Below are 144,179 nucleotides of genomic sequence, written 5' to 3' on the forward strand. Positions count from 1 at the left end.
GTGTTTTTCGCAGTGATCTTCCTGTTACTTAGGTAGTCCTGGATTCATAAATTCAGGTTGTCAAGGGTGTGCCGCAGGCATCTCTGTCGACTTCTGGTGGCCAAGCATCCAGAAGTCGACAGAGACTGCCGCAGGCCATCAGACGCCTGCGGCAGGCTCACACCCCCTGACAACCTGAATGCATGCATCCAGGACTACCTAAGTAACAGGAAAATCACTGCGAAAAACACCTATCGCGAGTATCCCGCACTGTCTGCAGAGCGGGATACTCGCGATATTCTTCTTCAGCTTCTTCTTCTTACTCGCGATATTCATTCTTCTGCAGCGTAGTCATGGATGAGTTTCTCAATTTTGACTTGGGGCCTGCACAGCCCAGGCTTTCGCAGATGATCTTATCGTCACCGTCCATGGGGATTCCAGGACAGAATTGGAAATAACCGGGGATTGGACTATGCAAAGTCTTGAGGGGTGGTCTAACTTGCACAAACTCCGTATCTCCCCAGAGAAGACAACCTCAATCCTCCTCAAGGGAACACTTAAAATCACCAGGCCTCCACAAATTAAGATAGCGGGCGGAACGATCAAACTTCAAACAGAGATCAAGTACCCGGGAGTTATCCTGGTTTCTAAGCTCAAGTTCTTTTCCCACTTGGCATATGGCCATCAGAAAATAAGAAAGTACACAGCCATGGTCGAAAGGATCAACAGATTTCATTGGGCTTAAAACGCGCACTGTTGCCTTACTACACAGGGTCATTTTTCTCCCCACCATAACATATTGTGCCGGAGTCTGATATCCGCGGACCATTCTGGCAAAGAATCAACGGGAACTCATCACTATATAGCACAGTGTACTCCTAGCGTGCTTTCTACACGACTAGCAATCCTGCTCTTCAGGTGCTGGGAGGCGGCCCTTGGATCTGAATGTCATTAGACGCGGTGTACATTACTTCATCTCTAGAAGACTCCCTACATCCATCCTGGACATCACCATTGACCTAATCAATGATCGCGTGTACCCCAACGGACAGAGTCGCACAAGTTTACTGCTCCTGATTTTTTTCTTTTAAAATTAGTCTTAACAATGAGTTTCGTTTTAAAACTTATGGCACCGGATTCTTCGTCGTGTGGACTATCCTGGGAGTAAGTTTATTTTTTGATTTTTGGGTTCTGCGCTGAGATATTTTCGTTATTTATCTGGCGCTATTGTCTATGGGTCAGGTCACCACGCCGCCATAGACATAGCATTGGAGAGCGCGGTCACTCTGTGCTTTGGCCGCCACGAATATATCTAGGCGACCTTGACTGGGTGGGTTTCCCCCCTTGTGTGCTGACAGTGTTTAGATTTGCTTGTGACTTGAGCGTATTTGAACATTCTGGAACTCTGCTGACCTTGAAATTCTCACCATGTCTCCTCTCACTGACCTCCCTCGCTGACGACAGCGAAACCAAGACATGTATTGTCTTGCTCGCCGCTTCCACTGTGCTACAACTGATTTTATAATGAATTCTGTGTCCCTCCCCCACTTCCATAAACTTTCCGTGGCTGACTCTCAACTCTTTCTTAATCTTGGACGTCTGACAGCGTTTATCAACTTTAGCTTTTAAAACAAATTATCCCACGAACTTGTGGTTTGGATCAATCGGAAGAAAAGGGAAAGGAAAGAAAATTTATATTTTTTTATTTATTTATTATTTTTTTTTTCCAAAAGATAGATACAGACATCCCGTTTATCCGAACTATAATCGGTAAGGCGAATTATCATGGAGAAAACATTTGTGTGCCAGGATAAGAGGGAAAATCAATCCCAAGATGCCCCTGAAGTCGAGCTGTTGGATGAGACTGAGTACCCCCAGCCTACCACAACCTCAAAGAAAAAGTATAAGAAAACGGTTGTACCCAATTCTGATCGTGAGACACGGAGTCAATCCGAACTAAAGGAATCGCAGGGAAACAACAACTTGCAAATTCTCCCAGAGAACGACCGAGCAAAGCAAGCAGAAAAAAGTAATGATGGCCCAAACAAACAGCAATCATTTGTATCCTTGGATCCTACCCTACCACAGGGTACAGTGTTGGAACAGGTACTTGTCTTGAGGACAAAACTAGAAACTCTTATGAAAGAGCCAACCAGCCGGATTAATACTTCCCTTCGCGGCGATATTGTCGCTTTATGGAGCCAGTTAGAGACAATCCTTCTTACAGAGCATCTGGAACAGGAAAAAACTAAGTCAAAACTTGATGCCTTACTAGAAGAGAGAGATAAAACGCCACAGCGTTTTCACTCCTATTCCGATGCCTTGAGGATTCCAACACCACCAGCAACAGCGGGAAAGAAACCAATCACAAAGAAACCGCTTCTACCAACGCCGAATATAGTGATAGTCCGGCCAAAGGATACAGAAGAAACCTGTACTAATGAGGACATAAAAAACAAGATAATAGCCAACATGAAAGAGGACTTAAAGCAAACAAGAATTAAGGGAATTAGAAAGATGAGAAATGTGGGAGTGGTAATTGAAACAGAGAGTGAAAAAGAAGTGCAAAGCATCATTAAGAATCCCAAGATTGAAACCCTTGGACTGAAAGCTGAGCCACCCAAAAGAAAGAGACCGTCCATAGCCATTTTTGACGTCAGTAAAGAAATCTCACCACAACACCTAGCAGAAGAAATATATCAGAGGAATTTGCGAAACACACTTCCTGACGCGGAATCGCACAATCTAGTAATACCAAGATACTCTACTAAATCCAGGAATGGCGCAAGTACAAACTGGATCGTGGAGCTCTCTCCAGAAGCATGGCAGATGATAAAGAATCAAGCCAGGATCTACATTGAATGGAGAAGCCACCGCTTCCGGGAGCATATAGCCGTGCCCAAATGCTTTAGGTGTTGCAAATACGGCCACACCTCCCACACATGCATGCAAACCACCCCCACCTGCAGTCACTGCTCTGAGAAAGGGCATGATTACAATGCTTGCCCCAACAAAGCCAAGGAGCCAGTTTGCATAAACTGCAAGTCACTGAGAATAGACTGCAACCATTCAATCAGGGATCCCAAGTGTCCAACCTACATAAAAGCCAGAAGTTTATACCAAGGACGAATCAATTATGGGGACACGTATTAAAAAGTTTAACACTACTATGATTAAGTTCTTTCAAGTAAATGCGCAGAGGGCCAGAGCAGTGGCCGACCAAATCCGTGTCAAAGCGGACGAAGAAAATGCTGATATTGTCATACTCCAGGAGCCATATGTGAACGCAAAGAGTGTTAGGGGATATCCCCTGAACTACAAGATAATTCAGACGGATGTAGACACCCCCTGGGCGGCTATCCTAATCAGGAACCAACATATTACTGCTACCAGAATTACACAACTTTGTACGGCTTGGGCTGCCTGCGCCCACATTATTACAGCCTTGGGCGCCTTTTACATTGTCGCACTATATTGTAGGCCCGGAGAAGAAATCGCTTTTGCAATTAATTACTTACAACACCTCCTTGATGTACTACCGAATCAAAAGATAATAATTGGTGCAGACGTAAACTTCCGCTCGCCAGCCTGGTTTAGCACAACATCGGACAGACGGGGTACCAGGAACGGCCAACTTCTTGAGGAGTTCCTCATTGGCTCCCAGATCTCAGTCCTTAATCAGCCACACCAGCTTCCGACCTTTTGCAACACTCTTTGGGAGTCCACGATTGACGTCTCTCTTGCTACAGGAAGTATTGCACCGTTCGTAACCAACTGGAGGGTGCAAGACTCATGGACAACATCAGATCACCGTGTAATAACCTTTCAAATTACCAGAACTCTAACAAGAACACCGCCAATCAATCAACTCCATAACAGATTTGCCATAGGTAAAGCAGACTGGGAGCTCTTCAGGAACATGTTGACTGCAACGGTAGAAAATAACCAAGAGATGCTGGACCAATGGAGTGATCCTGACTCATGCCAACGCAAGGTAACAGAAATTATTACAAGTGCCAGTGCAACAGCTATAAAAAGAAAAAATCCACTGCCTGGTGCAGTTCCCTGGCGGACATCTGAGATTCAGCAACTAAGGAGAGAAGTAATTAAAAGAAGGAAAGACTTCCAAAGAGCACGGAGGACCTAGCCAGCTGCAGAAGTTGAAGTGCTTAAGCAGCACTACAGAGATGTCAGGAATCATTATACAGAAACTATCAAGAAAAGTAAAAAGAGATCATGGGAGGGCTTGGTCTCCACAACAGGAAATGCTAACCCCTGGGGGGTGGTTTACAAAGTCACCATCAACAAACTCCCCAGAGGCGAAGTTTTAACATCCACTCGGACACCGCAGGGTGTACTCACCACAACTTGGGAGCAATCAATGGAAAATATTCTCGGCGTTATTTTCAAGGACCCAGCTATACCAATCCAACAAGAACAGCACCAATTGTGCCAAGAAAACCAGAATTATGACACATCACAGCAGGAGCCCCCTTTCTCACGGGAGGAGCTCCTAGTAGCCGTCGCAGGGATCAAACCCAAGAAATGTCCAGGCTTAGATCTGATCGAGCCGGAAATTGTTAAAAAGGTAGCTGAATATGCACCGAAGCTTCTGCTGGATCTGTTTAACTGCTGTATGGAAGCAGGAAAATACCCAACTGAATGGAAGACAGCAAATATTAAGTTAATTTTGAAGAACCCAACCAAACAGCCAGAGAATCCAGACTCGTATAGACCCATTGCACTTCTGTCAGTGGTGAGTAAACTATACGAAAGATTACTGCATAAAAGAATTTCCCAGCACTATGAAGCAGCAGGACTACCGGCGGTGAACCAATATGGGTTCAAACCAGGTTCCTCCACGATAGATGCATTGAAAAACCTGCTCACTGCAGCGAGGGAATGCAGCAGGAAATACTTCCTCCTGATCTCCATCGACTTCGCCGGGGCATTTGACTCACTCTGGTGGCCAAGTGTCCTCGGTAGGCTGAGGGAGGCCAGGGTGCCAATAAATCTATTCAACACTATAAAAGATTACCTATCACAGAGAAAGGTCGAGATCAATACCCCGTACAAGAATATAGTAAAAGAGATCTACAGAGGCTGTCCGCAGGGGTCTGTGCTGGGCCCATTGCTCTGGAACATTGTCTTCGATGAGTTCTTGAGAATGGACCTAGGAGAAGTCAAATCCCACGCTTTTGCAGATGACCTGATCCTTACAGTGGAAGCAAACTCAAGAGCTCAGCTTGAGACCCTGGCCAACCATGCCCTTCGACTGCTTCAAACTTGGGCAGCAAAGAACTTTCTCACAATATCACCTGCGAAAACCTCATCGATTCTCCTTAAAGGCTCTCTCGACCTGCGTAGACCACCCCAAATTAAAATTGATGAGAGCACGATAAAATTGGCACCACAGCTCAAATATTTAGGTATTCTCCTAGACAGCAAACTATCCTTTCAGCCACACCTTAAATACATCAGAACGAAGATCAGGAACTACTCGGCCCTGGTGGCCAGGGTCTCACGTAGAGACTGGGGCCTCAACAAGAGAACCCTGGCACTCTATTATAAGACAGTTTTCATACCAGCAATCTCATATGCTTCGGCCATATGGTACGATAAGACCACACTAGTAGTGAATAGAAGAACGCTGGATTCTACCCAGCGATCCATCCTCCGTGCCATAACCCGCGCCTGCAGTACAGTGAGTACACCAGCCTTACAAGTAATAGCAGGAACGCTCCCATTAGACCTAGAAATCGTTAGAACTGGAATGCTCTATTACCTTTGCAAAGGAGTCCCAGTTACCTTCCTGAATTTTACAACTGATCCCACTAATAATAGGAAGGCAGAAAAAGTACGCTTACAGAACCACCTGCTACAGGAGTGGCAAAACAGATGGGCTGGTACCACCAAAGGAGAGATCACCCGCAAGTTTTTTCCACACACAAACAGAGTATACCCGAAATCACCATCATGGTTCTTCCCAGGACTTCATACAACGTACTTAATAACAGGGCATGGCCCCTTCAATGCAAAGCTCGCTGGCTTCAGACTCACAGACAACTCACATTGCACTTGTGGAGAAATAGAAGACTGTCCCATATATGAAGACCTAAGATGTATTCTAATTGCAAAAGTGAGATATCTTCCAAGAGGACAAGAATTTCTCCTCCTTGAAACAGAAGAGGATTATAAAGCATTGTCACGATTCGCCCAGGACCTCTTCGCGAGAAGAAGGGTACAAATTGCCATTCACTGAGAAAAAGAAGAAATGCCACTCAACCATGACAACGCAAAGACAAAACTTATCACCAACCAGCATTTCCCCTCTTTAAATGAAAGAAGATTAAAACCGAAAAACTTGATGATAGACTGCAAACACAACCTCAACAACCTGAACTGCAAAGACAGGACTTGTCCCAGGAATGACCTACAATCCTAGAAGTTGACATCTCTTTAGAAGAAGTAGAACTCAAATAGAAGACCTACCATGGACTTGATCTCATTGCAGCTCTGCTGCCAGTGCAACAGGCTATACCTGTGCTCTCTTGCACGGTACTTTCTTTCCACTTCCCTGGGGAGGGAAGGAGATGGTTTCACTGTCCCTTCCCCTCCTCGCCCTCCTTTTCCTCCTAGTGGGACATGGGCCTGCCCCACTGACCACAGGGGTCACCTCCTCTATTTCCTTCAGTCTCTTCCCTACTCTGTTCACTTTCACAGTGTAACCCCACATAGTCTAAATTTAAATCTCTGACCTGGGGTCACCTTCCCTATTGGATCCATATTTCTGGCTTTCCCCCACCTGTCTTCAGTCTCCCCCCTACTCTGCCTAAACACTAGCGGATGTCAAAATTTGAAAAAAAAAAAAAAAAAAAAAAATTGTCAAAATTCCAAATGCATACGAAAACCCCTTTCAGTCTACCTTTCAGCGACTACTTCCCAATACTATTAAATTATTTTATTTATTTTTTTTTATTTTTTTATTTTATTTTATTTTTTATTTTATTTTTTATTTTATTTTTTATTTTATTTTTTTTTATTTTTTTTTATTTATTTATTTATTTTAATTTTTTTTTTTTTTAGGTCCTTGCCACTGAAATCTCAGGAAATTAGGTGGCAGGACCTGCCAGAGTGAAAACGTAAAATTACTGGGTACCTGGTCTGCCTCCACGAGGCATAGTGTGGACAACGTTGGGCCCCAGCAGGGGTCTAGCGGCTAAATGGCCAGAAGAACAACGAAACACAACACTACACTTACAAAATCCATACACTTTTAAATCTCTGGCCTTCCCAGTGAACTGGTACACCTACAATGAAAGCAACGCGGAGATGGGGGAAACCCCTGGTGCCGTTAGACACGAACACACTATACACTATACACACTACTGACCTAATCAAAATTACCACCTTAGGAAAGGAGCACCAGCTGAAATAGTAAATCTCCAGCTGGATCTTGCAAATGACCCCAAGATAGAGAAAAAGAGAATCACCCAACACCTACAAGCGATATGACAACAGAGCTAGGAAACCACGCAGAAAAGAGACATCACGAGGCGATTCCTCCCAACTATAAACCATACTCACCCAGAGCCCCCTCCCTGGTTCTCGCCTGGTCTGCACATGACGTTTATTATCACTGGACACGGCCCCTTCCGTCAGAAACTTACAGCTATGGGGATTGAAAGAGACCCGCGGTGCCATTGTGGAGAAGAAGAGTCCTGGGGGCATCTCATGTATGAGTGCCCTGCCTATGACAACAGTAGAATGAAATTTGTTACCTCAATTCAAAGGTATCCACGTAACCAAGAGTCCTCGCTGCTGCTCGATGCAAACACGTACAGGGCACTGACTGTGTATGCGCAGGAAATCTTCACACTGAGGCGAGCCAAGGTTGCTGAAATGAGAACAACATTGAATCATGCTGCCCAAGGCCTGAATCAGACTGGCGTGGGTTAGCTCCTTCTCTGCTAGAGGACGCTGCCCTGACAACTTGCTAATCCTTTAAGGGTAAGAACACCGCTGGCACCATTTTGGTGCGGGACTGCTGACATTCATAAAGTGCGGGATACTGCTGCAAAACCCTTATAGGGTAGGATCAGCCGGCACCGTTCTGGTGCGGAATTGCTGGCACTCTGGAGAACTCCTGAGTGCGGGATACAGAGTCCACTGGCCTCTAGTGATCATGCAGGGGGAACCTGTCCCCTGCTACTTTAACTCCCACTCCCAGACCCTTATTTTCACCTCACAAAGTGCGGACTTCTCCTCAACTTTAGCCCGCCATCCTTTACCCTCTTTCTCTTCCTTCTAACCTGTACCCCTGTTCTATGTTTCCCCTTTTTTTTTTCACTCGGCCTCTGTCAGGAAGCTCAGGCAACCCTGGCAAAGGCCAGCCAGAGTATAATGGGCAACCTGGCTCACCTCCCAGTGGTAGTAGCGGGCAACGTGGGGTCTCACTAGGGGCTCTGCGGCCAAGCAGCCAGAGACACAACAACAAAACATAACGCTGCTCCGACACAAACCAGACATTACACTTTTTCTGGCTTTTACAGAGATTCTGTACTTCTTCACAAAGCACCATGGTGCAGATGTGGGAAACCACAGATGGCGCCTTTCACAAAACACTATGCCACTATGACCTAACCGAAAATGTCAAACAGTAACGAGAAAGGAAAGTAAACCAACTCCAAATATGGCAAAACAGATGGATAGAGGCAACCAATGGCCCCCATTACCAAAAATTTGTTGTCAAATGTTGCCCAGCTCTATCCCAAGTCTCCTGAAGGGTTTAGTCCGGTTCTATACGCTACATTCACGGGCCATGGTTCAATCAACGACAAAGTCGCTCAATGGGTACAGTACAGGATCCTCGCTACCTCTGTAGGCTCGATGAAACTTGGAAGCACCGACTATCTGCTCTATGAAGACAGAAGGTCAATCTTCACGAGAATCCAGAAATACCGCGAGGTTAGGAACAACTAATTAATGAGCAGCAACTGCGTCCCTTCTCTTAGTTTACCTATAGGACCGATTAGCTAAAAGGAAACGTCTGCAGACAATATACCGGAACAACGCCGAACCGCCCCTTTGAAAGAAAAAGGAAACCACTAACTCGAAATTATAAACCTCTTCAAGTACTTAGCACTCTCGTGCCATTTTCAGGATGACACTGACAGTGACTCTTCGTATCTATCGTGGACTGCTCCTGCTGACCAGGCTTGTTGGGTAGGATTTCTGTTGCCAGCAGCCTCTGACCATTCATGCACACTGGCGATCCACACTTGCCCTGTAACTTTCATCCCCATCCCCGGGGGTTCCCGCTTCTCTGTGGCGGACTGTTCGCGCCTCCACTGTTTATTGGCGCACGCCTTCCTCTGCATCCTCCAATTACTCTTTCTTTTACCCACCCTTTTTGTACTCTTCTGTTTTTTTTTTTTTTTATGTGAATGACAACGAATGTGTATTTGTTGTTAAAAACCAACCCTTCTGCCTCCCGACCTTCTGCAACACCTTATGGGAAGCAGAGATTGACATAACATTAGCCACAAGAAACATAGACACCCACATCACAAATTGGACGGTTAGAAATGCCTGGACGACCTCGGACCATCGTACAATAACCTTCACATTAGAAAGGAACTTGACAAGAACAGCTGCCGACAGGCACATGCTAAATAGATTCGCCCTAAGCAAGGCAAACTGGGACACCTTCCGAGAGACTCTACGCACAGCAGGCCAGCAATACCTGCACACACTGAGGGAGCAGGAATGCGGGAGCGAAAACCCGGAACGACTCCAGAAGGATTTAACAAAAATAATAACAGAAGCAGCAGAGAAAGCCATGAAGAGAAGAATCCCCATTGCAGGGGCCACGCCCTGGTGGACTCCAGAGCTCACACGAATGAGGAAAATAGTACAACACAGAAGGAAACAATTTCAGAGGGCTAGGAGGAATTGGCCGCAACAAGAAGTCACTGAACTCAGGAACCAATATAGAATCGCTAGAAATTGTTATACTGAACAGATAAAGAAAAATAAAAGGGAATCATGGGAGAGGTTGGTACAAGGGTCAGGAAACAGCAACCCCTGGGGGGTGGTATACAAAATTACCACTCACAAACTCCCCAGGGGGGAAGTCGTGACAGCCACCAAAACAGCACAAGGAAATTTAACCATAACCTGGGAGGAGTCGATTGGGAACATCCTGGACAACATCCTTCAGGAGCTGCCAACAACACTAACAGATGAGCAGCAGGCTATCTGCCAAGCAAACAATTCCTATAATAATGACCAAATGGAACTCCCCTTCACCTTAGAAGAAATTCAGGATGCAGCAAGCCGCGCGAAAAATAAGAAATGCCCTGGACTGGACCTAATTGAACCGGAGATGGCAAAAGAAGCAACGGAACATATACCTGAATTACTGCTAAAACTATTCAATTGCTGCCTGGAAGCAGGTAAATTTCCACTACAGTGGAAAAAAGCAAATTTAAAACTGATCCTAAAAAACCCAACAAAGCCACCAGAGACACCTAGTTCCTACAGACCCATAGCCCTGCTACCAACCCTCAGTAAAATATTCGAACGGCTGCTACATACAAGAATCACAAGGCATTATAATGAAGCAAATCCTAACATGTCAAAGCAATACGGATTTACTCCTGGCAAATCCACTATCGAAGCAATACAGAACCTCCTCTCTAGAGTCGCCCATTGTAAAAGGAAATACTTCCTCGTCATCGCAGTGGATTTCGCTGGGGCGTTCGACACCCTCTGGTGGCCGAGCGTCTTGGCGAGACTCAGAGCTGCCAACCTTCCATTGAATCTTTATTATTGCATGAAGGATTACCTGGCTGATAGAGCAGTGCAAGTTACCACACCATATAAATGCCTCAGTCGCCCAGTCCGCAGGGGCTGCCCCCAGGGTTCTGTCCTGGGGCCGCTCCTGTGGAACTTTGTCCTGGACGAATTCCTCGCCATGGATCTGGGTGGTGTGGAGGCCCAGGCCTATGCAGATGACTTGATCTTGACCATCGAGGCTGACAGCAGATCCTCCTTAGAAATCCAAGCAAATGATGCCCTGCAAAAGCTGCTAGATTGGACGAAGCTACACTTGCTCAAACTAGCACCCGACAAGACAAATTCGGTGCTGCTAAAAGGTACGCTAGACTTAAGGAGACCACCACAAATTAAGATTGAGAACAAAACAGTTAAGCTGTGCGAACAGATTAAATACCTAGGAATAATCCTGGACAGAAAATTAAATTTCAAGCCACACCTAGAATATATTAAACAAAAGATAAGAAGATATGCGGCCCTCCTCGCTAGAGTCACTCGCAGGGACTGGGGACTCAGACGTACTACCTTGTCTTTGTACTACAAAGCTCTCTTCATCCCTGCCATCACATATGGCTCCCCTGTCTGGTACGCGAGGGCGGCACTAGAAGTGAATAAACGGATCCTCGAAACCATTCAGAGGACCATCCTCCTTACCATGTCGAGAGCAACTAGAACGACTAGCACGGCTGCCCTCCAAGTCCTGGTAGGAGTTCTACCCCTGGATCTCGAAGCTACCCGCTGTGGTCTGCTCTACCATCTTGCCAGAAACACATCGGCTACGATGTATGACCTCACCACTGACATCACTAATGACCGCAACTATGAGAAGAGAAGAATCACCGACCACCTCATCCAGATTTGGCAGAGGAGATGGAGCAACACAGAAAAAGGTGCAGTGACCAGAAGATTCCTCCCCACTGTCACCAAGCTGTACCCTAAGGCGCCAGTGTGGTTTCACCCTGGTCGAAATACCACCTTCCTCCTTACAGGACACGGCCCGTTTAAAGCTAAACTTCACCAATTTGGTATCATAAATAACGCGGACTGTCCCTGTGGCAACCCGGAGTCCTGGAGACACTTAATGTTTGAGTGCGATTTGTATGACGACCTGCGACTACAGCTAATAACGTCAATCCAATATATCCCAGACAACCAAGAATCCAGACTGCTAGACACTCAAGAGGACTACAAGGCACTCAGTCAATATGCCCAGGATCTATTTTCTAGAAGGAAAACAATGATAGAAATATACCAAAGGCAACCCAACTAGAAAGAATGCAGGAGGTCAAACAAGTAAAAAAAAAAAAAAAAAAAAAACACACAAGCAAAAAACTCACCATACCACAGAAAGACAAGACTTTAGGATGATTTGAATGGCCTACTGTCGACCCAAAACTGCACTCCCTTGTGCGGTTTTTTTTTTTTTTTTTTTTTTTTCAGGGAGGGGGAGGGGGAGGGGGTATTTGCTCTTCTCCTCTCCTCGCCTCCCCATATTTCCACTCTGGTAGGGCATGGGATGCCCCACTGAAAATGGGGGTCACCTCTCTATCGACCCCTCTTCTTCCTATTTCATCCCCCCAGTCTTCACCCTCCCCTCCCAACACTTTCTCTTGTACAGCGACTGCCCCACATGTCCAAATTTAAATCACATCAAATTTTGCCCGACCTTTTAGACTCTCTAGAAATAGTTCTTTCAGCGTAAAACCCCACGCAGCGCTTTCTAAATGCAATTTTACTTAAGCCGATAACTCCAACTTAGCGATAACTCCAACCTTTATTTTAGGTCCTCGTCACCGAAATCCCAGGAAAGTAAGTGGCAGGACCTGCCAGAGTATAATTAGTCTCTTGGTACACCCGGCCGGCGTCCCCGTCGCTAGGTATGGTAACGCCGGGTCCCACTGGGGGCCCGGCGGCCAACAGGCCGGATGAACAATGGGCACAACAAACTACATACCACATGACCCATACATTATTTTTAAACCTCTGGCATAGACAGGGTACTGTCACTCGATACAAAGAATATACGCGGAGATGGGAGAAATCCCCGGAGCCGTCAGACCCTCAACATACCTATACCTATACCTACCTATGTGAATGACGAAACGTTTAACCGCTGCTATATCTCCGAAACTAATAGACAAAAGTATAAACAATTTCTACTTATTTTGTCGGGTATGTAATGCGGTCAACGAATATGCAAGAAAAAATTAGAAATTTTGATATTTAATACAATTTTTTTTGAAAAAACTAAAAAGTTCACATTTTGGTCATTTGCTGTTGCGCCTTGGTTACTTTCTCTCTCAATAACTTCTAAACTACGATAGACAGACATAAACAGTAAGCGACAAAATTGTTCAGTAGGAAACGTAGTTTTTACTTCTATAAATAGTTTTGATGTAGCTGTTATGGTTCCCGAGTAAAAGCGATGCAAATTTGAGAGGGTTGAAAGATTCGAGCATTTTCAAGTTTGTTTTCGCAATATCTTGAAAACTATAAATATTAGACAAAAACAGTAAATAACAAAACTGTTGCTCTTTGAGAGCTGTACGAGGATATAAATAATAAACTTCGTAAGTATTGACACCTACCGATAAAGAGTCGAGCGTTAGCGTAATATAAACGCAGTTCAAAATACTTTATTCTATTTCGTCCAACGTCAGGAGGCGCCACACCGCGCGTGTTATAAAAGTGGGCCGCACTAAAAGTGTCGGGCTGAAAATTCCTCGCGGTATCGACGGGATTCGAACCGAGGTCATTTCCACCCGCTCGAGGGACGATGGGGTTTGTAACGACCGCGTTACCCGCTTGGGCCGCGTTCGGTGAAGAACTAAACGGATACGCAGCGGCGAACGAGACAAAAATAAAGAAATGCCGAAAGTAAAAACAGATTAATCGCAACCAACTTAGGCAGCCATTTAATACTGCCAAGTGGAGGAGTGTAGTCGACAACAGACAACGACACCCCGCGATTAAACTTTTGCAGAACAGAAAGTATAAAAGATCGTTCAAAAACTTTGGCGATATAAACGGGCGGTATTTTGCACGGATTAAACCGCATGCGCAGAAAAGACGAGTTCAGAACCAACGCTAAGAGTGTGGGTCGCGAATAGCGGTGCAGTCAAAGCCCATTTCTAAACTCAAACGTCGTAAAAATCACAGCGCCCTCTACCTATAATGACTAACGTGGCAACTTTGTGAAAGCATCTCATAAGAATTCGTGCCCTCTTCGACGAGATTCTGCCATTTTCACGCGGTATGGAATGGCGCTGATCGTAACAACTGCGCAACCAAACAAATCTAGCAGTGAAGGCGGCTTTTGCGCGCGTGTACTTAAGCCTCCGGTGGTATGTAAGCGAATTTTTTTAAGTAAGTGGGCAAGTGCCGCGAACGATACTGTATCTTACGGCGCAGTATTGTTCGAGGCACTTTCAGACTGAAATTAAATCAACCTTATTAGTTGGAAGAGGTTAATTAGCGCCAAATGAAATAGGTCACTTACCCGTCCCCTGCAGATATCCGCAATACAGTCCATAGGAAGCTGTGGCACGCTCGTTCGGGTTGCCCCACACAAAAAGTGATACAAAGTCCCACGTGCTTCTGATCTCATTGTGGCTGATTGATATCTTGGGATATTGGGTTCTCCAAGCGGGTGGACTGGAGTACTTCTCTGCTATGCTATTCACAATGTTCAATGCAGTTTTGGTATCAGGGGTTTCTTCGTGGCCGTAAAGCATCGTAAATTCGTAACGGAATAACATATCGACACACAGGAGTCCGAATTGCCACAGGTCAGCCGCCATTCCGTTTCCTTGTCTGAATATGAGCGCTTCCGGAGGAACGTAGTGGGGACTTATAATTATGTTGGCTGAAGATATTCTACTGATTCCGGAGAAATCGGCTATGAGGACTCTACCTGCTTTATCCAACAACAGATTGTCGGCTTTTACATCCAGATGACATATATCGCAGGAGTGCATATACTCTAACCCGCTGAGAACATCTTTGAAAATGCTTTTCATTTTCGACATAACGTCTTTCTGTTTCCGAAACGCTTTTCCTAAAATGACTGCTCTAAGATCGCTAACCAAGACGTTGGTGAAAAATAGGTGAAGTGTACCTTCATTAGACTCATATGTTTGATAATCCAGTAGCTTCAGAATGTTGGGATGATCCAAAGTAAACCAGAGGGTTCGCTCACTTTCTTCACAATCGGTGGCTATCTTTAACGCGGTTTGAATATTTTTTCCTTTTTTAAGGCTCACAACCACACCGAATCCTCCTCGCCCCAAGATTTTTTCAAAATACATGTTATAGGAAGCTTCTACGGACTTTAAACACTGGGCTTCCGCGACCGTCAGCTCACATTCCAAATCTTGCAAACAGTTCTCTGCCATGTATGCAGCTAAAGGGCTTTCTGCAGCCGTCGATTCACTTGTACTTTGTTGCTAGACTCTCGTACACAGTATAACTAAGATTGATATGAGTTTTGACAAACACTAAAATAAAAACCAACCAGGCCGTTCGTAGTTTAAATCCGCAATACTTTGGCACTCTGTTACAAACAATACCTGAATGTATTGTTTTAAAGGACAATGCTCTGTGTTTGTGAGCTTCATCCGTTGAACTTACTTAAAACAAAACATTTTTTTTCGCAAACTAAACAATGATAGATATTGTTCAAGTTTTCATTGTTTATTGCCATCCCAGTGTACACTAGGACCACGCATTAAATAGCGGCGTCCAACCTTTTTCTCGGCCATGGGCCAAAACAGACAAAATGGTGACGGTTGTTTGGGTTCTTGTGGGTCGCAAGAATATTTCCTTACCACCACTAATTATGTATTTTTCTGAATGGGATGCGATGTTTTTCTTGATTGACGTTAATTTTTACAACTTTAATTAAACACAAAACTCAAATGATACTGTGGGAATGCCATTAAGTTTTGAGGAAGCAGTGAGTGTTATTAATCCTCCCCCTCTCTAAATATCCCCAAAACACTTAAAGCTGTCTGTGTGGAAGGGAGCGTCGCAATAGGAAGAAATGCGCCGCTGGTTGGACACGCTCGATATAAATGAACTTCATTTCGGTTTTCCTCTCGAAAAAACTTTAATGGACTCAAAAGAACGGAAAGACAAAAAAGAAAAAACACAAAAGTACATTTCGATACGAAAGCAAAGTTTACTAAACGAGCGGTGAACTTTATCTGCATCGAACAAGGTGTGAGTGGATTGGGTCAAATAACTAACTTGGTGCTTCTTAGCTGTGATGAAGAATAAGAAGCTCCTCGGGGATATCATTGAGCCAAGGAACGATGCGCTGTCATTTTATCTTTTTACTCTCTTTCACTGTCCTTTCCAATGGTCTGCACGGTATCGTCACCGTCCTCTCCACGCTGGGTGGAAAAGTTCCGGGTTCGAATCCCATCGATGACGCGAGGAACTTTAATGGGCTTTTTTCACTCCGTGGCTGAGTTAGTCGGTCTCAGGCGTAGATAGCAAGGCTTTCCCCAGAGAGTGGGTGTTTTTAGTCCGGCAAAACAGGCAAATCGACCGGAGAAAACACGCAATTTACAGAGAAAAGATGTAATCATTTACGGGGATACCCTAATATCATAATTTTTTTTGTCCTTTGGAATGAGTGAGAGAAAGATTATTGTAGCGTCATATTATGAGATTAATAGATTGTATTGGTCTTCACTTTTGCAAAACTACGTGATAGACAAGTTAGTTAATCAAAAGTGGGGTGACTCAGAACCCTGTGCATATACTGATGACTTGGTGAGTTGGATTAAAGGAAGCAGATAGAGGAAAAAGTGGGTGAGATTACGAAAACACTCACTTCCCAGAGGATGACCCTTCTGCAGACATGACACCTAAGTACCACACCAAAGCAAAGTCCCCTTCCAATGTTAACTGGGTGGTAGATCTATCCCTCGGGCTTAGCGAGTCATCGAGAATCAGAATAGAATATTTGCGAGTTGGGGATGCCAACGATATAAGGAGCATGTTGCAATACCGAAGTGTTACGGGTGCCTTCGCTTTGGCCACACAACCCACACGTGCAACCAGCGTGCGAGTGTACGTGCGGTCATGTGTGGGCATGTGTACACCGACGAGACAAAACATTATGACCAGCGAGTCGTTGTGCAAATCGAAGCAACTGCAGGTGAACTACGGCGCGTGCGCGGGTCAGGGCATGGTATGAAAAACACCTGATACTGAGCTCTGTTAATCAGTGTTACTCTTCTTCTTCAGATGGGAAGGCAGCGAACTTAAGCGAGTTTGCCAAAGGCCAAATTGTAATGGCCACACGACTGGGTCAGAGCACGGCTGGTGGAATTCTTACGGTCAGCGGTGGTTAGTACCTACCAAAAATGGTCTGAGGAGGGAAAAACCCACAGGCGAGGTGTTGGACGACCACGGCTCATCGATGCTCGAGGTGACCGAAGGCTCTCCCGGATGGTATGTGGCATCAAGAAGGGCGACTGTGGGGCAACTAGCCGGTAATTGTAATTCTGGTGACGGGAGTAACATGTCACAACACACAGTACATCGAACCCTGCTGAAAATGGGGCTGCGTTGCTTCTAGCCACTCCGAGTGCCCATGCTAATTAGCATTAGCATTAGCATTATCATTAGTAGAGGCATTTGATGCAAGAAAGCAAGCTTATGCAGCATCAGCCAAAAAAAAAAAAAAAAAAAAAAAAAAAACCACTTCCACTTCACCGCTCTGTTCATTCAAAATACCTGTTCAGCTGAGCCTTAAACTTATTTAGGCTATCAACTTCCACGAAAAGGGATGGAAGTCTGTTCCACCAACCAACCACCCGCTGGCTAAAGGCAAATTTCCGCACGTCAATCCTACATGTCTTTCCTCAATTTGAATTTATGCCCTCTCAGGTGATTATTCTGAGCAAGAGGAAGAATCCCATCAGCATTGAGCATGCTCGAACCATTCAAGGCCTTGTACACTTAAATTAGATCACCTCGCAGGTGCCTAGTCTCCAGACACTGTAATTTGCAAAGCTTAAGCCTTTCTTCGTAAGAGCACCCCTTTGTTCCATTCACTAATCTTGTTGCCCTTCTCTGTACTCGTTCCAGCAGCTCTTACATCCTTCTTGAAATGAGGCCTCCAGACCTGTATACAGTACTCCAGGTGTGGCCTGACCATTGCCTTATATAAGGGAATAATCAAGGCTCTCCCGAATGGTATGTGGCATCAAGAAGGGCGACTGTGGGGCAACTAGCCGGTAATTGTAATTCTGGTCAAGGGAAACATGTCACAACACACAGTACATCGAACCCAGCTGATAATGGGGCTGCGTTGCTTCTAGCCACTCCGAGTGCCCATGCTAATTACGATTCACTGGTGACAGTGCCTACAATGGGAAAGCGAGCATCGAAACTGGACTTTCAGTGATTGGAAGAAGGTCGTCTGGTCCAACGAATCACGTTTCCTGTTGCACCATGTGGACGGCCGGGTACGTGTGCGTCGTTTACCTGGGGAAGTGAGGCACCTTAATGCACCATGGGACGAAAATAAGCTGGTGGTGGCGGTGTCATGCTTTGGGCGATGTTCTGCTGGGATACCCTGGGTCCAGTCATCCATGTTACAACACTTTGACGTCTATCACCTACCTAAACATCATTGCTGACCAGGTACACCTCTGGCAGTGCTGTCTTTCAGCAGGGTAATGCACCATGCCACACCTCCCGGATTGTTAGAGACTGGTTCTCGGAACGTGAGGAAGACTTACAGGTATTGAATGCCCTGGCCTCCAAATTCCTCAGACATCAATCCCATCGAGCATCTCTGGTTTGTGTTGGGACAGCAACTCCGATCTGCGCGTGTCAACCACAGACCTTACAGGAGTTAAAAGATCTGCTGGTTACGTGTCGATACCACAAGACACATTTAGAAATTTTGTAGGGTCAATGCCTCGCCAAAAACGAGCTGTTTTTGGCTGCACGTGAAGGACCAACTTCATATTAGGTAGGTGGTCATAATATTTTGGCTCATCGGTGTATATGAAAAGGGCGGTTCAACATCAGTTCAACTCCGCCTCGTATCTCTGTGAAGAACAGTAGCACTATAAAAGGGCCAGAAATGTGATTGGTGCAGGTTTGTGTGTATTATTTGTTCTGTTATTCCATCCTGGCCCTCTTGGCTACCCAGAAGCATCAGTCACATGGACAGATGATTCTGGGTACTCGTCCACACCACGAGAAGGTGGGCCAGTCCATGTAAAGCACGTACAGTCTCAAAAGAGACTCTGACCCACCTGTTGTTATGGCCAGAAGGTAGACCAGGATCCTCTGGAGTAGCCATTCCAGAGGGAAGAAGAAAGGGGTGCTGGATAGGGAAAATAAATTAGTAAAAAATGAAATAATAAATTATGAATGAAGTAGAAGAAAATAAAATATGTATAATAAAAATAAGATATAATTAAATAAATAAATAAATAAAAATAGAAAGAAAGAAGGTAGTGGTGCTGCTAAAAAAAAAAAAAAAAAAAAAAAACACCGGTGAAGATGATACAAAAAAAAAAAAAAACCACTTGATTTTGTCTGCGCACACAATCCAGAGGAAAAATTACACTTCTTGAAGATTTCAGTTTACATATTCAACAATTATTAGAGGAGATCTAACCAGTTATGCATGAACAGGGCCATTGTGCTGTATCCTGTTGAGATCTGTCGAAACTGAACGTCTTCGAAGAAATACACCGTGAGCGAAAGCCTGAAGAATCAGATATGACTCCGAGCTTTGAACCTGAGACGACTCCTGTCCTGGTTTAAAATTAGTAAGTGCTTGAAGAGGAAGTCTGAGATCATCATAGAGGGAGAAATGAAACAAGATGTGAGCCCAACTTTCTGGTGATCCGGACGAACAGGTCTGTTTGTGATAATTTGAATCTAAAAAGACTCTAGTTCAGCGATCCATGTCCTGTCAACAGGTAGGACATGAATATGTCCATCCATAACCAAAATCGAACACGTTTACCTAAGAGAAATCAAACTTGTGGAATAAATTTTCTCGTTGTTGCACCAACGGGAGCTGTATCCCATCGAGACTGCCAGTTGTTAACTAACTCGTTCCACATTCTCCTTCTTTCTCTTTTAGCATCATCTTGAAGGTTGATGGCGATTCCCTGAAATTCGGTCTCAATCTGGTTTTTCGGTCTGTATAAAAATCCTCTACAAGTAATCTGCAAGTCTAAAGGTAATGTTGCGGCCAGTACCTTCAGAGCTTCCGTCGAGACAGCCCTCCATGACCTAACTATACATCGCAAGATGGTTCTCTGCAAGGAGTCTTCGTGGACTAATGTTATTAGTGGAGTCCCACAGGGTTCGGTGTTGGATCCACTGTTGTTTTGTATATTTATCAATGATATTGATGAAGGTATATCAGGCTTAGTGTCGAAGTTTGCAGATGATACAAAGGTTGGCAGGGTTGTTAATGACAGTAATGGCAGTGTGCTACTGCAACAGAATCTAGATAATTTGGGCAGATGGGCTAAGAAGTGGCAACTGAAGTTTAACCTTGACAAATGCAAAGTACTGCATATGGGTAGAAGTAACCCCAGAGAAACGTACCAACTGTGTGGTACTACACTGAAGGTGGTAGAAAATGAAAAAGATCTGGGAGTAATTGTGCAGTCAGATATGAAGGTTTCTGAGCAATGCAGACAGGCTGCCAGGGCAGGTCATTGGGTTTTGTCAATGATATACAAGAATTTTGCTAGCAGGGAAAAGGAGGTGATTGTCCCTCTGTATAAGGCAATGGTCAGGCCACGCCTTGAGTACTGCGTACAGGTCTGGAGGCCTCATTTTAGGAAGGATGTAGATTTACTTGAGCGTGTACAGTGAAGGGCAACAAGATTGGTGAGGGGAATGAAGGGATCCTCTTACCAAGAGAGGCTTAAGTTCTGCAAATTGCAGTGGCTGGAGACTAGGCACCTGCGCGGTGATCTGATTGAGGTATATAGATGTAGATTAGATGTGCGGAAATTTGCCTTTAGCCAGAGGGTGATTAATTGCTGGAACAAACTTCCATCTGTCGTTGTGGAAGTTGATAGGTTGAATAAATTTAAGGAGGAACTGGACAGGCATTTGGAGGGAATGGTGTGTTTTTTTTTTTTTTTTTTGGGGTTAAGGCTGCATAAGCTCATACACTTGCTTTCTTGCATCACATGCCACTACTACTACTACTACAACTACTTTCATGTGGAACCTTCTTTTGCAGAATTGCTTAGCTCGCTCTTTTTCTAGCTGTAGGACAACAGCTTTTTCTGTTGATTTAACAATTATAGTGGCTGGGAATTCTAGGAGTAGTCTTGAACATAATGCTGATGTTGTGTTCATTGATTTGCATCCAGTGCCGTATCTAGATACGAACAGACCGAGCGGCCTCCCCGGGGCCTGGGAATGCAGGGGGCCCGAATTCCGATGATATTTTAATTTTTTGAAATATAAAAACAGATTGCTTTTTAATATAATGCTTTAATTATACAAAAAAATTCGATATTACCTTATTTATATTGCAGTAAATTAATTTTTTTTATAATCAGACGTAAAAGAAATTAATTTTTGCCTATTTTTATAATTTAAACTTAGTTTTAATGCAACAAAAACCCACAATAATGCAGATTCACATTTAAAACTGTTTGCTTTGCTCTGAAAGTAACGATATCAGTTACGAGACTGCATTAAATGAAATCAAGGAACAGGCCAAAGGATAAGATGCAAAATTGCAGTCAGAAATATGAGGTTTGCTAACAGAAATTACTTATTTTAAATTTATTATAAATGTAGTTGTTTGGCAGGAAACATTGAGTATTACGAATAAAGTAAAGCCGATGCAAAGTGGTGCAATTTTAGAACATCAGGATTTAAATTGTGCATTGGTGAAGCTATAGTCATTGCAACCGAGTTGGAAGTACCCTCAGTGTTACCAGAGGCGTGAGGTTCTAGAAAAAAAGCGCGAGTTCACTATTTGTCTCGAAAACTCCTCTCTCCAGACGCAGCTTATGAAACTTCATCAGATGAACGCTCTACTGATCCAACCAAAACAGAATTTTCAAACGTTTGAAGCGGAATTTTCAGATTTGATCAGATGAATTAAATATCCTCGGGTTTTCATCTTATTCTAAATTCAGAAAACCTCATGAATTTATTGGAAAGTGCGATACAAACGAAATTGTCAACACCTTGAAGGAATTCTCATCGGCGAAGATGGGAGCAGTGACATCAATGCCAAAGAGTTACGTCAAGAAATCCAATCTTGCAACGTGTTTTAAAAGGAAAAGAAAAATTGGTTGCTTAGAACTATTGACATTTATTTGTTAGTTGAATTATTTAAATTATATTCCAACGTTGCCATTTCTCTTTCGGATATCGTTAACATTGCCAGGTCACGGTTGCGTCTGGAGAGAGGAGTTTTCAAGACTCAAAATCATTAAAACATATTCACGAGCAACAGTTGGCCAAGAAAGAAGTAATGGAGTGGCCATTATGTGAATAGAACAAGATGTACTAAAACATATAAAAACATCGGACGTTATAGACAAATTCATATTTTGTGAGGGTCCCAAGATGAATATTTTCGCCTGGGGCCTATAGAAGTACTAGATGCGGCAGGATTTGATGTTCCATTGTAACGCTTTTGTATAATTAATGTCAGCTGATGAAGACACCCATCATCCCGATATAGTTTGTATATTTGCAAATAGTTTAGTATTTTGTAAATATTTTAGTCCTGCTCTTTCGGATGCAACAATATTCCTCATGTATTATGGAACCCGAAGCAAAAGGCCTTTCCTAAGTGACCTATGGAAACGCATGTAAATAATTACATAGTGATTGAATGCTGCGCAGTACAAATGCATTCCTAATAATTACACAGATTATTTCCTGATTAGATATCGATCAGTGCGTCTTGACAGGCGTACATAGTAAAGATCGACTTACTCCGTCATACCTCTACATTTTACGTAGAAAAGCGTGCGCGGGGGTTGGCGAGCAAAGCCCCATAGTTATTATTATTATTATTATTATTATTATTATTATTATTATATTTAGCCATATGGTGCAAAGAATCTTAAGGCTTTTGCTGCAGTAGCCCAAAAAAAAAATTCTCAGTTATCCTGAGAGAGAGAGAGAGAGAGAGAGAGAGTAAAAGTAGATAGGGAATCACCAAGAAAGAGAAGGATGATGATATCCAGCACAGGACCCTGGGTGTACCAAACCCATACCCACCTGATGTGAGCCCCTGAGGTAGAGGTGTCCAACCTACGGCCCGCAGGCTCGATATGGTCTGCGAATTATTTTTATAAGGCTCGCGCAGAAAGTGAACTTAAACAGCATTTTAAATTTTGTTAATTATCAAAAAAAAAATTCTCTTTAAATGTTTTGTTCACGATGCAATTGTGAATTGTGTATTGTGCTTAATAAAATTTTAGAATATTTCAATTTTAGGTGTATCATTATATTTATTTATTCACTTAATATTGAAAAGCAGCGAGTGATCCTTGTCAGGTTATAAATTTTCTAAAATAAGCATTTAAAAGCAAAAGTAAGTTGTTGTTTTTTTTTTTTTTTTTTATAGAGAGGAGTATTTCCAATTGCAATGGAAATACTCAGCCTACAAGTCAAGTTTTGGTGTTAATTTTTTCTCGCCATAAAGTGTGGTTCAAGATGTCTTGGTCAGTTAGATTTGCACTGTCATGCACTCCCCTACTCCATCTATCCGTGTCCTCCTAGGTCTTCCTCTTCTCCTTCTTCCTGTTGATTCCCATCCCAGGATTGCCTTTGGATATCTGGTTTCTTGCATGCGATTTAGATGTCCATACCATTTTAAACGCTTCTCTTCGATTTTAGCAATTATATCCTTTTCCACTTCCATTCTCTCTCTCTCTCTCTCGTCTTCATTCTTTTTTCTTTTTCTGTCTCTCCTAAAGTTCTTGCTGAGCATCTCCAAAAATCCAATTCTGTGGAGAGCAATTTGTTTTCCCCTCTCCTGTTCAAAGTCCAGGTGTCAGCTCCATATAATAAAAGACTTTGTACTATCATTTGAAATATGTTTCTTGGTTTTGTTTCGAATATTTCTGCGCCATAGAACGGAATGAATTTAACAGGCCGATAACCATTCTGCCGTCTGTAATTCTCTTATTGCGCGCCTGCCCACAAGGCCTCCGTAGCCTTGTGGTCAGGCGCGCGGGTGTATAAGTAGACGTGTCTTGAGTAACAGGGGTTCAAGCCCGTGACTACTGAATACGGTGCATTTTCTTGTATTCTATCTATCTTGTGAACTCCTTTGGTCGTCCCGGAGTATAAACAGAAAATTTATTTATTTTATTTTATTGATCTCTGCTTGGGACGATCCGTCGTTTTGAAAGATTGATCCCATATATTGTATATATAAAATATATTTTTTTATAAAATAGAAAAGATTGATCCTATAGATAGAAAAGTAAGATTTTTTTTAACAAACAAAAGTAAGATATTTTTTAAAAAAACCAAAAGTAAGTCATATCTTTATAGTTTTAATAAAATCTAAAAAATAAATCACTGACATAGAATTGTTGCACATAAAAGTGTTGGGAATTTGCTCTTTTTATATGTAGCCTGAAAATAAAAAAACGGTAGCAGGAAAACAGAAAATGTAAATGTGGCCCCGTACTCTCGATAAACTTTAGAATTATAAGAAACGTCGTTAAGTCCTGTTAATGCGGCGAACGGGCACTCTTGTACTATACGCTAGATTCTAGAATCTCGATTAATAATAAAAATAATGGTTTGCTTTCTAAAATGCAGATGGCAGCACATGATTAATGCTTCCCGAATACTCTGTAATCGAAGCTACAGTTATATCTGCTTTCCTGCTGAACTTTGTCGAGCGATATGGCACGAAGAACCCTTCCAACAGGATATTTTCATTCTTAATTTCTTTCCCGGATTGCAGTAACAGAGTTCAATGAATTGAAGGATATTTTCTTACCTCCCAAATGGCCCGTACTCTGGCTGCATTGTGGAATTGAACACAGCCCAGCAAGTTTCTTTTTACTTGCACGCATCGTCAATTGAAATGGAAGTTCTGGAGTCAGGGCCGGATTTGACATCTGTTAACTGCTGGGATGTTCACCGTTCTGCTCTTTAGAAGGCGTACTCTACAACTACGTGTGCAATACAAATCTGTATTCACAAAATGTCAACGTATTACTGATGCTTTCAGTTTTCCTAGATAATAAAACGTTTATTTTTAGCTTTCTTTTTCCTACTTGAATTTCGTGTACTATTTTGCATTTGCCCTTGTTGACTGCATCGCGGCTGAATTTGCCAGTATCGTGTAAGCCCTCCCATCGCTCTCATAAATTCGGTTTATTTTCCAGAAAATAGATAAACAGACCTACAAATACACTCTGATATAGACTCAATGCACTGATGTCCCAGTGACGTGCTAAACATGCACCAACAGCAAACCATCCTGTTTCGTTGGTTGAAGAACCAGCGTTTCCGGGAACTGTGCCGCCCTAAACAAACTCCGTCATTGTACGAAAATTCTTTTGTGTCTGCTTGATTCGAATCCAGGCTTTTTCAATTCAGTATCGAAAAGGACAATCATAAATAATATTGTACTGAATACGAAAAACTGAAATCCACGAAACGCTCGATACCAAAATCTGTACGTATTTCCTCTAAAAATGAAGTTTTAACTTAAGCAGAAATACGCGCTTCTAAATTTGAGCATGTGCTACTCAAAGAATCTTTGAGTAGCACATGCTCAAAGAATCTTTGAGTAGCACATTCAATCATTTTGCTGTATCGCGGTCATTCCTGTTGTTTCATATGCTGTACGTTATTTGGCTGTAAATATTTGTGTTTATGTAAATATGGTGAAACTCCCACTTGTGTGTGTTTAAGCAGAAGGTATGCTTCAATTGTCACGGTATTATGTTCTTACCAGTTTACAGTAGTAAAAGCCTTTTCGAGTAATTAATAACTGAAATATTCTATATTCCAGATAAAGTGTACTTATAAATCGGATATTTTGTATTTCATGTATTTTATAATTGTAACATAGATGTATATTTTGTAACATAGTTGTATATATATGATCACCCTCTAGCCAGTGGCCGTAACCGGGTGTTCTCCTAAGAGAAATAAAATGATGATAATAATAAAAAAATAATAAGAGACGATATAATGCACCTACATCCAAAATGGAGGTTGCTGCAATATTTGTTGGAGAAGACAGGGAACCACCTGCAAATAGGAGACATACGCATATATCCCACAGGTGACTGCTGGAGAATTGTATCACCGCTAAACAAGAATGGTGAAGACTGAAGGATCTAGCTTAAACTATTTATGCCATAATCAGAATCGGCTGGACTCCCCAGATGTGAGCACCATCAACGTGTGCTCCAGGTGGGGAAGAGGAAATCACAATTCTGCACCAACCAACTGTCGCTGCGAATTACAGAACCTTACTTCAGTTTCGCTCACGTTCCCCTCCAATGTCATTAATGTATGCAAGTCTATTCAAATTGCCCTCCATAAGCAGTGTATGAACAGAAGTTGCAAAACGCAAACCTTTCGTGAAGATTCTTAGGCCTTTATCATCTGTTTATGATTAAAATTCGGGCATCCTAAAACCTGATTTATCCGTTTATAATTTAATTAAGATCATCCGTTTATAACTAATTTAGGCATTCTAATGCCTCGATCACCAGTTTCTGAGGACGGCTTTTGATTTTTTATAGCTCTATCCTGGGTAGCATTTTTAAACTGTGGTAATTAGCTTCGTTATCTGCTGTCTGGTTTTTCACATCGTTTTATTATTCGTATAACATTACGCTATTAATTATTCACATCGTTTTATTATTCGTATAACATTACGCTATTAATTATCTTTTAATTTATCATACACCGATAAAACTACTTTTATACACCGATTTTATTAGCTGTTTGAAATCGTGGATTACGCCCAACTTTTGTTTGCTGTAAATTTACATCAGTTATCTTAATTTAAAGTCATTAGTACGCTGTCTCTGTTACTATTTACTTTCTGCAGCTTTTGCCTTTTATTATTATTTTTTCTCTTTTTCTTTTTGAGTACTATATTTAAAGTGACCTTATCTATACTATCTGCGATTCTTCACTGAAAAACTAATACCCCATCTTATGGAAGCCGTCAGCTGTCCGTTTGGACAGTTGTTATTCGATTAGTTAAGCTTCCAAATTATTTTTAAAGCTACTGTATGTCTCTAAACTTTGCAGGCAATGTACTGTTGGTTGTGGTTTTGGTATGTTGACTGCTACTGCTAGTCATTGAACCTATTCAAACAGCCATTCAACGTATTCTATCAATAATTGCAAATTTGTTGTGTACTATATATTATTTCCATTATTCCACTATTTCCCCCTCCCGCTCGGGGAATGGAGACAAAGGGCCTCCATTCCCCGGGCGGGAGGGGGAGTTGACTTCTGGTCTCGTCCTCCCCTCGCCGCCCCTCTCTTCCCTCTGGTGGGGCATGGGCCTGCTCCACTGATTTGGGGGTCATTTTCTCTATGGACCCCTTATTTCTGTCTTTCCCCCAGCCTTCAGTCTCCCCACCCCTCTCTCTCTCTTTTAATTATAATTACTAGTGTCTGAACCATTGTTAAATTGCTTGAGCCCTACACCCAAAAACTTAACAACATTTATTTCCATAAATAGTACTTCTTTTTGGCTGACCCATAGCTATAACGTTTTTTTTTTATTATTATTATTAATTATTTATTATTTATTTTTTTATTTTATTTATTTATTTTTTTAAGGTCCTAGCCACTGAAATCTCAGGAAATTAGGTGGCAGGACCTGCCAGAGTAAATAACTATAATACTGGTGTACCTGGTCTGCCTCCACGAGGCAGAGTGTGGACAACGTTGGGTCCCATTAGGGGCCAAGCGGCTAAATGACGAGAGGAACAACGGTACAAATCAAATTATAATTTTAGGGTTGCCCGTAATTAAATACATTAACCCGTATTCGTGTCTGTAAATTGCGTGTGTTCTCGGGTCGATTTGCCTGTTTTGCTGGACGAAAAAACCCCAGTTTCTGAGGGAAAAAACCTTGCTATCTACGCCTGAGACCGACTAACTCAGCCACGGAGTGAAAAAAGCCCACTAAAGTACCTCCCGTCATCGACGGGATTCGAACCCGGGCCTTTTCCACCCGGTGTGGGGGAACAACGGTACACGACACTACACATGTACAAAATCCATACACTTTTAAACCTCTGGCATTGACAGTGTTCTGTTTCACACCCACAATGTATACACGCAAACAATACAATGCAAACACGCGGAGATGGGGGAAACCCCTGGTGCCGTTTGACACTAAACACACTCTACACTCTACACTCTTTCCTGATTACAGGCCATGGATCCATAAATCACAAACTTGCCTCTACGAACATCGTGGATTGCCCTCGCTGTCTTTGTGGTGAAAACGAAGACTGGGATCACCTATTCTATGTTTGCCCGCTCTACGAGGACCTGCGAACGTTGTTCATATCAAAAATACATGCCTTGCCTCGAGGAAATGAACATTTTCTGATCAATGAGGAAGACCAGTACCACGCTTTTTCTGCCTTCGCCCATGATCTCTTCACCAGAAGAAGAAGATCACTGGTACAACGTCCTGGAACTGATGCACATTGATCAACACCCTTTTCTCATATAGTGAACATCTTCACCTAGATTGTGACCACTTCTAGCTACTGAACTTGACACTCAGGTAGCTTGAATTGTTTCATCCGTGTGTCTCTTGATATTGCCTTCCCACCCTCTCGAGGGCCCTCTTCTTCCACTTCCTCTTAGGTGGGAGAATTCCCACCCAACCTGCGGATGATGCCTACCCTTACATCCTCCGTCGCTCTGTCTATACCTCCTTTTCTTTACCCTCTCCTGTACATCCTGTACTCCCTGTACCCTATTATTTTATTTTATTATTATTATTTTTTTTTTCACTTGGTCTCTTTCCAGGAAGCTCAGGCGACCTGGAGGAGACTATCCAGAGAATTATGGGCAGCCTGGCTACCTCCTAGTGGTGTGTGCGGGCAATGTGGGGTCTCATCAGGGGCCCTGCGGCCAAAAGCCAGGACACTCAACAGAACCCAGCATAATACTTCATTTACAACACAAAATATTTTTCTGGCTTTCACAGCGATACTGTTTGTCTCCACAGAGTTCATATGGTGCAGATGTGGGAAACCACTGGAGGCGCCTTTCCCCCAACACTATGCACACTATGACCTAACCAAAATTACCACCATAGGAAAGGAGCACCAGCTGAAATAGTAAATCTCCAGCTGGATCTTGCAAATGACCCCAAGATAGAGAAGAGAAGAATCACCCAACACCTACAAGCGATATGGCAACAGAGCTGGGAAACCACGCAGAAAAGAGACATCACGAGGCGATTCCTCCCAACTATAAACCATACTCACCCAGAGCACCCTCCCTGGTTCTCGCCTGGTCTGCACATGACGTTTATTATCACTGGACACGGCCCCTTCTGTGGAGAAACTCACAGCTATAGGGATTGAAAGAGACCCGTGGTGCCATTGTGGAGAAGAAGAGTCCTGGGGGCATCTCATGTATGAGTGCCCTGCCTATGACAACAGTAGAATCAAATTTGTTACCGCAATTCAAAGGTAACCACGTAACCAAGAGTCCTCGCTGCTGCTCGATGAAAACACGTACAGGGCACTGACTGTGTATGCGCAGGAAATCTTCACACTGAGGCGAGCCAAGGTTGCTGAAATGAGAACAACATTGAATCATGCTGCCCAAGGCCTGAATCAGACTGGCGGGGGTTAGATCCTTCTCTGCTAGAGGATGCTGCCCTGACAATTTGCTAATCCTTTAAGAGTAGAAACACCGCTGGCATCATTTTGGAGCGGGACTGCTGACATTCATAAAGTGCGGGATACTGCTGCAAAACCCTTATAGGGTAGGATTAGCCGGCACCGTTTTGGTGCGGAATTACTGGCACTCTGGAGAACTCCTGAGTGCGGGATACAGAGGCACCTGTCCCCTGCTACTTTAACTTCCACTCCCAGACCCCGATTTTCACCTCACAAATTGCGGACTGCTCCTCAACTTTAGTCCGCCATCCTTTCCCCTCTTTCTCTTCCTTCTAACCTGTACCCCTGTTCTATGGTTACCCCTTTTTTTTTTTTTTTAACTTGGCCTCTGTCAGGAAGCTCAGGCAATCCTGGAAAAGGTCAGCCAGAGTATAATGGGCAGCCTGGCTCACCTCCCAGTGGTGGTAGCGGGTAACGTGGGGTCTCACTAGGGGCTCTGCGGCCAAGCAGCCAGAGACACAACAACAAAACATAACGCTGCTCCGACACAACAACAAAACATAACGCTGCTCCGACACAACAACAAAACATAACGCTGCTCCGACACAAACCAGACATTACACTTTTTTCTGGCTTTCACAGAGATTCTGTTCTTCTTCACAAAGCACCATGGTGCATATGTGGGAAACGACAGATGGCGCCTTTCATAAAACACTATACCACTGTGACCTAACCGAAAATGCCAAACAGTAACGAGAAAGAATAGTAAACCAACTCCAAATATGGCAAAACAGAATGACAGAGGCAACCAATGGCCCCCATTACCAAAATATTTGTTGCCCAGCTCTATCCCAAGCCTCCTGAAGGGTTTAGTCCGGTTCTATACGCTACATTCACGGGCCATGGTTCAATCAACGACAAAGTCGCTCAATGGGTACCGTACAGGATCCTCGCTACGTCTTTAGGCTCGATGAAAGTTGCTTCGTAATTGCTCTATGAAGACATAAGGTCAATCTTCACGAGAATCCAGAAATACCGCGAGGTTATGAACACCTAATTAATGAGCAGCAATTGCGTCCCTTCTCTCAGTTTACCTACAGGACCTATTAGCTAAAAGGAAACGTCTGCAGACAGAAGATAAGAACAACGCCTTTAAAAGAAAAGGGAAACCGCTAACTGGAAATTATAAGCCTCTTTAAGTACTTAGCACTCTCGTGCCATTTTCAGGATGACACTGACAGTGACTCTTCGTATCTGTCATGGACTGCTCCTGCTGACCAGGCTTGTTGGGTAGGATTTCTGTTGCCAGCAGCCTCTGATCATTCGTGCACACTGGCGATCCACACTTGCCCCGTAACTTTCATCCCTGGGGGTTCCCGCTTATCTCTTGTGGACTGTTGGCGCCTCCACTGTTTATTGGCGCACGCCTTCCTCTGCATCCTCCAATTACTCTTTCTTTTACCCACCCTTTTTGTACTGTTCTGTTTTTTTTTTTTTTTTTTTTTTTTTTGACGTGAATGACAGCTAGGGCGCTCAAGCTGTCACGAAAAGTGAAACGTCTAACTACTGCTATGTCTTCGAAACTAACAGACTAAAGTATAATAAATATTTATATATATATTTATATATTTATATATATTTATATTTATATATAGATATATATATATATATAATGTAAAAGTTAGGAAAAGTAGTAAAAATAAGAATAAAAAATAAAAATAAATGAATATGAAGCTATCATCATCAGAGGCAGCAAATGCATATCCTCCACATGACGCCTAAATATATCTGATAATTAAAATAAAACATCAGCCAGTAGTACGGCAAAAATGTAGAGCGAAACGTAAAATAATATAAAATAAACGAACAAGGAAGGGAAAGTATAGATAATAAGACAAAAAGTAGTCGATAATCCCCTGTGTAATTTAGCGAATTAAACCCAATTAATAAAAACGATGTAAATTTAAAATAATGCCAATTAAAAATAATTTAGCGGTCCCCCCCTAGAAGGTACCAGTTCCAAAATACGTGAAATATCACCGAAAAAGGGGTTAAAGGAAGTACAAAAACTAAAAATATTTTAATTATCAGATATATATATATTTCATTTTGTCGGGTATATAATGCGGTCAACGAATATGCAAGAAAAAATTAGAAATTTTGATATTTAATACAATTTTTTTCGAAAAAACTAAAAAGTTCACATTTTGGTCATTTGCCGTTGCGCCTTGGTTACTTTCACTCTCAATAACTTCCGAACTATGATAGACAGATATAAACAGTAAGTGACAATAGGAAACGTTTCAATAGGAAACGTAGTTTTTACTTCTATAAATAGTTTTGATGTAGCTGTTATGGTTCCCGAGTAAAAGATGCAAATTTGAGAGGGTTGAAAGATTCGAGCATTTTCAAGTTTGTTTTCGCAATATCTTGAAAACTATAAATGTTAGACAAAAACAGTAAGCGACAAAATTGTTGCCCTTTGAGACCTCTACGAGAATATATAAATAATAAACTTCGTAAGTATTGACCCCTACCGATAAAGAATCAAGCGTTAGTGTAATATAAACGCAGTTCAAAATACTTTATTCTAAACTTAAATTTCGTCCAACCTCAGGAGGCGCCACACCGCACGCGTTATAAAAGTGGGCCGCGCTAAAAAGTGTCGGGCTGAAAATTCCTCGCAGTATCGACGGGATTCGAACCAAGGTCATTTCCACCCGCTCGAGGGACGATGGGGTTTGTAACGACCGCGTTACCCGCTTGGGCCGAAGTAAAAACAGATTAATCGCAACCAACTTGGGCAGCCATTTAATAGCACGAAGTGGAGGAGTGTAGTCGACAACAGACAACGACACCCCGCGATTAAACTTTTGCAGAACGGAAAGTACAAGGATCGTTCAAAAACTTGGGCAACATAAACGGACGGTATTTTGCACGGATTAAACCGCATGCGCAGAAAAGACGAGTTCAGAACCAACGCCAAGAGTGTGGGTTGCGAATAGCGGTGCAGTCAAAGCCCATTTCTAAACTCAAACGTCGTAAAAATCACAGCGCCCTCTACCTATAATGACTAACGTGGCAACTTTGTGAAAGCATCTCATAAGAATTCGTGCCCTCTTCGACGAGATTCTGCCATTTTCACGCGGTATGGAATGGCGCTGATCGTAACAACTGCGCAACCAAACAAATCTAGCAGTGAAGGCGGCTTTTGCGCGCGTGTACTTAAGCCTCCGGTGGTATGTAAGCGAATTTTTTTAAGTAAGTGGGCAAGTGCCGCGAACGATACTGTATCTTACGGCGCAGTATTGTTCGAGGCACTTTCAGACTGAAATTAAATCAACCTTATTAGTTGGAAGAGGTTAATTAGCGCCAAATGAAATAGGTCACTTACCCGTCCCCTGCAGATATCCACAATACAGTCCATAGGATGCTGTAGCACGCTCGTTTGGGTTGCCCCACACAAAAAGTGATACAAAGTCCCAAGTGCGTCTGATCTCATTGTGGCTGATTGATATCTTGGGATATTGGGTTCTCCAAGCGGGTGGACTGGAGTACTTCTCTGCTATGCTATTCACAATGTTCAATGCAGTTTTGGTATCAGGGGTTTCTTCGTGGCCGTAAAGCATCGTAAATTCGTAACGGAATAACATATCGACACACAGGAGTCCGAATTGCCACAGGTCAGCCGACATTCCGTTTCCTTGTCTGAATATGAGCGCTTCCGGAGGAACGTAGTGGGGACTTATAATTATGTTGGCTGAAGATATTCTACTGATTCCGGAGAAATCGGCTATGAGGACTCTACCTGCTTTATCCAACAACAGATTGTCGGCTTTTACATCCAGATGACATATATCGCAGGAGTGCATATACTCTAACCCGCTGAGAACATCTTTGAAAATGCTTTTCATTTTCGACATAACGTCTTTCTGTTTCCGAAACGCTTTTCCTAAAATGACTGCTCTAAGATCGCTAACCAAGACGTTGGTGAAAAATAGGTGAAGTGTACCTTCATTAGACTCATATGTTTGATAATCCAGTAGCTTCAGAATGTTGGGATGATCCAAAGTAAACCAGAGGGTTCGCTCACTTTCTTCACAATCGGTGGCTATCTTTAACGCGGTTTGAATATTTTTTCCTTTTTTAAGGCTCACAACCACACCGAATCCTCCTCGCCCCAAGATTTTTTCAAAATACATGTTATAGGAAGCTTCTACGGACTTTAAACACTGGGCTTCCGCGACCGTCAGCTCACATTCCAAATCTTGCAAACAGTTCACTGCCATATTTATGCAGCTAAAGGGCTTTCTGCAGCCGTCGATTCACTTGGACTTTGTTGCTAGACTCTCGTATACAGTATAACTAAGATTGATATGAGTTTTGACAAACACTAAAATAAAAACCAACCAGGCCGTTCGTAGTTTAAATCCGCAATACTTTGGCACTCTGTTACAAACAATACCTGAATGTATTGTTTTAAAGGACAATGCTCTGTGTTTGTGAGCTTCATCCGTTGAACTTACTTAAAACAAAACATTTTTTTTCGCAAACTAAACAATGATAGATATTGTTCAAGTTTTCATTGTTTATTGCCATCCCAGTGTACACTAGGACCACGCATTAAATAGCGGCGTCCAACCTTTTTCTCGGCCATGGGCCAAAACAGACAAAATGGTGACGGTTGTTTGGGTTCTTGTGGGTCGCAAGAATATTTCCTTACCACCACTAATTATGTATTTTTCTGAATGGGATGCGATGTTTTTCTTGATTGACGTTAATTTTTACAACTTTAATTAAACACAAAACTCAAATGATACTGTGGGAATGCCATTAAGTTTTGAGGAAGCAGTGAGTGTTATTAATCCTCCCCCTCTCTAAATATCCCCAAAACACTTAAAGCTGTCTGTGTGGAAGGGAGCGTCGCAATAGGAAGAAATGTGCAGCTTGTTGGACACGCTCGATTTAAATGAACTTCATTTCGGTTTTCCTCTCGAAAAAACTTTAATGGACTCAAAAGAACGGAAAGACAAAAAGAAAAAACGCAAAATTACATTTCGATACGAAAGCAAAGTTTACTAAACGAGCGGTGAACTTTATCTGCATCGAACAAGGTGTGAGTGGATTGGGTCAAATAACTAACTTGGTGCTTCTTAGCTGTGATGAAGAATAAGAAGCTCCTCGGGGATATCATTGAGCCAAGGAACGATGCGCTGTCATTTTATTTTTTTACTCTCTTTCACTGTCCTTTCCAATGGTCTGCACGGTATCGTCACCGTCCTCTCCACGCTGGGTGGAAAAGTTCCGGGTTCGAATCCCATCGATGACGCGAGGAACTTTAATGGGCTTTTTTCACTCCGTGGCTGAGTTAGTCGGTCTCAGGCGTAGATAGCAAGGCTTTCCCCAGAGAGTGGGTGTTTTTAGTCCGGCAAAACAGGCAAATCGACCGGAGAAAACACGCAATTTACAGAGAAAAGATGTAATCATTTACGGGGATACCCTAATATCATAATTTTTTTTGTCCTTTGGAATGAGTGAGAGAAAGATTATTGTAGCGTCATATTATGAGATTAATAGATTGTATTGGTCTTCACTTTTGCAAAACTACGTGATAGACAAGTTAGTTAATCAAAAGTGGGGTGACTCAGAACCCTGTGCATATACTGATGACTTGGTGAGTTGGATTAAAGGAAGCAGATAGAGGAAAAAGTGGGTGAGATTACGAAAACACTCACTTCCCAGAGGATGACCCTTCTGCAGACATGACACCTAAGTACCACACCAAAGCAAAGTCCCCTTCCAATGTTGACTGGGTGGTAGATCTATCCCTCGGGCTTAGCGAGTCATCGAGAATCAGAATAGAATATTTGTGAGTTGGGGATGCCAACGATATAAGGAGCTTGTTGCAATACCGAAGTGTTACAGGTGCCTTCGCTTTGGCCACACAACCCACACGTGCAACCAGCGTGCGAGTGTACGTGCGGTCATGTGTGGGCATGTGTACACCGACGAGACAAAACATTATGACCAGCGAGTCGTTGTGCAAATCGAAGCAACTGCAGGTGAACTACGGCGCGTGCGCGGGTCAGGGCATGGTATGAAAAACACCTGATACTGAGCTCTGTTAATCAGTGTTACTCTTCTTCTTCAGATGGGAAGGCAGCGAACTTAAGCGAGTTTGCCAAAGGCCAAATTGTAATGGCCACACGACTGGGTCAGAGCACGGCTGGTGGAATTCTTACGGTCAGCGGTGGTTAGTACCTACCAAAAATGGTCTGAGGAGGGAAAACCCACAGGCGAGGTGTTGGACGACCACGGCTCATCGATGCTCGAGGTGACCGAAGGCTCTCCCGGATGGTATGTGGCATCAAGAAGGGCGACTGTGGGGCAACTAGCCGGTAATTGTAATTCTGATGACGGGAGTAACATGTCACAACACACAGTACATCGAACCCTGCTGAAAATGGGGCTGCGTTGCTTCTAGCCACTCCGAGTGCCCATGCTAATTAGCATTAGCATTAGCATTATCATTAGTAGAGGCATTTGATGCAAGAAAGCAAGCTTATGCAGCATCAGCCAAAAAAAAAAAAAAAAAAAAAAAAACCACTTCCACTTCACCGCTCTGTTCGTTCAAAATACCTGTTCAGCTGAGCCTTAAACTTATTTAGGCTATCAACTTCCACGAAAAGGGATGGAAGTCTGTTCCACCAACCAACCACCCGCTGGCTAAAGGCAAATTTCCGCACGTCTATCCTACATCTGTCCTTCCTCAATTTGAATTTATGCCCTCTCAGGTGATTATTCTGAGCAAGAGGAAGAATCCCATCAGCATTGAGCATGCTCGAACCATTCAAGGCCTTGTACACTTAAATTAGATCACCTCGCAGGTGCCTAGTCTCCAGACACTGTAATTTGCAAAGCTTAAGCCTTTCTTCGTAAGAGCACCCCTTTGTTCCATTCACTAATCTTGTTGCCCTTCTCTGTACTCGTTCCAGCAGCTCTACATCCTTCTTGAAATGAGGCCTCCAGACCTGTATACAGTACTCCAGGTGTGGCCTGACCATTGCCTTATATAAGGGAATAATCAAGGCTCTCCCGAATGGTATGTGGCATCAAGAAGGGCGACTGTGGGGCAACTAGCCGGTAATTGTAATTCTGGTCAAGGGAGTAACATGTCACAACACACAGTACATCGAACCCAGCTGATAATGGGGCTGCGTTGCTTCTAGCCACTCCGAGTGCCCATGCTAATTACGATTCACTGGTGACAGTGCCTACAATGGGAAAGCGAGCATCGAAACTGGACTTTCAGTGATTGGAAGAAGGTCGTCTGGTCCAACGAATCACGTTTCCTGTTGCACCATGTGGACGGCCGGGTACGTGTGCGTCGTTTACCTGGGGAAGTGAGCCACCTGGATGCACCATGGGACGAAAATAAGCTGGTGGTGGCGGTGTCATGCTTTGGGCGATGTTCTGCTGGGATACCCTGGGTCCAGGCATCCATGTTACAACACTTTGATGTCTATCACCTACCTAAACATCATTGCTGACCAGGTACACCTCTGGCAGTGCTGTCTTTCAGCAGGATAATGCACCATGCCACACCTCCCGGATTGTTAGAGACTGGTTCTCGGAACGTGAGGAAGACTTACAGGTATTGAATGCCCTGGCCTCCAAATTCCTCAGACATCAATCCCATCGAGCATCTCTGGTTTGTGTTGGGACAGCAACTCCGATCTGCGCGTGTCAACCACAGACCTTACAGGAGTTAAAAGATCTGCTGGTTACGTGTCGATACCACAAGACACATTTAGAAATTTTGTAGGGTCAATGCCTCGCCAAAAACGAGCTGTTTTTGGCTGCACGTGAAGGACCAACTTCATATTAGGTAGGTGGTCATAATATTTTGGCTCATCGGTGTATATGAAAAGGGCGGTTCAACATCAGTTCAACTCCGCCTCGTATCTCTGTGAAGAACAGTAGCACTATAAAAGGGCCAGAAATGTGATTGGTGCAGGTTTGTGTGTATTATGTGTTCTGTTATTCCATCCTGGCCTCTTGGCTACCCAGAAGCATCAGTCACATGGACAGATGATTCTGGGTACTCGTCCACACCACGAGAAGGTGGGCCAGTCCATGTAAAGCACGTACAGTCTCAAGAGAGACTCTGACCCACCTGTTGTTATTGCCAGAAGGTAGACCAGGATCCTCTGGAGTACCCATTCCAGAGGAAAGAAGAAAGGAGTACTGGATATGGAAAATAAATTAGTAAAAATGAAATAATAAATTATGAATGAAGTAGAAGAAAATAAAATATGTATAATGAAAATAAGATATAATTAAATAAATAAATAAATAAAAATAGAAAGAAAGAAGGTAGTGGTGCTGCTAAAAAAAAAAAAAAAAAAAAAACACCGGTGAAGATGATACAAAAAAAAAAAACCACTTGATTTTGTCTGCGCACACAATCCAGAGGAAAAATTACACTTCTTGAAGATTTCAGTTTACATATTCAACAATTATTAGAGGAGATCTAACCAGTTATGCATGAACAGGGCCATTGTGCTGTATCCTGTTGAGATCTGTCGAAACTGAACGTCTTCGAAGAAATACACCGTGAGCGAAAGCCTGAAGAATCAGATATGACTCCGAGCTTTGAACCTGAGACGACTCCTGTCCTGGTTTAAAATTAGTAAGTGCTTGAAGAGGAAGTCTGAGATCATCATAGAGGGAGAAATGAAACAAGATGTGAGCCCAACTTTCTGGTGATCCGGACGAACAGGTCTGTTTGTGATAATTTGAATCTAAAAAGACTCTAGTTCAGCGATCCATGTCCTGTCAACAGGTAGGACATGAATATGTCCATCCATAACCAAAATCGAACACGTTTACCTAAGAGAAATCAAACTTGTGGAATAAATTTTCTCGTTGTTGCACCAACGGGAGCTGTATCCCATCGAGACTGCCAGTTGTTAACTAACTCGTTCCACATTCTCCTTCTTTCTCTTTTAGCATCATCTTGAAGGTTGATGGCGATTCCCTGAAATTCGGTCTCAATCTGGTTTTTCGGTCTGTATAAAAATCCTCTACAAGTAATCTGCAAGTCTAAAGGTAATGTTGCGGCCAGTACCTTCAGAGCTTCCGTCGAGACAGCCCTCCATGACCTAACTATACATCGCAAGATGGTTCTCTGCAAGGAGTCTTCGTGGACTAATGTTATTAGTGGAGTCCCACAGGGTTCGGTGTTGGATCCACTGTTGTTTTGTATATTTATCAATGATATTGATGAAGGTATATCAGGCTTAGTGTCGAAGTTTGCAGATGATACAAAGGTTGGCAGGGTTGTTAATGACAGTAATGGCAGTGTGCTACTGCAACAGAATCTAGATAATTTGGGCAGATGGGCTAAGAAGTGGCAACTGAAGTTTAACCTTGACAAATGCAAAGTACTGCATATGGGTAGAAGTAACCCCAGAGAAACGTACCAACTGTGTGGTACTACACTGAAGGTGGTAGAAAATGAAAAAGATCTGGGAGTAATTGTGCAGTCAGATATGAAGGTTTCTGAGCAATGCAGACAGGCTGCCAGGGCAGGTCATTGGGTTTTGTCAATGATATACAAGAATTTTGCTAGCAGGGAAAAGGAGGTGATTGTCCCTCTGTATAAGGCAATGGTCAGGCCACGCCTTGAGTACTGCGTACAGGTCTGGAGGCCTCATTTTAGGAAGGATGTAGATTTACTTGAGCGTGTACAGTGAAGGGCAACAAGATTGGTGAGGGGAATGAAGGGATCCTCTTACCAAGAGAGGCTTAAGTTCTGCAAATTGCAGTGGCTGGAGACTAGGCACCTGCGCGGTGATCTGATTGAGGTATATAGATGTAGATTAGATGTGCGGAAATTTGCCTTTAGCCAGAGGGTGATTAATTGCTGGAACAAACTTCCATCTGTCGTTGTGGAAGTTGATAGGTTGAATAAATTTAAGGAGGAACTGGACAGGCATTTGGAGGGAATGGTGTGTTTTTTTTTTTTTTTTTTGGGGTTAAGGCTGCATAAGCTCATACACTTGCTTTCTTGCATCACATGCCACTACTACTACTACTACAACTACTTTCATGTGGAACCTTCTTTTGCAGAATTGCTTAGCTCGCTCTTTTTCTAGCTGTAGGACAACAGCTTTTTCTGTTGATTTAACAATTATAGTGGCTGGGAATTCTAGGAGTAGTCTTGAACATAATGCTGATGTTGTGTTCATTGATTTGCATCCAGTGCCGTATCTAGATACGAACAGACCGAGCGGCCTCCCCGGGGCCTGGGAATGCAGGGGGCCCGAATTCCGATGATATTTTAATTTTTTGAAATATAAAAACAGATTGCTTTTTAATATAATGCTTTAATTATACAAAAAAATTCGATATTACCTTATTTATATTGCAGTAAATTAATTTTTTTTATAATCAGACGTAAAAGAAATTAATTTTTGCCTATTTTTATAATTTAAACTTAGTTTTAATGCAACAAAAACCCACAATAATGCAGATTCACATTTAAAACTGTTTGCTTTGCTCTGAAAGTAACGATATCAGTTACGAGACTGCATTAAATGAAATCAAGGAACAGGCCAAAGGATAAGATGCAAAATTGCAGTCAGAAATATGAGGTTTGCTAACAGAAATTACTTATTTTAAATTTATTATAAATGTAGTTGTTTGGCAGGAAACATTGAGTATTACGAATAAAGTAAAGCCGATGCAAAGTGGTGCAATTTTAGAACATCAGGATTTAAATTGTGCATTGGTGAAGCTATAGTCATTGCAACCGAGTTGGAAGTACCCTCAGTGTTACCAGAGGCGTGAGGTTCTAGAAAAAAAGCGCGAGTTCACTATTTGTCTCGAAAACTCCTCTCTCCAGACGCAGCTTATGAAACTTCATCAGATGAACGCTCTACTGATCCAACCAAAACAGAATTTTCAAACGTTTGAAGCGGAATTTTCAGATTTGATCAGATGAATTAAATATCCTCGGGTTTTCATCTTATTCTAAATTCAGAAAACCTCATGAATTTATTGGAAAGTGCGATACAAACGAAATTGTCAACACCTTGAAGGAATTCTCATCGGCGAAGATGGGAGCAGTGACATCAATGCCAAAGAGTTACGTCAAGAAATCCAATCTTTGCAACGTGTTTTAAAAGGAAAAGAAAAATTGGTTGCTTAGAACTATTGACATTTATTTGTTAGTTGAATTATTTAAATTATATTCCAACGTTGCCATTTCTCTTCGGATATCGTTAACATTGCCAGGTCACGGTTGCGTCTGGAGAGAGGAGTTTTCAAGACTCAAAATCATTAAAACATATTCACGAGCAACAGTTGGCCAAGAAAGAAGTAATGGAGTGGCCATTATGTGAATAGAACAAGATGTACTAAAACATATAAAAACATCGGACGTTATAGACAAATTCATATTTTGTGAGGGTCCCAAGATGAATATTTCGCCTGGGGCCTATAGAAGTATAGATGCGGCAGGATTTGATGTTCCATTGTAACGCTTTTTGTATATTAATGTCAGCTGATGAAGACACCCATCATCCCGATATAGTTTGTATATTTGCAAATAGTTTAGTATTTTGTAAATATTTTAGTCCTGCTCTTTCGGATGCAACAATATTCCTCATGTATTATGGAACCCGAAGCAAAAGGCCTTTCCTAAGTGACCTATGGAAACGCATGTAAATAATTACATAGTGATTGAATGCTGCGCAGTACAAATGCATTCCTAATAATTACACAGATTATTTCCTGATTAGATATCGATCAGTGCGTCTTGACAGGCGTACATAGTAAAGATCGACTTACTCCGTCATACCTCTACATTTTACGTAGAAAAGCGTGCGCGGGGGTTGGCGAGCAAAGCCCCATAGTTATTATTATTATTATTATTATTATTATTATTATATTTAGCCATATGGTGCAAAGAATCTTAAGGCTTTTGCTGCAGTAGCCCAAAAAAAAAATTCTCAGTTATCCTGAGAGAGAGAGAGAGAGAGAGAGTAAAAGTAGATAGGGAATCACCAAGAAAGAGAAGGATGATGATATCCAGCACAGGACCCTGGGTGTACCAAACCCATACCCACCTGATGTGAGCCCCTGAGGTAGAGGTGTCCAACCTACGGCCCGCAGGCTCGATATGGTCTGCGAATTATTTTTATAAGGCTCGCGCAGAAAGTGAACTTAAACAGCATTTTAAATTTTGTTAATTATCAAAAAAAAAATTCTCTTTAAATGTTTTGTTCACGATGCAATTGTGAATTGTGTATTGTGCTTAATACAATTTTAGAATATTTCAATTTTAGGTGTATCATTATATTTATTTATTCACTTAATATTGAAAAGCAGCGAGTGATCCTTGTCAGGTTATAAATTTTCTAAAATAAGCATTTAAAAGCAAAAGTAAGTTGTTGTTTTTTTTTTTTTTTTTATAGAGAGGAGTATTTCCAATTGCAATGGAAATACTCAGCCTACAAGTCAAGTTTTGGTGTTAATTTTTTCTCGTCATAAAGTGTGGTTCAAGATGTCTTGGTCAGTTAGATTTGCACTGTCATGTACTCCCGTACTCCATCTATCCGTGTCCTCCTAGGTCTTCCTCTTCTCCTTCTTCCTGGTGATTCCCATCCCAGGATTGCCTTTGGATATCTGGTTTCTTGCATGCGATTTAGATGTCCATACCATTTTAAACGCTTCTCTTCGATTTTAGCAATTATATCCTTTTCCACTTCCATTCTCTCTCTCTCTCTCTCGTCTTCATTCTTTTTTCTTTTTCTGTCTCTCCTAAAGTTCTTGCTGAGCATCTCCAAAAATCCAATTCTGTGGAGAGCAATTTGTTTTCCCCTCTCCTGTTCAAAGTCCAGGTGTCAGCTCCATATAATAAAAGACTTTGTACTATCATTTGAAATATGTTTCTTGGTTTTGTTTCGAATATTTCTGCGCCATAGAACGGAATGAATTTAACAGGCCGATAACCATTCTGCCGTCTGTAATTCTCTTATTGCGCGCCTGCCCACAAGGCCTCCGTAGCCTTGTGGTCAGGCGCGCGGGTGTATAAGTAGACGTGTCTTGAGTAACAGGGGTTCAAGCCCGTGACTACTGAATACGGTGCATTTTCTTGTATTCTATCTATCTTGTGAACTCCTTTGGTCGTCCCGGAGTATAAACAGAAAATTTATTTATTTTATTTTATTGATCTCTGCTTGGGACGATCCGTCGTTTTGAAAGATTGATCCCATATATTGTATATATAAAATATATTTTTTTATAAAATAGAAAAGATTGATCCTATAGATAGAAAAGTAAGATTTTTTTTAACAAACAAAAGTAAGATATTTTTTAAAAAAACCAAAAGTAAGTCATATCTTTATAGTTTTAATAAAATCTAAAAAATAAATCACTGACATAGAATTGTTGCACATAAAAGTGTTGGGAATTTGCTCTTTTTATATGTAGCCTGAAAATAAAAAAACGGTAGCAGGAAAACAGAAAATGTAAATGTGGCCCCGTACTCTCGATAAACTTTAGAATTATAAGAAACGTCGTTAAGTCCTGTTAATGCGGCGAACGGGCACTCTTGTACTATACGCTAGATTCTAGAATCTCGATTAATAATAAAAATAATGGTTTGCTTTCTAAAATGCAGATGGCAGCACATGATTAATGCTTACCGAATACTCTGTAATCGAAGCTACAGTTATATCTGCTTTCCTGCTGAACTTTGTCGAGCGATATGGCACGAAGAACCCTTCCAACAGGATATTTTCATTCTTAATTTCTTTCCCGGATTGCAGTAACAGAGTTCAATGAATTGAAGGATATTTTCTTACCTCCCAAATGGCCCGTACTCTGGCTGCATTGTGGAATTGAACACAGCCCAGCAAGTTTCTTTTTACTTGCACGCATCGTCAATTGAAATGGAAGTTCTGGAGTCAGGGCCGGATTTGACATCTGTTAACTGCTGGGATGTTCACCGTTCTGCTCTTTAGAAGGCGTACTCTACAACTACGTGTGCAATACAAATCTGTATTCACAAAATGTCAACGTATTACTGATGCTTTCAGTTTTCCTAGATAATAAAACGTTTATTTTTAGCTTTCTTTTTCCTACTTGAATTTCGTGTACTATTTTGCATTTGCCCTTGTTGACTGCATCGCGGCTGAATTTGCCAGTATCGTGTAAGCCCTCCCATCGCTCTCATAAATTCGGTTTATTTTCCAGAAAATAGATAAACAGACCTACAAATACACTCTGATATAGACTCAATGCACTGATGTCCCAGTGACGTGCTAAACATGCACCAACAGCAAACCATCCTGTTTCGTTGGTTGAAGAACCAGCGTTTCCGGGAACTGTGCCGCCCTAAACAAACTCCGTCATTGTACGAAAATTCTTTTGTGTCTGCTTGATTCGAATCCAGGCTTTTTCAATTCAGTATCGAAAAGGACAATCATAAATAATATTGTACTGAATACGAAAAACTGAAATCCACGAAACGCTCGATACCAAAATCTGTACATATTTCCTCTAAAAATTAAGTTTTAACTTAAGCAGAAATACGCGCTTCTAAATTTGAGCATGTGCTACTCAAAGAATCTTTGAGTAGCACATTCAATCATTTTGCTGTATCGCGGTCATTCCTGTTGTTTCATATGCTGTACGTTGTTTGGCTGTAAATATTTGTGTTTATGTAAATATGGTGAAACTCCCACTTGTGTGTGTTTAAGCAGAAGGTATGCTTCAATTGTCACGGTATTATGTTCTTACCAGTTTACAGTAGTAAAAGCCTTTTCGAGTAATTAATAACTGAAATATTCTATATTCCAGATAAAGTGTACTTATAAATCGGATATTTTGTATTTCATGTATTTTATAATTGTAACATAGATGTATATTTTGTAACATAGTTGTATATATATATGATCACCCTCTAGCCAGTGGCCGTAACCGGGTGTTCTCCTAAGAGAAATAAAATGATGATAATAATAAAAAAATAATAAGAGACGATATAATGCACCTACATCCAAAATGGAGGTTGCTGCAATATTTGTTGGAGAAGACAGGGAACCACCTGCAAATAGGAGACATACGCATATATCCCACAGGTGACTGCTGGAGAATTGTATCACCGCTAAACAAGAATGGTGAAGACTGAAGGATCTAGCTTAAACTATTTATGCCATAATCAGAATCGGCTGGACTCCCCAGATGTGAGCACCATCAACGTGTGCTCCAGGTGGGGAAGAGGAAATCACAATTCTGCACCAACCAACTGTCGCTGCGAATTACAGAACCTTACTTCAGTTTCGCTCACGTTCCCCTCCAATGTCATTAATGTATGCAAGTCTATTCAAATTGCCCTCCATAAGCAGTGTATGAACAGAAGTTGCAGAACGCAAACCTTTCGTGAAGATTCTTAGGCCTTTATCATCTGTTTATGATTAAAATTCGGGCATCCTAAAACCTGATTTATCCGTTTATAATTTAATTAAGATCATCCGTTTATAACTAATTTAGGCATTCTAATGCCTCGATCACCAGTTTCTGAGGACGGCTTTTGATTTTTTATAGCTCTATCCTGGGTAGCATTTTTCAACTGTGGTAATTAGCTTCGTTATCTGCTGTCTGGTTTTTCACATCGTTTTATTATTCGTATAACATTACGCTATTAATTATCTTTTAATTTATCATACACCGATAAAACTACTTTTATACACCGATTTTATTAGCTGTTTGAAATCGTGGATTACGCCCAACTTTTGTTTGCCGTAAATTTACATCAGTTATCTTAATTTAAAGTCATTAGTACGCTGCCTCTGTTACTATTTACTTTCTGCAGCTTTTGCCTTTTATTATTATTTTTTCTCTTTTTCTTTTTGAGTACTATATTTAAAGTGACCTTATCTATACTATCTGCGATTCTTCACTGAAAAACTAATACCCCATCTTATGGAAGCCGTCAGCTGTCCGTTTGGACAGTTGTTATTCGATTAGTTAAGCTTCCAAATTATTTTTAAAGCTACTGTATGTCTCTAAACTTTGCAGGCAATGTACTGTTGGTTGTGGTTTTGGTATGTTGACTGCTACTGCTAGTCATTGAACCTATTCAAACAGCCATTCAACGTATTCTATCAATAATTGCAAATTTGTTGTGTACTATATATTATTTCCATTATTCCACTATTTCCCCCTCCCGCTCGGGGAATGGAGACAAAGGGCCTCCATTCCCCGGGCGGGAGGGGGAGTTGACTTCTGGTCTCGTCCTCCCCTCGCCGCCCCTCTCTTCCCTCTGGTGGGGCATGGGCCTGCTCCACTGATTTGGGGGTCATTTTCTCTATGGACCCCTTATTTCTGTCTTTCCCCCAGCCTTCAGTCTCCCCACCCCTCTCTCTCTCTTTTAATTATAATTACTAGTGTCTGAACCATTGTTAAATTGCTTGAGCCCTACACCCAAAAACTTAACAACATTTATTTCCATAAATAGTACTTCTTTTTGGCTGACCCATAGCTATAACGTTTTTTTTTTATTATTATTATTAATTATTTATTATTTATTTTTTTATTTTATTTATTTATTTTTTTAAGGTCCTAGCCACTGAAATCTCAGGAAATTAGGTGGCAGGACCTGCCAGAGTAAATAACTATAATACTGGTGTACCTGGTCTGCCTCCACGAGGCAGAGTGTGGACAACGTTGGGTCCCATTAGGGGCCAAGCGGCTAAATGACGAGAGGAACAACGGTACAAATCAAATTATAATTTTAGGGTTGCCCGTAATTAAATACATTAACCCGTATTCGTGTCTGTAAATTGCGTGTGTTCTCGGGTCGATTTGCCTGTTTTGCTGGACGAAAAAACCCCAGTTTCTGAGGGAAAAAACCTTGCTATCTACGCCTGAGACCGACTAACTCAGCCACGGAGTGAAAAAAGCCCACTAAAGTACCTCCCGTCATCGACGGGATTCGAACCCGGGCCTTTTCCACCCGGTGTGGGGGAACAACGGTACACGACACTACACATGTACAAAATCCATACACTTTTAAACCTCTGGCATTGACAGTGTTCTGTTTCACACCCACAATGTATACACGCAAACAATACAATGCAAACACGCGGAGATGGGGGAAACCCCTGGTGCCGTTTGACACTAAACACACTCTACACTCTACACTCTTTCCTGATTACAGGCCATGGATCCATAAATCACAAACTTGCCTCTACGAACATCGTGGATTGCCCTCGCTGTCTTTGTGGTGAAAACGAAGACTGGGATCACCTATTCTATGTTTGCCCGCTCTACGAGGACCTGCGAACGTTGTTCATATCAAAAATACATGCCTTGCCTCGAGGAAATGAACATTTTCTGATCAATGAGGAAGACCAGTACCACGCTTTTTCTGCCTTCGCCCATGATCTCTTCACCAGAAGAAGAAGATCACTGGTACAACGTCCTGGAACTGATGCACATTGATCAACACCCTTTTCTCATATAGTGAACATCTTCACCTAGATTGTGACCACTTCTAGCTACTGAACTTGACACTCAGGTAGCTTGAATTGTTTCATCCGTGTGTCTCTTGATATTGCCTTCCCACCCTCTCGAGGGCCCTCTTCTTCCACTTCCTCTTAGGTGGGAGAATTCCCACCCAACCTGCGGATGATGCCTACCCTTACATCCTCCGTCGCTCTGTCTATACCTCCTTTTCTTTACCCTCTCCTGTACATCCTGTACTCCCTGTACCCTATTATTTTATTTTATTATTATTATTTTTTTTTTCACTTGGTCTCTTTCCAGGAAGCTCAGGCGACCTGGAGGAGACTATCCAGAGAATTATGGGCAGCCTGGCTACCTCCTAGTGGTGTGTGCGGGCAATGTGGGGTCTCATCAGGGGCCCTGCGGCCAAAAGCCAGGACACTCAACAGAACCCAGCATAATACTTCATTTACAACACAAAATATTTTTCTGGCTTTCACAGCGATACTGTTTGTCTCCACAGAGTTCATATGGTGCAGATGTGGGAAACCACTGGAGGCGCCTTTCCCCCAACACTATGCACACTATGACCTAACCAAAATTACCACCATAGGAAAGGAGCACCAGCTGAAATAGTAAATCTCCAGCTGGATCTTGCAAATGACCCCAAGATAGAGAAGAGAAGAATCACCCAACACCTACAAGCGATATGGCAACAGAGCTGGGAAACCACGCAGAAAAGAGACATCACGAGGCGATTCCTCCCAACTATAAACCATACTCACCCAGAGCACCCTCCCTGGTTCTCGCCTGGTCTGCACATGACGTTTATTATCACTGGACACGGCCCCTTCTGTGGAGAAACTCACAGCTATAGGGATTGAAAGAGACCCGTGGTGCCATTGTGGAGAAGAAGAGTCCTGGGGGCATCTCATGTATGAGTGCCCTGCCTATGACAACAGTAGAATCAAATTTGTTACCGCAATTCAAAGGTAACCACGTAACCAAGAGTCCTCGCTGCTGCTCGATGAAAACACGTACAGGGCACTGACTGTGTATGCGCAGGAAATCTTCACACTGAGGCGAGCCAAGGTTGCTGAAATGAGAACAACATTGAATCATGCTGCCCAAGGCCTGAATCAGACTGGCGGGGGTTAGATCCTTCTCTGCTAGAGGATGCTGCCCTGACAATTTGCTAATCCTTTAAGAGTAGAAACACCGCTGGCATCATTTTGGAGCGGGACTGCTGACATTCATAAAGTGCGGGATACTGCTGCAAAACCCTTATAGGGTAGGATTAGCCGGCACCGTTTTGGTGCGGAATTACTGGCACTCTGGAGAACTCCTGAGTGCGGGATACAGAGGCACCTGTCCCCTGCTACTTTAACTTCCACTCCCAGACCCCGATTTTCACCTCACAAATTGCGGACTGCTCCTCAACTTTAGTCCGCCATCCTTTCCCCTCTTTCTCTTCCTTCTAACCTGTACCCCTGTTCTATGGTTACCCCTTTTTTTTTTTTTTTAACTTGGCCTCTGTCAGGAAGCTCAGGCAATCCTGGAAAAGGTCAGCCAGAGTATAATGGGCAGCCTGGCTCACCTCCCAGTGGTGGTAGCGGGTAACGTGGGGTCTCACTAGGGGCTCTGCGGCCAAGCAGCCAGAGACACAACAACAAAACATAACGCTGCTCCGACACAACAACAAAACATAACGCTGCTCCGACACAACAACAAAACATAACGCTGCTCCGACACAAACCAGACATTACACTTTTTTCTGGCTTTCACAGAGATTCTGTTCTTCTTCACAAAGCACCATGGTGCATATGTGGGAAACGACAGATGGCGCCTTTCATAAAACACTATACCACTGTGACCTAACCGAAAATGCCAAACAGTAACGAGAAAGAATAGTAAACCAACTCCAAATATGGCAAAACAGAATGACAGAGGCAACCAATGGCCCCCATTACCAAAATATTTGTTGCCCAGCTCTATCCCAAGCCTCCTGAAGGGTTTAGTCCGGTTCTATACGCTACATTCACGGGCCATGGTTCAATCAACGACAAAGTCGCTCAATGGGTACCGTACAGGATCCTCGCTACGTCTTTAGGCTCGATGAAAGTTGCTTCGTAATTGCTCTATGAAGACATAAGGTCAATCTTCACGAGAATCCAGAAATACCGCGAGGTTATGAACACCTAATTAATGAGCAGCAATTGCGTCCCTTCTCTCAGTTTACCTACAGGACCTATTAGCTAAAAGGAAACGTCTGCAGACAGAAGATAAGAACAACGCCTTTAAAAGAAAAGGGAAACCGCTAACTGGAAATTATAAGCCTCTTTAAGTACTTAGCACTCTCGTGCCATTTTCAGGATGACACTGACAGTGACTCTTCGTATCTGTCATGGACTGCTCCTGCTGACCAGGCTTGTTGGGTAGGATTTCTGTTGCCAGCAGCCTCTGATCATTCGTGCACACTGGCGATCCACACTTGCCCCGTAACTTTCATCCCTGGGGGTTCCCGCTTATCTCTTGTGGACTGTTGGCGCCTCCACTGTTTATTGGCGCACGCCTTCCTCTGCATCCTCCAATTACTCTTTCTTTTACCCACCCTTTTTGTACTGTTCTGTTTTTTTTTTTTTTTTTTTTTTTTTTGACGTGAATGACAGCTAGGGCGCTCAAGCTGTCACGAAAAGTGAAACGTCTAACTACTGCTATGTCTTCGAAACTAACAGACTAAAGTATAATAAATATTTATATATATATTTATATATTTATATATATTTATATTTATATATAGATATATATATATATATAATGTAAAAGTTAGGAAAAGTAGTAAAAATAAGAATAAAAAATAAAAATAAATGAATATGAAGCTATCATCATCAGAGGCAGCAAATGCATATCCTCCACATGACGCCTAAATATATCTGATAATTAAAATAAAACATCAGCCAGTAGTACGGCAAAAATGTAGAGCGAAACGTAAAATAATATAAAATAAACGAACAAGGAAGGGAAAGTATAGATAATAAGACAAAAAGTAGTCGATAATCCCCTGTGTAATTTAGCGAATTAAACCCAATTAATAAAAACGATGTAAATTTAAAATAATGCCAATTAAAAATAATTTAGCGGTCCCCCCCTAGAAGGTACCAGTTCCAAAATACGTGAAATATCACCGAAAAAGGGGTTAAAGGAAGTACAAAAACTAAAAATATTTTAATTATCAGATATATATATATTTCATTTTGTCGGGTATATAATGCGGTCAACGAATATGCAAGAAAAAATTAGAAATTTTGATATTTAATACAATTTTTTTCGAAAAAACTAAAAAGTTCACATTTTGGTCATTTGCCGTTGCGCCTTGGTTACTTTCACTCTCAATAACTTCCGAACTATGATAGACAGATATAAACAGTAAGTGACAATAGGAAACGTTTCAATAGGAAACGTAGTTTTTACTTCTATAAATAGTTTTGATGTAGCTGTTATGGTTCCCGAGTAAAAGATGCAAATTTGAGAGGGTTGAAAGATTCGAGCATTTTCAAGTTTGTTTTCGCAATATCTTGAAAACTATAAATGTTAGACAAAAACAGTAAGCGACAAAATTGTTGCCCTTTGAGACCTCTACGAGAATATATAAATAATAAACTTCGTAAGTATTGACCCCTACCGATAAAGAATCAAGCGTTAGTGTAATATAAACGCAGTTCAAAATACTTTATTCTAAACTTAAATTTCGTCCAACCTCAGGAGGCGCCACACCGCACGCGTTATAAAAGTGGGCCGCGCTAAAAAGTGTCGGGCTGAAAATTCCTCGCAGTATCGACGGGATTCGAACCAAGGTCATTTCCACCCGCTCGAGGGACGATGGGGTTTGTAACGACCGCGTTACCCGCTTGGGCCGAAGTAAAAACAGATTAATCGCAACCAACTTGGGCAGCCATTTAATAGCACGAAGTGGAGGAGTGTAGTCGACAACAGACAACGACACCCCGCGATTAAACTTTTGCAGAACGGAAAGTACAAGGATCGTTCAAAAACTTGGGCAACATAAACGGACGGTATTTTGCACGGATTAAACCGCATGCGCAGAAAAGACGAGTTCAGAACCAACGCCAAGAGTGTGGGTTGCGAATAGCGGTGCAGTCAAAGCCCATTTCTAAACTCAAACGTCGTAAAAATCACAGCGCCCTCTACCTATAATGACTAACGTGGCAACTTTGTGAAAGCATCTCATAAGAATTCGTGCCCTCTTCGACGAGATTCTGCCATTTTCACGCGGTATGGAATGGCGCTGATCGTAACAACTGCGCAACCAAACAAATCTAGCAGTGAAGGCGGCTTTTGCGCGCGTGTACTTAAGCCTCCGGTGGTATGTAAGCGAATTTTTTTAAGTAAGTGGGCAAGTGCCGCGAACGATACTGTATCTTACGGCGCAGTATTGTTCGAGGCACTTTCAGACTGAAATTAAATCAACCTTATTAGTTGGAAGAGGTTAATTAGCGCCAAATGAAATAGGTCACTTACCCGTCCCCTGCAGATATCCACAATACAGTCCATAGGATGCTGTAGCACGCTCGTTTGGGTTGCCCCACACAAAAAGTGATACAAAGTCCCAAGTGCGTCTGATCTCATTGTGGCTGATTGATATCTTGGGATATTGGGTTCTCCAAGCGGGTGGACTGGAGTACTTCTCTGCTATGCTATTCACAATGTTCAATGCAGTTTTGGTATCAGGGGTTTCTTCGTGGCCGTAAAGCATCGTAAATTCGTAACGGAATAACATATCGACACACAGGAGTCCGAATTGCCACAGGTCAGCCGACATTCCGTTTCCTTGTCTGAATATGAGCGCTTCCGGAGGAACGTAGTGGGGACTTATAATTATGTTGGCTGAAGATATTCTACTGATTCCGGAGAAATCGGCTATGAGGACTCTACCTGCTTTATCCAACAACAGATTGTCGGCTTTTACATCCAGATGACATATATCGCAGGAGTGCATATACTCTAACCCGCTGAGAACATCTTTGAAAATGCTTTTCATTTTCGACATAACGTCTTTCTGTTTCCGAAACGCTTTTCCTAAAATGACTGCTCTAAGATCGCTAACCAAGACGTTGGTGAAAAATAGGTGAAGTGTACCTTCATTAGACTCATATGTTTGATAATCCAGTAGCTTCAGAATGTTGGGATGATCCAAAGTAAACCAGAGGGTTCGCTCACTTTCTTCACAATCGGTGGCTATCTTTAACGCGGTTTGAATATTTTTTCCTTTTTTAAGGCTCACAACCACACCGAATCCTCCTCGCCCCAAGATTTTTTCAAAATACATGTTATAGGAAGCTTCTACGGACTTTAAACACTGGGCTTCCGCGACCGTCAGCTCACATTCCAAATCTTGCAAACAGTTCACTGCCATATTTATGCAGCTAAAGGGCTTTCTGCAGCCGTCGATTCACTTGGACTTTGTTGCTAGACTCTCGTATACAGTATAACTAAGATTGATATGAGTTTTGACAAACACTAAAATAAAAACCAACCAGGCCGTTCGTAGTTTAAATCCGCAATACTTTGGCACTCTGTTACAAACAATACCTGAATGTATTGTTTTAAAGGACAATGCTCTGTGTTTGTGAGCTTCATCCGTTGAACTTACTTAAAACAAAACATTTTTTTTCGCAAACTAAACAATGATAGATATTGTTCAAGTTTTCATTGTTTATTGCCATCCCAGTGTACACTAGGACCACGCATTAAATAGCGGCGTCCAACCTTTTTCTCGGCCATGGGCCAAAACAGACAAAATGGTGACGGTTGTTTGGGTTCTTGTGGGTCGCAAGAATATTTCCTTACCACCACTAATTATGTATTTTTCTGAATGGGATGCGATGTTTTTCTTGATTGACGTTAATTTTTACAACTTTAATTAAACACAAAACTCAAATGATACTGTGGGAATGCCATTAAGTTTTGAGGAAGCAGTGAGTGTTATTAATCCTCCCCCTCTCTAAATATCCCCAAAACACTTAAAGCTGTCTGTGTGGAAGGGAGCGTCGCAATAGGAAGAAATGTGCAGCTTGTTGGACACGCTCGATTTAAATGAACTTCATTTCGGTTTTCCTCTCGAAAAAACTTTAATGGACTCAAAAGAACGGAAAGACAAAAAGAAAAAACGCAAAATTACATTTCGATACGAAAGCAAAGTTTACTAAACGAGCGGTGAACTTTATCTGCATCGAACAAGGTGTGAGTGGATTGGGTCAAATAACTAACTTGGTGCTTCTTAGCTGTGATGAAGAATAAGAAGCTCCTCGGGGATATCATTGAGCCAAGGAACGATGCGCTGTCATTTTATTTTTTTACTCTCTTTCACTGTCCTTTCCAATGGTCTGCACGGTATCGTCACCGTCCTCTCCACGCTGGGTGGAAAAGTTCCGGGTTCGAATCCCATCGATGACGCGAGGAACTTTAATGGGCTTTTTTCACTCCGTGGCTGAGTTAGTCGGTCTCAGGCGTAGATAGCAAGGCTTTCCCCAGAGAGTGGGTGTTTTTAGTCCGGCAAAACAGGCAAATCGACCGGAGAAAACACGCAATTTACAGAGAAAAGATGTAATCATTTACGGGGATACCCTAATATCATAATTTTTTTTGTCCTTTGGAATGAGTGAGAGAAAGATTATTGTAGCGTCATATTATGAGATTAATAGATTGTATTGGTCTTCACTTTTGCAAAACTACGTGATAGACAAGTTAGTTAATCAAAAGTGGGGTGACTCAGAACCCTGTGCATATACTGATGACTTGGTGAGTTGGATTAAAGGAAGCAGATAGAGGAAAAAGTGGGTGAGATTACGAAAACACTCACTTCCCAGAGGATGACCCTTCTGCAGACATGACACCTAAGTACCACACCAAAGCAAAGTCCCCTTCCAATGTTGACTGGGTGGTAGATCTATCCCTCGGGCTTAGCGAGTCATCGAGAATCAGAATAGAATATTTGTGAGTTGGGGATGCCAACGATATAAGGAGCTTGTTGCAATACCGAAGTGTTACAGGTGCCTTCGCTTTGGCCACACAACCCACACGTGCAACCAGCGTGCGAGTGTACGTGCGGTCATGTGTGGGCATGTGTACACCGACGAGACAAAACATTATGACCAGCGAGTCGTTGTGCAAATCGAAGCAACTGCAGGTGAACTACGGCGCGTGCGCGGGTCAGGGCATGGTATGAAAAACACCTGATACTGAGCTCTGTTAATCAGTGTTACTCTTCTTCTTCAGATGGGAAGGCAGCGAACTTAAGCGAGTTTGCCAAAGGCCAAATTGTAATGGCCACACGACTGGGTCAGAGCACGGCTGGTGGAATTCTTACGGTCAGCGGTGGTTAGTACCTACCAAAAATGGTCTGAGGAGGGAAAACCCACAGGCGAGGTGTTGGACGACCACGGCTCATCGATGCTCGAGGTGACCGAAGGCTCTCCCGGATGGTATGTGGCATCAAGAAGGGCGACTGTGGGGCAACTAGCCGGTAATTGTAATTCTGATGACGGGAGTAACATGTCACAACACACAGTACATCGAACCCTGCTGAAAATGGGGCTGCGTTGCTTCTAGCCACTCCGAGTGCCCATGCTAATTAGCATTAGCATTAGCATTATCATTAGTAGAGGCATTTGATGCAAGAAAGCAAGCTTATGCAGCATCAGCCAAAAAAAAAAAAAAAAAAAAAAAAACCACTTCCACTTCACCGCTCTGTTCGTTCAAAATACCTGTTCAGCTGAGCCTTAAACTTATTTAGGCTATCAACTTCCACGAAAAGGGATGGAAGTCTGTTCCACCAACCAACCACCCGCTGGCTAAAGGCAAATTTCCGCACGTCTATCCTACATCTGTCCTTCCTCAATTTGAATTTATGCCCTCTCAGGTGATTATTCTGAGCAAGAGGAAGAATCCCATCAGCATTGAGCATGCTCGAACCATTCAAGGCCTTGTACACTTAAATTAGATCACCTCGCAGGTGCCTAGTCTCCAGACACTGTAATTTGCAAAGCTTAAGCCTTTCTTCGTAAGAGCACCCCTTTGTTCCATTCACTAATCTTGTTGCCCTTCTCTGTACTCGTTCCAGCAGCTCTACATCCTTCTTGAAATGAGGCCTCCAGACCTGTATACAGTACTCCAGGTGTGGCCTGACCATTGCCTTATATAAGGGAATAATCAAGGCTCTCCCGAATGGTATGTGGCATCAAGAAGGGCGACTGTGGGGCAACTAGCCGGTAATTGTAATTCTGGTCAAGGGAGTAACATGTCACAACACACAGTACATCGAACCCAGCTGATAATGGGGCTGCGTTGCTTCTAGCCACTCCGAGTGCCCATGCTAATTACGATTCACTGGTGACAGTGCCTACAATGGGAAAGCGAGCATCGAAACTGGACTTTCAGTGATTGGAAGAAGGTCGTCTGGTCCAACGAATCACGTTTCCTGTTGCACCATGTGGACGGCCGGGTACGTGTGCGTCGTTTACCTGGGGAAGTGAGCCACCTGGATGCACCATGGGACGAAAATAAGCTGGTGGTGGCGGTGTCATGCTTTGGGCGATGTTCTGCTGGGATACCCTGGGTCCAGGCATCCATGTTACAACACTTTGACGTCTATCACCTACCTAAACATCATTGCTGACCAGGTACACCTCTGGCAGTGCTGTCTTTCAGCAGGATAATGCACCATGCCACACCTCCCGGATTGTTAGAGACTGGTTCTCGGAACGTGAGGAAGACTTACAGGTATTGAATGCCCTGGCCTCCAAATTCCTCAGACATCAATCCCATCGAGCATCTCTGGTTTGTGTTGGGACAGCAACTCCGATCTGCGCGTGTCAACCACAGACCTTACAGGAGTTAAAAGATCTGCTGGTTACGTGTCGATACCACAAGACACATTTAGAAATTTTGTAGGGTCAATGCCTCGCCAAAAACGAGCTGTTTTTGGCTGCACGTGAAGGACCAACTTCATATTAGGTAGGTGGTCATAATATTTTGGCTCATCGGTGTATATGAAAAGGGCGGTTCAACATCAGTTCAACTCCGCCTCGTATCTCTGTGAAGAACAGTAGCACTATAAAAGGGCCAGAAATGTGATTGGTGCAGGTTTGTGTGTATTATGTGTTCTGTTATTCCATCCTGGCCTCTTGGCTACCCAGAAGCATCAGTCACATGGACAGATGATTCTGGGTACTCGTCCACACCACGAGAAGGTGGGCCAGTCCATGTAAAGCACGTACAGTCTCAAGAGAGACTCTGACCCACCTGTTGTTATTGCCAGAAGGTAGACCAGGATCCTCTGGAGTACCCATTCCAGAGGAAAGAAGAAAGGAGTACTGGATATGGAAAATAAATTAGTAAAAATGAAATAATAAATTATGAATGAAGTAGAAGAAAATAAAATATGTATAATGAAAATAAGATATAATTAAATAAATAAATAAATAAAAATAGAAAGAAAGAAGGTAGTGGTGCTGCTAAAAAAAAAAAAAAAAAAAAAAACACCGGTGAAGATGATACAAAAAAAAAAAACCACTTGATTTTGTCTGCGCACACAATCCAGAGGAAAAATTACACTTCTTGAAGATTTCAGTTTACATATTCAACAATTATTAGAGGAGATCTAACCAGTTATGCATGAACAGGGCCATTGTGCTGTATCCTGTTGAGATCTGTCGAAACTGAACGTCTTCGAAGAAATACACCGTGAGCGAAAGCCTGAAGAATCAGATATGACTCCGAGCTTTGAACCTGAGACGACTCCTGTCCTGGTTTAAAATTAGTAAGTGCTTGAAGAGGAAGTCTGAGATCATCATAGAGGGAGAAATGAAACAAGATGTGAGCCCAACTTTCTGGTGATCCGGACGAACAGGTCTGTTTGTGATAATTTGAATCTAAAAAGACTCTAGTTCAGCGATCCATGTCCTGTCAACAGGTAGGACATGAATATGTCCATCCATAACCAAAATCGAACACGTTTACCTAAGAGAAATCAAACTTGTGGAATAAATTTTCTCGTTGTTGCACCAACGGGAGCTGTATCCCATCGAGACTGCCAGTTGTTAACTAACTCGTTCCACATTCTCCTTCTTTCTCTTTTAGCATCATCTTGAAGGTTGATGGCGATTCCCTGAAATTCGGTCTCAATCTGGTTTTTCGGTCTGTATAAAAATCCTCTACAAGTAATCTGCAAGTCTAAAGGTAATGTTGCGGCCAGTACCTTCAGAGCTTCCGTCGAGACAGCCCTCCATGACCTAACTATACATCGCAAGATGGTTCTCTGCAAGGAGTCTTCGTGGACTAATGTTATTAGTGGAGTCCCACAGGGTTCGGTGTTGGATCCACTGTTGTTTTGTATATTTATCAATGATATTGATGAAGGTATATCAGGCTTAGTGTCGAAGTTTGCAGATGATACAAAGGTTGGCAGGGTTGTTAATGACAGTAATGGCAGTGTGCTACTGCAACAGAATCTAGATAATTTGGGCAGATGGGCTAAGAAGTGGCAACTGAAGTTTAACCTTGACAAATGCAAAGTACTGCATATGGGTAGAAGTAACCCCAGAGAAACGTACCAACTGTGTGGTACTACACTGAAGGTGGTAGAAAATGAAAAAGATCTGGGAGTAATTGTGCAGTCAGATATGAAGGTTTCTGAGCAATGCAGACAGGCTGCCAGGGCAGGTCATTGGGTTTTGTCAATGATATACAAGAATTTTGCTAGCAGGGAAAAGGAGGTGATTGTCCCTCTGTATAAGGCAATGGTCAGGCCACGCCTTGAGTACTGCGTACAGGTCTGGAGGCCTCATTTTAGGAAGGATGTAGATTTACTTGAGCGTGTACAGTGAAGGGCAACAAGATTGGTGAGGGGAATGAAGGGATCCTCTTACCAAGAGAGGCTTAAGTTCTGCAAATTGCAGTGGCTGGAGACTAGGCACCTGCGCGGTGATCTGATTGAGGTATATAGATGTAGATTAGATGTGCGGAAATTTGCCTTTAGCCAGAGGGTGATTAATTGCTGGAACAAACTTCCATCTGTCGTTGTGGAAGTTGATAGGTTGAATAAATTTAAGGAGGAACTGGACAGGCATTTGGAGGGAATGGTGTGTTTTTTTTTTTTTTTTTTGGGGTTAAGGCTGCATAAGCTCATACACTTGCTTTCTTGCATCACATGCCACTACTACTACTACTACAACTACTTTCATGTGGAACCTTCTTTTGCAGAATTGCTTAGCTCGCTCTTTTTCTAGCTGTAGGACAACAGCTTTTTCTGTTGATTTAACAATTATAGTGGCTGGGAATTCTAGGAGTAGTCTTGAACATAATGCTGATGTTGTGTTCATTGATTTGCATCCAGTGCCGTATCTAGATACGAACAGACCGAGCGGCCTCCCCGGGGCCTGGGAATGCAGGGGGCCCGAATTCCGATGATATTTTAATTTTTTGAAATATAAAAACAGATTGCTTTTTAATATAATGCTTTAATTATACAAAAAAATTCGATATTACCTTATTTATATTGCAGTAAATTAATTTTTTTTATAATCAGACGTAAAAGAAATTAATTTTTGCCTATTTTTATAATTTAAACTTAGTTTTAATGCAACAAAAACCCACAATAATGCAGATTCACATTTAAAACTGTTTGCTTTGCTCTGAAAGTAACGATATCAGTTACGAGACTGCATTAAATGAAATCAAGGAACAGGCCAAAGGATAAGATGCAAAATTGCAGTCAGAAATATGAGGTTTGCTAACAGAAATTACTTATTTTAAATTTATTATAAATGTAGTTGTTTGGCAGGAAACATTGAGTATTACGAATAAAGTAAAGCCGATGCAAAGTGGTGCAATTTTAGAACATCAGGATTTAAATTGTGCATTGGTGAAGCTATAGTCATTGCAACCGAGTTGGAAGTACCCTCAGTGTTACCAGAGGCGTGAGGTTCTAGAAAAAAAGCGCGAGTTCACTATTTGTCTCGAAAACTCCTCTCTCCAGACGCAGCTTATGAAACTTCATCAGATGAACGCTCTACTGATCCAACCAAAACAGAATTTTCAAACGTTTGAAGCGGAATTTTCAGATTTGATCAGATGAATTAAATATCCTCGGGTTTTCATCTTATTCTAAATTCAGAAAACCTCATGAATTTATTGGAAAGTGCGATACAAACGAAATTGTCAACACCTTGAAGGAATTCTCATCGGCGAAGATGGGAGCAGTGACATCAATGCCAAAGAGTTACGTCAAGAAATCCAATCTTTGCAACGTGTTTTAAAAGGAAAAGAAAAATTGGTTGCTTAGAACTATTGACATTTATTTGTTAGTTGAATTATTTAAATTATATTCCAACGTTGCCATTTCTCTTCGGATATCGTTAACATTGCCAGGTCACGGTTGCGTCTGGAGAGAGGAGTTTTCAAGACTCAAAATCATTAAAACATATTCACGAGCAACAGTTGGCCAAGAAAGAAGTAATGGAGTGGCCATTATGTGAATAGAACAAGATGTACTAAAACATATAAAAACATCGGACGTTATAGACAAATTCATATTTTGTGAGGGTCCCAAGATGAATATTTCGCCTGGGGCCTATAGAAGTATAGATGCGGCAGGATTTGATGTTCCATTGTAACGCTTTTTGTATATTAATGTCAGCTGATGAAGACACCCATCATCCCGATATAGTTTGTATATTTGCAAATAGTTTAGTATTTTGTAAATATTTTAGTCCTGCTCTTTCGGATGCAACAATATTAATCATGTATTATGGAACCCGAAGCAAAAGGCCTTTCCTAAGTGATCTATGGAAACGCATGTAAATAATTACATAGTGATTGAATGCTGCGCAGTACAAATGCATTCCTAATAATTACACAGATTATTTCCTGATTAGATATCGATCAGTGCGTCTTGACAGGCGTACATAGTAAAGATCGACTTACTCCGTCATACCTCTACATTTTACGTAGAAAAGCGTGCGCGGGGGTTGGCGAGCAAAGCCCCATAGTTATTATTATTATTATTATTATTATTATTATTATATTTAGCCATATGGTGCAAAGAATCTTAAGGCTTTTGCTGCAGTAGCCCAAAAAAAAAATTCTCAGTTATCCTGAGAGAGAGAGAGAGAGAGAGAGTAAAAGTAGATAGGGAATCACCAAGAAAGAGAAGGATGATGATATCCAGCACAGGACCCTGGGTGTACCAAACCCATACCCACCTGATGTGAGCCCCTGAGGTAGAGGTGTCCAACCTACGGCCCGCAGGCTCGATATGGTCTGCGAATTATTTTTATAAGGCTCGCGCAGAAAGTGAACTTAAACAGCATTTTAAATTTTGTTAATTATCAAAAAGAAAATTCTCTTTAAATGTTTTGTTCACGATGCAATTATGAATTGTGTATTGTGCTTAATAAAATTTTAGAATATTTCAATTTTAGGTGTATCATTATATTTATTTATTCACTTAATATTGAAAAGCAGCGAGTGATCCTTGTCAGGTTATAAATTTTCTAAAATAAGCATTTAAAAGCAAAAGTAAGTTGTTGTTTTTTTTTTTTTTTTTATAGAGAGGAGTATTTCCAATTGCAATGGAAATACTCAGCCTACAAGTCAAGTTTTGGTGTTAATTTTTTCTCGTCATAAAGTGTGGTTCAAGATGTCTTGGTCAGTTAGATTTGCACTGTCATGTACTCCCGTACTCCATCTATCCGTGTCCTCCTAGGTCTTCCTCTTCTCCTTCTTCCTGGTGATTCCCATCCCAGGATTGCCTTTGGATATCTGGTTTCTTGCATGCGATTTAGATGTCCATACCATTTTAAACGCTTCTCTTCGATTTTAGCAATTATATCCTTTTCCACTTCCATTCTCTCTCTCTCTCTCTCGTCTTCATTCTTTTTTCTTTTTCTGTCTCTCCTAAAGTTCTTGCTGAGCATCTCCAAAAATCCAATTCTGTGGAGAGCAATTTGTTTTCCCCTCTCCTGTTCAAAGTCCAGGTGTCAGCTCCATATAATAAAAGACTTTGTACTATCATTTGAAATATGTTTCTTGGTTTTGTTTCGAATATTTCTGCGCCATAGAACGGAATGAATTTAACAGGCCGATAACCATTCTGCCGTCTGTAATTCTCTTATTGCGCGCCTGCCCACAAGGCCTCCGTAGCCTTGTGGTCAGGCGCGCGGGTGTATAAGTAGACGTGTCTTGAGTAACAGGGGTTCAAGCCCGTGACTACTGAATACGGTGCATTTTCTTGTATTCTATCTATCTTGTGAACTCCTCTGACCGTTTGGTCGTCCCGGAGTATAAACAGAAAATTTATTTTATTGATCTCTGCTTGGGACGATCCGTCGTTTTGAAAGATTGATCCCATATATTGTATATATAAAAAATATTTTTTTATAAAATAGAAAAGATTGATCCTATAGATAGAAAAGTAAGATTTTTTTTAACAAACAAAAGTAAGATATTTTTTAAAAAAACCAAAAGTAAGTCATATCTTTATAGTTTTAATAAAATCTAAAAAATAAATCACTGACATAGAATTGTTGCACATAAAAGTGTTGGGAATTTGCTCTTTTTATATGTAGCCTGAAAATAAAAAAACGGTAGCAGGAAAACAGAAAATGTAAATGTGGCCCCGTACTCTTGATAAACTTTAGAATTATAAGAAACGTCGTTAAGTCCTGTTAATGCGGCGAACGGGCACTCTTGTACTATACGCTAGATTCTAGAATCTCGATTAATAATAAAAATAATGGTTTGCTTTCTAAAATGCAGATGGCAGCACATGATTAATGCTTCCCGAATACTCTGTAATCGAAGCTACAGTTATATCTGCTTTCCTGCTGAACTTTGTCGAGCGATATGGCACGAAGAACCCTTCCAACAGGATATTTTCATTCTTAATTTCTTTCCCGGATTGCAGTAACAGAGTTCAATGAATTGAAGGATATTTTCTTACCTCCCAAATGGCCCGTACTCTGGCTGCATTGTGGAATTGAACACAGCCCAGCCAAGTTTCTTTTTACTTGCACGCATCGTCAATTGAAATGGAAGTTCTGGAGTCAGGGCCGGATTTGACATCTGTTAACTGCTGGGATGTTCACCGTTCTGCTCTTTAGAAGGCGTACTCTACAACTACGTGTGCAATACAAATCTGTATTCACAAAATGTCAACGTATTACTGATGCTTTCAGTTTTCCTACTTGAATTTCGTGTACTATTTTGCATTTGCCCTTGTTGACTGCATCGCGGCTGAATTTGCCAGTATCGTGTAAGCCCTACATGACTCCTCCTATCGCTCTCATAAATTCGGTTTATTTTCCAGAAAATAGATAAACAGACCTACAAATACACTCTGATATAGACTCAATACACTGATGTCCAGTGACGCTAAACATGCACCAACAGCAAACCATCCTGTTTCGTTGGTTGAAGAACCAGCGTTTCCGGGAACTGTGCCGCCCTAGACAAACTCCGTCATTGTACGAAAATCCTTTTGTGTCTGCTGGATTCGAATCCAGGCTTTTTAAATTCAGTATCGAAAAGGACAATCATAAATAATATTGTACTGGATACCAAAAACTGAAATCCACGAAACGCTCGATACCAAAATCTGTACATATTTCCTCTAAAAATTAAGTTTTAACTTAAGCAGAAATACGCGCTTCTAAATTAACTTTTTAAAGTTTTCTTGATCGCCTACGTATGTGCTACTCAAAGAATCTTTTAAAGACCAGTCTGTCATCATCCACAAATTTCCTAGCTAGAAATATATACATACTGTAGTCAGCGGAAGATCTGTAACCACCTCCTAGACACCCTCTTTCGCATTGAGAATGCCTTCGGCTAATAATCTCAACTTGAAGTTGTATTCCTGGATATGTCGGCGTACAATCGAATCTCCATTCGTACTCTACCATATAAATTATAACCCTGCATTAACATAACGGCAAGCTCGTGAAAGTTTTTACAGCCATCCTTAGTACGCGTAATAAATATTTCCTGTTCATACACAGGCACTTCTATCGAGATTCTGCCGAGGTGTTCTACGAAGAGTTGTCCTATCCACGATATCTTTTGCCATTGCCCTGAAATCTATCATATTGTGAATTAGAATATATTTCCATACGCCGATAATTTGAAGTCATCTACTATCCCAGGAGACGGGGATCCATTTCAATCAAATGGATGCCCCCCACCCTCAAAAAATCTCGCAAGAAATTGCGCTTAAAATCGCAAAACTTGAAGGCTACCTCCATTCCATCCGCCTGGAAATAACAGCACACAAGCGGCATTCACAAAGATGAAAATAAGGAATCACATCCCGGTTATTATTAATTCCTCCCAAAAATTAAGGAAGTGGCAAAAATTAAGGTACGGGCCTGAGGCTGACTAACTAACTGTCGCCCCCAGCTCAAAGGAGACGAGGACCGAATATTTCGTTACAATATGGGCCATCAGTCTAGAAAATCACTTGGGTTTTGTGACGTCCATCGTCCCGGTTATGATGTATACCAGGGGTCGGCAACCTGAGGCTCGCGACCCGCATGCGGCTCTTTAACTTTTAGCCCACACGAAGCACAATTTGAAATGGAGTTAGAGGACTTAAAAATCAAGAACATGTGGAGTGCAAGACTAAAATGCCTTAAAACTGAAATGGAGGATTTGGAGAGGCAAAAGGCTGCCCTTGCAATTCTACACAAATGGACGGCGATAGATGAGCTGAAAAAGCAAGACCAAATTGTGTTCGATGCGTGGATGCGTAGCTTACCGGACACGTATATAAATTTGAAATATTTGCGTTTGGACTTTCAGTTTTTTGTTAGACGTACTTCTGCGGGCAAATATTTTCGAACACGAACCATATTAAAAATAAATCAAGAAACCGTCTGAACAATGCGAGTCTCTCAGCATCTTTAAAGATGAAAATTAAGGCGTACTCGCCCGATGTTGAGAGTCTCGCTCAAGAAGTTCAGCAACAAAAGTCACATTAATTCTTACCTAATTGGATGTTTGTTACGTTTTTTCAGTATTAATAAATTATATTTCAAAAAATATATATCTATATATATATAAAACGCTTAAGTATGCTGCCCAAATTTTCCAACTGCTAATTGTTGCCAGCACCTCGCCTCGCATGACCACCATACCGGCATTCTTTATTAATTTTTGTACTAACGTTTTCGACTGAAGAAAGGTAACCTATGCCTGAAAGCTATCGATGTATGTTTATTTTATCTGTCTTCAATTTTAATAAACCGTTCTAAGTTTTAAGAAGTGTAGAAATGGCTAAACAGTGTGTAATAACTTTAAGAAAATGTAGAAGCAAAATTGGAAATGAGAAGACGCCGTAGGAATAATCAAATAGAAGTACCGGATGCGAATAATCAACAACCTGTAATTAATGTGGAAGAGCATGACATAGGAAATATGTGTTACAACTGTGAGTATTGCAAAACAAGATATTGGAGGACATGAGTTAAACACATCGAATAAATTCACCAAATGCTGTCATGATGGAAAGGTTTCACTCGACCCACTGTCTCAGACACCTACACGAGAGCTGCTTCCGGGGATACGCGTGAAGCAAATAACTACAGAGAACATATACGAGAGTACAACTCAGCAATGGCGTTCGCATCAATGGGCACAGAGATTAAATCACCGTCTGGACAGGGTCCATACTGTTTTAGAATTCACGGCCAGAGATACCATTTGGTCTCACCGCTATATCTAATCGAGGCAAATAAGCCAGGATATGGACAACTTTATATTTTCGATTCTGCTGAAGCAACAACAACAACAAAACGGCTTGAAAGACAATCAAACATAGGGGTAGCCGAAGTAATGGAACAATTGGACGAGATGCTGCGACAAGTTAACCCATTTGCTGAGTCATATAAACACATGCATTAAATAACCCAGGCTAATCCAACAATGAATGTGCGCATGGCACTTATAGAAGATCCGGACTTAGATGAAAGACGATATAATGCACCTACATCCAAAACGGAGGTTGCTGCAATATTTGTTGGAGAAGACAGGGAACCACCTGCAAATAGGAGACATACGCATATATCCCACAGGTGACTGCTGGAGAATTGTATCACCGCTAAACAAGAATGGTGAAGACTGAAGGATCTAGCTTAAACTATTTATGCCATAATCAGAATCGGCTGGACTCCCCAGATGTGAGCACCATCAACGTGTGCTCCAGGTGGGGAAGAGGAAATCACAATTCTGCACCAACCAACTGTCGCTGCGAATTACAGAACCTTACTTCAGTTTCGCTCACGTTCCCCTCCAATGTCATTAATGTATGCAAGTCTATTCAAATTGCCCTCCATAAGCAGTGTATGAACAGAAGTTGCAGAACGCAAACCTTTCGTGAAGATTCTTAGGCCTTTATCATCTGTTTATGATTAAAATTCGGGCATCCTAAAACCTGATTTATCCGTTTATAATTTAATTAAGATCATCCGTTTATAACTAATTTAGGCATTCTAATGCCTCGATCACCAGTTTCTGAGGACGGCTTTTGATTTTTTATAGCTCTATCCTGGGTAGCATTTTTCAACTGTGGTAATTAGCTTCGTTATCTGCTGTCTGGTTTTTCACATCGTTTTATTATTCGTATAACATTACGCTATTAATTATCTTTTAATTTATCCTACACCGATAAAACTACTTTTATACACCGATTTTATTAGCTGTTTGAAATCGTGGATTACGCCCAACTTTTGTTTGCTGTAAATTTACATCAGTTATCTTAATTTAAAGTCATTAGTACGCTGCCTCTGTTACTATTTACTTTCTGCAGCTTTTGCCTTTTATTGTTATTTATTTTCTTTTTCTTTTTGAGTACAGTACTATATTTAAAGTGACCTTATCTATACTATCTGCGATTCTTCACTGAAAAACTAATACCCCATCTTATGGAAGCCGTCAGCTGTCCGTTTGAACAGTTGTTATTCGGTCAGTTAAGCTTCCAAATTATTTTTAAAGTTACTGTATGTCTCTAAACTTTGCAGGCAATGTACTGTTGGTTGTGGTTTTGGTATGTTGACCGCTACTGCTAGTCATTGAACCTATTCAAACAGCCATTCAACGTATTTTATCAATAATCGCAAATTTGTTGTGTACTATATATACTATTTCCATTATTCCACTATTTCGGCCTAAGCCCATTGTTTTGGCTGGCGGTCAGGGGCGGACTTTGGCCTAGGCAGACTAGGCAACTGCCTAGGGCCCGTAATTTTTCGGGGCCCGTTAAACGGTTTTATTATACATTGTTTTATATTATAAATTTTTATAGGAAGAGGACTCTTTTTAGCTTTCAACATAATACAAGACTTGTATTTTTATATTTAGTAATAGGAGACCTTTTTTAACCCATTCAACTGTGTTCTCCATTACAATTTCTGAAAGGTGGCAACCCTAGGTGGGGCCCGAAATGAGAATCTTACCTAGGGTCCGATTTTTCCTTATATATATATATATATATATATATATATATATATATATACACCAGCATCATGGTCCAAAAGAATTATGACAGTGAGTATTAATTTTATAGTAATCTAACATACAATTCGTATTTAAATCTATTCATATAATTCTGTGTGACGTAATCAGAAGTTACACAAAACTCTTAACTGCAACACTAAAAACTAATTATTTCTAAAAAGTGTTGATGAGCGTTTTAATTCAAAAATATGGATTTCTGTAGGATAATCTGTTTTACAGGAAGCAAAATTAGATGTTTAAGAAACTAATAATCTAATGCATCAAATCAGCAGGCACTCGTAAGACCAAATTTTATCCTCACAAAATTGTACGCAAGGTACCGTGTTACAAATGTAGCACATAGATGGCAGCACTTGTGCAACTGGGCAAAATCTCCCTTTTAAAATCACGAACTATTTGGTAGATATTTGTATTAGTATCAATAATGGAAATGATGCAAGAAGGCAAGCTCACGTGCAGCCAAAAAAATAATAATAATAAAGAAAAAAAAAAGTACCTCCCTCATCTGTATATTCCTTCCAATAATATGTGTAATTCTTAGATTGATTGTTTGTTGCAACGATCAAGTCCTCCTGTGCATTTAGCTTATTCAATCCATTTCAAATCTTAACAGCTTGTCAAATCTCCTTACAGTTTCCAAGCGCTGCAATTTGCAGAAATGAAGACTTCCGTGGTAAGCGTACTCTTTTGTGCCCTTGACTAATCGGGTTGTTCTTCTCAGCTCCCGTTTCAAGAGACCCATGTCGTTCTTAAAATGAGGCTTCCAGACACGTATGAAGTATTGAGGATGTGGATGTAATCATCTCGTTGTCCCAGCTAGCAAAATTCCTGTATATCATTCACAGAACTCCATGAGTTGTCCTAGAAACCTGTCTCCACTGCACACAAAACTTCGTGTCAATGATGATTTCCACATCTGTCTAATTTTTCTAATTCTTATTGCAGTAGTATGCCGCAGTTTCTGCCGTTAGCAAACCTGCCAACCTTTGTATCAACTCTAAACTTAGACAATAAGCCAGAAATATCTTCCCCAATATTGTTGATATTGAGAACAATAAGAGGCCTAGCAGTGAACCCTGAGAGACTCCGCTAATAACATTAGTTTAAGAACAGCAGTGCACATTCATAACCACTGTCTGCCTTCTGCCACTCCACCATCCCTTCATCCACGGCAGTAACTTTCTCCTGATGGAACGCCGCTCTAATTTGTACAGCAGCCTTTCGTGTACAACAGAAACTTTACTGAAATCTAAGTACAGTATATGATACCAAAATTATTTGTTGCATCCAATTCCTTTGTTACTGCATCATAGTAGCTAATCAATTTGATCAGATAAGATCTCCCCCTTAACGAATCCGTGATATGATTTCTGGATAACTGTATCCTGTCAAGATTATCCTGCAATACTTCTCCAACCATTGATTCTCTTATTTCTCCTGGAACAGAAGCCAAACTTGCAGCTCTGTAATTGCTCACTTCATCATTTGGTCCCCTTTATGAATAGGTGAGATATTTGCCTATTTCCAATCCATAGGGACCACCTCTGAGTCCAAGGATGTTCTCATAATTATGGCTAAAGATTTACTTACATCGTTTGCTGGTTCTTTTAATATAATTGGATAATCTAATCTTCGCCTCACTTACTTTTAGCTTTAACAATTTCTATTCTACTTCCTTCTCAGTTATCACAAAATCATTTATCTCCCACTTATAACTTGTTACACCACTGGAATTCCCATCCCTAAAAACTTCTTCGCTCGTGAATGTAGATGCAAGATATTTATTTAAGTTCTCAAAAACTATCAGTTATTATGTCATTCCTATCTAGTGGACTAACGTGGTTTATCCCTTTCCTTCTAGTGTTAACATAATCGAAGGATTCTTTGCTAATTTTAATTACATTTTAACTCCAAAGACTCTCTCTCTCTCTCTCTCTCTCTCTCTCTCTCTCTCTCTCTCTCTCTCTCTCTCTCTCTCTGGTGCACGAGTGTTGGCGAGCGTTGAGTTGTTCAACTGTGGGTTTAATGTATTCTTTGTTTTCATTTCGCGAGGACATCGAGCTTTCATATTGGCCCAACAGAACGCCGAATTTGGTCTTCTTCTCCTCACACTGTTTGCATTCCAAGACAGACAAAGGCATTCTCTTCGGTCGTGTCATGTCTTGCCAAAGGTAGCTTGCAAAGTAAAAATAAGTATTTTACATTAGGGTTACCCAAGAGAACCAACTCATCCATTTATTAGTATTATGTTCCTAAATTAAGTGCCTCACTGGTCGCTTTGCTTCTTTTGACGGACAAAAAAGCTGGGATTCCGGGAGGAAAACGTTGCTATTTCTCCTAAGACCGACTTACTCAGCCACGGTGTCAAAAATGCCCATGACGGTTCCTCTCGCTCACTTACAGGATTCGAACCACACAGTGTGATGGTGATTATAACCGCTTGCTACTCATGTGTAAAGTTCAGCTTTGCGAAGAAGCAACAAGTAGCACACGTCATATAGTTGTGATTCCTACGAGAGCTGCCCTCAGCATTCCTTCCCCGGGATAAGCATCCCCTCTACTTTGAGCTTTTGCTTTGCTGCTCTCTGAGAAATGATTTTTGTCCAAATTTACACGTACAACAGGAGAGTGAGAGATACGGATACAATAACATTACCTGTTCCCAGGTTATAAGGACAGCAGCATGTATTACGCTAAAATTATAAATTAAAATGCAGTCTAACAGTACGTAATTCAAATAATCGATCGAAGAAGTCGTAAATTGTCTTAATATGTATCTGTTGGCTGTTTATTACAGTTTTAATTAAAATTATAACGAGACAAATTCTACCACTTTAAAAGGATGACCAATTGGATGAGCTTGCGCTGCATCCAGTTAAAAGGACGATCACTTAAATTTCGTTGTCAAATACCCAACGAAGAAAAAAAACATTTTGGTGATGGAGAGTTCAGTTTAAGTGTCCGTGTGAAGCATTGGCGACTATTAGCGCCTCGCTAAAACAGACATCCAAATCGAAAAGCATCACGGGAACATCCGCCCCGATTAGGTGTTCTCCTCACGTGCACAAAGAGGTAATAGTTTCTAGCCGATCGTTTCTTAGCCTCACTTGCCGTGATGTGCCAACTTGACGAACGACTCTTCGATCAATCTATCAGCCGAGCAGGTGTTTCCTGCTGGAATCGGACGAACATTGATCGGAGGCGTTGTGTCGCGTGCGGGAGGGGTATTGAGACCGCACGAGCCACCTGACTAACGACATGCAGAGGTGACACTATCGGGAAAATGGGGAGAAAACCTCGTGCATGTAAAGACAAGTTGATTTGGAATCAATTTTTCTTACTCCTCTCTCTGTCTTTCTTTTCTTCTCCTTTCTTCCCAGTTTAATTGTCTCTTTCTTTTTCGATTCTCGAATCTCAGACACGCTTTTTTAACTTCTGCAGAAATTAAGTCTGCAGAAGGATTCGATGGTGTATAACACTCATATACTTGTTAGGAGAAATAAGGGAAATGGAAAATAAGAGTAGAAATAGGAACCTCGTGATCTACTAAATGAGTTTTATCTTTAATGATGATTTACAGTTGGATGAGCTCGTATGGATGACGTCAACATTTTTAAGTTGTTCGTTCCTTTAATGACTTTTTGACTTAATAAAATGCTCGCTTATCAAGTTGTTTGCGCAGGCAGCACATTAGTTACAATCATCGTCCTTTCCACACCTGATAGAAAAGACCCGCTTCGAATTCGGTTAGCGAAGCGGACTTTTATGGGCTTTCTTCATTCCGTGGTTCAGTTAATCGGTCTCAGACGTGGATAACAAGGTTCCCCTCCCAAAACTCGAGTTTTTCGTCCAGAAAAAGCTCAAATGGACCAGAAAAGACACAGAATTTATGGACATAATTCGCATGGTAGATGACATAGTTCTTGGCTCGTGTCCTAATGTATTTTTATTTTTTTATTTTGTGAGTTCGTTTTGGTACTGCGATGTTTTTTAAGGTGCAACTGCAGATTACAAAGCCTGTAGAGGTATTTTTTTTTTTAATTTCAATTAATTATACTATGGAATATACACTGTGCTGCTAAATTATTAAGTACACCTACCTAGTAGCGTGTTGAGCCTCCTTTAGCCTTCAAAACAGCCTCAATTCGTCTAGGCATGGATTGAACAAGGTGCTGAAAACGTTGTGCAGGAATGGAGTACCATGCACACATGAGTGTGTCACGCAGTTCCTTGAGATTCAATGGATGTGTAGGTCTGCAGCGAATAGCCTTTATCAGCTCATCCCAAAGATGTTCAGTAGGATTGAGATCCAGGAACTGAGCGGGCTCTGCAGTAAAGAAAAGTCATTGTCATGTTCCTGGAACCATTCCATAGTGATTCAGGTTTTGTGCACCGGCGCATTATCCTGCTGGAAGTAACCATCTGACTGAGGATGAACTGTCAACATGAACGGATGCACTTGGTCAGCAACAAAATTAGAACAAAAAAAAGTCCCAGTCTTGACCTAAAAAGTGTATTTTATTATCAAATTCTTCGAATTTAAACCTGAAATTCTTCTCTTGATTTTTAAGAAATGTTTTGAGGAGGAGCTGTTTCAAGCTTTATGGAAAAATTCATTATTAAAGATAAAACAAAAACCTGATAAACACCCTGATGCTAAAGCATAGGTCAATAGCATTGCCAGATAATTTAGGAAAGACATTGCGTTCATAAACATTGACCTCTCCGAATCAAATGTCAAATGGGATAGATTTAATTAACTAAATTAAATCTATATTTAATTTAAATAATTATATTATACAGACTAACGCCTACCCGACTAATTTCCGTTCGGGTAAATCCTCTCAAGACGCCCTTGTTGACTGTTTGTTCACCTTTAAACATGAAATTGCTGTTTCCATCGATTTCAGAGCGTATTTAATTTATTTAACAAATTTATCTAATTATAAGAAGCTGTTTCAACATTATTATTACAGCCATTATTACCTTAAAACATCGCTTTGTTTCTGAGAATGTTACGCGAGGGTATCTCCAGGGCTTTCATGGGCTTCTCGTTTGGAACTTTATTGTTGTTGTTGTAGGGTTTAGGAGCATCAGCGGCCATATTGCTTCGTGCATACTGTCTGTAAATTGCGTGTGTTCTGAGATCGATTTTCTGTTTGCTGGAAGAAAAACCCGAGTTTTTGGGAAAAAGAAACATGCTACCAGTGCCTGAGACCAACTAGCTCAGCCACGTTGTGAAAAAGTTCCTGACGTAATCGTGGTACTTGAACTCTGGTCTTTCCACTTGGTGTAAACCAATTGGTAAACCAATGATTTTTAATATCAACTTATCATATATCGTTCTTATGATATGTGGTAATACTGATGAGGTCTTATCTACAAAACTAAAATTGAATAACTCAATGTTATACTCTGAACTCCTGGAATGTTAATGTTTTGAACTTTGAACTCTAAACTTCTGAGAAGATCAATCAGTTTTACCAAATAGAAAAATGCGGCTAAGAATTTTGTGCACTTTACAACTTATTATTCTGTGACTACCTGAATTTCTTGTAATGAGGTCTAGACCTGGAAGACCTTAGTAACTTTAGTTGTTTTTGTTGTAGGGTTAGGCGCATCAGAAACTTAGGTCATATTGCTGTAAATTGTGTATTCTTGGCCAATTTGCTGTTGCTGGAAGAAAAAAAAAAGAGTTTCGGGGATGAAAAAACCACGCTATCCTCATCTGAAACCGATTAACTCAGTCACATGAAAAAGGCCCATAAAAAATTCCTCCTTATTGACGTTATTCGAACTCGAGTCTTTTTTTTTATCCAGTATGGGGAGGACTTTAGACAGGATTACGTTTCAATACGTATACCATAGAACAATAGCAATCAGCGCTCAAGCGATTGCTAGTTGAGTCACGTGTTTATTAACCCTTTGTCACTCAGAACGCGCGCGCTTGCTAAATACAATTTAATGCAAACCTACGGTCGACACTAAACGTAAGTTAAAGTCAATAGTTTGACTTACGACTATCAACGTTGGTTGTTCCCCCCCCCGCCTCCCCCGAATGTCATTTCCGAGCCACATGGTCGTAGCTCGCATCAGTTTGCGCGTAACATGGACACCGCTAACCAAATCGAATCTGTAAACAAGGAGGCGTTCGTCGAACAGCTCGCTACGGAAATGGATACGTAGGTGTGTGACGTTATTGATTTGCTTAGCTCACGAGCAGTGGATACGGCGGTAAATGATTGCCGCTTCCGCAGTTTGAATGTGATTGATAATCTCGTTATCAAGAGTCACGAAGGTTACGACATGTGACCTAATAATTTGATTAAATTTGATCCGAACGTGTGTAATAAGAATGCGAATATTGACAAAAGTCCGATAAAACGATGGGAGAAATAATAGTCCGCCATTGGACTGATGTGGGACAATTAACGGCGGTCAGTTATTAACGCTTGCTATACGTTAAAGCCTCTCTCGTGAAGCCTTTATTGTATAATAATAAAAAAGACCAGCTAACGGTAGTTAATCGTCTGCGTGTAGCTGTCATTGTTGCGTTCGAACAATTGCCGGCTTGCGTGTAGTACGGTGGATTTGATGCGCGCGGTTGTACATTTCGTGGAGCATTGTTGAAATTGACTACTAAGTGTTTCGTTTATGGACGTTCGGCTTGTCTTTTAAACTTAAAGTCAAACACGCACATCTAGAAAAAATACACCTGTTTTTAACAGAAGAAACTTAACCTTAATAGACAGCTCAGCTGTATCAATACGTATTTAATGGACAATGGATGTTCATTTATCCGGAATTTAAAAAGAGCGATTGAATTAATTTTTTTTTTTTTTTTTAGGTATAATGTTAGACTGCTACAGTGCAGCGTTCAAGAAATATAAAAAACTTTTTTCTTTATCGCAAATGTATTCACCAACGGACAGTAGGCAATCATAACACGCGCAAAAAAGTACAAAGGTTAAAAAAAAAATCTGAAAGAAAGGACTAATGAACGAGGGAAGGAGAAACCGAAGTCATCTGTCATTCAGTTATCGTTACGGCCGTTCATCGAGGCCTTCCAAACAATTAGAAGAGCGAAGGAAATACGAAAGTTTAATAATTACAATCAGTGTCGCTATTAAACCTACACTTATGGAACGTCTACGTCATGGCTGTGTGTAGTTAAGCTGCACGCTCTGACGATGAACGCTTCACTCGGTCCTATTAAGGCAGGTTAATTATCAATAGACTTCGCCCCGCTGCAAGCCTGAAAGCGAAGTTGGAAAGAAAAATGGACGTCGAAAGACAAAAGACACTTAGCATAAACAGTTAAGGGACCACACACAAATCAAACCCCCGCCAGGGTCTAGGGAACAATGTGGGCGTGTCTCTGGTTATTGAACTTACAGGACCAATGTTTGTCGAAAATAGGCTTAAGCGCATCTAACAAGACGACGGGAAGCGGGCTAGCGTTCCAAATGATCCTTTATTTAATTGGCTAATGGGCATGTATCCAGAAAGAGCTCTAATTTCCATCAGACTAAAGGGACGGGCCCTCCCTTCCTACCGAGTAACATTAACCCCTTTGGGGAAGGCAGGATTTGAAACGATTCTCAAAGCTTGTGTGTTCATTCTGATCGGAGGGGCGGAGCTAAAACAAAGCTAATTTATCGTAATGAGCGGCTAATGGCTTTTCAATTTTCAACGTCCTGTCATTATGCTCGTTTAATTCGCCAGATGTCGAGTCCTTCGGATTTGGACATCTGCAAGTTCAAAGGTCGCTACACAGTTTCTGAGTAAACGTTGAAAACCTATTTTTCCACCTCGCAGAACCCTGGGTGCAAAATTTTCCCAAGAGATCTCTTCTTGTTCCCTCCCTCCGACACACAACCGCAACGGAGAGGTAACTCTTACGCGAACACATACGGGAGGGAAGGTTGGTCAGTTGGCAGCTTCTGATTTTTGGGAAAATCCTTCTTAATTGAGTCCCATACCAATCCTGCAGCTCTTACTAAAATATACGCTTTCAAGAAAAGAAGCTAAATAAACTGAGTGCAATTTCTAATCCATTTGCTATTTGCTGGACGAAAAACCCGAGTTAGAGATAAAAAAAAACCGTTTGGACCCAACGTTTGCCAAGAAAACATCCGCACACCATAGCTCCCACCACCATACAGAGTAGCCGTCGGATACGACGGGCCCATGGATTCATGTTGTTTTCACCAAATTCAGAGCCTTCCATCAACGTGATGCACCAGGAACTTGGACTCCTCACACCAAGCAACTGTTTTCTAATCCTCGATAGTCCAGTGCTGGTGTTGCTGTGCCCACTGGAGGTGTGCTCTCTTGTTCTTCATTGATAACAAAGGTACGCGATGTGGCCGTCGGCTGTTGTAGCCCATTCACGACAAAGTGCGACTAGTGTTCCGTTGCGATATTTTGTTCTGCGCACCAAGGTTGTTTTCTGACGTGAAGTAGGACATTGTGGCCCGTCTGTTTGCTTGCACAATTTTAGCCATCCTCCTCTGACCTCTCATCAACAAGCAATTGTCTTCCACAGGAGTGCCGTTGAGAGGATGTTTTCTGTTCGTTGCACCATTCTCGATACACCCTTGAAACTGTGGTGCGTGAAAAGTTCAGGAGAACTGCCGTTTCAGAGATGCTTTGTCCAGCACGTCTTGCACCTACTACCATGCCACGTTCGAAGTCCGTTAGATCACTCCTTTTGCCCATTCTTGCTAAGGTTTGTACGCTAAACGGATACTAGAAAGGTTTTTCTGTTGCATTTATATCCACAACTGTGGTCATATGACTTGAAACGTTGTAGGACAAACCATTTGTGTGCACAGCAGGGGTGTACCTAATAAAGTGGCAGCACAGTGTATATCTATGTAAAACACCTGTGGCCATGTTATCCAGTGTCCTGACATATGGCGTTTACAAAAGTTTATGATATTTTATGTTTATATTTATATATATTTGAGGGGGCGCCAAAAATTCTCAAAAATAAATAATTGCACTGAGTGTACAAATAAAAAGAATCACCAAGATTGTTCCTATAGGGGGTAAGTGGAGGACAAAGCGTTAGGAGATTGTCCAAAAGTAGCCCAATGATTACATGAAGGCAATATGTAAGAATTTCACTTTATAACTTCAAAATCTTAAAACAAAAGTACTTGGGGCCCTAGTAAGTTTCCTTCTAGTGACTTTCCCTCGAAAATAATGACGATTTGGCGCCCAAATAACTACATGGTGAAGAAAATAAAATGCCTAAATGAAAGTATATACTAATGTTTGATGTTCAGCAATAGTGTATAGCGTCAGCAAGAGACAACGATACTAAAATAAAACCATCCAGCAAGAAACTGTGGTCAGTAAACACATAAAAATACCCGTGACCACTTAGAGCAGCCCGTACAGTCCAAAACAAGACAGAAAATTATGACAACGCCAAAAAACTGGGGAAGACACAATTCACAGCTTAATTTCTAAAACACAAGCTGACAGTTACAGAATAGATATAGGCAGCCATTATGAACGCATGAAAGAACAACAAAATTACAAGCGATTTTAGAAAAACAGTTCTAGTTTGTCAACCCCCTAACTGTCAACCATGGAAGACACACCAATCAACTCACCATAACTTCATAATTTTGAAGCACTATAACATAGACAGGTGGATGGCCAAGAAATACAGAAAAAATAACGATATTCGAGAGCTAACTAAATAAGCTACGCACTAGGCAACGGGCGAGTCCACTCTGATCGTTACAGTAGCAACTTTTTATTATTATTATTATTAAATCTGTGTATTATTGTAGCAAGTGTTTGCTTTCACCCCTGTAACACAGCTAACCAGCTATAAGGGTGTGCAAAAATACTAGAACAGCAATTATTTACAAAATACGATTATTGACAATATTAAAAGAGGAAATTGTTTACAGTATCTTCCAAAAGCAGATGTTCAACAGCGATTTTATGTTGCATTTTCACTTGTTACAGGATTATTACTTCTTAATTATAAGTTGTATTCGTTCCATCTTCCTTATCCGAGTAATGTAGTTTCATCCGGATGCTCCTGTTCTATAGTTGAATTAAGCTATGCGCTTCAGAGAGGCTCTTCACTCTGTACTGTTTGCTTTCAGAGGATTTCACAGGGTTTATTGCTAATGAATTAAAAAGTTTGACTGCGTTCTTTGGAAAGAAATTCTTTAGACAGGAGCGGTTGGACAGAACAGAATGTAACGGTAGGTAGGGGTTGCTATTACTACGTCCAGCACATGGAGTAGCGATAAACCCTTGAAGACTGGGGCATCAATCGCACTGGTAAGCATCTGAGAAAGAAGAAGAATATTCCCGGATGCTATGTGAACTCTCCAAGGAGTGATATTTAAGTTGGTATTTAAAACAGCCCTGGAGGTGGTGACTTCATTACAGGCAAACTATCAAGGAACACTACACTTCCTAAGGACCAAGAAGACCTGGCTATATTCTGTGCCATCCGGTAAGAACTCGTAGGCTGCCCCAACATTAAAGTGATTGGCCATTACATTGAGAAATGTCTCATACCTTTATATGCCTCCTGAATCTAGTACTCTGCACTTGCCTCTCATCGTAACAAATTTCTAATGAGAAATATTGCATTCTTCAGTGGCTGAACCGCTTAGAATCTAAGCCATTCACCATCTCGAAATCTGTAATTTAAAAGTAAATTTACGCGTGACTGTCTGGAAGCTCACTGTACTCAGCTGTTAACTTTCCGGATTGATACCATCTCTGTAGAAGATTAACTCACTCCCAAAAACAAGATTGTAGAAACCAGCAGACCATAACCTTCCCTCAGGATGACACTCACCAACCTCGAGTCGGTAAGAGAAACATTCACACCTAGCATTTCAACGCCTTATGCATCTATCAAAATAAGTTCGAAGACAATAAAGCTTACACATGTCAAATTTTGGATCAAATTGCCAGAGTTATCATAAAATAAAAACGACCGAGTTTAATTTATATCAATAAATTACAGTATGGAAATAATGTAACGTAATTGTAAAGAATTTCTATCTATGTAAACCTTCAAATTTCTATCAAAATACTCCATACAATACCTAAACTTGCTATCTGTTATTCGACCGGCACTTCATAATGACAACTTCGAGTATCTCAACCACTTGAAGGATGGACTTTGGAAGAACAAAATCAAGCGGCGACTCGTACAGTGAACAGACTGCAATGTCGCACTTGACTTACAGAATTGAATTTTTCAAAAAAGGAGGCTGTATTAGGTTCTATATCGCGATGATAGAATCGTCTAGCAAATGGAACCATGTAGACATGCAGAGTATCTTATGTAAGGCAGCACCCGAACGTCAGTTCAGCTCCGTCTTAGTACACTGTGATGAATACAAAACTCTGTAAAAAAAAAAAAATAATAAAATCGCTGTACCCAGTGTATGAGGTGCTAGATCAGATCAGCAAATAAATCGTACCACGGACAGCCCAATACGGTAGCAAATGATACCATGGTAATTTTGTTTACAATAGTCACTGTCAATATCCAATTCAATGCAGAAAATTCCGGTAATGTTGTTATAAAATGCTGGGTGCCTTTAAAATATGGGCTTCAGGATGTCCTTAACTATACATTTCCTGAGGCAGGCCCTTCTGTTGATAAGTTTAAAAATGTGACTTCAGCATGATGGCACACTACCTCATGTCAGTCTAGCAGTAACAGGATACCTGAATAGGCATTACCATAATCCAGTAGTTCTTGACCTTTTCACCATCAAGGAATTTAATCTTTGGGTCAATAACATAAATCCCAGACAGGGGCAGTACTTTTGCGTCGAATCATTATTACTCTACCTGCATATGGGGTACTATTGAAGGTACCAGAAAGATGAAAAAACTTGTTTGAAACGAAAAAAAAAAAAAAAAACCCAGAAAAGAGTAGACTTTTATCTTCGAACCTGGAAATTTCCCTTTCACAGCATCCATCATATCTATTGATTTTTCCAATCAACGCACAGCAACAAACATAATACCCAGTGCTTCAGATACAATATGCCTATGTGATATGTATAAAAAATAACAATAATTGACGGATTTTTATTGGTCCGATTTTACTGAAATTTAGGATGAATCGACAAATCTTTCTAAGGCCAAAATATAAAATTTCAAAAAAATCCATCCACTAGTACTCGCGTTATTACATGAGGATGGGAAAAAATAAATAATAATCGTCGGATTTCTATTGATTCAATTTTAATGAAATTTGGAATGGCTGGACAAATCTTTTTAAAATGCTCAAATATATAAAATTTCATGAAAAATCTGTCCACTGGGAGTCGAGTTGTTATATGCAGACATGGTGAAGAACAGAGCATTATCCACACTAATACCTTGTTAAATAGGCCCAACCTTAGTTGTCTGGACTGTTTTAGGGGCATCGATTACTTTGGTCATTGTGCGCCAGTTCATGTGGTATTTATTCAGTTTCAATCCGTGTATAGCGTTTACGCTATGAGGGTAAGATATCTAAATTGAGTAGCTAGTAGAATTACATTAATATTTAGAATGATAAACGTGCCTAGTAACACATGCCCTCGTGAGTAGCACAGTGCGTATAATTACCGTCCTCCCCACACTAAGCAGAAAGGATCTGAGTTCAAGTCCCGTCGATGACGTGAGGAATTTTTATGGGTTTTTTTCAACGTGACTGAGTTAGTCGGTCTCATGGGAAAGGACTTGGATTTTTCTCCCGGAAACTCGGATTTTTCGTCCATCAAACAGCAAATCGACCACCACAAAACACATGCAATTTACAGACATGTTATATACAGTGCAATATCGCCTGAGTTGTTGATGCGGCGGACTTACAACAACTAACATGAACTGGCACACTATGACCAAAGACCTGCCATTGTTGGCAGGCCTTTGGTCATGATGTGCCACTAAAATGTGTTTTCCAATCTTCTGGAAAATACATCTGTGATTTACCAGCAGATCGGAAAACACATCACTTAGTAGCAGGCTTCATTATAATTGGATATTATTATATTAGGGTTACCTGTAATTTAATACATTAACCTGTATTTGTGTCTGTAAATTGCCAGTGTTCTTTGGTCGATTTGCCTGTTTTTCTGGACGAAAAAAACCTTGCTATCTACGCCTGAGAACTCAGCCACAGAGTGAAAAAAGCCCACTAAAGTTCCTCGCGTCATCGACGAGATTCGAACTTGGGCCTTTTCCATCCAGTGTGGGGAGGACGGTGACGATACCCCTGTGCTACATGCGCAGACATTATAATTGGATAAGTTGAAATGTTTGTGACAAGGCTTGCGCTCCATATTTCTTACAGTTTCACAGGGCTCTCTTGGGTAGCACAGTAGGTAGGATCTTCGTCCTCCCCACATCGGGTAGAAAAGACCTGAGTTCGAGTCCCGTCGACGACGGGACGAATTTTTATGGGTGTTTTCCACAACGCAGTGAGTTAGTCTATCTCACGCGAAGGGTGCATGGTTTTTTTATCCCGGAAACTCTGGTTTTTCGTCCAGCAAACAGAAAATCGACCTCGTAATACACGCAATTTCCACACAATGGAAATTGCGTAATACACAATATACACGGAGCAATATGGCCTTAGTCGCTAATGCTCCTAAAAAAATCTACAGTTCCACAGAGGAACTGTTTGTATTATCTCAGAGGAACTGCTCGAGGCAGTCAAATTTATTAAGCATAGAGCGTCATTGGGTGTTAGGGGGTGCAATTTTTCCTTTCTTCTCCTTGAGGGTCTGTCAGAACTCGAGATATCAGGAGTGTCCGTCTCCCTCGTGATGAGTTGGGACAAGGAAATAAGTTTTCTAGCAGCAACAAGTTGTTTCCAAGGGATGACTTGCAGGTTCGCAAGCATAACCGACTTCGATATAGTTGGTGGGTTCCAAGTAATTTTATTAGCCATCGGAGGGTCCAGTATTCAATGCTGAGGAATTTCGATATATGACTATTTTATTTTTATTTATTTTTTTATTTTATAAACAACAAGATACACAACAGGTAACCATTAACAGTATATATGAGAGCAGAACGATGAACACAATTGATAACAATAATATGAAATCGAAGATGGGGCAGAAGACCAAATCACAGATGCGTGCATGAAAACTGAAGTAATGCGTCGTCGAGTATATTTAATGATCATTTTGGCGTTGTTCATACCGACGAGTTCCTGCTTGATGTTCCACGGTGATGCTAATTTTTGATTTTTGATTATTTAAAGCAGTTGTTCCCAACCGATGTGCCTCGGCATATTGATGTACCGCCACCCTTTTCAAATATGCCGCGAGATTAGGAAAAACTCCATTGAGTTCAATGGTGGTCACTGTTTAGGTGTGCCGTGCCGTGCCGTGAATATGCATCTTTTATCTTCAAGTGGGGACTTTAGTGACAAAAGATTGGAAACCATTGCTTTAAACCGCTGGAAATATATAAGATTCTTATTCCAGATGAGTCCAATCTTTATGGGATTTGACTTTTTTAAATTTGAGTTTGTTGATTTGTATAGTTACAGCATTCCTCTATTTTCTCTTCGTATTTGTCATTCGAACTGATTTACTGTGGTTAATTTCGAGACCAATTGAGTTTAAGTAGCTTTTGAGTTCAAGCAGCCGTTGAATGGCCTGTCCATATTACGGGGACTCGTTTCGGGTCATCAGAGTAGACAAAGAGCTTGGGATAATTTGCATATGATAGCATATCAGGAGAGGAACGTCTTAAGTGCAACAGCAAACAAAATGCTGGAGAGGATCACCACCTTGTGGGACACTTCTTGAAGTACTATATTTTTGGAGAAGCTCTTGGTGGATGACTGAAAGGTGCCTCTCCTCTCCTCAAGGATGGCTGCCACAATTAGAAGGATGTTTCCATAGATAAATAAATAAATATAATCTTTATTATAGAAAGAGAAATTACACAAATCACTTTACGGCATCAGAAACCAGGGATTTACGATTTGAGTTGAGGCACTTAAAGTAACACATAACAATTAATAAGAGAATACACAGTGAGACGATACGTTAAAATAATAAGAACGACAACTAAACATATTAATGGGAGTAATAAGACTAATTGCTGACATATGTGTATGTACATCGACGGCTGTTACTTTGATTATGGCTAAGAGGTCTTCACCATAATCAAACTACGGCAAGGAGAATTACTCTGTCTGTATGATTAAGGAGGCCTGTGCGCTCTGGATTCATTATTACTATTGGAGATTATTGCGAACATAGAGCGAAATGGAGACAGAATAAATAATGACAAGTTTCATATTAATTGGAAAATATATTAAATTAGATACATAAAAAAGCTTTCGGTTTGTTTGTTAACCTTCATCAGTCAAACTGACAGTTAAGGGTGTGGAACATGAAGGCGTGTACTGCCGGTCATGTATATGAACTGCGTTAATTGTTGGATGTTGAAGTCTGTGGCTGTGATGCATGTGAACGTTGCCAACGAATGTCATTCATCAAAACGGTTGCTTCAATGATAGGGGGGGGAGACACGACATCCACTGCTCCTGTTGACTGAGGTATTAGGGCAAGTGATGTTCAACGACTCCAACCAGGCTCGTCGCCGGTAGTGGCGGGACCTATCTACAATCACGACATCGCGGTGTGGGTCAATGTCGTGATGGGTTGACCAGATGTGTTCGGCAATGGTCAAGTGTTCTATGTCCGTTAAGCGGATGGCTCTTTAGTGTTCCGAAAGATGTTTTTCGAGCCGTCTCCCAGTTTCCCCAATGCAGCAGCTAGTGCAGTCACGGCAAGAGATGCGGTAGACTAGACGACTTTGTAGTAAGGTGGGAACCAGTGTTTTCACTTTAGAGATGATGCATCGTAACTTTCTGCGTGGGAGTTGTACGCATTTTATCCCATGTGATTTTAGGACCCTAAAACATGTTGTGATAGGTTTAGGTAGTATGGGATAAAGGCGCTCGCGGTTGAGTCATTACCTTGGATGTTCTTGTTGGTCGCTACGTGGTCATGTGTGTGTAGGTCACACATGACCTACACTCTACAGACACACATGTAAAAGTACAGACACGCATGCCCTGTCTGTATGTTTTTTTCTCTTTCAGCGATTTGTGCATGTCGCCGTGCGTTTTGCTGAGCGTGTCGAGCATTTGGTTGGGAAGGGTCCTGTCAGCCAGAGCAGGCCTGTTAGTGTAACCCGAGCATCGAGATAGATCTGAGACGAGGTTGTGGGATCCTCCAGGCGCACGAGTCCAAAATGGTAGGTCAGGAGATCGATCCTAATAGCATCTTGGCTGATCCTCCCTTTCATTAATAAAGGAGGACATTCTTCTGATTAGCAAGGCGGCTGCCAGTTCAATAGTTGTGATCCAGGGATTGTGATGGAGTCTGGCATTGTCCCACTTCAGAAGCCAGTACTCTCCTGCGTAAATTGATATAATTCTGAAATAATGTTGAAATAATTCTGTTGAAACAATTGATATTGAAATAATTCTGTAGAATATTAAGAATAGCGGAGACAGTAACTCTATCAAAGGTAGACTTAAAGTCAAGGAAGATTACGTCAAGTTGGGGTTTGTTTTGTTAAGGTCTCACCTGAATTTCGATTTGCATGAACAAAAGATTGATGATTGTAGATCTTTTATTAATAACTGTTTTTGAAGGTGAGCAGCCTGTGGTAAAAACAGTTTGGTGATAATGGAGTACAGGAGCTTTTGAAATATTTTTAGCAAGGCTCAACTTTTTCTTATGGGTCTAAAATCTGTGGGAGTGGTTCTTCGTCTTCGGGACTGGCTTCACACTATTTTGCTTCCAAATTGTTGGAAGCAAGCCAGTGCTTAGGGTTTCTTTAGATTTACTAATCTATATGGTTTATCATATACACTGCTTGACAAAATTAATAGACAAAATGTTTTTTCATGAATATTTTATTCCTGTCGCTAAAGGGGAATGTTATATATATATATCATGTGATATAATAGGCATCCTGGCATGTAAATTTCGAGTATCCAATTGAACTCGATCTATCACCTTACAGGGCCGCACATTATGCAAATTATTCATCCTATACAAACGCTGGTTGCGATCACATCACTTCATTCCTGTTTTTTTTGCCTTTCTCGGTGAGATAGCCACATCTCCAGTACTCAAGATGGCAAATCATCGTCGTTTAGATGATTCTTTGAGATGGTGGGCCGTTGGACGACTTGAAGCCGGGCAGTAGCGGGCGAAGATGGTACGTTGGCTTAATGTGTCACGCAGCGTTGTATCTGCACTATGGAAGCAGTTTCAGGAAACAGGAACCATTACAAAAGAGCTTACCAAAGTCGCCCGAGGGCTACGTCAACCAGAACAGACCGCTGTCTTATTCTAACAGCAGACGGAACCCTACGATGTCCTGTCATCAACTGTATCTTGAGGATTTTGCGACTACAGGTGAAAACATTTCCAACCAGACTGTGTTCGGAAGGCTCAATTCAAGTGGACTCTACTCAAGAAAGACAGTGGTTTGTAGCCCATTAACCCCAAACCACCACAGAGCTCGTCAGAACTGGTGCCATGTAACTTGGAGCCCTGACAAATGTGGTACAGTTCTGTTCTTTGGTGAGTCCCGTTTTAGCCTACAAACGGATCTAGACATTATTTCATCTGGAGACAACGAGAAATGCGGTACCATCCCTCTTGGGCATCGCATTGCACGCCGACACCTAACTCCTCGGTCACTTGGTGGGCTAAGATCTGCGCTGGTGGAAGAATGAGATTTGTTGCCACAAAGTCTTATAGACATCCTTATATCGAGCATGGTTCACCACTGTCAGGCCTGTTTAGTCAATGGAGGGGATCATACGCCGTACTGATGTCATATGGCCATATTTTCGCTCGTCTTGTAGACTTCTGTAATATGACCTTTTTTGGTAATTCTTATTCAACCCCGATAAATGTCCCTTATACCTGTCTGAAGTTTTTTTGCTGTCTCCTCATTTCATGGGTATTCTATGGTACACCACCACACCAAATTTTGTCCCGCTTCATCGCAAGCTGCACAAGCTATACCACGTTTTCTAAGTGTTCTGTTAATTTTGTCAAGCAGTGTATTATGCATGTACAAGTGTGTGCTTACGAGTCTATTTGCATGTTGTGCGGACTAATAAAACCTGAAAAGCTCACTAGAAAATTTTCTGCTACATCTTCCTGCGATCGGCTAAGCATTGCCCCTGTTGAAGAAGCCTTTAAGGATTATTCCATTTCTGGCTGGATTTGAATCAGATCTCTCCAAACGGGTGATAAGTGGCGAACGTACGATCCCCTTTCGGAGGATCATAAGTACGCAACGTTAACTCCGGTTATGTGTAGTGAATTGAAAACTCTGTGTTATCACATCCCCTGAAACAAACAAAATAAGAGAGGTGTGTGTGTGTGTGTGTGTGTGTGTGTGTGTGTGTGTGTGTGTGTGTGTGTGAGGGAGGGAATGAATGAGTGAGAGAGAGAGATCATTAACAGAAATTTAAGCTTATACATCACCTTTGTTGTCTCACTTTTATTTTAAATTAATTTTTTTTCTTGCTAATATTTATTTTTCCTTTATGCATCGGATGAAAATCCTTCAGTGCTACTGTTCAGTGTTTCTAGGACCATTTTTCAGCAAGATAGATGCCTCAGGAATCCGCAAATTAAATTATTTTTATTATTATTAAGTAAGGCTTGATAATCAAACATTAATGGTGCCTCACACCTCAGTTGCCTCAAGGTGTCCAGAGGTTTGAATTCGGGGTTGCGTGTTTCGATGCAAATTATATGCAAAAAGGTAGTGTCTGCTATTAATGATTGTAGTCAGGAAAACAAGAAAGCAAAAAAAAAATAAAATAAAAAAACAATACGAATAATACAGCAGTCATCTCGTTGAAGAATGATTATCGAAGTCAAAAGAAAAAAACAACAACAAAGGACAGTCTGCCTAGCATTTGTGTGTTCAAGACAAGCATGACGCTACAACAGATGCCTCCAATTAAAGCCAATCACTTATAATAACAAATTTTCTTTGGGCATCTTCATGCCATTACTGGAGCAGGTCACGACCCTTTATACGAAAATTTCTGGCTACGCCCTGTAGGTTGGCATAACCATCTGTGTCTAGATTCAGTCATATCCTGTAGGAATCGGTACAGACACTAATTAACTCGCACGAGTGCACTTTCTTTTTTCTTTCCTCCTTTTTTTTCTTTTTGTCGGACAAAAGAAATAATTCAGGGCGCGTGAATTTTCGGAAATCTACTGTTGTTTTACACGCTTGGCGCTTGAAGAGTTGGTAACGTGTACTGTAAGAAATGCAAGAAAGTATAACTATACCGTCCTTATCACAAGTCAGTAAAATACTCACAGCAACGTTCATAAATGAAGGTGCAAATTTACACGAATTTACATAACTAGAACTTTATATTCGATGATAAATCTAAAGTAAAATGTGTCCTTAGATAGATCTAAGACTGCTAAAGGTGGCAGGTGATAAAAATCCTGTTAGTCCCATCGTCATGGTTTTTAGTTTGATGCCTTTACAAGAGAAATGCCCTTTAAATACAGGAAGAACAAATTACTATAATAATTCCAGTATTTTGTTAGGGAAGAGCTAGTTCTCTCTACACCCCTCCTTCGAGAACAGTTGGAAAAGTGTCGCACTGAAGGGACTTTTCTATCCAGACAACCATTTAATCGCTAGGTCACTGCCGCCGTTCGGGGGCAAAAGAGACTATTTGCAGGAAAACAAGACGATTAAGGCCGAGTCGGGGAAGCCACAGACGTCAGCTGCGTTGTTCGCCTTTCGCCATTAGGCTCCAATTATTGATCACGTAAGTGGACGCTTGACAGCCTTCGTCTTGTAGTGTTTGCATAAATTTTGGTGTCATGTTATACCGACAACGACCATCCGACATCTGCCAGCCGTCAACACTGACCGACCCTTAACACGCCTCACTCCAAATCCGTACCTTGCATGTTATCCTACATTTATTCCATGCTTATTAAGGCTATTGCTAATAAACGCGTACTATCATCACTTTTCCCACCTGCTAGTCAATTTGCCATGCCAAAGAACGGTCTATCTGAAATAACTTCCATAATTATAAAATTTCACTCGTTCCACGTGAAGCAGTCATTATTTTAAATATTCATTTACAATAATTTAAATATTTTGTAGAACAAAATCTACTATAATTACAGCCAGGTGTCTCTTCTGAAGTTGTATCGTTTCCAAAGTAGCTTCACGCGCTAACTTGCTCGTGTCTACGATGATACATTGTCATTTGGTAAAAAGTAAAGTACTTGTGCCTGTAACTGCGTAGTTCAAGCGATTTTAACGTTGTTTTAGTGTTTCGTTCAGTTTATTTGCACTATTACAAAATATAAATAAGTTTAATTTTCTCCTGGTAACTGATATTTATAGAAATTATATTACTCTTATTAACAATTATGGAAAAAAACAAAAAAAACCGGAATCTCAGTATGTCCCTATAAGTAATGATAATGTGGCATATTCACATTCATGAATATGAAGTAAATGCTTGTGTATTTGCATCGGAAGACACAAAAGTGCTATGAATCAGAGCAGGTAAGTGATAGTTTGTAAAGCAACACGATTCATTCTTGCAAAGTATTTTCCTGAATAAAGAGGATATTTTTTTAACTGATTATAAGCCAACCATTTTGATTTCGTAGTATTATTGTTATTCTGACTGAAACTGAAAATTCTCAATTGCAAAATTAGCTACTAATCTAGTTTGGGCTACTGCGACATAAAATGGGCGATAGATCGCAAAATCCAGAAACTTTTTTCAGTAATATTGCCATTATTATTATAGTATATGTATAAATATGTACAAATACAGTATTAGAATTATATCAAAAAATATATATATCACAGTATATCAAAGAATACTGTGGTTTTTCACATTTTGATAATTACATTGTAGTAGTATTATAATGTATATGTACAAATAATGCTATTACGTAATTATCAAAATGTAAGCACAACCGTATTCTTTGATAGGAAATAAATATCCTAATAAGACAAAAATTTATTTTTATTTATTTATTTTTATTATTTTTTTTTTTTTTTTGTGTGGTGGGGAGAGGTATAAAATTGGCAATTTTCCAATTTAAATTCATAATATTATAAATATAAACTTGGCAGAATTCATTAATAATTTTTACGGATTTAAATATAGAAAAAAACGTATCTGAAATAATAAAGTATTATTTATTTTTAAATATAAATGTGGTTTTTGCTATAACCTTACCAAAATATGATTTCCTAGTTTTGTTTTTTATAATGAGAGTTCGTCACGGATATTTTAAAAATAATTTTTATATTTGAGTGCAAATATTTTGTATTTTAAAATGTGTCGCAGCCGAGTGGTCTTTCGCGAGGGTACAGAAGTATATGCGATTGAGTGACAGTATTTAGTAGTCACATGATTCAAGCATATGTACTAAATACGGTGACGTTCTTGTATCCTCTCCCTACCTTGTGAATTCCTGTGATCTTATGTGGCCGTCCGGAGTATAAATAGCTATTTTTTATTTTACTTCTTCCTGATGGCGATTATGAGATTATAAACATCTGCACAGTATTTGATCAATTTAACCCCACGGGCTCACATCTGGTGAGTATGGGCTTAGCACACCCAGGGTTCTGAGTTGGATATCATCATTCTTCTCTTTCTTGGTAATTCCCTTCTACTTCTGACTCTTGTTTTCTCTCTCTCTCTCTCAGGGTAATTCAGATTTTTTTTTTTTTTTTTTTTTTTTTTTTTTGGCTGTGCAGCATAAGCCTCAGGGCTTCCTTGCACCATATTGGCTAATAATAATAACTACAAAAAAACCTAAAAATTAACCAATTCACTGAAACGGGAGAATATTCCTCGCTCAATTTATCTAATATATTGAATTAATCAGTTACCTAAGGACATTTTTTTTGTTAGAATTCGTTATCAAGTTTGAAAAACTGAGGAAAGCACGCAGAAAGCAAGAGTCTGTTACTAAAGGTGACAAATACCTTTTAAGTTAAAATAAATTAGTTATTGTGTATTTTTTAAAGTGGAGCATAGTGATGTATTTGGAAGCGCGAGGGGAGAAGATTGCTCTATACTCACTTCTGTAACATACTCATAGGCTGATGGGGTAGGTGCATCACACTACGTCCCGCGCCAGTAAGGAAAGCATAGAAAGTTGAATTTTAAGTTGTTAGATTCGAATGCAAGCATACAGAGTATTCTAGCATTTGTATTATTTTTTTTACGAAAAGGTCCTTCGACTTCTAAGTGCAAGGTCAGCTCGCAGTTGCTTTGTATTCCTTTCCATAAATTTGTGACGTGTTTGCGTTAACTGTCGTTCAAGCCCACGTGGCCGAGTTAGTCAGTCTCGGACGAAGGTAGAATGTTTTTGTCTAGTGGATGTTTCGTTCAGCAAGCAGCCGACGAAAGCCGGCCGATTAATAGATATAATAAATGATACGTACCCACTTCTACACCTACAGTAAAATTCTTGCATCGTCTATCTTGCAAAATCCTCTCATTTGTGTATTTCCAGGATTATAAACAAACATACCACTCCCTAGTTTTGACGTTAAAAACGTTTTTTCTGGCGTTATTCCAAAAATTTTGCAATGAAAAGCGTTACGAAAATTTATTCCAATTTATCTTCTACTGGACCAAATTTAATGAAATTTTGCACGTAGATTCATCTTAGCTGTATACTAGAGAAAAAACTTTCAAAGCTCTGAAAATTGCAGTAGTTTTTCCAGGGCAGTGGGAAAAAATGAACTTGTGATCAAGGAAATTTTCTCACGTAATAAACGGGATAATGTGGATGTATAGAATATCGTTGGAAAGCTACGTGCAAAATTTGGTCCAGTAGACGATAAACTGGAATAAATTTTCGTAACGCTTTTCATTGTGCAAAATTTTTGGAATAACGCCAGAGAAAACGTTTTTAACGACAAAACTAGGGAGTGGTATGTTTGTTTATAATCCTGTAAATCCACAGAATGAGAGGAATTTGCAAGATAAACGATGCAAGAATATTACCGTAGGTGTAGATGTGTGTACCTATCATTTATTGTATCTATTAATAATAAATATAAGAAACAGAAATATTAAGGTTTTAAGAAAAAAAAAAAACTTTCGGAAACTGGGAAATGCGTTAATTCGAAAACGCATCCGGTTTCAAGTCACCTGGTGTTTTCAGATTGAATGTAATTTTTTTCTTTACAATTAAACTCTGAGGCTGGAAAAGAGTTCTGCACATTTATGAAAACATTCAACTTGGACATGTCATCAGATCTTTCGATAAATACTACACGTAATGGAACAACTATAGATGGTGTATTTATTCGAACTCTTCAATGTAAAAATTATATCCTACTTTTGTCATCACAGACCAATACTTTCAGTAACCGATGTGTAATCTTTCTATACATTAAAATAATTTTCCTCGTAGTGATATTTATTCAGTCGATGGGAGAAGAGAGGTGCGGGTTACGTGTAATACGTAACAAATACTAAAATACGTATTTTAATATTTGTATACGTAATCTCTTTAAGCGTGGTCACGTGCTATGTTTATCTAACATGGCCAAGCGGTACCATGCTTGATTTCCATATGTAACGTATTTAATTAAACAAACTAAATGCAATAAAGCATAATATTTTAAGAGTTTAATATTCTATATAATATCGGTGTAGATACATCATAGACAACTCCCTAAAGAAAAACTACGATCGTAGTGTGAAAGGCACCCACCGACGAAAAGCCAACTAGCTTTGAAACGGTGCCGTCTGGGCGGTGGCGCCCACCGACAATAAGTAACAGTAGTCTCCTCTATTAGTGAAGCATTACTTATTCGAGATAGTGCAATACTTGGTAACTCGTTGTGAAGGATGAGCACGATATGAGATACAGATGAAATGATGCCTCTTTCATACTACGGTCATAGTTTTTCTTTAAGAGTTGTTTATGGTGTATCTACACCGATGTTATATAGATATAGTAACGTATTTATGTATTCATAGCTGAGGAAGAGGCACACACAGAGTTGAAAGCTTCTTTATTTTATTTTATCAAAAGAAGCGAGCGCAGCGAACTGTGGGCGAAGCCCCCTAGTTATTATTAATAAAATAAAAAAAAACATTGTTATATTATTATCCATGAATTTTATTAATATCTGAAAATTAAAACGTTTTTAACGCCTGCCGATGACTCTTAAATGTTGGGCACATTATGTACCTAGTACAGATTTTTTTTTTAAGCCACCTGATAACTCCCATGAAAATTGCGATAATTTTCGGCAGAGCCTTTCCACGTGGACTTACCTAGCTGTGACCGGAGCCCCGATTGCAGAGAACACCATAAGTAAATATAGTATTTAACGATAAGCGTGCTGGCTAGTTTAACGATCGTTCTAAAGGCAAGTGTTTTGATGGGACACGTTGCCAAAAAAAAATGTGCATTTCATTGTAATGGTTTCAAAGGTCATAATAAAAAATTGTTTATAAAATATTATGCTTGTCCACGCTTCCTTGTCTCCATCCAAATGTCCATGAAAGAAATCGCCCAAATTTTTTATGACCACCCTGTATATACATACAATTTTTAATATGTATGATAATAATCGAAAATTTTTAAAAAATTCATACACTTTATATATAGGTCTTTACACATGCTGTTTACAAAGCTCTATACACAATAGAAAGCTCTTTTCAAACGATTTTATAAATATTAATTATAAAAAGACGGGGTACGCCAGTTTCTCAGAGTGCGACCGAGAACATAAAGAAAGCCATCTGTTATTTTACTATTCTGATTGCACTGCTGGACAAAATTAAAAGAACAATTAACAAAATTAAATTAACTCATGCAGTTTGCGGTGAAGCGGGACAAAATTTGGTAGGTGGTGTATTTTAGAATAACGATGAAATGAGGAGACAGCGAGAAACTTCGGACAGGTTATAAGGGGCCTTAATAGGGGTTGTATAAGGATTAGCAAAAAGGTCACATTACACCAATTGATACAAGATGCTCAAAAATATGGTCACGTGACTTCGGTACGTTCATGATCGGCGAAAGAGGCCTGGCAGTGGTGAACCATGCTCGACATAAGGATGTCTTATAAGATTCTGTGGCAACAAATCCCATTCTTTAATATTTTTCATGTATGCGCGCGGGTGCATAAGTACACGTGCCTTGAGTGACTGGGGTTCAAGCCCTTGACTGCTGAATACGGTGCTGTTTCTTGTATTCTGTGTATCTTGTAAACTCCTCTGACCGTTTGGTCGTCCCGGAGTATAAACAGAAAATTTATTTATTTATAATATAATACTGTAATCGGTGGTAATATAAATCTTGGTTTTTTAGGCGCCTTAGCATTTATACTTAATGCATCTGTTGTCTTCACTGTGTCCGTCCGTCCGCATGTAATAATTCGGTTCCTATTGATGGATTTTTATGAAGTTTTATATTTGGGACTATTAAAAAAGATTTGTGGAGTTATCGCAAATATTATTAAAATCGAACCAACAGAAATTCGGAAATTGTTATTTATTTTCTCATACATATCATATAGGCTATCCAAATACAATATGATATATCTGAAGGATAGTAGTTGAAGCGCTGAATATTATATTATGTTTATTCCTTGCTCTGGTTGGAGGAATGAATTTTCAATGTGCCTAGTGCATGGAAACGAAATGTTCTCGGTTCGCGCATAACACTCGTTTCTTTTCAGGTGCGTTAGCAAATCATGAATTATTATGATTTGCTAACGCACCTGAAACAGCACACTGCGTACATTACCTATCTTGTTTTCATCTAACAGCGTGTAGACATGCTAACTTACATCAGAAGCAGGAAAGGGGTTTCAACTGTTTTAGAGACCAGTAGTGTACAGAAGCAGAAAGGCCAAAAGATAACGCGTAACTGTTTGGTACCTTTTAAAAGACTTCTGTGAAATCTTAGAAAATGATTTTCGCTTGCACGCGCAGTGCCAGAAACTGAATACTCATAAAACGACTGTGAATAACGTGGTTCACAAAAAGTCCTACCCAAGGACCCATAAACTGCAGTTACTTGAATATTACCACAACATATTATTGGAAACGATACGCAGGCGCGGTTCAAGTTTGCAACACCAATGCGTGGCAAGATAGCGTGCCCAATTTTTATTTTATTATAATGATTTTTAAATAAAATTGTATTTAATGAAGAGATTATGTCTCAAGCATCAGGAACTATAAAATAGGCGTGTTTATTTAATTTGTATTTCAGAACACTGGCGTGTACATCAGTGTGAAAATGTGAAGTTACGTGTATGAATTTTTGAGCCCTTTATATCTGCAGAAAAGTGCTCCAGTACATACTGGCTGCATTCTTCAAGATTGAACCTGTGCTTTTCCTGGTGTATTGTGGGCAGATTTCGTGGGTAACTCTTTGTGACTTCACTCCACTTGATTTGTCCTTACTTGTGAGGAAGTGTTCCTTTTAGTCTTCACTGTGTAACCTTTGTGAATGTTCACAAAGGTTTCACAGTGAAGACCAACACAAATGATGAACTGATAAAGTGAACCACTCAGAATTTCCTTGCTTCTACCCCAGACATATGTTTGTGGCAATAGATGGATTAAAGATTAGAAGAATTGATACAAAGAAATATCATGTTCAACTTCGGCACCAATTTAGATAAATTCTAACCTTTCTGTTCGACACTAAATCTCGTTGTTATACGTCATTTTATTCACGAAACTTAACAATATGAAGGCATTGTATAACACCACTTATGTCTATTTACTTAGTATATTTAAAGGAGATTTTCGAGAGAAAATATTCTTTATTTACGAAATTCTTTTCATTTCATTCTGGGAGAAATCAATAACGCTTTTGAAGTAAATATCGAAGTCTGCCAAGACAGAGTTCCGATCCTTCTCTAAATCAGTTTTCAGACGAAGAGAAGAAACTCAGTTTTGTAAAATTCACTATTTCAGTGGCCAAAAATGAGTGAAGCTTTAATTAAAAATGACTTCCATTACTGTGAGGTTAAGAGTTCTTGAAATTTCCAATATTTTTTAAGAGAGGATATTTTAGTAATTCTGTCATTCTTGACATCTAGGATGATGCATAGTTGTGATATTATAAACACTACTGTGTTTTATACATTAGAGACAATAGCATTACCTGAAATAATTCTCCTTGAAGAGGATTCATTTCTAAATATCTCTAGGAAGATATTAGTATTTTAGCAGCTGTAGAGTTGTTAAAATATAAATTATTTGTTTTATGTTAAGGCTTCCATGAGAAATTTTCTCGCTTGCAACATTCTAGCCTGCGAAAAAGATGTTTTATTTCAAAGTGGTCTTATTTGCCTCACTCGGATGCAGTTCACTGTTGAACGAGTTGTCCTGGTATTGCAATATTTTCAATTTGTTTCCCAATAGAGAAGTATTTTTGTTAGCTATTTAAAGACTCCACCGTTTTAACAGTCGTCTCTGCGATATTGTTGTCTTATTTTAAAGTTTATGGGCCGCAGATAGTACGAACAGGTAAAACAGTTACTAAAATAAGAGGCTTTGAGAGATTCCATTATGTTAAAGGTTTTTACCTTTTTTGCAGGCTTGAATCGAAAAGTTTCTACTGTTCTACACACTTCCATAGCTTACAATATTTTAATTGCGCCATATTAAATACAGTGTTTCAAAAGTGATGGTCAATAATTTAAAGGTGAACTGTATAGACTACAATATGCAAAAAAGCGTAATAAACATGGGTCCTTAAGTAATCCCAACATTTCTAGTTGGGATCCACCACTGACTTGTTTGTTTAGGTTAGGTTATACTCATTCTCTCCATTTTTCCCTCTTTCAGTGCTCTGAGACGTAGCAGGCGTACTTGTCAAAGGATAGTCAACATGGAAAGAGGTTACAGCAACGAAGAGTATGCGGACATGCACTTCATGTATGGTAAAGCCAACGGCAGTGCACTCGAGGCTGCACGTTTGTACCATGAAGAATTTCACCGCTGAAGGCAGCCCAACAGGCGCACATTCATCAGGGTACATCAACGCCTTAGAGAACATGTGCGCTTCGCACATGAAGTACGAGCAGGCAGGCCCAGAAACATAACACCTGATGTTGAGGAAAGGGTGTAAGAAAGAACATCCTGTAACGTCTTTAAAATCCTGTGGTGTTGAAACCAAAAATTAAAAATATATTATCTTACGTTTAATAAAACCACCCTTAGCAACGGATTCACAGCTTTTTGATAAACTAGTGCTCCCATAGTCAGTGGCGGATCTTAACAGAAAATGTTCATTATCTCGAAAACGGTTCATTTGCGGCCCGTTGTTAACTGGGACTTTTTTAGTTTGTACTTTTCACCTTTAAATTATTGACCATCATTTTTGAAACATTCTGTAAGTCTAGTGAACTAAAATTGACGGCGGAGAAGGTTATGCTACATTTATTTTATACTTTGTAGAGGCCCAAGATAGTTGGGTGGTACCTATAAAAAATAAATGCAGCCCCTGCTTCACAACAAGGGAAGTCAAATATCCATGGCTGAATAGAGCTGACACTCGCCACTTTTTGATTTTGGTTCAAATCCTCGATGATGTGGGGCACATAACGGATCCTTTTCAAGTTTATGTTAATCAACTGGTGTTGTGGGGTGCAGGGTTTTCCCACCAAGTTTTTTTCATTCTCAAACAAACCGGCCTTAGAATACTCAGTTTATAGGCACAATATACTGTCGCGTCAGCTGTCTGGTCGCTGTTCAAAACTAGTGTAATCCATCTATGGATGGGTATAAATGTAAATCTTACATATCAAATTCCTGTATTTAAGTTTCGGTGTAAATAGAAATCATATATATAATAAAATAAATTGACGATAGCAACATTTATTCTGACGGATACAACTACAAACCTTCACATCCAGTAACTTAACTGACATCGGGTGCAGGAATAAAATATATATTTATGGAGTCTACAATTCATGGTCACTGTATGACCGTATAATTTAATTTATGACCACTGTATGACCGTATAATGCAACGTACGCATATTACTCCTTTTAGACGCCCTGATAGCACACCAACTTTTCATTTTATTTATTTTCCAGTGTTTCTGATATGTACGACCAACGACAATAATCTCATTCCAGCAATAATTTATTTCCTTTGTGTGATTCCAATGAATTTTCAGTTTAAAATATTGTATTACTGCTGTTATTCATAAAATGGAACTGTACTACCTGGGTTACAGGTTTCATTACGCAACATTAATTAATTAATCTCGTAACCGACCTGTTGTGTATGTTTCACGCCCAAAATTATTACTATGACTCTTCCGTTTTGTTTTTACTGTTAGTTTACATTTTCATTACTGAAACTTAGCATATCGTAGGTCTAGTGCTGTCGTTCTCAAAACAATCGCTAATTAGGAGTTTAAAAAAAATGGCCACATCATCTACAACCTAACTTAGGGATGTGTGCAATGTCTCTGGTAAGGCGTCAATTAAAGGTCGAAAAGTAAAATATTTTTGTTTATGCTTCGAAATGGCTGAATGGAGTCAGATAAATTTACATAATAGACAAAAAATATTTCTGTATTTTATGGTTTCACATATAATATGTATAACTCTCCATACTTTACGATGAATAGTCGGCTACGGCGTGTCAAGGAAGGAAGATGATACCAGATAAAAGTTGAGGTTAATGAGTAGTAAAGTCCTGAAGGTACGTTGGTTGATCTGCAGATCTGATGTAGTATTAACTGGTTAAAACATTAAAGGACTTTCGTTAAATGTTTCTAAGTACAGTTGTTGAAATGTGAACGATTATGGGTTTTCTTTTATATTGGTAAAGGAGTTCCATTCCATTCCTGCGCCAAATGAGATAATTAGGAAATACAGAAACACATGAGAACACGTTTATGAAATTTCCTTGGTCCTACTTCCATGATTTAGGTGTAGAATTGTATTAAGGTCAATGATTTATTAACATCACAATATTTTCACTGTTTCAATGAGTTTGAGTGGCGCTGGATTCCGGGTAATATACAGAAGTCAACTGGTAAACTAGATAAGCGACGTTCTTAGGCCTTAAACGAAACTTTTCAGCAGTCCTCCTCTCGCGATGTACTCGAGTGTTCTGCTGATCTTCCGAAAGTGCCACTTCTGTTGGGAAGTCATGAGACTACTTTTCTCCATTGCGTTCTTTTTGGCATCTTCGTTCCCAGACTTCCTGCAGCATTCTTTTTCATTTTCATCTGCGGACTTGCGTGTATGCACGTTTCCTTATTCGAACAGATTTGACGAGTACCCAGTCCATCACTTGGGTGCGAATGCTAAGTCTTTCCTTCCGTTGCTGCTGTACACTGCTGAGTAAAAAGTCGCCTGACCAGCTGCAGTGGTCATCCCCATTTGCGGAAGAGTTGGGGCGCCGAAATAGGGACAAGGAAAAGTCACCATCCCCGGTACTGGCATCAGTCTTGGAAGGGAGAACGCCGAAAGCCCCGAAGATGGAGAGGTAGTCCAGCAGTCAAAAGGAGACGTTGGAGAAGCGGTAAACATGAATGGCTGAGAATGGAAAGTTTTACTGACCTCTGATGATGCGCTTGGGCGATCCGTTGGATCCGTCCTTCTCACTTTCGTAGAGGCACCCTCTGCAAATACGAACAATCGAAAGATTAAGTTAACCATTATAATGATAAATTAGCATTAAGTCTGACATAAACAATATTAATTAGTATGGGTTAGACAGAAACCTAACTACAACTATACAGCGCCGAAGTCTTATTTTATATTTATTATAAACTTTTTGCTCTTACAATTACCATTTACCACCTTATGGATAGGGCTTACCATCAGGAGTTAGTATCCGGTTTTATATCTCCCATCAGTATTTGAGGATACAAGAATAACATAACAGCTTAACATAAGCTTACTGATGTTGGATTCATTCATATACAAATGACTTGAAAATCTCTACCTATTTTTACAAAGGTATTACTAGCTACAGGTTGCCGTAGCCTAGTGGTCAGGCGCACGGGTGCATAAGTACACGTACCTTGAGTGACAGTGGTTCAAGCCCGTGATTGTTGAATACGGTGCTGTTTCTTGTATTATGTCTATCTTGTGAACTCCTCTGGCCGTTTGGTCGTCCCGGAGTATAAACAGAAAATTTATTTTAGTACTATGGGACATAAACGACTTAATCGAGCAATGTTTGTCAGGCAGTTTGATACTATTTACATAATACTGTACTTTTAAAATCTCAACATAAGCACCAGCATTGCGAAGCGGTATCCATGAACTTTTTAGCGGTGTTCGTGTGGTTCCACAAACTTCAGTAGTGGCTGAATCGATTAGTGATGGGCATAAATGAATTATTCAAATGATACGATGAGTATAATCAGAATAATTGATTACAACCTCGATTAACTTTCTCCATTTCGTCAACATCTCTTGGCTTTCCTCTGCTAAACTTTTTTTTTGCCCAGCCATCCACCCCCAAAAAAAATTCATTGGGTACAATTTAATTATCTTACAATTACAAATTTATTATTCTTTAAATTTCTCTGATGCGACGGGGTCAGGTCTGACGTATCCGAGTGGTGAGCGCGAGGGTGTAGTGGCACACGCGTTTGAGTTAGCCGGTGTTCGAGCCGACGTGATTGTATTCATTGTCAATTGTTATTAGTTGTAGCTCTTGACTTTGTGGTCGTGTCAGAGTATATATAGAACACTTTTTTTTATTCTGTTCCATTAATGTACTTTCACTCACGTAGACAATGTTCTGCAACTGCACACACAAGCGTGCAGCCACGTGGTTACAGGTGCATCACGAAATTCTTTAATTAATAGTTAACAGAGCAGCAATGGTTAAAAAAAGAGAGGGGGTTCGAAATTAGCATTCGATTATATAAATGGAACAATACTATTATGGATTACTGTATAATCAACGGTAGTGTTATATAGGTTACTTATTGAATATTGTTATCATTGCTTTTACACTTTCCTTACAGAAGAACTGATATAAGGGGTTTTGCAAATACTTAATGTTTAAATGCTTTTGAGCAATTCGTTCAAAGGTACTAATTGCATATGCACGATAATTCTTCCTTTTCTGGTCCCTCCCTCCATAAAGTACTACGGACTTAAAAGGTTGCGGAATACTGACGTAGACGTCAAAAAGCCCATCAATTTTCAACAGTGATCATTAATTAATTATAGCCAAATTGATAACGGCAAGTATCGCAATAGACCTACCCATAATATGCTCATGTGTTTTCCCCATCCAATGAACTGGACTGCCACATTTCAAATATTGTTAAGATTTGAATGTTTAATGTCAGTCTAACCTTTATGACATAATAGCTCTGATTTTATTGTTTTATGGACTATTATTCTGCACTTTTCATATCTTCAGTATATTCTGAATTAATTAAAATAGTTTAATTCATTTGTTTATAAAATAAATCATCGCTAAAATTAGATATGTGCATATGAATTATGCTAATTGTTTTAAAATTACATAATTTTTTTCTCTTCCTAGTACTTCAACCGAAATATGCAAACAACGTACAAAGATATCACAACAGTAAGTAAAATTTTTACTGAAGAATTTTGAATTAAATATATATGAAGTGTTTCAATTTAAAGGCATCGGCGTGTGTGTCTCGGGAGAATTTCAACTCCAATATGGAGGAGGAAAAAAAAAAAAAGGCCCACACGACAAATAGTGTAAATCAAAAAATAAGCCAAATAGACCCTGGTGCATTTTTTTAATTGAAGCGCCCTGTATAGGCATATCATTAACAAATATAAAAAGATTTTTAATTCCTATGCCTAAAATAATTATCAGAAATATTTGTTTGTCCTGTGGTCTATAACAGTAATAAAATAATAAATATAACAAAAGTATTTAAAACAAATGCTCTCATTAAACTGCTTTACATAGCTGCAATTTTTTGGGCTTTCAGACTGACGCAGCTCAACTGAAATGCGAAATTATGTTAGCTTCTTGGTGTGATGTATAGGCGTCGAAATTTCAGACACACCTTCCTAATGAATCCCCTCCACACAAATTCGGTCGTCTCCCTCAGAAAGATTTCTGGCTATGCCCATTCTTACAAGTTATAAATTTCTTCACTTCCACAATCGTGCAAAGTCAAGGTCTGTAATTGCAGAAGTGTTCAACGTGAAGTATTCCGATCCAACTTTGTGCAATTTTTTTATGAAAAATAGTAAAAATCACCAAAACAAAGGTCTAACAAAATATTGGATCAAATTCCAGCACGGACACAATTCTCAGGAACATTCAGCTGTTGTGTAACCATCACGTGGAGATTTTGAGTTCCCTGATGAACGCATCTACAGTAATTCATTTGTCTGTTGAGTTTGATTGCTGTTTCATTTCAGCAAAGAATTCTTGCAACGAATGATAATGAGTAATAAATATAGTCAATATATATTATCGAGTCGCGTATACATACAAATATCTGTACCTTTGTGTTCCGATTTACCTTAACTGCATCGTGAATTTTTCACGGATATTATCACTATTAAGTTATTTGTCAGTTTATTATAAAATGCAATCAGTCAACTGCAAGAACCAGGAGGGTTTAATTTTTTTACATATAGTTATGTATTAGTTTATAACCTGTACATAATTACGTGGTGTCTGCAGTACAGAAATTGAACTAATGGCAGAAAGTTTTTTGCTGCTACGACGAATCAAAATGTACGGTACTCCACGCTGATTTTGGGGACAAAATTTGAAGAAAAACCACGATTATATCTAGAATGCGTTACTCTGTGGTTTAAGCAGCCACTGGTGTAATGATTTCGAATAGTACATTGGCCTTCCCAGCAATGGCGTGCCATTTGTTGGGAAGGCAATGCAGTACCTTTTCTTGGTTGCCTTCTCAAACGTATATGGTCATCTTATCCAACCATTTGCAGTCTGTGATGACATCCTATCTCACAGGTGATGGAATCATCCGGAACAACAATGCCGTGTCATTCCGGAAAAGTCCTTGAATGGTTCGAAGAGCATGACAATAAACTCCATCACATATACTGGCCCCTGCAGTCTCCTTACAAATTAGTCTCTTGATGTCATTTCTACTGGACACGTGGGATATCCTGGAGAGAAGAATCGCACAGCTGGAAAACTCCCATATTTCATCTCTCGTTTAGATGATGTACTCTTGGAGAAATGAGCCTGAAGTCCACTTTGGACAACATTCAATTTCTTATTGGTTCAATGCTACACCATGTAGCAGCGGTTATCAAAGCTCGGAGAGGTCCAGTGTGTGTGTGCGAGTGAGAGAGAGAGGGGCAAATTTTGAAATTCAGCATTTCGTTCGTGATATATAGAATTGTGACATGTGGTGCAGTGATCTATCCTGATCTTGTTTTGCGAAGGTTGGTCACTCGTCCAATAAAGCCTAAATGATTTTAGTTATCAGTTTTTAGAATAATTTTGCCATTCACAAAGACGGAAATATCGATTGATTACGTTCACCTGGTAATTTTCATATGCTTTGATTTACTGTAATGTTCTTGTCACGGTTTACTCACTAAGTGCAACGTTTATCGGGTTATTATTATTATTATTATTTTTTTTTTTTTTTTGGTTATAGCAAGAACTGAAGCAAGACATGGACCATTCGGTTATCCGAAGTATCTTTTTTGGGTTCCCGTTTTCTTCCAATAGACAGCACTGCTGATTATGAAAGTCGATTAGGGGATTGCAGCTCTGGGAAAATCATTCAATTTACAGAAGACTAAGTTCTTAAATTTAAAAAGAAAAAAGGCAGTTAACCAAAGAAAAACGAAAACACTAAACTTCATAAGCCAGAAACCAGGGAAAAATAAACTGTTCAACATCTTCTGAATGTCATGTCTTCTGAATTCGATTTTCCGACATGGTAAAGAACCGCTTTCGTAGTAGGAATCAGTTTTCAGCACTCATTGGAGAGTTTCTTCTCTAAGAGGTAAACGACACGTAATTGTGACAGCTGTTATAGCATCTGCATGCTTCCTTCTTACGTGCCCATACAGAAGAAGAATAACATTTCGTGTGCAGCTCATTACTTAATCTTCAAATAAACCGAGGAAGCAACTGGGTGAAGAAGTCGGGCTTTTGAAATAGACCCACTGTGACACGTAAGGTGACTGGCGTGGAACACCTGCCGACAGTGTGCTCCGTATTCTGTAGAAATGCACTGCGGCACGGGAACCTTGAACCCTCTTTTTTTTTTAAAGGGAGTGGTGGTGGGAGATGTTTGACGCTAATCTCAGCTGCTAAAATGTGTTTCTGGCGGTAAGGTGTTCGAAGTGAGATAAGATTATTTGAAGGTCAACTAATGATAGGGTTTGTTACAATAATTTCGTGAGAAGAAATAATTTCCAAGTTAATTTTTGTTTATAACTTAGGGGGGACAAGTTTTTATTTCGTTTTTATGTAAAAGATTTGTGGTGATGAAAGATGATGGTTATTAAAATTGACATCACTGTCAAGTTTAATAACTATCGTCTCTGTTGATGCCTTTCTTTATTTTCTTCGCTGATTTTATTTTATTATTTATTTGTTTTAATGTATTAGCAAATCTGTATGCTAATTAACCTTAGAAGCTGATAGAGAAAACTTTGGAAGAATGTTCTTAACTAAAAATGGCACAGTAAACTCTATAAATTAAACAATTCCTTAACATATTTTAATAACATTTTTAAATTTTGGAAATCCGTAACGTTTAAATTTTTCCACTGGTATAATGCTAGAAGCTTTTAAAAGCGTTGAGTTTGTTGTTTTGGATAAGCACCTAGGCAACTAAAGCCATGAGGTGTCAGAGTATTGTGTGTTCTATAGTTGGTTGACCTGTTTTGCTGTAAAGAACCTCAGCACCTCTGCTTGACCCCGAACTCACTCGAAGTTTCCTCTGCAGCCAAAGGGAATAAATTACTTCAATATGGCATCAAAACTCCAAATTCTAGTTTTATATCCAAAATTGGTTTATTCGTAGCAGACAGGATTACTCTTACACTAGTGCAAAGTGTGTTAGTTGTCTGACGGTACCAGGGGTTCCCCCATCTCCGCTTTGTATACTCTGTTTGTATAGCACAGAACTCTGTGAAGGCCAGAGATTAAAATAAGTGGGGAGTTGAAGGATGTGTACCGTTGTTCTTCTGACCATTTAGCCGTTGGGACCCACCGTTACCGCACTTGATCCCTGTGAGCAAAGTCAGGTACCCAGTAGATTTTATTTTGTACTCTGGTAGGCCCTGCCACCTGTTTCCGAAGATTTCAGTGGCAAGGGCCTATGTGGGGGGAAAAAAAGAGTTAACGCTAGAATATAAAAGGCCGAGAGAGGTTTATGTAAGCGCGGTTTATTCGTAGCAGACTTGCAATGTACACACCACACATAAATTGTGTGGGGTGTACACTGAGAGTTAGACAGAGTAGGGGGGGGAAACTGAAGGCTTGGGGGGAAGACATAGGTATGGGGACAATAGAGAAGGCGACCCCAGAAAAATCAGTGAGGTAGGCCCATGCCTCACTCTTACACAGTGTAATTGTTATTTTTTAAATATTATTTCACCTTTTTTAAAGTATCCTTTTATAACACCACCACTACACACACACACACGAACTTTTATTTAGTATGGAATCGGGCCATCTTTGTTATTGTAAACAAAGACCGCCCGATTGTTTTAAATCATTTTAGCTTAATTGTAACCATTCTTCCATCAAAATATCCAGCAAGATAAAGCTGCGACAAAGTTGAAGGAATAGGACATCGTTGTCGAATATCTCTCTTCAGCATATCCCACACATTCTCAACAGGATTGAGATCAGATGGGTGTGGGTGCCAGGATGATTGTGGAAATCTGTGTCATGTTCTCTGAGCCATTCTTGCACGATAAGATTTTGCATTGTCATCCATAAAATGGCTATCATCTTGGGGATAAAAGTGTAACATTTCCCGGTGCAGTAGATCTGATACAAAATGTGGGTACTCCCTAGATGATATTCGACATGCCACCGGTATCAACGGACACAGGTCGTGCCAAGAAAACATTCTCCATACCATGATACCACCTCCAGATGCTTGGGTTGGCTTAACAAGGCAAGCAGGGTCCGTCGCTTTGTGAGGTTCTCGCCTCACTCTCTACCTGCCATTGTTGCAAAACAAAGTGTATCGTGACTCGTCGCATGACTTTCTTCCATTGTTCCACTGTCCAAACACGACTTCTCACCACCACTGCAAGCGGAATTTTCTTCTTTTTTTTTTTTTTTTTCTCTGAAACAAGTGGGTTCTGAATAGGCAGGCGACTACCAATACCCAATTTATTCAATTCCCTACGCAGGGTGCGGGTTGAAATATAGGGACGTTCTGAATTTCGTTGAATTCAGATGTTATTTGCTGCACATCAGATGTTCTATTTTTCTGTACAGTCCTGCTTACAGTACGACGGCTTCGTTCTTGAAGTATTGTTTTTCTACCACATTTAAGCCTTTTAGAACCACTTGTTTTTCAGTCAATTAAAAATTTTTGATATGGGTGCCTTTGAGAAACCAGTTATGTCTTTCGTTTCTTGAGTCGTGGCTCAAGTCGTGGCTTGAGTCGTGGCTTTCTAAACGTGCACTCACAATAAGACCTTTTTTTTCAAAATCTTATAGATCACGCTTTTTCTCCATTCTAGATTCAGATTACTGCAGTCGCACACTCAACGAGGTAACACGTCATCACCCTCACGCCAGAAGTTTTTTTTTTTTTGCATTTATTTGCATTTATTCTGTCTCTATGGTTGTCTGAATACAAAGGTTCATATTTTTTTTTACCAGTGTGTGTACTTGCAATAACAAGTAACTATATATTGACAGGAGTATTTTGAAAGCGACAGTTCTTTAACCATCGCATTCAAATACAAGAATTGTGATAGTGCTTGTATTAAGGAAAAAAAAGTTATCCGTAAAATATGTAGGTGTACGTTAAAGCTTTCGATTGAATTTTCGACATCTAACAAACTAAATGTTTGGAAAGTGGGGAATGTTTTTTTTTTTTTTTTTTCTTTTCTTTTCAAGAACCTCCTTCGAGCAGGACAACATCCAAAAGGCTTTGCAAAAAAATAGGCTGGATCCAAGAAACATGGTGCTCTTAATGGATCCGGTTTTATGTGTGTATAAAAATGGCATACGCTGATCATCTGAAAGTGGTCATCTCCCGCTATAGATACAGAACGAGATACTTCAAGGAGAAATAAACTAAATCTTCAAATACATTGAAAACTACCTGAGAAAAGCAAAAAGGGTAGGAGAAAACCTATAAAATTAATGAAATCAAAATACTAGAATGTTCCTTCGCGTAACGCATACTCATAACTAGTAACCAGTTTGGTATAAATTTTAAACGGGATAAACAGTGCAGAAAGGGAGTACTAAAAGAAATTTATAAGGCAGTTAAAAGGACATCAGAAATGCAACCAGAACGAATGCAGTGAAGTTCAAGAAGAAAATGCTGTAACGAAGAAAACTTTGTCCGTAGATGAGGGATCACGAAAAAGGCTTGGGACACATCGGTTTAAATGGAAGACAAGTCCCAGCGCAGTGAAAAGGCTCAGCTTAATGAATAAATTGTAAAATAGCATGTGTAAATAATTATGGGTAATAAAAGTAAAACTTGTGTATTATAATATAATTCTGGTTTACAGAATTTTAGCTTTTAATTATAAACACTATAAAAACTTTTTTTTTTTTTTTTTTTTTTTTTTTTAGCTTATTTAGGCAATATTGCATGTGTCTGTGAGCTGATGGTTAATAATTGCAAGTTTGTTGTGTCAACTCCACTGGTCTTTAAGTCTGTGACGGGGTGATTTACAATAAACTGATAAAGGAAAATATGATGTGGGAGTCAGAAAAGGGAAATGTGGGGAGACTTGAAGGATATTGCTGTTATGGGCGCGTCATTGGTTCCATCACTAATTAATGCAAATACTGAATATGAAAATTTTGAAGGTGCAGTAGTCACGTGTACAGATGTTCTCACAGAAATGAAATGAATGAATTCCAAAATAACAGATAACAGCTACGAGTTTCGATTTACCCCTTTTTCAGAGAGGATTCTAGTTCCTGTTATGGCACTAAGGATGGATTTTTTTTATTTCTTATTGCTCTCTATCAGGGGTTCCAAACCATTTCTTACCTGCCGACTCCTTTAAAAAATTCAGTTTTCCCTCAGTGACCTCACTCATCCAAAAAATACATATTTTAATGGATGGATTAAAATTAATCTGTTAATAATGATTAATTGTTTATTAAAAATATAAAATAATTATAAAAGTAACACATGGGTACGTAAAAAAAATATTATTATATAATTTGCCATTGCTCCATCCCCCATTCGACCCCTTGGTATGCATCTACCCTCTTTCAAGACCGTCGACCACGTTGGGAATCCCTGCCTATACCTGTATGCAATAACAAATGCATGCGTACATTTCTTACCGGAAATATCTGATGTCACATTCATGGTTCCCTCTTCGTCATCTTCCGAGATCGAACGAGGACGTTTTGTCCTCTTTGACAGAGACCCGTCCGGTTTAGGCTTAAGAATTTCATCGATGGAATATGGATTGCCGAGCTTAACTTTTGTGTCTATAGTGCGCGCAGTGACGTCCTCTTTGTTCTTGTAATGCACGTTGTTGGAGGAGGTGGATGCTGTGACTCTGCTGACGATCGGATGGCATCCAGTGCTGACTGCGGTTACTGCTACCGTTGACGAAGCCGCTACCGCTTCTATGGTTGTGTTAGAGTTTCCAGGTAGATGTAAGGATCTAGTGCAGTCGGAGGTTGTAACGGTGGGCTGGAGGGACGAGGCAGGAAAGAGGTAAGGAGAAGGGAAATAAGGCAAAGGAGGTAAGGACAATTGACTCTCGGATAGCTGGGACTGGTGGTGATGGTGATCTGTAAGAAGCATAAAAAATAAGTGGTAAGAGAAAAGTTCTGTAACTTTCATACTTCATGCAGGTTGAAAGTGCAAAAAAAAAAAAAAAAAAAAAAAAAGTTTCCGAATGAAATTCAACATGCTTCATTTATCAAATGTTCATAAACTTTTTATTATCTATACAAGCACTTAAAAGGTACATGTGCAGATAATAACGAACTGCATAAATTCAACGAAGTAAATTTCTTTAAGAGAACTTATATCTCCCTTCAACCTTTCCTCCTCTCAAATAAATTCTTATTGAAATGAGAAGAATCCTGGAAAGCCAGTTACAAAGGCAGTTGAAACATTTTCTTTGGCCACGTGGATTCAAACCAAATTTTTTACATCGAAAAACATTTACGTAGTCCATTTAAAAGAAGAAAAACTTTTAAGAAAATTAAAGGATCAAAAACATTTTAGCTTCTAAAAATTCTAAGAAAAGTTCTTTCTAATGTCGGTTTTCCTTTCCCTTCAACAAATCATTACTTTTACTACAGCATGAAAAGTCTGTGTGTGTGTTCCTCGGACTTAGCTGTAGGTCGAGTGGTTTTTAATTAAATCTCCGCCTTTAGCTGTTAGTGATATTAAGCACTGATTATGGGTTCACTTTTTACATAGTGATAGTCGTTATTAACAAATGTATCCAACGATGTCACTGTGGTAACTACCGCTTTTCCGGTAATAATTCCCAAATATTCGACTTGTCCTTGGGGAAGAACGAAAATGTATATTTTTTACGAGAGATTTCTTGATTTACATATAATTGTCACGGTCAGTCGACTAAATGAGTCTTACAAAACCTGTTTTTTGTACAGGTGTCAGCGACACCTGGTGGAGACACTGGAGGAATTGAAATTAAACTTCTGCTGAATGTTAAAGAAGCAGGTTGAGCAGGTTTTTTCACTTTTTTTATATTTTGATAACAGAGATACAACTGTTTTAGTAATGTCCTTAGGAAAAAAAAAAAAGGAGGGTGGGTGATATAGTTTAATGTAATGGGTTTCACGTGTTCATTAGGGACGTCTGATTCATCGTTGTACATACACAAGCACAGTTGCTTTTTAGAGTTAATTGCTTTGGAACCTAGAGGGTACGTGATACTCGCATGCATTACTTACGTTGGGTTAATAGCATGACAGTTCATCTGGGCTCTCTTAATTTACTCTTGGATAAGCCGAGATTTATGCATTGCTTTACTTGTAATAAAATACATGACTCGTTCAAGGAAAATAAGTTAAGATTTATGTAAGAAATGTTACTCACTGCCTGAAGGTACGGGGTCGTCATTCACCAGGTGTCCGCTGTTACGGAGTATCCTGTTGATGGAGGAAACGCTAGGAATTGACTGTTCATCGCACACTCTTTGATTCCTTAGTAAATCTCGAATTTCCCATGCGAATATGGAAGGATTTTCTTGTTTGTAACGGAGAATCTTACGCACAACGTGAGGCGTGGCTACCTGCTACAAGAGTGCGGAAAGGAAAGAAGAAATATGAAGCCAACTGGATTTGGACTAGAGTATTAAAATGGAATTTTTGAAATGAATGAGATAAATATAGTAATAAACAATTTTTTTTGTATTAAGTTTAATTCATTGAACATTCAATGTGTATTTTCAGTGGCTACAAGAAATAGTACTCGATATAAAAAGCAAATTTCTTTTTTAATTAAGATGTCATATAGAAATACTGTATTCTGAAAATGATAAATACAAAACTTATCAACACGAGTTTTTAATACAAACGCGTATCAAAACTTCCCGCACACATTATCAGTTGTGATATAAATTCTTAGTGCCACTGTAAAAAATTAAAAACACTACGCGATCGAGGTATATGCGTATTACCTTTGTAGAAAAACTATATATTCCTAATTTTTATATTCCTATTGATGTGTATTTGTAGAAGAATAAGAGAAGTTTACCTCAATATGATATGATATGTAGAACACTTCCATATAATACTCTCCAGAAGAAGAGTATCATACGGAAGTGTTCTACGTGTCATATTGCGGTAAACTTCTCTTATTCTTCTACAAATATTGATATCAACGTAGAACGTATTGAGCACCATAGCTCTGTTATATACTATAAATGTGTATATAACACCAGCTAGTAAAGAAAATATAATTGATACTACCCAGTTGGACAGTGATGAAGTAATTACATGAATCTACGCATATTAAAATAAGCCGAAAATGGATTAATCAATTATATATATAGTAGACTCTCGATTTTCCGGGATGGATGGTAAAATGAAATTCCCGGATAATCGATTTCCCGGTTAATTCAAAAATACAGTAAGTCCCCGACATACGTAAGAGATACGTTTCAGGACTTCTTACGTAAGTCGAGTTTTACGTAACTCCAGCATGACTAATAAAATATTGCTGCTATATCCCTAATATGCCAAAATTACAAAAACCACAATGTCCTCAGAAGAATGAAGAAAAATAGTTGTCTATTTTTAATTAGTTCAATTAAAAACTTTATCTGGAGACAGCATTGAAGTAGCCATAGTGGCACATAAGAAAAGAAAACATAAAAGGAAGAGAAAATGCATGTTATTGTATTGTAAAAACTGATTTGTATTTCGTAGCTTGGTTATTATAGTTGACCTTCATTGGTGCCGACCGCTTCTCGTATTCTGTCTTTCTCCTTTATTGTGTTCACCGTTGCCACTGGGAAATCTGAATTCCGCGCGATACTTGTTAATGTTTGGCTATTTTCATACATCCTTATTATTTTAATTTTCTGATCCAACTCGATCGCTTTCCTTTTCTTGATAGATTTACTAGTACCGCTGTCAGGCTGGATGAATAAAGGGCATAACATGCTACATACCACATGACCCATATACTTTTAAATCTCTGGCTTGTCCAATACGGTGTAATACGCGGAGTTAGAAGAAATCCCAGGAGCCGTTAGACCCAAATATACCTATACATCATTGCTGACTAGGTACCCTATTTCATGGCAACAGTCTCCCCTCTGTGGTGCCGTCTTTCAGCAGGATAATGCGCCATGCCACACCCCCCGGATTGTTCGAGACTGGTTCGCTGAACATGAGGAAGATTTCCAGGTATTGCCCTGGCCTCCAAATTCCCCAGACATCAATCCCATCGAGCATCTGTGGTTTGTGTTGGAACAGAAACTCCGATCTGCGGCCTCTTAACCACGGACCTTACAGGAGTTAAAGGATCTGCTGGTTACGTGTTAGTACCAGATACCACAAGACACATCTAGAAATCTTGATAACATAAGAAAATGCAGTTAATGGGTATAAGTGATATTATCGATGCAATGACAAACCGTATCGCCGTGATGCCGATGATCTGAATTTCCTTGCAGACAAGAATGTTAAAATAAGACATTGATGGAGACATTGAATTCACTCAGAATATCAGTATGTATGCTCTATTCAAAAGACCCAATATCAACTGTGTTAAAAAAACAATGACAATGACCTGAATAAATAATAACTATGAATAAAACTCTCGTGTGGAAGATTTTTGGCTTTCCGATTTAAACCTGAACTACAAAAAATTCCACAGAAATTTTGATATTAAAACTACATTTGCGCATACAAAATTATTCTCTCTCTCTCGTAAAAATAGACTCCAAATCATACCTGTATATTATAATCATCTGTAGATATCACTGATCCTGAATTGGCTATAGCTTAACACAGCCGCTAAATTTAGAAAATCTAATTATTTATCAGATTATTGCTTTGAAATGGTATGTAATGTGTGGTTTACAGAAAAGCGTTTACTTGACATATACTGTATTTGAAAGATTAAGCTAATGTCATGACGCGTTGGACTAGCGACTGCAGAAAATTTTTTGGCTCTAAGAGAGTAATGGAAAGGAGACTGGTATTATTTCAGATGTATTTATAACAGCGTTTCCAGTTAACAATTTGCACATGGGACATGAAGTTAACATTTTGAGTTGAAATGTCAACTTGCAATAATATTTTGGTTTTCGTTTCACCTAGTTATATTCGTTCCTGTTGATCATTTCGTAGGGTTTACAGTCACACAGTACGCGGTACAAAAGTAATAGCACTTAGCTTAGCAAACATTGCTAACACTGCATATACATTGAAGAGCTTCATTTAAGATTACCACATTTTCAAATGTCGAAATTGTGTCAAAAAGCCGAACTCTGAGAAATCTGACGTCAAGGAAGTGACGACACCAGAAGGTTAATAATGCGTCACACAAGAGTATCGTGCGATGCCGGTGTTTTAATGCCAAATCGAGACAAACCTTTCAATCTATTTATTTATTACGAATAGCACACGGTGTTTAAACACTAATTCACCTGTATGCAGAAATACAAAATAAGAATTAACACGAATGCACAATGATCAATAATATGCAACTCTTTACAGCTTTGAAAAACATATACAGTAATTACAAATAATAACGTAAAGATTGTGAGGCTAAATACCTTTTGGTTAGTCCTTCTTGAACACAATAGTTTAATATCATAATAAAAAAAAAGTTACTTTAGCAAACTACGAGTAGACTTCCTGAAGAAATTTTTGGGAACAAAAATATCAATCCTGTGGAGATCAGTTAGTTTCATAGCACGAAATACCGGACTCGTAGTTTAATAATTATTTCTAAGAACAGGCAAGGAGAACTTGGAGTGCATTGGTGACGGGAATTTTCTCGAGGAACGTGCTAAGGAATAGGAGTTAGAAGAGCAGGAGAGTCGATATAATTGTGAACTAAATTATAAATGAAACAGCATGAAACGAGGTCTTTGAAATATATGAAAAGTAGAGGGTCCAGAGGAGAGCCCTGTGGCACTCTACAAGAAGAAAAAACAGTGAAGGATGAAGCCTCCTTCGAGAACGATCTTTACTGACTTGTTTTTTTTTAACAACTGAATTGTACAGTCAGGATAAATACTCCATAAGGCAGTTACTTAAAACGACGCACTTTAGGTTGAACGTAGTCAAAAACTTTGGCAATGTCTAAGAATAGACAATCAATCTGATGATCCTTATCGGGTTTAACACTCGTGAAGTGCGAAAATAAAGCCAAATTAGAGCACGATCTATGGAGAATAAACACGAATCGAAAATTCGCGGATAAAAAAAAAAAAAAAAAAAAACTTGAAAAAAAGATTTGCCTTTTCAAGTAGGAGAAGAAAAGATAGAATAATGCTCATCGAAGAGTAGTATACGTTTCGATTTAGCCAAACTTTTGACAAAATCCAAGAAAGGTTTGATATTGGATGGTGTAAAGCATATTTGATGATATTAGTGGTACTGGAAATTACTTAATTTTTTTAACCCCTTGTTCCATTGGTTAAAAATAAGATGGGAGTATCAAAATATATTAGGCATATGATGCGTTGTGAATATAAGAAAGGGAATGACGCGACTGCATCTTCGAAAAATATTAAAGATGTGTATGATGCCAAGATTTTCAAACGGTGGTTTCACAGGTCAGCACAGCTTTAACCGCACAACTGTATGATTAAGCTGTGGTCGTCTGTGCAGCCGATCCCTCTTCCTGCAGAGATTCTGGTTCAGTTTTTATCGTTCGTAATTTGAAACTGTTGACCAGAAGAAGGGCATCTGTTCATTATAATCCTACTATCAAATAAGCTAATTTCTAACTGAATAAAAAGGTCGAGAGTCACTCTTATACCGCGCCAACCAGCTAGCGGAAAATGCTGATAACTTATTTATAGTTAAAGCGTGAATCTTCCCCATATCTGACTCGTCTGCGCATGTTAGATACAGTGTTATAGTTTACAGTGTCGCTACCAATTCATTCAACTTGGGTTTTATCCTACATAATTAAAGTAGAACGTTAATTTATAAGGGTTGGTAAATTACCCAATCGTCTAGCTATGCCTGAAGCCTTTTCCCTAAATTTACTTGAGTTTAAACTTTTGACACCATTTAGCATCTCATATTGTAGAAATATTTTATAACAAACTGGCACACCGATGAGGCGCCAATTAGCACCGAAACGGCCGTGTGGATAATGGCTAGCAGTATATTTCTCCTTTGGGTGCAGTTCTTTGTACTTGAAACAGGTGCAATATACTGAGGCCACTCAAGCTGATTTGCTTCGTTATATGAGATAGATGCATTTTGTAGAAACTTGCATTTGTTTTCTTTTTTTTAACTACATGCACAACTGAGGCTTTTTCCAACCCTTATACAATTACGTTTCATAGCTCTCGTAATCCTGCTTGAGGCCTTTGGTAAAGTTTTGCTTGAGTAAAGGCTGATATAGCCGAGTGCTTTGAATGCTGAGGTTCAAGTCCGTGACTGCTAAATACTGTGCTATTTCTTGTATTCTCTCTATCTTGCGAACTCCTCTGACCATGTGGTCGTCCCGGAGTATAAACAGAAAATTTATTTATTTAAAATGTCTTAACTGCGTAAATCTGTATTTTATTAATTTATGTTCAGTTCCCTTCATGGTTAGCAGATAGTACCTTGCGCTCCTTTATTTTATATGATGAAGGGAATTTCTGCAGTTCCATACTCCAAATTCCTTTTTATTGAACTTTACACTGCCCGTTTTATGATGTGATGTGATTTTCATTTTATATCCCAAAAGATAACTGACTAGAATGAGTAAAAATGTTCTTTTTCTATTTGAAAGGGAGACGCTTTCTTTCAGCTTTTACAGAGTTGTTCATTGCACAACCTGTAATTTGATATTAAGGAAAGTGGAACTATTAAAAAAAAAAAAAAATTACTATGCAGTAATATTAAAATCAACGCACAACTGTAGCCAAGTAGTTAGGATACTAGTAGAGTTATTCACGCTGCTTTGTCAAATCCATGTGTTGCCAAAAATACCATTTTTTTTTTTTTTTTTTTTTCTAGTCTCTGTCTTGTAAATTTCCCTTGCACCATGTGACAAACCCGAAATATAAACACAAAACCCGAAAAATAAACACATAAGCTTGGCATTTACCTTGGGTTTGCTGCCTCCAATGGAACCTGGTTTGATAGAACCGGTTTCGTAGAATCTCGTCAGTATTTTTGAGACGCATCCGTGAGACACTAGAAGTTGTCTGGAGATGTCACAAGGTCTCACTCCCATCAAGGCCAATTCAACTATCCGTCGGCGCACGTAATCAGGTAACGGTCTCCCATTGACGAAAACCCCTCCAAGTTGATTTACGCCGGCTTGTCCTGAAAGAATAGTATAAAAGAGCTGTTTGAAGTGCTTTTTTTCGTTTGAGCTTCATGCAGTCCTTGTTTATGCATAGCTTTGCAAATGATACAAAAACGGAAATAATGTGAGATTGGAGGTTAAATATTATGATTGACGATGACTTCGTGACTAGTGTGACGCGATTCTAAAATTTTATTTATGTATGTTATAGGGTAAAGCGATCAGTAACGCTACCACTTTCGTCTAACAGTTACTTTCAAGGGGACAACATATTTTTAAAATATTAATAGATATTTTAATTTCTTATGTTTGACAAGTTCTATTTACTTATTGTTAAAACTTTCTTTATTCTGTTGTTTATAAAAAAAAATGACATCGAAAAGTTTCAATGGCCTTATCGTATCCATGCAGGATTCAATTGCATACTTTTCATTACAGTACTTAATTACAGTGCTTTTCATTGCAGTACTTTTGGGAACATAGATAAGTGGAAAGTATATCATTTTATTTCAATTTATTGTAAATAACATAAACAGATAACCTGATATAAACATGTATAAGCCCTTATTCACTATCATAATCAGTGCAAATGGCGTACGCTATACAAGTTCTGAACAACAAAATTCGCGAAATCAATCCTTGCATCTAGCTTTATCGTCACGAAACTGGTGCTGCTGAAAATGCCATACTGAAATAGAGTTAAACCCAAGAATTTTTTAGTAATGCCACATCAAGTATCTGCATTCGCTTAGTGCAATGAGTAGGTCGTGAATTTTGTTCCTCACTGAGAAATCCGTGTCAGTTTGTAGAATGAGTTTCTTCCGCAAAAAATGGTGACAGAGTGTTCTTCTCGAGCTACATTTTCCAAAGTGGCTGCCTTTTCTCTTACTGAACTGACCCGAAGTCATTTGTCAGCTGCTGTTCTTTCCAATTCTCTCTGATCTCGCATTATTTGTATCGGTACATAAGCGCTAAAAATTAACATTAAAATTAGTTTATTAATTTTTTTTATATTTTTTTATAATAATTTTATTGATTAATATGAAATTAATTTATTTTATACCTTACGTTCGCATAATTACATTGCAAATACTGTGAATCTATATACACTGGAGTTCAAAGAAAATGCATCACCCCTTAAAATTGTAATTGTCGTCCGAATAACGTAAGTATATGGCAGTATTTCTTACAGATTTCATCAAATAAGGTTGACACGCGTAGATGATGACGTAATATTGCATCAGCTGTTACTTTCAGCTATATAAGCACGCTCTGCAAGAGTTGCAGTCATTTCTTGCTTGTGTCAGGATGGCGAGTTACGTGCAGTTGACGCCCCGAAGAAAGAATGCTATCGTTGCTTTACGTGAGGAACGATGTTATTCCCGTCATATTGCTTATAGAGCGTCTTGTAATCAGTCGACAGTGAATAGATTTCCTTCCAAACTCAAGAATACTGGTTCTGCTGAAAAAAAGGAAGCGGACGCAAACGAGTCTACGCCAAAACAGGGCCGCGTTTTGAAGCTATTATGCCTTAAAAACCGCAAAGCTACTTCGTCTGAGCAGAAAAGAGAATGGGACGAACATACAGAAACGTCTTTAACAGAAGACGTTTCTTCAAAAATGGACTTGTAGCCTGTCGTCCTGAGAAGAAGCCCCTCCTCACACAAAAAATGAAAAAGGCCCGCCGATTAATTTGGTGTAAGGAGCATGTCAAATGGACCCCCGACCAGTGCAAGTCAGTTATTTTCTCGGATGAAAAGAAATTCAACCTGCATGGCTCTGATGGGAGACAAACGATTCACCGTAGACGTGGTGAAGAATACCATACAGAGTGTATGGTGTCTACAGCGAAATTCCCTACCAGCCAAATGATATGGAGGTGCATTTCGTATCACGGAGTACGTCACCTTCGATTTATAAAAGGTTCCGTAAATGCCAATGGATATCAGGCTATATTGGAAGGCAAATTGCTGCCAACCATTAGAGACCATTTCAACCTGCCAAGTAACTGAATCTTTCAGGATGACTCTGCTCCTTGTCATTAGGCGAAAAGTGTAAGTAGGCAAGTTACTTTAGCTTCATTTTTGCATTAGAGGTTCGACAGTAATGAGTTTACATTTGTTACATATGAAAAAATGGTTGGAAGAACGGTCCATTACAACTCTTAGCTGGCCAGGAAACAGCCGGCCCGAATCCTATAGATCGTTGGCATCGTGTGGAATCTGCAGTTGCCAGAAAGAACCCGAAGATCCTTCATGAACTTCAGGAAGCCATAATTTGTTTGGAACCACGAACTATCAGTTGATTATCTTCAGAAATTGATCTTGTCAATGCCTCGACGGTGTGTTGCTGTCATCAGGGCCGGAGGCGGTTCAATTAAATATTAGTTTGCACCTGGTGAACTTTTCATTTTGTTTTCCATTTAAAATGATAAACTGAAGCAAATTGAAGGCTTCTGATAACGTTTCAGCCATAATTGTCGTGTTTACCAAAGCTGTTGTATAAAGGTTGCAAATGCTCATTTTGGAATATTTTGAGAGCACCTGTCAAATATTACTTAGCTTTGCCTTAACTATTAATAATAGTTAAGTTTGCTTTTGTTTGTATTTCTATTTGTGATCTAGTCATTAATGTAACATACCATCGCGAAAAAAAGATTAGAAATGTGAAATTCCTGGGTGATGCACTTTCTTTGAACACCACTGTATATCTATTTTTTTTTTTTTTTAATTTATAAAAATGCATGAAATGCATTTTAACTTCGGAATATAGATTTCGTCACCATATCCATTGAATATGGATACAGTGATTGCATGTGTCAGTGAGCTTATTTGTTAAGCGCCAAAGTAACTAAGGCTGGGAAGCATGATGATGTTGTGTCTGTAAATTGTGTGTATCCTGTGGTGTTTTTGTTTACTAAATGAAAAACCGAAATTTCCGGAAGAAAAAATCATGCGACCTTCTGTTGAGACAGACTAATTCAGTCACCTTCAGAAAAGAACATACAAATTCCTCTCTCGTCATTGAGGAGATTCGATCTGAAGCCTTTTTTCAACGGGTAGAAGTAAGTGCAATTGCTGCAAGTAAGCAAACTTATATGGCATCAGCCAAAAAAAAAAATTCCTATTTCACTTATCCATTCTCTCTAAAAGTTTGTCCAGTACTGTCTTGAATTTATTTGAACGGTTAGATATTTGATAATTTATTTGAACTATCAACTTCCACAACAACAAATGAAAGTTTGTTCCGGCAATCAGCTAACCCCTGGTTAACGGCAAAAATTTCTGCACATCTATCCTTCAGTTGTCTTTCCTCGATTTGAATTTGTCGCCTCAGGTTCGTAATCTGAGCAAGAGGATTCTATCAGCATTGAGCCTGCTCAGACAATTCAATGCCTTATACACCTCAATCAGATCACCTCGCAGGTGTCTAATCTCCAGATGCTATAATTTGCAGAACTTACATTTTTTGGTAAGAGAACTACTTCGTTCTCCTCACCAATCTTGTTGCCCTTCTCTGTACTCTTTCTAGCAACTCTACATCCTAAAATGAAGCCTCCAGACCTGTACGCAGTACTCAAAGTGCCTGACCATTACCTTATACAAAGGGATAATTACCACCTTTTCCCTAATAGCAAAATTTCTTTATATCATTGACAAGACCCCATGACCTGTTCTAGCAGCCTGTCTGCACTGACCAGAAAACCTCATATCTAACTGCACAATTACCCCCAGGTTTTTTTCATTCTCTACCACCCTTAGTGTAGTACCACACAATTGGTACGTTTCTCTAGGGTTACTGCTACCCATGTAGTATTTTACATTTGTCAATGTTAAACTTCAGTTGCCACTTCCCAGCCCATCTGCCCAACTTTGCTAGATCCTGTTGCAGTAGCACACTGTCATTACTGTCATTAACAACCCTGACAACCTTGGTATCATCTGCAAAATTGGACATTAAGCCTGATATACCTTTATCAATATCTTTGATAAATACACAAAACAACGATGGGCCAACACCGAACCCTGGGGAACTCCACTAATAACATTAGTCCACGAAGAGCAGTGTCCACTGATTACCACTTCTCCCCCTCAACCATCCCTTTATCCATTGCAGCAACTTGCCCTTAATGCCATACTGCTCCAATTTGTACAGCAGTCTTCTATGTGCAACAGTATCAAAAGCTTTCCTGAAATCCAAGTATATGATATCAAAATTATTTATTGCATCTAGTTCCTGTGTAACCACATCATAGTATCCAATCAAATCGGTCAGACAAGACTTCCCCTTAACAAACCCATGCTGTGTCTGAATTATTACTGAAGTCTTTTCTAGATGATCCTGCAATGCTTCTTTAACCAGTGACTCCATTATTTTCCCCAGAACGGAAGTTAATTGAACTAACAGGTCTGTAAATACTCCTGTCACTCTTTGTGAATTTGTGATACATTTGCACATATCCAGTCCGTGGTGAGTCCAAGGATGCTCTCATAATTATGGCTAAGGGTTTGCTTACTTCCTGGCATCAGCCAAAAAAAAAAAAAAAAAAAAAAAAACCACAAATCACCCATCCGTACCCACGAAGAAGGCCGCCGTAGCCTAGTGGTCAGGCGCGCGGGTGCATAAGTACACGTGCCTTGAGTGACCGGGGTTCAAGCCCGTGACTGCTAAATACGGTGCTGTTTCTTGTATTCTGTCTATCTTGTTAACTCCTCTGACTGTGTGGTCGTCCCGGAGTATAAACAGAAAATTTATTTATTTATTTAATTTGTCTAATTCTTCCTTGAATTTATTCGACCCATCCACTTCCACCGCAACAGACGGAAGCCTGTTAAACAATAAACCACCCGCTGGCAGAACGCAAACTTCCACACATCTATTCTGCAACCATTCTTCCTCAGCTTATTTTATTTATTCAGTTTATTGCTTTTTACAACTTGAATTTATGCTCCCTCGTGTGTGTCTCATCAAGTGGAAGAAGCTATTAACATTCAGCTTACTCAATCCATTCAAGGCTTTAAACACCTCAATCAGATGTCCCCACAGGTGACTATGCTCGAGACGCTGCAATTTGCAGAACTGAAATCTTTCAAGATAAGAGCACCCTTTTCTACCCTTCACCAGTCTGTTTGCCCTTTTCTTCCCTTCACCAGTCTGTTTGCCCTTTTCTTCCCTTCACCAGTCTGTTTGCCCTTTTCTTCCCTTCACCAGTCTGTTTGCCCTTCTCTGCACCTGTTACAGTAGATCTGCATACATCCTTCTTAAAGTGAATCCTCTAAACCTGTATACAGTACTCAAGATGCGGCCTAACCATGACCTTATAGAAAGGGATAATCACCTTCTCATCCCCGCTAGCAAAGTTTATATCATTGACAAAACCGCATGAGCTGTCCTGGCAGCTTGTCTGCACTGTTCAGAGAATTTCATGTCTAACTGCACAATTACCCCAGATCTTATTCTTTCTCTATTACCCTGAGTACTAACCTAAATACGGTTTTGTTCTTGTATCCTGTAAAGTCCTCTGACCTTATGTGGCCGTCCCACAGTATAAAGAAAATTTATTTAACAAATAAGGGGTTGAACCTGTCATTTCTCTCTGTCCTGCTTCAGTACTTCAGCATGCTGCAACATCCATTCGAGCATTAGTGACATTTTCTTTTCTGTGAACGTGGTAGGATTCTTGTTTTCCGAAATAAATTGATTCTATTGCTATTCCAATAATTAAAAATAAACCGTGTCATGTTAGCACCTTTTTATTTCTTCTTTCTTGCCAAGAAGAAAGCATAAGAGCCCTAGCAGCCCTGTTTTCGATCGATTTCAGTAGTAGTTAATTAATGGAAATAAACTGAATTAAAATTCTGTAAGGTCTTCATATTTTTTTTTTTTTTTAATTGCACGCCCTTTTGTGGGTTGTGACGCCTGAAAAGGAGGTCAGTAGGAAACGACGTCCTTTGAATGTGTCACCTTTCAAACGATCACTAACCGTGGAATAAAGTAAATATTGCATTGGCTGTTCACATTGAGCCCGCGTTACAGGGAAGAAACCGTTAGCCACGGTCTCATCAACGAGTTCGCGTGTCAGCACAAATTGGAGCCGCACTGGTTCGAAGCCGAGAGGACGGGGGAGGGGGATTTCTCAATTAATTATAAGCTTCCTTTCAGTATAATATTTATCCCCTCTTCCACTAATCACAGATCATCTGTGCCCTCCCCCCGGTCAACTTTCATTTCCGCCGCCTCACTTCCTGCGCAGTGTCGTGACGCTGTGCCTGTTCCACATCCCCACCTCCGGGGCTACCAGCTGGCTCGAGACGCAGTCCCTGACTGCCTTAGACAGTGACTTATGTTGTTGTAATTCTAGGTTACGGGGGCGCAGTGAAGAGGGGAAAGTAAATTGATGAAAAACTTAGTCCAGTACTAAATCTAGTTCTGAATTATAATGCATTATAATTATGGAGCCCCCCTTTATATACCCCGAAGATAAAAGGGAGGCGGAATAATTAAGGGGCGATGAAGCGAATAGTTGGGAGAAGTACGCTAATGATCTCCATAATGACACAGTAAAGTGATTTGTTCGGATACTCAAATAACCGATTCCCTCTCCCCTTTCCCCTTCTCAGGATTCTGTCACATGTTGATCAACCGGAATAGTACAGATAATACCACCGGAACAACTTATCTAACTCTCTCTCTCTCTTTAAGATACCCATTTTATCCCATCATGCTACATTAAAGGTTGTATTATATATAACACATACTTGTTAACGCTTAAATATTACCTAAATGTCTGAACCACAAAAAATACTATAGTATAATAACAATATTAAAGCGTCCTGGAAAAGGAATTATATGAAAATAAGGAAAGATGGTTTGTTTTTGGGTTAGCGTCAAGGTAACTCGGTCTACTAGGATTGCAAATTGCGTGTGCTGCAAACATGCTACGATCATTTGAACCAGCCCTGATTGATCATATCTTTGCTGATCGCAGGTTGTCTGGGTGAACATTTTTCTTTGGGAGCGGGATAAACTTGGAGCTCTTACTGCATCCATCCTACTGAACTCCTCTGACCTATGTGCAGTTCATGCCGGATTATGTTTAGATTTTATTTATAGAAAGGGCTAGCAGTTTTAACAAGGCAACAGAAAAATATATTTTTGGTAGGGCTTAAAGCCTCATGGAATATCTACACTTTCCCAAAATATTCCTCTTTATTATTTCTTTTCTAGCACCAATCAGACCATCAACGAGCATCGTTGAAGATCACTGCATGAGGATTATTGCATCTCATTCCCAGACTTTACGACTTTGTATTCGTTTTCAGCACAGTGAATGGTAGGGGTCAAGGCCAACTCATGGCCGCACTAGTTTATACTATATTTTCATCTCCGCTGACAGGCGCAGCGTGTTCAGGCTCATGAGACTGAACTTTTCACCGCAAGGCCAAAGATCCATTAGAATAACTTGCTACAATAGACGGAATGTTTCAGTCGTGGAGTATGAGTTTTAATGTTTAATAAAATTTAAGTGTCAAATTTATCGTTTATACATGCAGTCTCCAGTTCCAAAAGTCATGTGAAAATTACTGAATTTGTTTTCTACATACATTCCACTAAAATTATGCCCGATGCTTATTTGCACTATTCGACGAAAGGTTGTAGGGAGGAGGGTATAATTTAATAGATCTTTATTATACCTCTGTATATTTTTTCTGTGTTATATATTCCTTCACTGCCTTTCTTTTCTTATTTATCTTCTTTTGTTTGTTCTACACCTTTACCTCTCATCTCTGTATACACTCTGTTAATATAGTGTGACAATTATTTATCTTTGAGATAACATCTCCACTCAAGCACTAACACAATGCAAACTGACTGTTATGTAATTCTCAATATGATCGGAAGATCCAAAAAACATTATCCTGTTCTCTTTTTCTGTGAAATTCCTTCCTCCACCCCCACGGCACATCTACTCTGCAGATCCCCCCTCTTCCACTTAATGCAGGAAAGCTTTTCTATCTGGGTGCTTCTAGAATCTAGTATAATTGGAGAAGCACTTCTCTAAACGATTTTGAGTGGAATTAGCATATGGAGATTAATGGTTTCTATCTGTCTGGCATACTTTACAGCATCCGGACCATACCTTGTAATAGGAATCTCAGTGTGCAGACTTAACTTTCCAATTCTCTAGACACAAATTTACTGCTTTATAATAGCGCTGCACGTCTGAACAATGTCAATTTATTTATGCCCTAGTTCAGCGTTTCTCAGACTGTGGGCCGCGAGCATCTTAGAGGGGTGCTGGATACGGTTGAATGTGTAATGTATAAAAAATCATCTTTTTTCATAGTAAAAATGAGGATTAAATCTCAGACATGTTATTAACACTCGCTTCATTAACCAATTCGCAAGACACAATCCCATTTTTTCGCTCACATGCTATTCATACTACTGTATTATGTTTTGTTTCTGCTTTTATCATAGTGTTGGTAGATGTCGTGGTAAAAAAAAAAATCTAAGATTGATGGTTTTATTTGATGTCTGTTCATTAGTTAACTGTAATTATATTTCTTACTACACGATTCCAAATTTGATGTTTTGTTCATTTCCAATAAAATATTAACTATCAAAGTTAGTCAGATATTTATTTATTTCCCAATTTTAACCTCAATGTAATGATTAGTTTTACTCACGGAGAAAGTGGTTGCGGTCGCACAAATTCATTTAGCGCTTTAGGGGGGGGGGGTTGCGTTATCACAAAGTTTGAAAGCCCTGCCCTAGTCCATAACATCAACAGGTCGAAGTCTGCCAGTCGAATGCTACATCACGATTTCGGCTCTCGACTACCTTTTGCCTTTTTTTTCCCCTCAGCTGTATTTTTTATTTCTTCTACCTTATTGACTGTATTACTTCACTATCACTAAAGCAGCAGCCATTATCAATCCACTGCAGGATGGAAGCCTCCTCAACAATTCATGTTGAGAGAAATGGACAATAATCTTCCACGCTTGTCCAATGCGGATTGGCAGATCTACCGTATTTAGCAGTCAGGTGCTTGAACCCCGGTCGATTCAAAGAGCGCGTTCTACTGCACTCCCGCTCTTGACCACTCGGCTCTTTAGGCCTATCACTATTCACTATTAAATGTTTATTTTCACTTTAATACTACCGTTCACTATTTAATACAGTTGAACGTCGATTATCCGAACTAACTGGGATCAAGGTTGGTTCGGTTAATCAAACATACATAGTTTATACAAAACAAATGTAATTAGGCTTACAATTACATTATTGTACGCAAGGTTAATACTACTGTATTTTGAAATATGAAGTATTATAAAAAATAATTGATTTAGGAAATGGTTGGTGAATAATAACCAAAACGTTTTTTGAAGAAACAATGTATAATATATTTATTTTGAACTTATTCAAAATAAATATATCATACATACATTGTTATATGTCTAAATTCACACTTGTTTTACATAAACAGAAATAAACAAACACAAGTAATTGCGCACAAATAAGAGTATAATGAATCTTGGGAAGGTTTATTTTTTTAAATATGTAATATTGAATTTTTCTTTTGAACCATGCGAGATTCTTTTTTTTTTTTTTTTCCGGGCGAGTTCTCTCATCCTCTATAATAGCAGTATCGCCGTAGAACTGGATTCAGACAGTTGCTTACACCATTCCATTGCAGCTTCTACCGCATTGAAGGCCTCCGCGTGAGTTGGCCCGCTTCCTCCTCTTTTTCGTCATCACAATAAATAATCGGAAACAAATGGATTAAGCGGCAGGAGTAATATTTCAACATAACAACCAGTGTACTAAACGTAGATAGATGTAATTTGGGGGGGGGGGGGGCGGTGGTTCGGATAACTGACGTTCTACTGTACTTTCTGTTTTTTACCTCAAGGTCGAGGAGAGTGTTGGGGAGGGGTTCTCCTAGTAAGGCCTCCGTAGCCGAATGGTCATGAGCGGGAGTGCAGTAGCACACGCTCTTTGAGTAGACCGTGGTTCAAGCTCCTGACTGCTGAATACGGTCGATCTGCCAACCCACACTGGACCAGCGTGGCAGATTATGGTCCATTTCCCTTAGCATGAATTGTTGAGGAGGCTTCCATCCTGCAGTGGGTTGATAAAGGCTGCAGTTTACTTTTATTTTTTTTCTCCTTAGCACGATATGCACACCTCAAAACTACATCTTCACCCTTCAAAGTCAGACAGCCAACCCCGTGCCACACCAACTGAATCCCGCACATTTTACAGCGGAAAATTTGCATATAATTGCGGGAAACTAATACCATAACTGCTCATTGGAAATTATTCAACGAGAATTGTCACTTTTGACAGTCCGTATTGGATTTGTCTCATTTGTATCAGCTACATTCAATATCGCAGTTATCGAAATTTCTTGTTTATTGCGCCTTTTGTTCATTCAAAATCTTTTCTCGTGTTTACTTCCCACTCTGTACCAAAGCCTCTCAGTTTGATTTTTCTCAGCCAAGCCCTCCCCCCTTCCCCCACTAAACATAAGGGATGCCCCTTGCTGTGCTAATTGCTATTTAAGGTGATTCTAGAAAGTTCTTTTTGTTATCTACTTAATCCTATATGTTCTTTTTTAACTTTAAACTTTCAGCTTCCGTTCTTGTTTGGCTGCTCACTTTTACTTAAATTTAAGTAAGACTGGAAGTCTTACAGCTGATAACGAAACAGCACAAACGTGGAGGCGTGACATTACCTGACGATTTGAAATAACGAAACGAATTATAATTTTGTTTATAGCTTTATTATTGTAATAACTATCATATAACATGTTTTTAATATTTGTTATATATACACACACACAGAGGGAAAGAATTTTTATCTAACAGACAGAAACTTGAGTAGGGGTGCCATAAAATAAATTACTTAGGGGTGCCGTTATTAAAGGTCGAAAACCACTGGCGTTAAGGCGAGACAGGCAAACAATATTAAACTGTCATATGTCACTAATAGATACTTTCGAATATTTGATAAAATAAATGAAACCTTAAAGTCGTCTTCAATTTAGTGTCACGTTTATGTATAGGCGCGCGCCTAATGCCCTCAAGAAGTTGAAATTATAGATACAAATAGTCAGTTTTGTAGTAGAAGAAGACCACAAACTCGCTGATCTAACTGGTTTCCGCTGTTGTGTTGCCTCTGATATCCAATTGGATATCAGAGGCAACACAACATGTGATGTCCATCCGCCATCTTAGGCCAGGAACGAAACGTCTCATGCTCATAGATGAATTCTCTCGCAAACGAACTGATGCCGAATTGCATACTGAACTACGAGCGTACTTGTATTTGTAAATTGTTCGAATGTATATTTATATACTTTTTCATCCTGATTCTCTCAGAGTTTTTGTATACTCCAAATTATTTAGTAATTATTTAAATTATTACATATTTATTATCACGTATTACTTTCATTTATATGTTTATAGACGATTTTTTTTTTTTTCCCCTTTTGTAGAACCTTAAAGTCGTTTTTGTTTAAGATGTTCAATAGTTGAGAACATTATGAGAAATTTTTCAGGAAATTGCTCTCCACACCGCGACAAAATTTCAGCGAAACAGAGTACATTCAAAAAATGCAAGTTCGTTAAAAAAATAAATAAATATGAATTCTTTTCAACGTTAACACATGCTCTTCTACTAGCGAAAAAGATCGATCTCTCTTTACTCCCTACCACAAAGGTTGGGTAGTATATTTAATTCTGACTTCCTATTGTCATCTTTGTGTTGCTAATGATCCTCATTTTCGCGACATTTTTGGCACGCCCGTTTTCTAAACACTTCATTGACACGAACCACAACCGCCACGTGGCAACTCCCGAGGATTGTATTACACGAACAGTTTTGTCCTCACCGTGAGTTACCGGGAAATTTTCGTATCCATCCACAGGTCTTTCCTGTCTAATTTCGACAGTCCTATAACCAGGTTACGTAAAGGTCAAACCTCTGAGCCACCTGCGTCCGTCATTAACTGTCAAGATCTTTCCGTAACAACGTTTTTTCGGCGGAACACGAACTTATGACACATGACCACGCGGCACGGAAGCCCGTCTTTCCGTATGGCCAAAGGCATCCGCCCGTCAAAATAGCCACTGCAAAGCGTACTGACGCTCTAACATTAACCTCCCCCACTTCTTTTTCTTCCCTCCTGTCCTCCTTGGTTCACACTCTCTAAACACTCGACAACAGTAATCACCACGAGCGGCATCCCTACGGTGGAGCGAAATGTAACACAGAAGCCGAACCGAGCTAGCTCCTCAAGCGAGTACGGGGGGAAATTCACTGATCGGTAGCGTCTGAAGGCGACGTCGTAACTATCCTTTCACTTAGCCACTCGTTTATGTGATTTCTAATGAATGGAGCTGGTAAGACGTAAGTAATTGAATCTTATTATGAGCACCTAATCATATGTACGCAAGTAATGCCTATTTTCGTTTAGCCCCATCACTTTATTGGAACGACGTTGATATAGGCCTATGCATGTTTATGTACGCAACAGTTAGCGCACTTTCAACACAAGGAAGTATTTCCTATTTGAAGCCATACTTCTGAATGCGTATACTCTTGAATATACATTGCAAATTATTTCATATGAAATGAAGCTCTGAACCATCTCTTCCTTTGCTTAATTGTCCCGTTGTCCGATTAGAATAGACCTTACATTTCCCACTTATTCGGCTTGCGACTTCAAAACATCTTTTTGGTTAGTAATCAAAAATCATGCCGCTGCTATCCTTTCACTCAATCGCTGATTTAAGGTAAATTATAATGAAGCTAGTAAGACAATTTAAGGAATTTTATTATGCCCACACGTTGCTACCAGGATATAACGTGCTATTTGTTTCATCGTTTAGAAGTTCGTGGTATCAAAAAATGTTGCTGCGCCACTGTCGGGAAGCATTGCTTTAATACTAAATATTATGCAGCTTGTCCGCAGGGCCAGTATAGTGGATTCGTCACCTGTTTAGCTTCGAATCTTTTAAATGCTCTTTCCATTGTGTAAATTGCGGACGCTCTTTAGAATTAGTATTCGTATCATAATAACTAAAAGATGCAAGGAAACGAGCCTTTTCTGCATCTGGGAAAAAAAAAAAAAAAAAAAAAACGAAAAGCATTAATACCTTCCCACGTTAATGTACCTATCCAAATTCCACTGGTGATAGTTTACCCCAAACTATCACCATTGACCACTCTGCACACGTAATTCTTTCCAAAAACTTACACGCTGCCCGAAAATAAACTTCATGAGGTCTAGTCTTCTGTTACTCCTCAATTTTGGATGAGGAAGGATATATTTTCCTCCGAAAATATGAATGAGAAGAATATATTTTCCTCTGAAAATATACTCTCCTCATTTCTTTTATGATTTCCGTCAGGCCCCTCGTCCCTAAAGATGTCTAGTTGCCAAACCGTGAAGTCGTAATTTGTAAGCCGTTCTCGTGGAAGCCCGATTAATACCCTTCAACAATCTAATTGCCATTCTTTAAACCCTTTGTAGGTCTGTCTTTTTTTCAAGTGAGACCTCCAGACTTGAACTTAATTTTCTAAATGCGGCGTCACCGTCATCTTATAAAAAGAAATGATGACATCCTTTTTTCCTACTTGCGAAGGTTCTAATCATTATAGACTAGACACCGTTTGCTTTTCTGGCCAACTGTTTACACTGCACAGAAAATTTAAAGTCTGACTGAAAAGCAACCCCTAAATCTTTTTCTTTGAGGATCATTTTTAACTCCATCCCCCCTAACTTGTCAGCAACTCAGATTTCTGTTCCTTAGGTGCAAAACGTAACGTTTAGAAGCATTAAACTTTTATTTTCCATTTTTCAGACCATTTGTGTAACCGATCTAAGTTATTTTGAAGAGAATGAACTGGTTCTTGTCGCTGACTATCCCTCCTACTTTTAAATCATCAGCAAACTTTGACAACTTTCCCTGCACTCCCTCGTCAATGCCATTTAAAGAAGATAAGAAGGATCACTCTGACCGGACTAGTTTATCCATATCTATTTTTTTATAGCACACTAGTGCTGCTGATTGAAATCTGCCTACCCAATTTAGCATTAGCAAAGGCATATGATGCAAGAAACCAGCTTATATATATCATCAGCAAATAAAAAAAAATTATGCCATGGAATCTTTTGCATTTTTCAACTACGGCTTCTTGGAGGTTTGAGATTTATCTACAAACCATTGTCTCCTCTTAAATACAGATATATCTTGTATTTTGTTATGTAATCTATATATCCATATAGATTAAATGAAGGAACACTTCTACATTTTCTGGTTTTTTTGCGCAATATACACTGTAGAATGGAATTGGGATTATCTAGCCGATATTGCGTTTATTAAATTCTTTGGATCAAGATTGATATTGGTCTCTGTAAAGGAATCTTGGTGTAAAATTTGTCATCTGTAGCGATTTATTCAACTTATTATTATTAATATACTCATAGATGCATCCTGAAGAGTTCCTTAGTTTATTGGAAATGAAACTTAACTAATATAACGTATGCTAAAAGATTTTGAGAAACAGCAGCTGCCTCTTGAAAAAATACTATTTTGCTGTAGTCGAGTTTAATAATCCATTGTAAATAAATTAAGTTTCTATTTATAATCCTCGACAACTACACGATCAGAGGAATTCACGATATAGAGAAAAACGGGATCACGTCAACTGGGTGTAAGATAATTCGTCGTACAATAGATCGGTGTATGAGTCAATTTGGTGCATGACATTTTGCTGTATGTGACAATTTGGTAAAAGACAATTGGTGGCTACAACAATTCGGTGTATCACATACAGACGTAAAGGAACCTTTTGTCGCTTTCTCATACCATAGGTAATTGCTCGAATTTCTAATTTTTTTTTTTCTTTCCTAAAACAAATTCAACTGTATGACCGCTTGGGACTGCTGCCATTGCAATCATCATATGTAGACTCAGTTACTGCGATAGGCGCAATATGGCCTAAATAGCCCTTGCGCCAGAAAACTCTATGACAAACACATGACGTGAGGCCAGAAATTAATAAAATCATTGAAGTAGATTGCTTGGGAAACCAAGAGAAATTTTGGTTACTTATATAGGAATTCAGAAATTTAGAAAGTAATAGAAAAAAGAAAAGAATACATTTTTTAAACATATTATTTGTGTAAAATATTCAACTCATAGGCAGGTTGGAAGGGAGTATGCGACAATCATCTTCAGCATGATAGTCGCATGCCCACTTTCCGTCCCCGTGACCACCAAATACGGAGGATGCGGAAAGGTCAGGGAATGACCACCGCGTATCCCGGAACAATATGGTTTTAGTTGCTAATGCTCCTAAAAACCAAATAACAACAACAACAACAACTTTCCGTCCATATTTAATAACTTTACAATATGAACAGAGAGTCATGCTGAAGATAGTTTTGGGCTAGTTTTGGGGCCTTCTTTCTTTGGGAGCATCCAGATTTGTATTTGTCCAAATTTAATGAGATTTAGAAGGGCTTTTTGATAAAGCCAAATAAAAAATTTATGAAAATCCATCCACAGGAGTCGGCCGCGTTATTACACGCGGCCGGATGAACAGATAGATGGACGGACAATTATGGCGAAGCCAATAAGCGCTTTACGAACATATGCTAACGCGCAAAAAATATGAACTATACCATGATCACCAAATTAACCATTAACAGCATCGTGTTAAAGTTTTTACATGTTTTGTTGTACACCGAACTCTCACATAGAATTCACACTAATCGTCGTACTCCCCGAATTGTCTTGCACCGAAATGACGTGAACCCAAGAAGTGTCGAGCACGATCGACTGAAGCAATGGAATGAGCTGTAAATGTAGTAAAGCCTGCATATGCAGTATATGAGAAGCGACGTTAATCAAAGCAATGTCCCCCATCTCCAAAGTGGTACGATTTATTAGAAGTATGCATTTAGTTTCGACACTTTTTGATTGGCTCTCATACATCGTAGCACTGACTACGATTTTCCAAAAAACTGTAATTTAATGTATCAGTAATACTGGTGGTACAGAACGTGTACCATGAGTATCATTGATACATTACGACAAAACGAATGGATATAGCTAAACAAGCGAATGTTGCGGTCGATTGCAGCTAATTCAGTGATATAGAGGGAAACTGTGTTGCGAGTACGTTTGTGTAGGACGATTGCACCTTATTATTTTATGCATGCGATTCTACAACTTATAAACAAGCAAACCAGTCTTTAAAACGCGCAATAGACTGTACAAACATCTGTAACTTCCTGCCACAGTGTTGAGGTTCCGGTCAACATCTGGCCAGACGTATTCTGGAGACGAAGTGCCAAAAAGACTTAAAACTATAGTGAACGCTCGATTATGCGGGATAAGCGGGACCTGAGTATCCCGGAGAACGCAATAAGTTAATACGGAATGTTTTGTTTATAACAACAGTTCTGTTCTCGTTGAAGCCTACAGAAAGTGAACCTTTCAAGACAAGAATATAAAAATATCTAATTGCTCTGTGTAATAAAAACATAAACAATGTATATGCAGTTAGGCCTATATACATGCATGTGTTTATCAGTGTAAATTCACTAAGTAAAAAATACATAACACTATGCTATGCTTTAGTATGAGTTTTTAAGGTTATAGGGCTCATATTACAAATAAGCATAAAATTTCATATTGTTTGTACATACAGTATTCATAATAGGCATTCAAGGTACAAGAGAAACACAGACGCGAGCGCGCGCTATTATTTTAATGTTTTCCTCTGATTTTCATTTTACTTTATTAGTATTTTCATTATTACATGCGAGTTTTATTTCTGATTGTTTATAAAAATTAAATTTTTTGTCTAGCATTCACCAATTTTCGCTCAGTGAAATGTAAAGCAAATTGTAAATCTCCCAAAATGTGGATATTCGCTCTAGAATACTCTGCTACTCTTTGATATGCGAATGCCTGTGAAAATGAAAATTTATAAATCTATCAGTTTTTATTCTTATTAATGTTATATTCAGTCGTTATTTGTTCCTATTAAACTTTGGCTTATTATTTATAACGTTAGGAACAAAGTTCTCAAATATAAGCTCTTACAGACTGTAAAATCTTATTTTGCGGAAGAATAGAATAGCAAAATGACAACTATATCCATGGTACTTGCTTAAGATCTTATCCTGTTTAATAAGTTCAGATGTATTTAAAAAAATTCCATCCAAATTTCGGATTTCCATGCATTTCGGATTAAATTTCAGACAGAATTTATAAAGCTATTTGCGACGGAAGACCACTCTGGTGTTCTGCAAGGTTCTTCCCTAGTCCTTTTGCTATTTATGATGTAACAAGATATATTAGGTGGCCACTGAAGCCGAGAGATCACTCATTTGAGTTGATTATGATTCTATTACAACCTCACGTGACTGTTAAATATGCGGCGATGCTGGCTGTTTTATTCTATCTACCTTTTAAACTCTTAAACCTCGTGTTGCCGTTTTGGAATACAAACAAACAAACAAAAATAAATAACAAATAATGTAACATATCTTCCTCTCCCAGATAACATAATGATTTTACTATACGTAGACGATAACAAATTTTTCCCATCGGGTAATTCAGTTTTATGCTGCAGTAACTTCAAAATACTGTCGTGACTCTCTTCAAGAATTAAATTCAAGGTGTTATTGGGTTCAAGAACATCTTGAATTTAATTAAACTATAAATCAGTTAATTTAACGCGTTCCTTCAAAAGTTGATTTGGCTACAGTTTTTCATTGTGAAGTGTATACGTTCAAGTACGGAAAGGTATACGAGAGAATGGGTTTTATTAAAGCTTTTCGCTGTTATTCTTAACAACGCCACTCTTAGAAACTCTTTAATGCCCTTATATTGATTGGACATTAATTGAACACACAAATTGATGGAATTGATCGATATTTTTAATAAATAAATAAATATTTAAACATAAAACAACTAAAAGTATAAGAAATGAAATTTTAATTAGCGAAATAAATAGTAAGATTATAAATTAATTAATTTGCGATCCCTTCAGTGATTGAGATTCACAGGTAAAGTAGTTATTCTTATAATATAGTAAAATTGCATTCAGTAAAAACTAAAACCATGCTAAGCAATTTGTTATATTAAAAGTCTCTCCACATATATATTGCTCCCGGATGGATGCAATTTACCGATATTTCATTAAGACATCATATACATTTAAAACTGATATTATTATAAATGACACTCAGTCATCGACTTGCTGACAGTTTTATCGGTTTGAATGACTAACATTTCATAAGAGCCATGCTGATTTTAATAAGTAAGATTGCAATTTTTTTTCGTAACTCTGATTTAAATTATTTTTCTTGTTAGTGAATTTATTGTTGGCTCTAATTGCTTGACGATACTTCGTTACGCTTTTATTTCTTGAAATTCTCATGCATACGCTGATAATATATAAACTATACTATACATTTTTTTTGAAATCTCTAGAAACTGAAAACGTCTTTTTAAGTGTCTAGCTGAATGGAACATTTTAGTTGCTGTTCTCTTGGCAAGAAATTTGGTTATTCTCTCTCTCTCTCTCTCTCTCTCTCTCTCTCTCTCTCTCTCTCTCTCTCTCTCTCTCTCTCTCTCTCTCTCTCTCTGTGTGTGTGTGTGTGTGTGCAGGGTGTTTCAAAAGTGATGGTCAATAATTTAAAGGCGAACTGTACAGACTACAATATGCAAAAAAAAAAAGCCTAGTAAACATGGGTCCTTAAGTGAATCGTTTTCGAGATATTGCACATTTCTAGTTTGGATCCATCACTGACAAGGTGAACTGTACAGAGTTTTGATCCACCACTGACTTGTTTGTTTAGGTTAGGTTATGCTCATTCTCTCCCTTTCCCTCTGTCGATACTCTGAGACGTAGCAGGAGTACTTGTCAAAGGATAGTCAACATGGAAAGAGGTTACAGCAACGAAGAGTATGCGGACATGCACTTCATGTATGGCAAAGCCAACGGCAGTGCACTCGAGGCTGCACGTTTGTACCAAGAAGCATTTCCCCGCCGAAGGCAGCCCAACAAGCGCACATTCATCAGGGTACATCAGCTCCTTAGAGAACATGGGCGCTTCACACATGGAGTACGAACAGGTAGGCCCAGAAGCATAACACCTGATGTTGAGGAAAGGGTGTTAGAAAGAATAGAACAAAATCCAGGAATTTCGACAAGGAGGGTTGCTCTGCAAGAGCGTGTATTGAGTCATAGCAGTGTGTGTGTGACGAATTTTACATCGCCAATTACTGTACCCCTACCATATCCAGCGTATACAAGGTCTCAGCAATACAAACTACCCTCCCAGAGTGAACTTCTCTACCAGTGGATGCAACAACAGTGTGTCCTGAACCTCCAATTTTTAAACAACATTTTGTTCGCTGACGAAGCTGGGTTTACTCGTGATGGTATTTTTAATTTTCATAACTGTCGCGTTTGGTCCGACGAAAATCTTAATGCAGTTCGAGTCACATCAGCAACGTTTCTCGTTGAATGTCTGGGCAGGACTACACTTTCTGCCAAACAGGCTAACAGGAGAGCTGTACCTTCAGTTCCTGCAGAATGTTCTTCCAGACCTCCTTGATGATGATGTTCCACTTCAGCAACGCCAGAACATGTGGTTTATGCATGATGGTGCACTGGCACATTCTGCTCGAGTTGTGACTCGGTACCTAACTAGAAAATAGGGTCAACGGTGGATAGGTAGAGGTGGGCCTGTAATGTGGGCTCCCAGATCACCAGACTTAAATCCTATGGATTTTTGTATCTGGGGTCATGTAAAAAGCTTGGTGTACACTTCTGACATTAACACAGTTGAGGAATTGCAGCGTCGGGTTGAAGGAGCCTTTCAAAAAATCAGAAATGACTCAGGAATGCCTGAGAGGATTCGCAACTCAATGCAGAGAAGACTACAAAGCTGCGTACGGATGCAAGGACACCATTTTGAACACTTTTGTAACATCTATAAAATCCTGTGATGTTGAAACCAAAAATTAAAAATGTATTATCTTATGTTTAATAAAACCACCATTAGCAAAGGATTCACAGCTTTTTGCTAAACTAGTGCTCCCATAGTCAATGGCGGATCTTTGCAGAAAATGTGCATTATCTCGAAAACGGTTCATTTGCGGCCCGACGTTCACTGTGACTTTTTTGCTTATTTCAGTTTGTGCTTTCACCTTTAAATTATTGACCATCATTTTTGAAACACCCCGTATATAGCATTTTAGATATCATTAGAAGTGGGATTTTAGATATCGTTAGAAACATTGTAATTCAAGCGCAAAAAAACAAGTCAAAAAAGCTACCTAACTTGCTTTATTATTAGCAAATCTCTTCTGTCCTAAGGAAACAGTACACTGCAATAATTTATTCAAATTAAATAGGATTTGGCAATACTTAGTTACGAACCAATGAAAATATTTTGTTCATAAAACTAAAAAAGGAATAATGCTGATTATATTACTTGCTAACAGGTACGGATCAGAGTGCTTTATTTTGTTAAAACACTCCAGTTTTACAGGATTACACAACCCGAAACATACTTTCTGAACTACTGTAACTGAATCTGAAACTCGTAAAGTGTTTTAATAGTTATCTTAATTGTTGAAGGTTGTTGAGACCTGAGTGATCTAATAGCGAGGTGGGTTGAAGGGTGTCTATAAAAACTTGGATTAGGCTTTGAATTGTATAGATAATAAATTTTCTGGAATTGGTATGGGGAAAGTTATTGCAAGAAGTAGACGGATAATATTCTGTAGAACATGATCATGGTTTAAAAACTTTCTCCAGTTGAGAACAAGGATGAACCTCAAGAAGAGAAGAGAAGACCCGAAATTACCTTGTTGCTCTCTGAAATCGTGATCATACTGGTTCCATAACCTGAAAATGCTGACCTAATTTTTCATGAAGAATTTCAGGAGAAATTTCAATCTCATTGTAAATAATGTACAGTTCTTTGTTTCGTTTTTAGGTCAATCTATTATGTTTCTATTTAAAATCATGTAATTTTATTCTAATTTGTACCAATAGATATTCTACTTGCAGATATTACTGTTTCGGGGTTAGTTGGTTGGTTGATATGATGTTTAATGGCACAAGGGCTGCTAAGGCCATATTGTGCCTTTTCGGGGTTAGGCTGTATTTGCGTACAAAACAGAATAAATGATAACAACAGAAGAAGAAACATTTACTTCAGCAAGCTTTCGATTTGAATGATATCCGCCAGTTGACACACGTGTACTAGCTTAGGATTAAAAAAAATAAATAAATAAAAGAAAAGAGATTAAAATTGGGTTTTAGGACTGAAGTTGGCTGGCTTCTCTTGTACTCGCATGCACGAGTACATGCGCATTTAACAAAGTGTTTGGTGGATATTCTAGTAGTTGCGGCTGTTTGTGCAGATCAAGGTTTGTCAAACTGGAAAACTCTGTTTGATCATCAGCTAAGCTTCGAGTAGGATTTCTAGCCAACGGAAGATAACCGTTCATATAATCCTACAAGAGGAAAACTGTAGGTGAAAGAGCAGAAAGTGAAAGATTCTCTGGCTTTGGACTTTCAATGCTAGCATTTCTAAGACAAAAAAATAAGCGATTATTCGTAACTCTGCAAGCAGTGAACATCCAGAAAGAAAACTAGCCACTCACACTTAAAAATGTCTGTAGAAATTGCTTGAGTTTCTCGCAACTTTTTTTTTTTATGGGATTTGTCTATAAACGAGTGAAGTAAGCCAGAAAATTCCCTCCGAACTCTTTATTACAGATCAATGTTGAAAATATTCATAAATTGCCACATAAATGTAAACCACTTAGCCTAATACTCGTAAATTCGTTTGGAATAGTAGAACACAACTGTTCCTTTTCACTACCCTATGTAAAAAAAATAATTTATCTCTGTTTTAGTTTTCTCATAAGTAGCCCTCGCAGGTAGAACATTTCATATAAGCCCCGTCCAACCCACACTGGGTAGAAAAGGCTCGGGTTGGAATTCCGTCAATAACGCGAGGAATTTTTATGGGATTTTCCACAACATGGCTTAGTTGTGCGAGGATTCGAGTTTTATGTTCAGCAAATAGACTACAGAACACGTAATTTAATATATACGGCACAATGGTCTGAGTAGCTGATGCGCCTAAAACTGTACACCAACAATCTTATAAGTAGCCAATTTTCGATTATCAGTGAGCTCGTACTTATTGAAATACAAAAGAAGAACACTGAAAGAAATATGCTGTTATATACATTATGTATTTCAGCTCAATGAGCGTACTTGCTCTGACAATCATTTCGGTAGCTCTGCCACTTCATCAGAAATACAATTAAAAAATAAACTTGAGCGATGCCATGTGATGTTGGAAATTTCGTTCTTACAAAAATATAAATTAATTTCTTTCACTTGTTTGTAACTACGTTACGTCTCTAAATAGCCTGTATCTTAAGTTCTCAAAAATTAGCCTCCATCAGTTTCTCTATGAATGAATATTTAAAAAAGCGCTTATCATAATTACTCTCGCCTGAGTAATTGATATAGTTTTCCCTCGTTCATTTGTGAGAAGTATATTTCTTGTTCGCACGATTATCCCCTCATTACACCATTCAGCTTAATGCTGTATAAGTGCAAAATCTTGTACAATTTACGGAGCCACTTTTGGTCTTTAGGTCGCTTTTCTTATATATTATGTTTCTCTGGTCATGCGAGTTTTGTTTCTTGGCAGATGGAAGCATCAATCCAAGATGTGTGTTGCGCTATTGATAGATAACGCCGAACCTAGCCAGTTTAAGGGCTGCAGAAAGCCTTTGAAATAGCAGACCTTCACTGTTTGTAACATTATTCAATGAGACATGCCGCAATGACTTTGGGATGGCATTACGCGATCATTTATTTGTGCTCTAACTACGTCCACTCGTCACACCATTTGGGCCTCCAAATGCGTGACCGGTTGAACCCGCGGTTCATTAATAACAGACCATTAGAAGTGCGTCTAAGTGAAAGAAAGTGTTTTTCAGCCTCAAGTGTGATTAGGGTTAATCTTAATTAAGAAGTAAATCAATGAATTCTGTAACTCGCGTTACGTTTAGCAGTATCTTGAATGTGATATAGTTCCCCCCACTCCCCAGTGCTTTTTTTTTCTTTTATCAGTTTTCTAGATTAAGGAAATATTTTGCTTTCGTTCCTCCGGGCAAGAAAAACATTGAAACTCCGGTTGTCGTCCTGTCGTGCAACGGATAATTGAGACATACCAATTTCATTCTTCTGTCTTCCTCTGATCATTCGTTCTCTTAATTTCTTCGCTTCTGGAAGATACTGCCACCCTCTTGGGGTGGGAAGTATTATACCTTCATTCTCTTTCATTTCTTCTTCCGTGTCATATTCGCACCTTCTGTCTATTTTTAGGTAATTCATTTGTTCCAAATGCAATAAAAGCAACCTCTATGATTTTCAACCCCCCGCAAACGTTTTCAATTTTCTGCCTGAATTTTAACGGTAGTTTCCTAACACTAAATACATTCCCTCTGCTTCCTACAGCGAGAGAAATCGAGAACAATCAATTGTTCCGTAAAAGGTGATAAAGTGCGAAAGCTAAACGTCATTTTTCAAGCGTGAAATTACTACGAGTGAAAAAAAAGAATGTGTTTTATCTTCAGAAGTGGCGCTGCGAATGCTTAATAGTCTTGAAAGAAAGGGAGATAAAGCAGCACGACCATATCGTGCCCCTGTTATTGATAAAATGTTTCTCAACAGCAGTTAGACCATTTGAAATAATTTCTAAGTCAAAGTTACTTAATTAACCTTTCGATCACAATTATTCTTGCGAAACAACTGTTTTACACCAGGGTTACATTTTGAAATTGTTTGGAATTAATCAGGTTACCGCATCAAATACCACAGATACCATCTCAGACTAGATGGAATTCTTAATTCTTTGTGTAAATTGAAGGAAAATAAAATTCAGTCTGTGACGACGATTGCCATTTCATTGTTCAATTGCAAATAAAGACTTTAAACTGAGAATGTGCGATGAAAATCTCTCATAGCAATCGTGTTACAATTGGAAGACTTAACGAGGAGAAAAAAAAAAAAAGCAAGAAATAAATCTCGTGTAACAATTGGTAGATGACTAACAAGGGGGAAAGAAAAATGATGCTTATTTGAACCGATGTTAATGGTTGTTAATTTTGAACTTCCGAATGACCACGTGTTATGCGCGCGCAACTATATCATTTGTAATCTGTCATTACACAGAAAACTAACGGAAACAATGACAGTAGAAATGAGGAATAATTGCCTGTTGCAAGGCCGATTAATGTGAGTGCAGAAAGTCGGAAAACAAATATAATGGATTGATAATTAGGTTTCACATTGATTATACTTGTATTCCTTCATTTGGTTAAATTCTTCGTAATCATCGTAGAAATTGCGCATCGGTATATAATTTATTCTGATGTTTCCGTTATGGACGAAGCGTAAAATTTCTCTAACTAGAAACCATTAGAATGGATGAGTAATAATAAAAACAAACAAATAAAAATTGAGAAGAAAAGACAAAGAAAATTGAGTATCTTCCGCTGTTTCATCACAATGAATGAAGTAATATCGTAATAACCGTTGGGTTTGTTTTCTTTCGGAACTGTATATTAAAACACACAATAGACTAACAATTATAGAGATTTCAACGAAGCATATAGAAAATGTATATAACCATCCTTACCAGCATGGAACTTTCTCAGGCTTGTGAATACCCATTCCTGGTCTTCTCGAGCACACACATCGGACAACAAATGATTTTTTTTTATGTATTTTTTCTTAAGGATTTCACCTAACTCCTCTAACTTCTTTATCTTGGCTTATCTCGTGGCAATTACTGAATACCTTGGGTGCCGCCTTATATTCCGTACTTTTACATCAAACCTTTAGTCCTGTGCACACGGCAAGGCCGCAGCGGAATGAGTAGTCTCGTCGCTGTAATCTCATTACTGTGACTAGTGAACTCCAGCTAGAAGACAGCCACAACCGCTGTTCGTCGCGGACCCTCCCTAGAGACACACGTCTCATAAATCAACCCGTAGCCGACATTTTTAACAGGCTTGAATCATCCTTTTCCCCTGCCGACCCCCCTAGTAGTGTTGGTTTTAGAATCACCTCACGTTTCTGATTACGGAGCTTGTGTCTAATTGTTGCAGTCTCCTCCATGGTTGACACTTGACATCGGCCGACACGGAAAGCATCCATCACTTTTGTAAGAACCCCGTTTTTATCCTCTGCTTTTTTTTAAATGTTTCCGGTTTATGATAAGCCGGAGAAGGCATTTGACAAAACAAGGACATTTGTTTGCTCATGGAATTTTTACGTTCAGCTTCTCCAATACTAACGTAGGTCGCATTATAAGGATGTTTTCCTCATTCACTTAGTCTTCGAATACTAATTTGTGTGGTGTTTTACGCAATAGAGTAGCTAAGATATAATTTTAGTTACGCTGTTTAGTTGGCTCATTTCTATCGACTTACGCAAGAGCAGAAAGAAGGAAGTAAATTGGACCACACCGATACATTGGTTTGTCTGTATGTGATGCTAAGCAACACTACGAGAATGAACCAAAAAATAAAACATAAATAATCGAATATAAAAGAGTGAACTTTCATTTTTCACAAAATGAGCATCCGTTGTATATTTATTACCACAAAGGCCTGATTTGACATCGGGTAATGGAGCAGACCTCCCACTTCCCCGTTTTTTCAGCACAGAGCTTGATTTTTACTCTATGTTAACAATACAATTTATGTAATTCATAAAAGAATACCTATTTTTTAAAATAAATAAATTAATTATAAATAATTAACCGACATATGCATGTTATTATTTTACCATATTGTATGGTTCTTTTCTTGCGCGAAAAATAAATGAAAAACAAACAATGATAATACTTCAGTTAATATTTTTATAGTTCTATGGTAATATTTAGTTTTTTTGCCCCCCCCCCCCCCCAGGAATTCTTCGTCTAGTCCTGAATTCGACTCATTGACAGCTGCTCTTTCAGTTGCACTGCTATTGAATAGTGAAATGTCATTCGATGTTTAATGTGTGAAAAAGTGTTAAAACGAATAACGTTTAGATGTGAATGCATGGACACTAGTAACAAATGTTTATAATGTTTACAAATAGTATGAACTGTCCATAAACGATCACTTGAGTACAGTAACGAAACTGCAAATTCTGATCCTACTGTGCGCTTTAATTAACAAAGATAATAATAAATAATCGTTGGGCCTCTGACTTTTCATTGTGAAGAAGAATCTGTCGGTATGGTAATTTCGCCACTGCTCGAAGGTAGACTAGCCGAAACAATAACAATTTGTACAATTTAAGATGCTGATAAGCTTCTTAAATCACTTTTGATGAAATTTGTGATGAATGGTATTAGTCAAGTCGAAAAGTTATGGTTCCCCTAACAACAAGAATTAACCTACTGGAGGGCAGTGCTCGAACTCATGTTGACAAACCAATACTAAAAACGCATCCAGGAATTGAAATTTGAACCTCTGCTGAAACTCGGATTTTCACATACATGGTCACTCCAAAGGCACAGATTGAAGGATAGTTCAAAATGCTGTACACTTTGCCCATTTCTTCTCTGTAGAATTCAAAACTGCGCTTTTGTTTTTGCAGTCTTTATTCACAGCCGTTTATAACACTGATTGAATATGTAGAACTATAGACTTTTCCTTTTATTGCATCAATGCAAGGAAAGGTCTGTAATTCATTAATCTTGATATTTCTTATAGTATCAGTCTTGGAGATTTTCTAAAAAAATTTACAGCAGAAACAGTCAATGCACAGTTGCATAGTTCTTCTATCGAATTCTGTAATTACTTTGGTCCTCCGACAAGAAAATATTATCTTTGTCTTTCAAAAAGTTGCTCACAACTGAGTGGTGTTAACTGATGTATTCACACCAGAAACAACGTTACTGCGGGGAGAATCTAAAAGAATTGGGGCAGATGCAAAATTTGGTATGGCTGTTAAAAAGCAGCGTAGGGCGTACGAATTTTTTATTTTTTTATTCTTTTAAATGTAGGAAGAGGGTGGGGGTTTTCGTGAATGGGCCAGTACACTGAATTTACAGTTTCTTCATTTAAATATTACTATGAATGGAAGGTGCGCCCAGTGTTGCCGTCAGTTTGGAAACGTTTCCGGTTGGTGTATATGTTATAGGAATGTCATTTCCTCTCAACTAATGCAGAAAATGAATGTAGGAAGGAAGGCAACGCTGATGCAGTTCGGTGAATGAAATATTACATTCATCCTTTCCTGTTTATTTAGTGCCTTCGCCTAGCATCTTTCTCCCCCTCCTTTGCACCGATTACAGGTCACACTTGAAACAACATAACTGATTGAGATCAGAATGATTTAATTTGCATAGCTTCGAACATTACGAATCATATATATTCAGGTTTTTTTCCCCTTAATTTTTTTTCGCCAGAGAGTTTCCTGACGGATGACGCTTATTGTCGGTATTTTTGGCATAACTGGCGGCAAAGGATGTGATACCTTCAGGGTACGAAGACTTCGACTGACGCGCACTAATTTGATTTTTAGAAATGCTGCACCTGCCTCTTAATGACGGTATCCATTGAGTGGCAAGGAAAGGGGGGGGAGGAAACACGTCTCAACCTGAGCCATTGCTATGATAAATACGATTACATGGAATTAATGGACTTAATGTTGGTTCATTTAGCACACTCGGTACATCCCACTAAATTTCAGCTTATAAAAATAAAAAAAATAAAAAAACGATGGTCTGATAATTGCGCAATTCTCATTTATTTAAGTTCATTTTTTTTATTACTCCAGAACAGCGTAATCCTTACAGAGGAGGAATATAATAGTGATAATACAGCAATAATACTATTTACAGTCAATATAAAGGCGATTTGCATTTAGGCAAAGCTGGGATGACAGAGATTTGTGTATTTCTAACACCTTTGTGTTATATTTTCTTGTTTGCTCGCAATGAATAGTTACTTTGATTGATTTGTATTATTATTATATTTATCCATTTTTTGTATTATTTCTTATTATTATATTTATTTTTTATTTTCTTTGTTTAATGAAATATTTATAGTTAATATATATTTTTTATTAAATTTTTTATTATTATTATTAAATTAGTCATATATTCTCATTTTCTAATTACTTGATTGTTAAAACCTTTGAATATCTTCAACTAGAATATCAATATTGGATTCGTTTAGCAATCTTGCAGTTCTATTGAAATAGTGGAATTTAAGATTATCAGTTCTGAATGGCTTTTCTCAAGGCTCTTGGAGGGCAGTTAAAATTGATGAGGTAGAGCAGCTCGGGGGCATCCAGCTTTCCAACCACGAGATGCATCAGGAATTTAGAGTCCGCCACAGCCCTTCTTTGAGACAGTGGTACTATCCCGAAGTGAGTGTACCATTCATAATAAGATTTTGTGTCCATTTCCAACTTAGACTTGTACACTAAGAATCTGACCATGGATTTCTGAATATGTTCCAGTTGTTTTATTAGAATTTTGGTGTGAGGATTCGAGATCTGTGAGGCATATTCTAGTATCGGGTTAATGATCATTATACCCTTCTGTGCTTCGGGTTAATGATCATTTTTGCCCTTCTGTGCCTTGCACAAAGAATGAAATGAATTCAGACGAGGTTGTGATTATTCAAGTGGTTCCATGCTGCGTTTCTCTCTCTCTCTCTCTCTCTCTCTCTCTCTCTCTCTCTCTCTCTCTCTCTCTCTCTCTCTCTCTCCCTCAAGAAAGCTCACTCACAGGTGGTACCTGCTTGAAGTTTCATACTGGTGTACGAGATGGGAGTTTTGTTGCTCTATCAAATTAAAAATATCGAAAAATCTTCTCATTATCGCCCTAACTGCACCAATACTTGTAATGCTTTGTGTATATTACACCATTATGACCCGCACCTTGAGCAGGCCACTTGGACGAGAATATTTATTACTGCAAAACATTTTCAGTGAACGCTCACGTTTGGTTTTCGACACGAACCATTTGTAAGATTTTAATATTATTTACTGACGTCTTATTACTTGGATGGCTTCTCTGTCTTCTGATAATTATAGCTTTTGCATTTTCTGTTTCCATATATACGAATTGTTATTTTACAACTGTATTATTCAGTATCTAATCCATTCCTCTAAAATGTACTACGGTAGGACATCCATTATTTGAGATGAATTGGAGCAAGACTGCCTCGGATAATCGAAACACAACTTTTTCGCCATTTTTATTGGGGTTTGTGGTTCATTTACTATTGTACAGCGTTTATTTATTACAGTAATTACAATTAAAAGTACGTACAGAGTAATTTTAAGAAGCTTTTGTTAATTAAACAAAAATATATATGATAAAATGCGCATTTAATAAATCTGTTGTTACTGTTCTAAATATAGAAAATTAGAAGTAGTCCGGCGTCACACTTTCCAAAAGTTTTCCGAAACATTAAGATGGTCGCTGTCGATTACAGCAGAAAAATAATTAATCAAAGTTTTGCTGTTTTTCAGTTTGAGCAATGGTGGTTGAGAACTTATTGGCTATATGTCACATAAACAATTTAAAAGTTCGTACTGTACTCTTCTTTTCTTTTCTATTTTTTCCTCCATTGCCCAGCCGGGTTACCTTGAAGTCAGTTTCTTCACTCATTACTGACACGCCACAACGGAATGCAAAAATTATTGGTAAAAATCAGACACGAATTCCTTCCACCCCCACCACCACCAAAAAAAAAAAGAAAGAAATCATCACTCGAAAACGATTAGGATACGATATAAACCAGAGTTCTGGGTCGTTAAGTCTTCTCCCATACATTCCTGTAGAGGGATTTTGACAAAAGATTTTTGTCATACCTTCCTGCAAGAAAACGTTCCAGATGACTTCACAAACGCTGGACTTTGTCTTAAGTTTTTTGTTGGGTCAGAATTGATCCTAATCAAGATTTAATGTATGTCATCTACCCACTGGTGCCCTGAAGATTCGCCGACCGTCCGTATAGGTCACTAGATTAATAACTATGATTAGCAAGAATGAAGCTCAAATCTTCCTTGAATCCCTCGATCGCGTGATTTGGGT

General features: G+C 39.5%; 4 protein-coding genes across 4 annotated transcripts; all 4 read right to left on the minus strand.

Moving 5' to 3' along the window:
• Nucleotides 1–14,309: 14,309 nt before the first annotated feature.
• On the minus strand, nt 14,310–15,212 carry LOC150086792 (uncharacterized). Its single transcript, XM_090372267.1, has one exon. The coding sequence runs from the start codon at nt 15,210–15,212 to the stop codon at nt 14,310–14,312; it is 903 nt and encodes a 300-aa protein (XP_090228393.1).
• A 17,846-nt stretch (nt 15,213–33,058) lies between these two features.
• LOC150086793 (uncharacterized) lies at nt 33,059–33,961 on the minus strand. The gene has a single exon (XM_090372268.1). It carries the CDS (start codon nt 33,959–33,961, stop codon nt 33,059–33,061), a length of 903 nt encoding a protein of 300 aa, XP_090228394.1.
• A 17,759-nt stretch (nt 33,962–51,720) lies between these two features.
• LOC150086794 (uncharacterized) lies at nt 51,721–52,623 on the minus strand. Its single transcript, XM_090372269.1, has one exon. It carries the CDS (start codon nt 52,621–52,623, stop codon nt 51,721–51,723), a length of 903 nt encoding a protein of 300 aa, XP_090228395.1.
• Nucleotides 52,624–96,799: 44,176 nt separating this feature from the next.
• LOC150086795 (uncharacterized) lies at nt 96,800–106,440 on the minus strand. Its single transcript, XM_090371581.1, has 2 exons — nt 106,345–106,440; nt 96,800–97,495 (listed from the first exon to the last, which is right to left on the minus strand). The coding sequence occupies exons 1-2, from the start codon at nt 106,367–106,369 to the stop codon at nt 97,161–97,163; spliced, it is 360 nt and encodes a 119-aa protein (XP_090227707.1). The 5' UTR covers nt 106,370–106,440; the 3' UTR covers nt 96,800–97,160.
• Between the last annotated feature and the right edge of the window lie 37,739 nt (nt 106,441–144,179).

The sequence above is a fragment of the Mastigoproctus giganteus genome, chromosome 4 (genome assembly GCF_048544385.1).
Source record: "Mastigoproctus giganteus isolate SK-2022 chromosome 4, ASM4854438v1, whole genome shotgun sequence".
NCBI classification, from domain to species: domain Eukaryota; kingdom Metazoa; phylum Arthropoda; class Arachnida; order Uropygi; family Thelyphonidae; genus Mastigoproctus; species Mastigoproctus giganteus.

Bases quoted from the DNA above. Each gene is read 5' to 3' on its own strand.
- LOC150086795 (XM_090371581.1), bottom strand. From the start codon at position 106,369: ATGAATGTGACATCAGATATTTCCG. The intron at 97,496-106,344 runs GTAAGAAATGTA...TCGTATTTGCAG, and splicing joins TGTGACATCAGATATTTCCG to AGGGTGCCTCTACGAAAGTG.
- LOC150086794 (XM_090372269.1), bottom strand. From the start codon at position 52,623: ATGGCAGTGAACTGTTTGCAAGATTTGGAATGTGAGCTGACGGTCGCG.
- LOC150086792 (XM_090372267.1), bottom strand. From the start codon at position 15,212: ATGGCAGAGAACTGTTTGCAAGATTTGGAATGTGAGCTGACGGTCGCG.
- LOC150086793 (XM_090372268.1), bottom strand. From the start codon at position 33,961: ATGGCAGTGAACTGTTTGCAAGATTTGGAATGTGAGCTGACGGTCGCG.